Here is a 121,896-nt window from a genome sequence, read left to right on the forward strand (position 1 = left end):
AACAGAATCTGGGTTGACAAGCAATTTAATTATATCCCCTGAGGCTTTTGAAGGAAGTGATAGGTATTTTGTTTCTAACTCCAGACATTTTATAGACTAAACAACTAATGAATTAATCAAGAAAATAATTGACATTGATCTGATATGAAAAGAAATCAAATTCTCAAGACCACATTAGCATCAAACACCCCAAAGCCAATTTCCTCAGACATATTTAGATGCTGAAGAGGTGTCAGTTCACCACTTTGATACATACGTTATATTCTTCTCTTTCTTTTCTTTTTACCCACACAGGGCGATGCCACGCATGCAGTCTGGTGTTTGGAAGCATTTCAGCCCAGCTGTTAAAAATGGGAGGGACACCTTCATGTGCAACTACTGTTCAAAGACACACACCAAGAACGCCACCAAGATGCAGATGCACTTGGACAAATGCAAGGAGTACTCTGTGGTTTTGCAGCAGTCACCGGGCCCAGATGGGAGCTCCTCAGCCTCCATTCCCGTCCCCTCCTTCTCGTTCTTACCATCTGCCACTCCTGGGGGACAGTTCCTCATTGATTCGGTGGATCAGCGCAGCCAGGCGTATGCTGACGAGTGCCTGGCACGAGCTGTGTATGCCACCTCCTCGCCCCTCACTCTCACAGACAATATTTACTGGAAGCGATTTTTCAGCGTGCTCCGGCCTGCTTACTGTCCACCCACCAGAGAGGCTTTGTCCTCCCAGCTCTTGGACTGTGAGTATGACAGAGTACAAAGCCAGGTTCATGAGGCCATAGGGAAGGCTGACTGTGTCACCATCATGTGCAGCGGCTGGTCTAAAGTAAAAGAAACCGGAACAGTCTTTTATAGTGTTGCAACGCCTGTACCAATGTTCTACAAATGCACAAAGACAGAGGAGCAGACACACACGAGCACATTTATTGCTGAGGAACTGAAGGATATTATAAATGAAGTGGGGCCTCAAAAGGTCGTCAGTGTTGTTACTGATGATGCTCCGGAAATGATGGCAGCGTGGGCTCAAGTGGAGGAAGCCTTCCCGCATATATCGGCCATCGGCTGCACAGCGAGCGGCCTCCAGCAGCTCTTTGACGACGTGGTTGCACAGCCATCTATGAAGACTCTGTGCAGGAGAGCTGAGCAGGTGGTGAGGTACGTCCTAGAGCGAAAAATATTAGCAGAGACTTTTAAAAGCGAGCAGACTACGAAGATCAGAGACCACTCTGCCAACAGGACCACGCTGGAGCTGCCTATTAGCTCTGACTGGACTGGTGTGGTTAACATGTTCAGCAGCCTCCTGGAGGGCCAGAACTCCCTACAAGACATGGCCGTCTCATCCACACTGGACGTTGAAGCATCCTTCAGGTCCACAGTACAGGATGCAAAATTTTGGTCCGCGTTAAACGGCAGTCGCAACCTGCTCGACTTGATAGGTAATTATATTAATTACATGAAAAGAGAAGGTGCTGCACTCTCTGGCGTGGTCGACGTGTTCATTCAGTTAAGATACCACATCGAAGCTTCGCTGTCTGGGTCTGTGCTGCACAGCGCTGAACAGAAAGCTGTCATGGCGTCGTTAGACAGGTGTCAGGAGTTTTGCGTGAAGCCCATACACGCAGTAGCGTACATGCTGGATCCAGCGCACGCAGGACAGCAGACGCTCTCTGGGGAGCAGATAAACAGCGCTTACTATGTGATATCCAGCCTGTCGCACCATCTTAACCTCGATGAGGGCAAAGTGCTCGCCAGCTTTGCAAGATTCTCAGCCAAGCAGGGGCTATGGAGGGGGGCCGGGATATGGAGCTCATGCCAGCACGTGTCGGCGTTCACCTGGTGGAAAGGACTGTGTTCCTCCGAGCCGCTGTCCGCCGTGGCCTGCGCTGTGCTGCAGATCCCGCCAACGACAGGTGCTTGCGAGAGCTTGTGGTCGCACTTTTGCAACGCACAGGAGCAAGTTTCTCTCTCGGATGACAGGGCACAAAAACTGGTGGCGGTACAGATGAATCTCAACCTCTTAGAACCGAGTGATTGTGAGTACGCCCCGCCGGTGAGCGAGGAAGAGAAGAAAGTTTTATTTCAATCTGAGACTGAATAAGACTAAATGAGATATCTGATGCTATGTAGAGCAGACCACGTGGCCGGCGAAGGACATGAAAAGAGATAGCTTGTCAGCTCACTAAATTAAATGTAAATTTCCTCTGAAATGTATGGAGTCAGGCTGAGCTATGATTGCACTGTGCTCACAGTCCTCTCGTCATTCCAAAGCCTGTTGAAGAACTCAAAGGAGAGACTGAATCTGACGCCTTCACACGTATGTTTTAGTCACATACAATGCTTATTGGTGTTCTAGGTTTTGATTACAGTTTCAACTAATATGCGTCTACTTTATAGTTAGGATATGAAACAGACTAACGAGGTTTAACGGTCTCTGTTCAAGTGTTTACATGGTGTAAATAAAACCACAGCTTTTGTCTGTACTGACTTTATACTTGTGTGTCGAGAAAATAGAAAGTATCCTCCCAAAAGTGTGTTTGTGCAGTTTGTTCGGCATCCAGACTCATTTAATATATGAAGTGAAGAAATGTTCTAAAAAGGTATTAAGGATTTTTTTTTTTTTGTTTTGTTTTGGCTAAATGGTAGTTATTGTACTGATTCCAGTGAGAAACATGCTGTCTTCACTTAGAGGAGTACAGAGGACTGATGGAGACCTTCATCACGTGGTGCAACGACAATCGCCTGAAGCTCAGTATCAGCAAACCAATCAGCTTGTGGTGGACGACAATGTCTTCAAATATAGATGCTGCTGCAAAGAAGATACAAATCATAAAACATGGATGCTTCACCCACGTCTTCAACCCGTCCATGGATGGAGAAAAATATGGAGTTAAAGTGAGCTGAAATAATATGATCTATGTAGGGAAAATAAACATTATGTTCCAGTACGTTGACCTTTTTCATTGATAAAAGTTCTCCGAGGATCTTTAAATAAATTCCCATTTATCACTCCTGGGATCAAACACGAGCGGTTGAAACAGTTGAAACAAAGGAGGAAAACTCCAACTTTACCACTTCTTTTTCTTTTCGCTTTAATGAAACGTGAAATCTGGTCTTGTAAGAAAGTTAAAGCCGTCCAAAAGAACTTGTGTGGCGACTCACTGAGGCACACTGTGTCTTCACACTCCCATTCCTCACACACACTCATTCAGCGCTCCTTCCTCCTCTCTCTCGGCCCCTCTGCTGCGTTCTGCTGGCGGTTTGGCACGGGGGCCGAGGGGAGATCTGGGCCTTGTAAATACTAGCATTATTAATCTTAATAGGAACGAGCCAGGACGTCTCTGGAGGTGTCTCCACCTCGTAGGCAGCAGCCCCGCCGTAAATCTCCGAGACTCTGTTCTCCACTGCATCACTCAGTAAATCTATCACTACCTACGTCTTCTCTCTCAGTGGCTTCACTCTGCTGCCCATTGTCCCTTCTACAACAGATATGTGGGCACATAATTAGAGTGATGGTATACATCACTTTGCAGATGAAGAGGGACGTCTCTTGTGCTGTTCATGACAGATGGTGGTGCGTTGGTTGGTTTTAAAGTTGCCCTTTGTGTGAGTCACACTATGCAGAATGCATGAAATTACTGTTGTGGTGATTTTTCATGCAGGTTGTGCTTTCATCATTTGTTTCAGGCATAATTGCTAGTTCAAGTTCCTGTGTGTTGTCAGCTCGAGGCGTGTTTCTGTTTGTTCGAAACAACATCTCATGAGATTATGCAGTTCAATACGGCACAGCTAATTTGTGAAAAACATACTTAAATGATGGGCTTGGTGTTGTTTTATATTTTTCTACAGTCAAACGAACTGGCTCAAAATAAACTTGCGCTCACTGAAACGTCAATCAATGTTTTGATTCATTACGTTTTTTTAATAGTTTTGGGGAAACAGTTGTGGTCTGTGGCACAGAGGGATAAGCTGTGTCAGGCTTTGACAATAGATCATATCAATAAAATCTACACTGTTATTAGCGTTGCCCTTTAAAAGCTATTGAAGAGGTGAATCTGCACTATAACCATTGTAAACTTTACAAACGGAGTATTTAATAGGGCAGTTAGTGGCGTCCACTCCCTGGACATGTAAACAAGAGTAAAAATCTACATCATTGATTTAAACAAGGAAATTAAAAGTGTTAAATTTCAGCGTACACACAGTCCACTACTGATGAAACACAAGCTCTCAACAGTATTGGCTGGATCCTACACACACACACACACACACACACACACACACACACACACACACACACACACACACACACACACGGTGGTCTGGCATCAATAGCCAACAATGGAAAACATTCTCCTTCCCTCTGAGCATTGTGATTGGGATGCTGATTAAGCTGTCTGACTTCCCTATTAAAGTCTCTACAGCACATTACCCTCCAATTCTCTGGACACTGTGACAGCAGATTTAGACGTCTCTCTTAACTCTGGACATGTTTACCTGCTGAGGAGCGCCACGCAATTTGTTTGTGGCTGTGGGTTGTAAAGCAGCGCGTATTATGGTCCAATAATTAATGTCACATGAGATCGAGTGTAATTTTGTAACCTAATCAGGTCCACAAAGTATGGCTGCTTTAACAGCTGGTGCCAATCCGACTGTAACTCCCCCATCAAGGACTGATACTATTATCTTGGCCTGGAACAATGGCTGGCTTTAGCTTTGACTGTGTGCTTGAGACACGGAGAGCGAGCGAGGAACCGGCGGGCTGCTTACATTGCAAACAAAAGGCAGCTTGTCTGGGGATCACTGAGAAGAGAAAGTTATATTTTTACACTAGTATCAATAGCCGAAGGACCCGAATATAAAACCCTGAGAGGAAAGGTGCAGGATGAGATTTCATCAACAAGTCTCCCCCTCCGTGTAGCATATGCTGTAGCCTGTACGCTGTCAAATGTGCAGTGTGTCGTAGTTTGGACAAAAGCACACAGGCACTTCTTTTGACAGCTGGAGTGAAATAAGTGTGTTTTTATGTTTGTACGTATTTATGCAAAAAACTGCAGTTCCTCCAATGGCCACTTGAGGCTGCCTCCAAAACCGAGTCAATCCCCATAGACCCCCATTTTAAAATATGTTACAGCCCAGTAGAAAAAAATGGCTTTTGATCTCTATAGTTAATGTCCCTGTTCATGACCGCTGTTCGGGGGTGAATTTTTATATAACTCACTCGTTTGTATTATTTTAAGATTTAAAGTTATGCATAATTATGGGCATGGCTGCTGTGAGTGACAGCCAGCTGCCAGATTTCAGCAACCACGCTTCATTCAGCCAGGCTCAGCTCCACCCACGCCCCACGTCTTTGCCATTTTGGTTTGGTGGAGTCTGCCAAGATGATGACTGCTGGAGCCACCGAGCTTCACAATGGCTCTTCAGAAACCTAAAGGTGATGGTCTGCGGTTGTCAGATACAGGCCTGGTTCAGGTCGTAGGGGGACCTCACTGTGATGAAAAGACACCAGCAAGCTGTTCTCGGTCACCAACCCAAAAACCACAATTAGTTATTTCTACATTTATGTCTGCGTATGTAAGAAGCATCTTCAGTGTAGAGATATTTCATTCACAGAGCTATCTATATCCTCCCGCTTCCAGTCTTTCTGCTACGCTAGGCTAACCATGTCCTGTCTTCAGCTCCATACTTCACCCTTCAGACAAAAGAGGACATAAGGAATTTATCTTCAAATGCCACTCTCACAAAAACAGCAAATAAGCATGTCTGCCAAATATTCTTTTGAATAGAATTGTCTAATTCTGAAATACAGATATTTTTGACCTTGATACAGTTTTAAATTTGCTGTATATTCCGGTCTGCACGTCTGAGTCTGCGGCGGGTACAGCCAACCTACAGGCTGCCTCCTCCGCTTCATTCTTCATTGAGCCCAAAGTGGCGGACCGACTGCGTCAGAGAGCCGAGGCTTTATTTAGAGATGACCATTGTGTCAGACTGTTTGTCCGTGTAACCGTTGCTAACGCTCAACCTTCTGTAATAACAGGCCGGCAATAATTTGTGGAGCCTCCCATCATTTTCTCATTCCTCACTGAGGCCAACACCAGCCCACCCATCAACCCACTCCCCTCCAACCCCCGGATGAAAAACAAAAACAACAGATGGGCTGTGCCAAGGAGACTGTGACTGCTCCTGGCCATTACCACAGCAAGGAGCCGGAGGGGTGGTGGGAGGGTTGAGCTGCTTGGGTTGCAGATATGTAAAGTAACCTGATGGCGAGGAGAGTCTGGGCCGTTCTCCCTCGCATGTCGTGTTCTTGCTGCTCTCAGCACCTCATAATGCTCTTATAATTACATTCCAGCAGAGCTGAATCATGATTAGTTGATCACAGCGATTTTTTTTCTTGAGCACCAGCTACTATAGCAAACATCAGGTGGAAGAAGTGCTCAGGTCTTAAGTAAAAATATCAATACCACTATGGACAAATGATCCATTAGAATTTCTGCATTTTCCCTTTTTTTATATAATGTTTCAGCTTCTTTGGGCCTCCAGCAGTTATTTAAATGGAGCAATTTGAGGCAGTTTAGAGGGTGAAACTCTCAAGTGGCCTCAACTGCATGTTTTTGTAAGGGGTCAAAAGCCAAAAAGGTGTGTGAAAACTAATTTGTAAATTCACAAATAAGATAAATTAAATATAATAGCCTCTGCAATGTATTAGTATAGAAGTATAAAGTAGCATAAAATTAAAATACTGAAGTAAAGTACCAGCACCTCAAAAATATGCTCGAGTGCAGTACTTGAGTACGTGTACTTGCATGCCGCTGAGGCTAACCCAGACTATTTACTGGAAATTCAAAGTTATTAGGTAACCCACACAAGAGGTTGATTACTGTGATTATATTACTCGAGCGTTTAAATTGATTAGAAATGTTCATGAGTTATGTCACAGGGAAATATGAAAACAAACGGCTTGTGAAAACATCAGAATTGAGTCTGCGGTAGGTATGTTACGTAATTTTAGATTTGCATCAAGCAACATCTGGATTCTACGCGTAAGTGAAAACGTATTGTTGTCTGGAATCGCTTTGTTGCTATGAGCTGTTGTGTGACGCTGGTTTACATGGTTGTGCCTCACGAGTACAGAGCACTTGGTAGGACCTGGCATCACACACACGCCCTCATTTTATTCCAGCAAACATTGGCTTTAGCTGAAAGCCCAGGGACTCATCTGGGATGAGAAATGGCATGAAATAACCCAAACAGTAATGGCTCTGTTGGGGATGATGCCATTTGCACTACATAGGAGGTCTATCTATTTCTTCTTTCCAAAGTCATTTTGTTTGGGGTAACAGCGAGGCGTTCTTATCAGAAAAGGTTGTAAAAAATGGGAAAAGACTGGCGAACATGAAACAAAGCCTGTTCAAGATGGAGGGATCTTAGACTCAGCTGTTCAAACACTCTTAGTTCTTTCCTTCCATCGGGAGACCAAAAATAACATTCATTTTTCTTTCTTTCCCACCTGGAGAGAAAATGATTGTCACATTGGAAATACCTATTTAACCAAGTGGGAGAAAAGGGCCATGTGACGTGTCATCATCATTATAGGTGTGGGAGAGATCTGTGCAGAAGGCAGGCCTTGAATGTGCTTTGCTATTGTCATCAGTCATCTCTGGGGGTGTTTTCATCGCTGCTCTCTCTATCTCGTGCTTACACTCCACCTCCCTGCCTTCTCCCCATCCCCTTTTATCCTCATTCTCCATCTAGTGTTCTCACCCAGCAACACCCAGAAAAGAAATCAAAGTAAAGATATGAAGGAAAGCCGGTGACTTCCGCATCTCTCCTCTCTCCTCCCTCCCATGAAGATTAAAGGTCGGGCTCCTTTGAGTCCAATGGCTCCTTTGTTTCTAACCAGGAGATGAAGTGAGAGAACCGAGTCGGGCCCGGGCTGCTCTTGGAACGTGTTGCTGTTCTCCTCGAGCGGCAGAAACCTCGCCGGTGCCAAGTACGCAGCTCTAACTGCTACCAGATGTACAATTATAACCCCTTACAACCACCAAGGCCCTTTTGGTGGGCAAAGAAAAGAGGGAGATAAACTACTTGGCAAAATAATGAACATTCTGGAGAAATATTTATCTGTTTCAGCTTTAAACTGTTTTTTTAATATGGGTATTTTATTGTTTCTAAGACGCAGATTGTGTGTTCCGAACCACATAAACCACTACAGAAGTGAGTATGTTTTATAAGCTAATTATAGCCCAAACACACACACACTTGAATAAGGGAGGGTGTATTGATTTGCATCCAGCTCATTATTGAGGCCAATTGAATGAGCCAGATTCTTTCCTCTGCTCCAAAAGCAGGGGGAAAAAAATCTAAATAAATTACTAACCCGTTCTATTTGTCTCTTTTTGAGGACATAATGTTCATTCAAGTTGACATATAGTTTCCTGAGCCGTGCCAGGAGGTATACAACCTCATTCATCTTGTCAAAATGATTTTACTTGCCTTCGTCGGAAAGACTCAGTGGAGTTCATGGGAAGTTTTAGAAAGAGATGCGAGAAAGGAGATAGAGGGAATGAGAAGCATCTGTTTCACATGTTTGGCCAGTCCTCTTCGCCTTCATACTCTCCATTTCTGCAGTGTTTTCCATTACCCCCACGGGCCGCTGAGCATTTAGAGGTGGAATGTCGGAGGTGCTAATATTGTTGCTACACCTTTTTGTTCTGGTTGCAGCACATATGACAAAGATCAGTGGCACTTGAAATTCTTGGTATTTTTTTCAAACAAATCCTTAATTTCAGGCAGAGGTAGAGGAAAGCAGACCATTTTTTAGCCAGCAACCACTGATTTTATGAATTCATAACTGTTGGTGGCAGATTTATGTGGCAGATAATTGATTAAGCTAATGTGAGCTGCCTGAGTTTGTTAGAAACACCATCTTTAGCTGTCTTTTTAATGTTTCTGGCTCACTTGTTCTTGGAAGAATAATTCTTGAATATAAACTCAATGGCTATAGACTACATGATATCACGATATGAAGGCTGAAGCTAAATGTTTCATGCCCTTGGAACAAAATCAGCATCCTCTGATCCACACATGCAAGACATGCACAAAAAGCATTGGACTTGTACTGCAGTGCAGAGCTAATTAGCCCCTTCATTATAAGTACGATAAGGAAAAATGGGAAAGTGTTTCATTACCAATCCAGCAAAAATGAGCCTAAAATGCCTATCCAAGGCAATTCACCAGAGCTGTTCTCGAGCCATTTGGAGTATATTGTTACACACATTGTTACCCTGAACTTTTATCCCCAGCAGTCAGAATCTCTGTAAGTGATACTGGCATGGAGTAATAGAAGTATGAACACATTGAAATAGAAGTGGGGTTTTTTTCTGCCTGATTTATTTATTTATTTATTTATTTATTTATTTTTTGCAAATAAATGCTTGCACCCTAGTCCAAGTTCAATAATAATTGATAAAAATACTACAGAAACTGAATATTTCTCATGTTTTCTCTCATGGTATATCTAGGCATTCTCCAAATAAGTCAATTTATTATATTTATTTATGTAAACAACTATATTTATATTCATGAAATCTAAATTGTGGATGATATTTAAGGTATCTTTACTTATATTGAGGTTATTTTCTATATTTATCACTTGAAACAATGTGTAATATCCCAATTTGCACAGAATTCCTTGATTTGAGGTCATTGGTACTTTAAATTACCCTCTGAAGTGAGTAACAGCATGTTCAGAATTTCACTGGCTATTGTAAGTGTCAGTCATCTGCAAAAACAGCTATGATTGGCTTGCTCCTCACACGGAAGAAGAGAACAAGGCCTCCTTCAACTTAGACTGTTATTGGCTTCTCTGGCTGCTAGGTTTCATTTGGCAGGTCGTGATTGGTTGAGTGAGGTGTCATTTGAAATCTGAGACTCCACTGAGTAACTGGAGACAAGATGGCACCCATCTCGAAATGTTTCTGGAAGTTACAACAGGGAAAACACAGAAGACAAGCACATCACCTGCTAAACATCTTTCTGTGGATTATTAAAATGTTTTGGACTAAATATTTTCACTGCAGCGGATTGCCAGGACCTTTGCTGATGTTACTAGACTTTTTGTCTGAGTTTTATGGATCTGTGGATCACTGAGAGACGTAATCGGTGAGTTGCCTCAATACTGCATCATTTTAAAAACCGTTGTTTCTCTGCTGTTGTTTGCATCAGTTGATTCATTAAAACCCATGGGCGGGCTGTTGGAACAGTAGTTAGCATAACCCCGTTTGGTAGCTACATGCTTTATGTTAAAATAAAGACTAGCACTAACTTAGCAAGTGTAATGCTACATCGGGTAACATTAGCCAAAACTCTTCATAGCATTTAGGACCTGCTCATACACAGTGAGGAAATACAACACAGTAAATGTGCATGTCGAGATCAGGTCATTGTTTTTTATACAACTTGTAACCTCACAAAGTAACGTGGTTAACTAGTTGATTATGCTTGTTACACTTTGTTACAACTGCTATCTTACTACTAGTTAGCCGTACATGCTAACTATTGTAGTTTATGTTAGAGCATAGGTTATTAACATTACAGGCTTTAAGAATATAAGATAGAAGAAAATCTCCCAAATCCGATACAGAGCAGGACAGAGCTGCTAACGCTATCCAGATAGCATCCATGTGCTCCTTGGCCTTGGCAGTAACACTCCAGTTTACTAGCAGGACATGCTAACCGTTGCATGCTAAGTTAGAGCAGATAAACACTGAATTGAACCCATTCCTTACACTTGTGCTCTTGTGTTTTTTGTTTGGGAAAAGCTAGGCCAAAAAAAAAGAAAATGTATTTACGAATTGCTGTTCATGGCAGCCTCCCCTACCCAGAATGAGATAATTTAAGTTAATTGTGACTCTGTATGTTTCCCTATCACCTATATTATTCCAGACTACCTGTGAGGGCCACACTGCATCATCCACTGATCTTTCTACCTGTGGCAGCAATGGTCAGGGTGAGTCAGCATTATTAAGAAAAGCACGAACGCACACATAAATCTCCTGAAGGGCTTTATCTTTTTGAATAAATAATCTTTCATGATACTCCATTCAGCAGGACGTAATGAAGTTTTATGAGAGTGCTGTGGATAGTCTCATCTTTATTCAGATTATTTGGCACCCAGCTGGAGTTTAGAAAATTGAGTCTAGCATGTCTGTATTTTCTTATGGTAATTACAGTATTTTCCAGCATTTAGACTTGTCCGAAGTCTGGCTGTATAACAATACACTGCAAAAACATGGAAAGTGATCCAACTTTATGCTCACCGCTGCAATGCTTCAATACATTTTCTATGGAATGAATGTGCTGTCTGTTGGCCAGAGTAAAATACATACAGCCAAGCACCCCAGCTCCAGAAAGTAAGGCTATGCAAGCAAATAAAAAGCTGACTTGGCGAGACTGTGGCTCACAGGTGTGCGACAGTGTATATAAAAGGTGGACAGCATGTTATTACAGGTGTGTAACCACATGTTGACATACCCACCCTCCTCTGCTGACAGGGTGTTATATGGTTCAGTCTCCTCTGACCCTGCAGGCTGGGCGAGCACACTGCAACCAGTCACTGTAACCTAAAGACCGCAGAGTATGACATTATGATTTAGCCTCAGTTTTGTGGTCAGGAATGTAATGACTGAAAGGGGCTCGGGGAGTTGGTGCATGATCCTAAATCACTTCGCTGAGGGGTGCGATAAATATTTATGAAGGCTCAGTCACTTAAGGCCTCTGAGACGGAAGAAGACCATTCCACAAGTTGAACATTTCACAACTTCTTATTGATCTCTTGTCTGAGGAGAAAAGAGAGAAAATGCAAAGCTCGCTTCTTACAAGTCGCCAACTCGTTGCGGCCCTTTTGTTTCGCACTGCTGATTTAAAGCAGTAATTGAGGTCACGGGTTCCAGCCATCAGATGGATCATAAAGCCCAGACGAAGTGATGAGCAAGTGATTTTCTTGAGATTACTGATCATGGGTGGAAAGAGGACCCAACGTAGTCTATTGCCTGGAGAAGTACAAGTGTGGTTATCTTGACTTTGAAGTGTCTCCACATAAGAGAAGGAGGTCATTCATTTGTTTTCTTAAATGATGTAAAAACTGGTTAAAAGGTAACTTTTAAAATGTAATTTGTATAAAATCCTAATTTGAAAACAGTTAGTTTATAGTCAGATATAGTCATCTGCAAGCAGATAGTCGGTACAGAAGATGAATGAATGAATGATCTATATGTAAAGAGAATTGTTCATTGTAAATATATTGCATTAGCTTTGAATGACACAGGATAAGAATGTGAGCACGAATATGACAAACACAACTGCACATCTTTTCTCATATTTAGCATTTAAGACACAAACTCAGAAGAGTACACTTTGAGTAAATAACTGGTTAATTAAATTGGCGATAGAGAGGTTTTTTGCTTTCACGTATCATTATGAAGTAAATGTTGATCGCACACTCTAATGGCTGTACAATAATGACAGCATTGACCGTTTCTCTTAATGCTTTCTCTGCTGAAATTACTTGTTTGTGTGAAGCAATACTCAAACTATTATACTACTATTATACTATTGCTCCTCATAAAATTATGACAATTTACCTCATTAGTGAATGTCTAAGACTGAGCAGCTACACCAGTGGCATATCAATGAAAACAAAACTAAACTAAAGCCAAACTAAACGCTGATTTTGTACAAATAGAAGCACAAAAGTACACATACTACAGTGGAAAGTGTACGATTCCTAACACATGTAAACAGATTTTTTTCCACTTGGGTAGCCTCCAGCTGTTTGTGACCTTTGTCCACCTTTTAGAGCCAGACTCAGATATAATGTGTCCCTTCCACTGCTGCCAGCAGCACTGTGAAAAACTACAGGAAATAGCCCACCAATGACTGGCACAACATTTGGGCAATCCATCAGTTTGTTAGCAGACTCCAGTCTGTAATATCTATAATTACACTTGACACCCTAGACTTTTCTCATTTTGTTTCTACTGAGCTAATTTGTGTCAAATAACCAGTAGGGTCCAGAGTTTAAATATGAAATGAAAAACTGACACTGGATTCAATGATGTTAAGAATTAGTAGAAGATTGAAGGAATTGAAAAATTGCCTGGAATGACAAAATAATGAGGGGTGAAAAGTGAAAAATATTGAACAGCCTAAGAGAAAAATTAACCTTTTACAGAGGCGATGTGGGATAGCTCCTCGGCATGTAAATTTGCCATTATTAAAGAGACCTCTGTGAGTCTGGTTTCCGTCTTAAACCTGTTTCTTCTGTACAGAGGCTGCATTTGTGGATCCCAGAGGAGTTCTTCTCACAGCCATGCAGCACAGCACTGAAAACCACTGGTCAGACAATGCTTGAGCGCGCTGTGTACATCTAAATTCCACATTGTTAAAGACATGACCTGAGTTCACCTGTCTCTGGGCAAATCCAGCAGACTGTTGTCTGACTCTGACTGAGTCTCCTCAGTCTCAGTTCTCTTGTTTCTGAATAATCCACCCAACTGACACTTTTATCTCACCGGGCAGGTCTAAGACAAATATGTTACGCTGAATATTCAAAGTTGGAAAGGTTGAGTGTTTCTGCTGCCATGTTCCACTGTTGTGGTGAATCACAGTATGGATAAGACATAACGAGCTTCAGTACCAAAACAACTTATTGGCTCTAAATGAAAGTGGCATTAAGTGATGAGTCATCTTTTTTAGTTTCTAATAGTTTGAAACATGCTGTCAGTCCTAAAATGAATAACCAGTGTTCAGTTAACAGCTTCGTTGAAGTATCTGTAACCAGACAGGTTTAAATGGTTTATTCACAGTGTTATACGACTGTGCCAATTAACTGTATTTGATGTGTGGTTACTAGCTCACAATCTAAAGCAGTGACTGAGTGTTATTCTAAGGCCAGGGAGCACATTTTTAAGTAAATACATTAGTTTGTGAGGTTACATGTTCTTGACAAGCATGTGGGACTTCCCCGGTCTGTGGAAGCTGGTCCTGGTTTAAGCTAACGCTAACAGCCCCCTTTACGCGCCAGCAACTCCAGCCAACCTTACAGGCACGACTCCAGGGTTTCAATTTTTGGATGGGCCAAAGAAATTATGGTTTGGCCTTTTATTTATAGAAGTTAATACTGTTTGCTTCCTTTGACGGTTTCCAACTGGTAGTCTCGCTAAAACGGAAAGGACTGGTATCACGTTGCGGAAGGCGGCTAGCATGTCTGGTTGATTACGATACTTTTAAAATCTTTTTCTAAAACAGTTTCAATCCAGAGATAGTTTATCTTGTACCCATGACAGGTTGTATCCATTACAAGCAGCACATGTGGGTATGTTAAATGGTGAAACTGGAGGTGATGAAAATGCATGTGAAGTGATAAAAACAGATGGAAAATGAAAAATTGAACTATGAAATATCACGTGTTTTGATTAATTTAGAGCCGATTTAATTAAAATAGTCAACAAATACCCATCTTACCTTCATCATGAGGCATTCACAACTCAAAGCTGCTGTTTATTATTTAAGGAAGCTGTCCGCCTCATGGGTGGAAGTACAGAAAGGGAAAGTAACTGAAGATCATGAAAGTGATTGAATGTACTGTGTGTGAATTGAAAAATAGAGCGATAACTGATTAATTATCTGCAGGCCAGATAAATTTTTAGCAAATCAATTAACAGTTTATTATAAATTCATATGTCACATCTTTCAAAAAGGTGGCAAATATCAATGCTGTCACAATTAATTTATATTTTATGCACCATGAAACCCTCAATCAACACGTGCTATCAAATAATAGTCTGTTGCAAGCTTGAAATAGTGCCTTTAAATAAAAAGAGCATTTATTTTTTTCATCCTAAACCACATCTCTAAACGTGTCGTGGCTGAATGTATTAACGCTTTATTTTGACGGAGTGCCAGAGCTTTTGCTGAGCAGAGGAACGTGCTTATGTCTTACTGCCAGAGAGACAAAACCCCGTGAATTCAAGTGCATCAAAACTTTCAGTCATTTGCGGTTGAATAGGAGAGGAAAGACCGAAAAGCTGTTTCCTCGTTCGATATTACAACCCGTCTGTGGATGAAATATATGTCTGCAATACATGCTGGATACCGTCTTGTGCTGTAAGCGGAGCAGAGCTGTGCAGGCAGTGGCATAATGACACAGGACCATTTTCTGGTGACAACTCTTCATCCACCTTTTGTTCTCCCTGTAAATAAAGCTTATCTGATTTCTCTGCGAGTACAATGCTGGAGCTTTGTAGCGGGAATTGCATTTCCATTGATTCTGCACCTCCTGTGACATGCTGGTGGTAATATGAATTTCAGGAAATCCATATGTTGAGATATGAGGCAGGAACGATCGTATGAGCCGCGTCCTCGTTTGGAGGAGGAAACGTTACCTCGCATTGTCAGCACCCTCTTAATCCCTCTTTTTGGCACGTCAGGACATGAATATTAAATTTAATGCCGTGCTTCCAACTTGCTCTGGGTCTTTTGGTAGACGGCTGGCTGAAATTACAGCAACATTTAGCACGACTGATGACCTGTGGTTGAATGTAACAAAGTGCATTTACCCAAGAAGTACAAATTTAATGTAGCTCTACTTTTTACTTTTTATACAATTATTTGACAGTTTCTGTCACTGCGCACTTTACAGAACATATGGAGAGCTTATAAAATAGAGTAGAATTGACACAAGTAGTAGTACCTTTTAATATGCAACTGTTTTAATAGCTTTAATTTTAGTTTTCCGCTGCGATTTTGAGATTCAGCCGTAGGAATAAAAGAAATAAAACATATTTCACAATGGGGCAGAAACTGAATTTTCTGTCTGTTAGTCTGTTTTCATGGGTTTCATACACAGAAAGTCTCCCTCAGCTCAGGGAGGATGTTATTTCAGTGACATGTTTCTCTGAATCCTGCGGTCCTGCAGTTTGTTCTGCGGTACGTCATGCTCGCCTCTTTCAGCGTGTGTGGCTTCTCATGCTAAGAAAGAGCACATTCACACACTGCCCTACAGGTGCGCCGTCAAGAGTACAAACTCAGTCAGTTTACGAGAACATGTTTTATAGAACTGGAAGGGGGACAATAAAAACCATCTCGGGGCTGGACTGGAAGTAAACGCCGCCACATACCACACCGATAAACACGCTTAATGTGCCTCAATCACACTGTAGTAGACTCAGACAGGTCTGCGTTCGCTCTCGCTGTCAGTTTGCCTCTTTCTTGTCTCTCTGCTGTGTAGACACTAAGTGGGATGTTTTTCTCCCAGCCCTGGGATTACCTTGGCAACCCAGAAGAAAGAAACTTGCTCGGAGGCTCTGCAGACCGAGGCGTAGGCCGAGTCATGTCTCTTTACAAGCTGCAGGGTCCACCTCCGAGCCGGCAGGCCAGTCAGCCAGCCGGCCGCATGTCAGGAGACATGGGCGCCGGCCAGTACTTCTTTCCATGAAGGGCTTTGAAACAGAGACCTTCCACTGCTCAGGTCCGCAGACAGACTGTCAGTGGGTGCAGCTCCAGAGAAAGTTAATGCGAGGCTTCAGATCTCAGGAGGACCCTGCTGGCTTCGTGCACTATGACAAATCCTACGCCCCCGTGGCTCTCTGGTTTAACAACGCCGATGTTCTTCGACTTTCATTCAAAGCCACGGAGAATAATTGCAAACAGATCGAGATGGCAATATCAGGCGTAGCTTTCCCATCGTAGGCCGCTTTTAAAGAAAGTTTCCTCTGCCGTGCTTGTCTGAATACACAAGCTGTTTGTTGTGTGATGACGTGACCACAGCAGCGGTTACTGTCTGTTACTCTTTTGGCGTTCATCTCTCAGGACCAGATCCTTCAAAACAGGACACAAATATAGTTCGTTTTTTTTTTTTTAAACTAAGGCAAAGCGGTTTCCAAAAACATTTGAGAGCTGTAGTTTTCAGGAAAGGCTTTTTTAAGACCGCCTGTTCGAGCTGCTCGTCATGATGCTCAGTGATGGCAGTGAATCTCGGCTCACTGGCAGATGATTCGGCCCCCAGTCTGCTTCTGCACTAAAGACGCTTTTTCTGCATAAGTGGACCGAAACAGCCAAAACGTTTTTCTTCCATGACAGCAAAATGAATTACTCCACCCGCCCGAGGCTCGATGTTGAACTGAGCTTAATAAACGCACTGTAAAGAGACTCGAGGAAACTTGCTAACCTGTCATCATTAAAGGGAAATCCCCATATATTTGAAAGTGGTGCATAATCCATAAAAGGGGCGGACGTGACTCGATGGACTGTGCTAACTTTTCGCTCGACGCCTCCGTTGTAGAGGCTGGGGGAAACAAGGACTCACGCAAAACAAATGCATGTAAAGTCATACAAACTGTCATTATAGCTGCTTTTATGGGAAATATGCTGCATTGAAAGACGTTGGGATTTCCCTTTAAGGCCACAAACGATCCATAATGCTACAAACTCTGCAGGAGCCAGTGTAACACTGATGTTTCCTCCGTTAAAAAAGAATTTCTGACATTGCAAATGCACTTTGAATATGATTTTACTCCACTTTGAATGTAATTTACAGAAAAGAAAAGGTCATTATTCAGGCCAGTGGGGTCATTTTTGGAGGTCTGTGGCATCGAGGAATAAGATATCTCAAGCTTTGGCTACACAGGCAATAGTTCATGGGATTGATTCATGTAGTATTTAGTTTTAAGTGCATTTTACCGAACTGAGCCTTGTCTAACATAGAGGAGATCTTACCGACTGCCTTTTGTTGTACTGAGCTAAATTACTATTATTATTTTTGTCAGGCAGCAGCTGAGTCAACCGAAGGGCCCTGAAGTGAGTGAGATCGTTAATCAAATCAATGAACGTTAAACACAGATTTCCTTTCGGGTTCATTTTTGCAGGAATGAGAGCTGATCAGCTGCTCAGCATGAAATCTCCACCAGCTTTCATTTATAATTCCTTGATCCTCCTCTGTCCCAGAAATCATCTTCCCGTCCTGATTGGCTGCCTTTCTTTAGCACTCCCTTACGACACATATTCACCACGGCGATGGTTTATGATGACGTGCTCCACCTGTCGCACTCCTTAATGATAATTGCGTCTCTTTTTTCCCCCTTTTCTCCTCTTTTAAATAAGCCACCAAGGCTTTCTCTCCTCCATGATCCTAATTTCACTTCATCCCCCCTCAGAGCTATTTAAGCAGACGTCTGAGACCGACATTTTTTCTCTACAATGTCACTTTACCCCATCCCAGCCTCCGCTGCCTCTCCACTCTCTCCACTATCCAAATGGGATGGCAGCGCTCATGCATTTTTAACGAGCAGAGGGATGTGCTTGTTGGAAGCTCTACTTCTGTGTGTATGTGTGGACTGCGTCTCCATGTGCATGTGAGTGCTGCTGATACTCATCACAGGAGAAAACCTCCAAAGAAAAGAGCGGCATTGACTCAACCGAATGCTATTTTGGAGTCACTCGGGGTTCTCTTTGGGTGGTGAATGAGTGTGAATGTCTGTATGAATGAGGAATGGGCCATTTATGACATTCACACATCACGGCCTCCTGTGTGTCAGACCGTCCTGACCTCTTCACCGCGAACAAATGTGTGTAAATACACTTGTTTACTATGTGTCCTTGTCAGGTCGCCTTGCCTCATGTCATCATCTCCTGAATTGCCGTGGAGCAAATCGCTGTATGGTGGAAATGGGGAGAGAAAGGATGAGTTTTTGAAAACCTGTCCCATCTCACAGAGAACGAGCCCACGAATGTCCTAAAGTAATGACACCTTTACTCTGCTTTTAATGTCATCTTCACCTACAAAAGCTCGCGGGAGATGAGCTGGGGAGCAGCAACGTGCAATTGCGATGAGAAAATTCAGGCTGGCAGTTGAGATTCGTACAGCTGAATGTGGGAAATTTTAAGTCTGATCTTAGTAAAGTCTGAACCTCAACTGCACCGCGTACAATAGACCTCTTTAGAAACACAAAAGGAAACCAAAGAGCCATTACTGTTTGTACTTTGTTGCCTTCAAAACAAACGACTTTCCTTTCAATCTGCACACATTTCTGTCGACCCCCCCTCAAGGTCATAAATATAAGGTATAAAATACAAGACTAATGAGGAAATCAAAGTGAATTAGCGTGGATTGCTAAATTGTCTGCTTAGAATATAATAACTACTATAATTCTACAGACATACATTTAATTTTAATGTTATATAATGTAATAAAGCATTTAAATGCCACACCAGACCAATTTCTGGTGTCAGAAAACACTATAATATCCCATCTGCTGCACTTAGTCGCTGTTTGGTTGTTAAAGCACAAGTTACACCTCAAATGATCTCATTTAGCCTGTAATGATTAAGCATTAAAAAGACGAACAGGTGTCTAATTCATACACTGCTTTGAGTGGCTAATGATGGTAATTACAGCTTGTATCGTTTGTGTATAGCAAACAGGATGCAGCCTATGATTCTGTCACTATCTTACATTTTACAAATGACATTGCCTTTATTCTGGGAGTCAGACGTCCATATTGGAAGGTCCTTCTTAGGCTTTAACAGAGATGGCTTGTCGGATCAGCGAACAGCATCTGGAATTCCCTTTTTGAAGGCAAAATAACACCTGCGTCCGACAGTTTTCTGAACTTTCCCAACAGAAAGCCCGCAGTGTGTGCTGCAATGTGTAGTGAAGCAATCAACAGTGTGAACTGTGACCCCTGCCTTATGTTTAAGTGTGCGAGTAAACTGCATTTCTGTGACATATCTACAAATGATTTCTCTAATGGAGAAGAGAAACTTGAGCTGGTGGTCCACGGGTTCATCACGACCACGTCCATTAGATCAAAGCCATTTATCCTGGCAGACAATTCATTAGAAAGCAGAAAGCAATCAGCCTGTGTATCTGTAATTAACAGTCATCTCTCTGATTGCCTCCACACCATTAAATACCACACCAATATGTGGGTCTTGTATCCCCATTACGCACTGCTTCATTAAAAATGCAAATTAAGCTCCCTCTAATTACACATTAACTGACGTGGAACTGGACAAAACATTGTGTGTGTATGTCCGTGCATGTATGTATGTTTGTGCATACGTGTGTGTGCGCGCGCATGTGGGCTGTATTATAGGAAGAAGAGTAATCGAACTAATGGTTTGAGTTGTGAGTTGTGCAGTTTTCTGAAAATTAAATTGCAATGAAGGACAATTAATGAAACTTAGTTAATGTCAGTCAAACTTCAAAGGGGGAAATGAATCCCTGCGTTGAGTCTGTCAGGCTGGCATTGACATAACAAGCGCTTTGGATTCTGTGGAAGCAGTGCATTCATTGTAATATGTCTTGAGGGAAATTGCCCTAAATGGATCTAATAAGTCAGTCAAAATGCCCTGAAGTGCACCCTTCAGCAGGAAGCTACATATTAGATGTGATTTTTTACAAATGCCAATACCTTGTGTGTTGCTACATTGTGTTTTAGATGTGTGCAAAGGTTTTTAGAAGCATTAGCAGATCAGTGTCGGGCAGTCATGCATTAGTGAGACGACACCATCTTTTATAATGCTGGTACAATTTGTCTCCTGCGCCCTCTTTTCACAGTCATTCCTGTGTCCCCAGGGTCCTATATTCCCCCTGCTGGGGTTATTTCTCTGAACACAATAGGAGGGCTAATATGTCTGAACAGAATGTTGAACTGGAGAACATAGTACTCTGAGAGCATAGTACTCTGAGAGCATAGTACTCTGAGAGCATAGTACTCTGAGAACATAGTACTCTGAGAGCATAGTACTCTGAGAACATAGTACTCTGAGAACATATTACTCTGAGAGCATAGTACTCTGGGAACATAGTACTTTGGGAACATAGTACTTTGGGAACATAGTACTCTGGGAACATAGTACTTTGGGAACATAGTACTCTGGGAACATAGTACATAATACTCTGGAAACATATATTGTGCATCACTGCCAACATGAATGTTGGCAGCCTGCCTGCCGAAATTATTATTTCATGTTACTACTGTCAGTCAAACTTCCATTATTATTACATCCGTAGTGCTGTATTACGTACATATACTGTCTGTTCCCAATACCTGCATATATGCATATATACACTATGCTATGTGTACTACATATAGTTAAGAGTCTACTATTGGAGCTGTCACTGTTACTGTGATTGCATGTCTGTCTCTCTCTCTTTCTCTTTAACCCATCCGGTCGAGGCAGATGGCCGCCCACCCAGAGCCTGCCTCTGCTCGAGGTTTCTGCCTGTTAAAAGGAAGTTTATCCTCGCCGCTGTCGCCAAACGCTTCCTCAGGAGGGAACTGTTGGGTCTCTGAAGATGAAGAGTTTGGTCTGTACCAGCTCTATATGGAAAGCGTCCTGAGACAACTTCTGTTGTGCTTTGGCGTTATATAAATAAAACTGAATTGAATTGAATGGTCGCAAACTAAGTCGGCAAACTAAAACAACATAAATCCATTTTAAATGGTTACTGTGCCAAGCGACAGCCAGCTCAGCCTCTGTCGAGTCAGCCTGCTGCTGTCTGCGATCGCTCATTCTGTGTTGTAATACAGCTGAATTAACAATAAAGCGCTTTTCATTTACATATTTTTCAGATTCTGTTGTCACACAAAGTAAGAAATATAAAACAGTTTTTTAAGCACAGCCTGTAAATACTCCTTGTGAGGCAGCAGTCGTGGCCAAACTGCTACGCTGCAGTGATAAAATATTTGTTTTAATAATGACAACAGCTGTGCGTTGTATTCGGCTATGCTGACATCTAAACAAGAACACAGAGGCGGTTTGAGGAGACGGAAAGTCCTGCCGCACAGCTCCAGACGTGTTGCTCCTCTGTTTTCCACGAACATAATGAAACACCAAGTTTTAAGATTCACACACCCTGGAAACTGTTTAGGAGAAGAGAGGCTGAAACCGAAAGAAAATGCGTTTACAAATCTAACTGGATGCGTGCTCTGATGGCGTGTTACAGCGCTGTCATTACCTTTATCATTTATTTTGAAAATGTGGGCTCTTTAGCCTGTTTGGTGTCTTACAGTAGCTGGAGTTTGATGGACGGTTGATATCAGGCTCTCTGGTGTCTGTGCGTTCAGGTGATAGGCTAGACCGTTAGCTCCAAAGTTGGACAGCTTGCTAATGTTAGCCAGTGGTATGCTGACTTCTGTACCAGGACTTATGCTCAGGGGCGGGGCTTGCAGACAGGCAAACCAGGCAGTTGCTTGGAGCCCCCGGCCACTTATTTACAACATCGATTATTGATAGGCCTGGGCTTTCAGGGACCTCAGTTGGTCCCTGGACCTCACTTTGAGAACCACTAATCTATTTTTTCAATATTCATCTCAAATGTCCTTGAATATGTGCATTTATGTGTGCAAAAAACAAATTTTTGCAGCGTGCACGGGTGGGGTGGAGGCCCCAGGGATTTCTTGCTTGGACCCTAGCAGCGCCACTGCTTATGCTAAGCTAGTTGTTTATGGTCAGTAGTTACCTGCAAAACACCTGGTCCCCTCACAGTGTCAAGGATGTGATGTGAAATTGTATATACATACGGCAAAATAGAGCAGACGCACATATCAGCAGATGTAGATGTAGATGTAGCGATGCGCTGAAATTTAAAGCATGCAATCTTATTTATATGAAAATGATTCGAGAGGAAGGCTTTTTGGATCCTTATCAGATAGTGAGAGGTGTCAGCGCTGGCAGACTGACCTCATCGTTGCTTATTCTGTCTCAGTATGACTTCATGAGAGTGGAATAACAGAGAGAGGCATCACACACCATGATTATCTGAGGAGAGGAGGATAAAGATGTGGGTTTTTTTTGCATAAAACAGGAAAATGTCAAAGGAGGATGTGGTTCAAAGGTGAAAATTGATTTGGAGGACGAGTGGCACCCTGCAGCCAAACTGCCCCGTCCTTCCTTTCAAGTCAGACGTGACAGGTTAAACAGTGGAGTGCGTCAAAGGCGGCGTTGTGTGTGTGTGTGTGTGTGTGTGTGTCTCCGCGCTCGCAGCGAAACGACTCCTTCAGACTGACATTTTGCTCAGAAACAACTGAAACAAAAGGAGAAAGAAGGGAGGCACTCCCTTCGCTCCACAGGCAGTCACATGTGCGCCGATCGTTCGGCAGATCTCTCATTGTCAGAACTCGTCTCAGTTGGACGACCTCCAGCTCACACGGGCCCGTGGGCTGCAGTGCTCGGCTGCATCTGCGTAGGCCCGGTTTCCTCTTTCTCAGGGAAACAACAGGGTTCTAGTCTACCATGGGAATTTCCTTGGACTGCAAACAGCTCCTATTTAACCCACGCTCAGCGTAAGACGGATTTGTTTTTCTGAGAAAATCAAACCCTTTCATAGGTATTCATGGAATTTCATTCTCTTGGCTATGCCCGCTTAGCCTCTCTGTCTTGTTATTGTTGGAGAGATTTTGCCAGCGTGTATTCAGCCTATTATCTTCTCTATTCTCCATCACTTCATTTGAGGCTTTCAGATCCACTCCAGTCACTCTGTCAAATGTGTTTGCCTGATTTTTCACTTTCATTCGGCTGCTATCTAAAAGCCAAGCGGCGGTAAATGTTCATCTTTGAATTTTAAATACTCATTTATTATACCCTGATTTGTCTCTCATTTCCGAATGGAAATTATTCATCCACGAGTTAAAGCAGGAAGGGGTCCTGTCACCTCAGCATGCATCATAACATGTCATATTGAAGCTGAAACCTTTTCATGTGCTGTGTAAGAGGCAAACAACAAAAAGATCAACTTTAGAGACTGTGCAAACTCAGAAATGTGCCTCAATAGTCTTCTGACAAGGAAAATAATTGACTAGGCTGCAGATATGCTGGAGGCACAGCTTTTACTAAGTATTGAGTTACATATTGAACAACCACCGCACACCCCCCGCTGATCTCTGACAGTGTTTTCTGTCTGTCGAACTGGTTTGAACTCATCAAGTAATTGTTGTTCGGAGAAACACGCTGAGCGGATTTTTTTGAGCAATATGCTGCGCAGCATTTAATTAAACTCATGTAAGCTCAATTAAAGTCCACTCAGATTTTCTTCTGCTGTCTTTCAGAGCGATCTCAATTGCAATCAGTGATGTGGTGGTGCCTGGAGAAGTGGGTTTATGCCCCATTTAATGCCCCCAACCCTAACAGCACCGCAAAGTTGTTTGTAATTCTGAAAGCAAATCTTTGTTTGATTTGTTTCGGCTTTCTTGTCATTTCTAAGGTCATGTCTTGTTGTGTTGCTATTTGAAGTAAACTGCAGACGACATATATATTTTTTCCTAGGATGGCAAAGGCATGACCTGCTCTACTCTGCCTCTGATTGGCTTACCCTGATATTCTTACCCTAACCGTAACCAGTCACCACTCTTCATGCCTAAACCCATTCAACCCAACCAACGAAGGAAACGAGCATGAGGGAGTCATGCCTTCGCCATCCTAGGAAAAAAATTAATGATGCACATCAGAGGGAATTTAAGTGTGTATATGCAATGCCATCTGAAAAATGCCATATACCTGCATATACCCTGCACTACACCACTGACTGCATTAAACCCACCAAAAAAAACAAAACTGCATTGCAGACCTGTGCTGAACACATTACCCTGCACGCTGCGCAGATTTGACCGTATGGTAAAAAAACAGTGTCAAGAAGCATCCTTGTGAGTTCTGTTAATCAAAGTATTCATCAGCAGTGGTCATCGTTTAATGGGAACAGGCTGGAGAAAACTAGGCCACTGTATCGGGATGTAATTTAGCAGGTTTTTTTTTAAACTGCTCCTCAGTTACCTTACCCACAAAAACCTGTCGGACCAGAAGACTTTGATCTCCGCCAGTCAACAGCTCAGGACAGCGCGTCCTGTGCCAGTGTCTGCCTCTGATGGTGGGCAGACCTCAGTCCTCTCTCATGTGGCTGTCTGCCCCTCAGCCCAGCCCGTCTGTTTTCAAACCCACCAGACACAAGATGGAGGGAGGCACAAGAGGCGCTCAGTGCAGCCCGCCCGAAAGCCCGTGCTCGGCACAGGCGGCCTATCAAAGCTCTGGGAACGCCGCGCTCCACGCTAAGTCAACTTGGCTGCGTCTGAGCTCAAATATTTGAGCAGCGCTCGACGGCCCGGGTGCCACTGGCAGAGCATCACAGGATCCCACGTCCAAAACAAAAATTTGGGGGTGGAGAAGTGGGTGGAGAAGGGGTCTGAATGTTGGGAATGTGCATATCGCATGTTTATACGCAAGTGTCCTCAGCCTCCCTCCTCCCAGGTCAAACTTACTGTATCAGACAGACTTGATAAAGTTGAATGTTGAGGAAGAGTCTGTAAACACTCATCTCCTCTCCACTGAAGTTAGATCAGAGTTTTTGATTAACAGACTAACTTGAAACCCAATTTTCATCATATTAAAACAATTACAGTAACACCTTATTTGATTACAATTGAGTTCAGAGCTGAACTTTTTAACATCTGTTTTACGATATAAAACATGTCATTAATGAGATACGCCGTAGAAATGTACCATTTGTGTGAGAAGACCTTTTCAAATTTGTTGTAGAGCTAAAAGACAAGCTTTCTGACAGCTAAAGCTGGAGAGCTATATCAACTCAGCTGCTTTTCCACATAATATAAAATGAGAAAGTAGCTAAAACCACTTATGATGGACAACCTAAATTAATGCTAAAGCTAACTGATTTAGCAGAGTAGCAGTGAACTACTATTCTCGCCTTTGACTCCAGTGGAATTCATGCAGTTAAGAGTCGTTAATCAACCTTTTAATCACATACGTCTGTAGTTTGGGCTTCCTGCCTTCGTCGGGCAGCACACAGCCATGTCTGTTATGGAAAGGCCTCTGCTTCTCCCGGTCAAATACACACACATAAATATCTGTACACATATGAAACAGTGCTGTTTTTAATAGCTGCCATTTCTTCAAGCCGGAGCAACAATGCAGAAAACATATATCAAATGAACCACTGTCACCTCACTGAGCCTGCTGTGAATGCTTTACGTCTCACACTGAAAAACTGGGCCCAGAGGGGTGAGTATGGGGAAGCAAGTTCACATTAACTTTCACTCACCTATTCAGATATCATGTTTCAGCTCTGGCATCTATAAAACTCATAACAGAGGAGGGCACAGCCTCTGTGCAGCAGTTACAAGGGTGTAACATCAGACTATTGTGTTCCTTCTCCTCCAAAATAGTGAAATAGCCCGTTTTATTCACAGTCACATTGCTGGAGGGTGGGTATAGATTTATTCTCTCACCCACTGTGCCACAGACACAGGTAAATAAAATGCACCTCTCCTCCCTACATCGCCACGCTGTTTTCACCCACTTACCTTCGGCCCTCTGGAACATCAAACGCACAAAAAAAGCTTTTTATATGCAGATGCTTTTTGCTATTATTCTGCATTTTAATGTGATGTATGTTTGTCCTCCTCCAAAACTGAATGCAAATCGAAAGCCATCTGATAGACGCCATATTTTATGTGACACAAGGATAAAGCAGCCCATATGTTGCGAGCATCTTGCGCTTACTGCTGTATATGTCCTCATCTGTGCATGTTTTTTTACAGTATGCGTATGGATGAGGATGAATGTCCTGTTTTTATGACGAATACTCTGCTGCCATCTAGTGGTGAAGAGGTATAATGGACAAAATCGCCACTTCACATGCACACAAAAACCCTCTGTCCTCACATATCCCTGTTTGTTCCCACTCGCGCAGTCTGGTTTGTGTCCAGCAATGCACCAAGGGATGCTATGGGACCTTTTTGGCCTCTTCTGGAAGGCTAGACAGGACACAGGCAGCCTAAACATCTCCACCGCCCCTCTGTGGTGCAGCCTCACATGACTGCAGGACATAAACAAACCGAGCAACCTCTCTCCCCCCGGGCTGCAGTGAAAAACAGTTTCCATCAAATCGGCAGGCACATTAGGAGGGGGGTAGGCAGTGTGTGTGTGGGAGAGAGTGTATTTGGGCTTGCACTGCTTAAACCCAGAAAATAAATCATTATTGGACTTAACACTGACAGCCAAATCCTCTGTAGCCACTCTGACCTGAAGGCCCAGCAGACTGTCTTTAGATGCACCGACACTGGATTTAACAGTGTGTTAGCCTTGACCTTGGATTCATTCAGTCTCTGTTCAAAACACAGTGAGCTGAAATACAGTTTTCTGCCATAAAAGAAAAATATGAACATGTGAAGGCTTTGAAAAAATCATTCTTGAAATGAGCTGCATCTTAATAAGGAAATAAGTTAAAGCATCTCAAAACCTGCTGTGTAAACCTGCCGTTTGCATTTGTTTTGGCTCTGCACTCCAACACACTGGATTTCAAGCAATACTTAATACTATAATGATGATCAAACACAATATGCAATTAAAGTGCTGTCTTTAAAGTGGCTATAATCAATATTTTTATATCAACAGTGGATCTAATGAGCACTCAGACTCTGCACTTGTGCTTCAACTCTCAGCTCATTGTTCTGGTCTTCAGGCCCCTAAAATTTGCTGTTGCGGTTCACTCTCGCTGCTCTCACGGCATCGCGTGGAGCACCAAACGGCAGCGACCAGCTGGTGAGCATACGGCAGTGAAGGTAGTCGGTGGAAACCTTAAAGCTGCTGAAGGAAGCGAATCGCCAGCTGATTGGAAACACGACCCCAAATCAAAATGAGGAGCCAGTGTTGCTTCCTGTCTGCTGGATGTGCGAATAAGCAACTGTTTGCTAACAAGTTTGAAATATCATCTTAAAAGGTGCTAATATGTCAGTGTTGTGCGATGTTTTTCTCTTTTCCTAGGTGACCAAATTATTTCTGTTATGGCATGTTTAAGGTTTAAGGCCATTCCGAGTCTTTCACAGCCTTATTGGATGAACCGTGCAGGTGGGATTTATCCGACGGCTTGTGCAAAGTTCATCAGATGTGGATTTAAACACCCTCAAATCAGAGCTGAGAGTCGACACTTTAACCTCAATGTGATTTTTCGGCTTCAGATCCAATGTGCTCAACTACAGAGCCAAAACAAACTGCTGTAATACCTTCGGGCTGCAGGGTAAGTAGGTAGGATATCTGTGAAGCAGCGGTAAATCCCTCAATAATGCAGCCGCTTCCTCTAATAAACAGCGTAAGGAGGTGAGCTGTACAGTGGGTAGATGCTTCCTGGCCTGTGGAGATGCTGGCTTTGACTATATACTGTACACACAAATACAAGTACACACAAACACAGCCGTATTTCAGATGTGAGGTTAATGCATATGCATGCATCTGGCAGAAGAATAGAAAAGATATTTAAGTGTAAATCCTTCAACAATGCAGCGACTTCCCACAACGCCCACACCTTTCTTTACATGCACACACACATCTCAGGCAGATGTACACACATATACACACTTGCACAAAAAGTTAATGCTCCTAATAACCCCACATTTACAACACACACCCAGCAGCGAAGCCCCCCGGGCTGCTGAGTGATGAGCCCTCCTCTAGACAGCGTGTCTGGGACTTACCTCTGAAAGCTATGACATAGTTCACAGCTGTGTGTGTGTGTGTGTGTGTGTGTGTGTGTGTGTGTGTGTGTGTGTGTGTGTGTGTGTGTGTGTGTGTGTGTGTGTGTGTGTGTGTGTCTGCTGATCATAAACCCGCTTTCTCACTCAAACTTTCAGCGCTCACTCAGTCGATACACTCCCCCGCAAATTACTTTGTGATTTTAACGGATTTTACTGAACTTAGCGAGATGAAAAATTGATTCTGTTGCCGGTTAACTTCGGCTGGTTCGACGTGATTCATGGAGGGTTCTGGGGTGTGTTTGCTGAGAAAGCAAACTAAGCTCCTGTGTGATGAACAGAGGACTATTTTACAGTGAGTTTTACCTTTCCTGTCCAACAGGTGGCACTCATGCTTTATCAGCCTTATATCCGTCTTACAGTTCTTTACCTAAAGCAATTTGTCATAATATGATTTAAATGGAAACACTACAGATAGAAAATAGAGACTCTGTTACTTTTGTAGTGTAAGTTTGTTCTGTTATACCATAAATGTGGTTTCACACTCAGTCAAACAGCGTTTAGTGTGTTTTTCCTTTACATCAAAGTCCGTTAAAAGCTAAATAAAGCACATGCGTCGCTCCGCTGCTCATTACCCGAATGAAGAATCTCTCCGGCACATGATTCTCGCTGTGACTGATATATATATTCCCTCGTGTCAGCCCATATCCTCCTTGTAATCTTTTCCACAGCTCAGATAAATCGGTAAATCAGGGCCTTGTCTCTGAACGTCATTGCATTTAAACTGACAGTATTCCCAGTGCAGCAATTTACAATTCACTGCTATGATCCCTTTTTGTTATGATGGATATGGAATTCCCAAACAGGCGATAGAGGAGGTGGGAGCCGGGAAGGGGGGGAGATAAGGCACACAGATGGATGATTTATCCACTTGACTACTTTACGGGCTCGTGTAGTGTTGGTGGGCCAGCTGAAGGATGACGATCGTAACCCAATTCCTGCCATAACTGAAAGAAATCAGTTTCGCTGACTTTCACTGAGACCCCTCGGAGGATTTTCTCCCGCTCTCAGCGGCGCTTTCTTTGTCTCTTTGTCTGGATTATGTAGGCCTAATAAATACTTTCCAGCCTCTTCTCTCTTGTCCCGTTCCCACCCCGGGGGTAGCGGCTATCAGAGGCCGTCATGACCCACCTGCCCTGGAGGTTTGTTGGACCTTAGCTGGAGTACACACACTCCTTTGATCTCCGCCACAGAGCACTCAGACGCTGTTAACTTCAGATTAGATTCCCTCACATTTGCATAATGCCTCCTTTAGTTATGAGCGGAGCAGACAGAGACTCGGGGGAAAGGAGCAGTCATGCACAGCGACGGCAAGATCTTTTCAACTACTTAAAGGACAATCCTGGCATCATTTAGAGGCTCGGCTCACGCTGTGTGTAATTAGTTTTTTTTAATGTTTGCTTGCTTTAATGTTTTGCCTTCAACTAAGAATGACATTGCTTTTTGCTTTTCATGTTACTTCCTTTCATTTCTTCTCCTAGGCGTCGACGGTAATTGACATGCAATGCTCACAGAAAGGCAGAATTAAATCACGATTCAACTAAAACTTTGAACTAAATTCTTGTTAATGATGTTAGATTATCTACAGCGCTGAAGGCAACTCCAAATGTGATGAAAGCCTCACGTCATGCTCAATAAATCTTATAGATTGATGGGAGGGAAATCAGCTTTGATATCTGCAGGTATACTAACTCTGAAGTAATATTGTTATTTATTTTATTGCAGAGAGTTAAATGAGAAGATTGGTAGCAAGTGAGCTACAGCGTCAGTTAGCTTAGCATAGCATAAAAGCAGGAATTGGGGGGTCAGCTTGGTTCTCCCCAGAATTAAAAAATAAGACTCCCAGTGGCTCTAAACCTTGCCAATAAATAAAGAGAGATCTTTATGCTAAGCTAACCGCCTCCCAGCTTTAGCTTCATTAGCATAGAGTGTATCATAAGTGTATTTCCCACATTTAAAACTAGTCCTATAGCCATAAGCTGAAACTGAAATAAGACTAAAACTAAAAAAAACAGCAAAGTAAAGCTAACTTTGATCAAACAAGCACAAGAATTTGTCCAAGCGAGTGATCAGACTCATTCACTCAGCTGAGTTTATCTCAAAGATGACGTTCATGGAGTCCAGGTGGCGCTGCGCTCAAGTATCTCCAGAGTCAGCCGCGGTTCAGACGTAAAGCAGTCTCTGTCTGCCCTGTGCACCGCTATCAGTTGTCTGGTCCCTTTCCGAAACCATCCCGTCTGACAGACACACACACACACACTCACACACAAACACACACGCACACACACCCCTCTGACCTCCTGTCAGTCGCGTGCCTGGAAACTGATGAATTAGGGGCCCTGGACACGGCAGGCTTGTGTTACCTCTGACGTTAACTCTGGTTCTGGTGCCTGCATCCGTTGCTACTAATGCACACCCACCAACCACACCCAAACACACACACGCACAATGCAGTGGAGATAAAGTGTGATAGTTTGGCCCTGCAACCATTACGTCATTTGAAATAGAGAGTCCTCTGTCTCATGTGTTTCTCTAATTCTCTAATCAGTAATCTCTGGAGGGAGGGAACAGTGTTTCTAATCAGACTCAGGTCCGTGGACATACAGCCCAGAGATCTGACCCACTATGGTTGACCTACTGCACGGGGTTGATGTACTCTCCTCCTCAGCTGCTTTCACAGAAAAAAAAAATCTGTTTCCCGTTGAGAGGCATTGCTTTGTGTACAGAAACTGGGCCTGCTAACTGCATGTTAACCCACTCGCCCACAGAGGTGAAGTGGTGAAGCTTTTATTATCGCTGACAAAGAAAAAAATCTGATTAAAAGAAACTTAATAAAGCATTATGACTAAAGAGAATACTCTGACACATCATGTTGGGAAATTAGTTTATTTGCTTTCATGCAAAAGATCGATACCGCCGTTAGCTTAGCTTAGCCAGGCACCTTTGAAGCTCAGTAATCACTAATTTGGCCACGTAATAAATCAATCATCTCAATTGTTTAACCAAGGTAGATTTTTTTTTTTTATCTTCGGCTAGCTGTTTCTCCAGGTTTCCAGTCTTAACTCAAAGCTAAGCTACTGGCAGCTAACTCTGCAATAAAGCAAATAAGCGCATTTCCCAAAAGGTCGAACATTCCTTAAAACAGTCAGTGAAATGATGCTTTATTGGTGTCAAGGTCACTTTCTTTTTTCCTGTTTTTATTAGAATGCTATCAATAAGCAAACATAGGTTAAAAGCAAATTAAGATCTACATTTTCAGTATTTTTACCCTTCTTTATAATGGACTTATCAGCGGTGTGTGTGTAACGTGGACACTGGATCTGCAGAGCTGAGCTCGGTGTGGTTCAGTGGTACTTTTGGACGCCGTGTTTTATAGCTGCTATGTTTCCTCGGGTGATGACAGATGTGGAGTCAATGATTGAACGAGCACGAAACCCTGAGTTTCACCTCTCTCTGTCTCTCCCTCAAACACACACAGAAACGCAACCAAACTGTCGGTAACACAAGTGTTAAAAATCAGCCGTGTGCCAGTTTCTGTTAGTTCGCAGCCATTAGGGTTGATTTAACACGGTTTGCTCGTTTTGAACTGCTGCCTCAGACCCTCATCGGCTCTGTAAGTGGACAAACAAGCCTCCAATCGTCACTTGAAATAATTGTCCCCAAAAATCAGCACTTATTAAGAGCAGAAAACGGGCTGTGCGCAGGCCGGCATGCACATACTTACGCTGCACAACACAAATCATTATCAGCCGATTATGAGCTGTTGAAATTATTCAGTAACATATTCCAAGACACTTGTACGTTGTTCAGAGACGCTTAAATCATAGACTGCGAGTCTCCGCGCTCTAATAAGTCCTGCTGTTGTGTAAAGGATATTCCTTCCCCGGAGGAAAAAATCAACCTTTGACCATGTCCTTATCAGAACTGTGGGCACACAGGTGCTGTTAGCGTGAGCAGAGCTCCTGTAAAATGCACCGCAGAGGAGGTCCTGAGAGGAGGTCCAGTGGTTCAGGTTCTGATTATCTGCATCCTCCTGGATCCATCCTCCTCACTTACAGTCTGCTTACTTGTATTTTTGTCATCCAGATTTGTCCATGTTGTGATTTTCTGCTGATCTGTCCTGGATGAGGGATTCTTCTTCTTCTGCCCAAAGTTTTTTTCCCCTGTTAAAGGTTTTTTTAAAGGAGTTTGATTGTGTGCTTTGTGATTCTGGGCTGTAAATAACAGTGACTCGACTCGACACAGCTCATCTGTCTGTTTGCCTCTGCGTTCCTGTCACAGGCCTGGAGGTGAGATTTAAAGGCTGGATGTGACTGTCAGATATGGGACTTCCTTCAGTACTGAACTGGGTTGTTCTACAGTATGTGTGTGTGTGTGTGTGTGTGTGTGTGTGTGTGTGTGTGTGTGTGTGTGTGTGTGTGTGTGTGAGGAGTCCCAGTGCTCGAGCGATATATGCCTGTTTTTTGTCCGAGAAGATAAATCTTCCTAGCAGGCACTTTTTCCTGTCAGAGCATTTCACTTGTTTGTTTGTTTATTTATCATTATTATCATTGTCATAACTTCTCACTGAGATTTAATTACTCTTCTGTGTAACAAGTTCTAAAGTTATAAAGCTGTTTGATCGACACTGACGTGCACTGAAGTATAAAATAAGTTTGTCGAAGTCAAACTTTGTATCCAGACAGTTGGGCTTGTTTTCACTACTTTTAAGATAGCTGCATTCTTTGAGAGCAGATATTTAAAAGTCTTAATTTTGCTCATTCTAACTGAGATTTCCCTCCTTTTGTTGCTTTTTTTCTTGTTTTTGCAGAGTAAAGTCAAAATTCAGTTGTCTGAAAACATGCATTTTGATGATGCATGCATGTAAAACCTTTAAGAACTACACCTGAGATCAACAAGAAGTACCAAAAAGCACTCGCCATTTTATTAAATACGTCTCGATTTAAAACTCTCTAAAAATGTAGTGCAAAGATTTTCCTGCCGCCTGCACTTCAGGCTTCAGCTGAACACTGAAAAGAAATGGCGCGCAGACCTCATATGCAGTGCAGTGTGTTTTAAACAGGGTCATTCTGGACACAGGCTCAGGCTTTCTGCACCTCTGCAGATAGAGGCCTGCAGGTGACTTCCAGGTCACGGTTTGTGACTCCTGGTCTGGGACTCTCTGCCTGCTGGACTCAGACACACAAAAACTCTGGCTTTTAAATCTCTCTGTCTGATTTATTTGATCTTGTTCAATTCATTCTGTTCTTATTTCCTCTGCGCTCATGTCCTTGGTATCATTTCATCTGCCTGATCTGATTTTATTTTTTATTTTCTAAAGTACTTTGTAACATTGTTAAGAAAAGGACTTTATAAGCTGGCCATCATACTAGCTTTGGGAGGCTCATTCTCAGTGATTGTTAATGTGGTGTAGGGCTAATATTAATTGTTTGATGCTTTACTGCTTTCAGTTTTTCTCTTGTGGGCGAGTAAGAGGAGATTAGCGCTTTCCTTCCCGACGTTGATCTTTACCTGGTTTGTTTCTTGTCATGTGAGCAGCTGATGTGACAGCTACTCTATAAATTTGTGACTCCAGCTTCCTCGCTGATGTACCAATTCAATTTAACAGCGCCTTTGGTCTAACTTCTGTTTGGTGTATCTCATTTCTTGCTGATTTGATTATTGAATTTTGAGAGCTGCTTTAAAGCCCATTGTCCTCAACCATTGTTTTGCTCGCAGCAGACAGATCACATACACGCACGCATGTACATCACAAGTGGGACACCGACCAGAAGGCGACAGAGACGAACACCAGGACTGTGTAACTGCTGGTGCTGACTGATATGTTCTCATGTTCAGTCTTTTATCTTTTATTAAATGACAGTGGCGATGGGTCCCAGATCCGAGGGGAGAGCATGTCCTCAACCACCATGAACATGCGAGCATGTGATATGTTTATTTTTTCCCAGACAAAGATCTCTTAGGTCAGCAGAGGCGGTCGTTTCATCGTGTGACCTCACCAATTGGAATTATAGTTCAGCTTCAGAACAATCAATAAGAGTTTCTCGGAAATAATTTAGCTCTTTGCTGATCTGACTTCATCTCTGTGTCAAGATCGAGCTGCACACTTTATTCCAGATGTACAGTGAGCTCCAAGGCCTCTCCAGTGCTAACTATGTGCTTATTGTTTGGAGGCTTGAACGCACATTCGGAGGTGCAAATAGAGTTGAAATTGCTCTCGCTTCAGTTTGGCTGCCAGTGCTGAAAGAGAGGATCGGGAAGTTTTATGCCTTGATAAAAGCAGAATTTTTCAGTCTATAACAAAGCTGAAGGCAAAATAGGACAGCGTTGAATGTAATGTGGACTGAGAGGCTCTTAAAGTGACGCTGCAGAAGCTTTTAATCATTGAAGACTTTACTTACGGTCAGTGGCGTAGCCAGGACGAAGTAGCCACTATTTTTTACATTTTTTTTTATTCCGATATGGGCAGTGGGCCTACAGCAGTTGTCCCAAAATTAAATACACGAGATTTCATCACAGATCAGACGATTAATGGCAAACAATAACAATAATGGGCTACATTGATAAATAGATTATACTTTATTCATCTCCAGGGGGAATTTAAGGCACGACATACATGCATGCATGTGATTTTAACATTGAGCATAAAGACTTGTCAAATAGCTAGTCAACACCATGGAGAAGAGAGCCATATAAAGTAGCCTGGGCTAAATATGAGCAAAAACACGTACGCCAGACTAACGTTGTAGGCGATCGCGAGCACTTTGTAGACATGTAACAACAACAACAACAACAACAAACGGTCAGACAGCCTGAACCCAAAACATGGATTCAGAAGGCACTATTGATACTATTATTATGGGCTATTTTTTCGTTCCTCGAATTTCAAGTTAATGCTGGGCATTTCTGATAGAGTGGGCCAGCTGTCAATCATAGTGGCACGGCCCCACATTGGCCCTTATGTGGCTACACCACTGCTTACGGTCCAATCATCTGATTTCAAACCAAACCAAACTGATGAAAGTGTTATTTCAGCTTCCTACCAGTGTGAGTCACAGCGACAATATTTTAAAACACAGTGCCAGAATTTAAAAGTGGCCTTCAAAGGGATGACAAATCACCTACAAGATGTAAGATAGCATGCCCCCCCCCCCCCCCCCCCCCCCCCCCCCACCCCCCACCAAACGTCCCGCACATGTCTGGAAGTCATTTCTGTCCGTTTTCAGATAAGGACATGAGCAGCACTTTTCGTGACGCTCTGCAGAACGCAGGTTTGAGAGCCGCTCACACAAAGGGCCCATTCACTTACCAGCAGAAATATCCTTTCAACGCAGATGCCATCTCTCCAGCCATGTACGGGACACTCGAGAGAGACGTGGCAATAATAAGGCTAGAAAGTTTTTGGCAGCCAGACGTAGCTCAGGTATGTGTGGTCGAGAGAGGAGGGAATAAAACACAACACTGAAATGAAATGAAGCAGCTCTCTGGGCTAAAGCCGCTAAATTGAGGTCAGATTTATTAAGGGCCACTCAGGGGAGCGCATTGGTTTTCAGATTAATCACATTTACTCATGCTAACATGCGCAGACACACACCATGCGGGCAGAGACAAGGGACTGCTCTGCAATTAGATTGGAAATCTTTCGCTAAACCTCTTTTCATCGATCACACTGACATTGAATGAGCTTACTGGCGTGTGTTCAGCTTTTCCTGTCACATTACAGACGTCAAGCAGACAGTTGCGTGCATCCCGATGCCAAATCAAATACATCATCGCAGAGGTGGAGTGTGGCATAGAGCGGTGGGCTCGCATCGAGGCTTGCGCAAGAAAATGACCGTAATACCGAGCAGCTGTGAAAGCGATTGTATAATTGCGGATAAACACGGACATCTCTCGAAAGCAACGCACATAGAAGGGTGGTCTGTTAGCACAACGTAACTTCCTCCATAAATTAGGATAAATTGGTCATTGATGTCTATCATTTGGGAAATAAAAAGGAAGCCCGCCTTAATGAAACATGATGGCTGATAGTGTGTTTTCTATTTACTTTATTTTTATTGTAACCATTGAGAAATTAGTTCCTAAGTCCCGCAGGTGCAATTCAAGCTGATGAGGGTGTTCACTTTTACATGAGGCATAAAAGCGGGACTATATCAATATTTGAGAATCAATTAATCTGTAGTGGTGGGATCAGAGGGGATCGGGGCCTGACATCCGGCCGTTCCCGACCTGTCGGAATCGGTTCCATGTGCTGCCCAGACCGGCTGCACGGCGCAGCTGTCAGTGGTCGGTAAAAATAGAGGGTGTAAGAGAAGGAAAAGACAGTCACGCTGCTCTGTCCTGACACCTTTTAGCAGATATGAAACACAATTAATAGAGTTGTTCCTCCATACACTTGGCAGCGTGTGGGTAAAATCTGCCGTCACCTCAGTGACACCAGGCCTCGAGGGAAGGTGGGGGAGGAGGGGGGCTCTCCAGTGGAACAGGCCCAACCCATTCCTCTTATTTTGATTGTGAGCAGACTAACATGACCATTACATGTTTGATTGGCATGTTAGTGAAATATTATAATAGTCGTGTTGATAATGAAATTTGACTCGTTCATCCTCAAACCAACACAAACTGATTAAATCCAGCCAGGACTTCTCGACATGCATGAAGACGGTGTTCACATGAGGAAAGAAGAAAAGAGTCAGTGTTGATTGTTGTACAAGACAAATCCAGAAATGTATGCCTAAAAATATGCTTTGTACAGTGGACGAGTCGACTTATAACATCAAATACAAGCATGGGCACACACACCAACACAGAGAATAGTACAATACAGTGAAGGTGAAGCAGCATGACTTCTTTCCTAACGAGTGTGGATTAAATTATAGTTGAGTTATAGTTACTAATTCCGATGCTGCATCGTTTCTACAGATTTGGCTCGACTGGTGGTTCAATAGAGGGTTGATGTCAGTTTGGTCTTCCTGCGCTCAGTGGACAGATGCTGTGTATTCGCCTTGCTAACAGTACCCACTGCTAAGGCTACATCCAGGAACTACCTGGCTTCGTTCATAGCTGCAGTTCATGTGGTCGCTGTGGACTGGCTGCGTGTTAAACCATGTGTTGGATACATGTATGTAACGTGGGTGCGGAGGCTCACATGTGGGACCTTTGAGAGAGACTGAGTGATGAAATTAAAGTAACAAGTAACGTGATTAATTATATTTACTTCTGAGTAATTAAAGATATTTGCCCGCTCTAGAAAAGTAGCCAAGTATTATGTATATGTACAGTTGTACTGTACTTTACATTATTAAAAACACAGTATTCCCTATTTTTTTTTTTCAAATATAGTTACCACATGGCTACGTTCAGAGTAAAATTTTACATGCAAAACCTCAGTTAATAAAACAGTCCATTAAGTACTTAAAGTTAGCTCTGCCTCCAGCAGCTGTAACATCACAGGTTATTGCATCTGTAATAATAAGCCAGCAGTATATGCACCCACAGAGGCCCTTCTGCATAATGAGACTTTTACTTTGGGTACTTTCACTATAATTTCTTGCTCATACATCTGGACTTTTGCATAACTACGATTCTGAATGCAGGACTTTTATTTGTAGAATAGCAAATCAAGCTGAACTGTCCCTTATCTGAGCTGTTTATTTTGCCTCTTAGATAAAGTTTGTTCACTCTACAATCACACAGTTTGCCCGCAGCGCCGCTGAGGCTGCACGTTATCGCCCCGGCAAAGACCAAATAGCTCGGCGGCAGTGCCAGCCTTGGATCACGGTTCTCAGTTTCCAGGCAGGAGCTGGACTGCATCTGGCCGTTTATCCGGCTCCGAGGTGACAGTGAGGCTGTGGTGATATCACAAGAGGGTGCTAGTCACCACACACCACATCAGTAAAACACTGCCTGCACATTCAGGGCGGTTATTACAGCCACGCACACACAGACACACTCCGACACACGGGTGAGCATGTGTGAATAACTGCGGTGTTAAAATCTATTTAGATCAGTCTACATCTACATTTTAATTTTACAGTTTACTGGGTGAAATTTAATGTTTGTGACTGTGGTCCATTTCAGGGAATTTTAAGTATTTTAAAATAAAAACTAGTATTTCATGTTTATGATTCATACTTTGCTTCATTTGTTTTTTTCATAAACTTTACCAACAGAAAAAAGACCTTTAATCTGACGTGACCTCTTTAAAAATCCATACAATGTCGAGATTTTAGATTATTTCCTCTGTTTGAAATTCCACAGGAACTTGAACATGTTTAACCCATTTCACCGTCTGCCTTTGTGACATTTTGAGCTCTGACCTCAGGTTAAACTGTCCCTGACGTGATGATTAGCTCTGCACTTGTCATTAATCAGAGGTTCTTTATCTGTTTTCTGCCGGCCAGCCCATTGGGTTCGAGTGCAGCGGAGTCAATTTAACGAAGACAAAGATCGTCTTGGTTTTAATGTGGGTCGACACACATCAGTCTTTGCCGGCAACCGTGTCAGGTCAGCGTCTGCATTGGCTTGACGTTGGTTTCCTCTGAATGATTTTAGAGCTTTTGTTGTTGTTCTGGATTTACTGAGAATTTGTCACGCTTTCCCGCTCGAGACGATGCTTTGCTCATACTACCATGTTAATATTCAGGTGTTATGTAACATTCAGGAGGAAACCAGCAGTGTGGTGGTGTTCTGAAGTGTGTCGGCGATGTTTTTACACGTGCTGAATGGCAGCAACTGACTTTCACATCTTTATTTTTAGTCTTATTTCCTCTCTCTCGTAAGACGCCACCGGGGGGCCGAATCTTGGACTTAGGAAGAGATTCCTAGCGTCGCCCGCCTGCTGGCTCAGCGCCAAATGTGCATGCGTACGGTTGTCTGAGTGGTGTGTGTTAGAGGAAGAGATATTAAAAATAACACACATTGATATAATCCCCTCCCCACTCCATCCTGAAAACTTTGGCTCTGGGGCAGAGCGACTGAGACAACTGGTTGCATGACATTTTCCTCATCTTAGTCTTTATGTGTTTGTAATCTTCAGTGGCTCAGAGAAACAATCACATCTTCGTGGAGAGTCTTGTTTGCATGTGCTCGGGCAGCTATAAACCAACAGGCTTTACAAGCATCGTCCTCGCGAGTGCTCTTTGTTAGTTTGCCTTTTTTCAGGCTGAGTTGTAGATTTAAATTTGGGTCGTCAGTGTGAATCGAACTTCAGGCGACCTGTGTTGAGAGGACACAACGAAGCCTCAGCTCGTATGTTTGCGCAGACGTTGTCGGTGGCAAACAGGACAGCGAGTTAACTGCAGTGAGCAGATATCAAACCACCTTACGATGGCTGTAAAGCAGCATCCTGTATGCACAGCCACCTGCCCAGTGTGCACATTCTGCTCTTCTGTTTTTTCTCCTGATGGTGTTATTTATAGGGCTGTGACCCTTGGCTACCCTTTCTTACAGATTGAACATCCTCCCTGCTCTTTATCGGCTTGCCCTTCACCTTCTTCACAAAGGCTGTTAATGTAAAACAACTACTGAGGTTTCACAAGTTGCCAATATCCCCTCATGAGCCACTTAAGAAAAAGGTGCAAAGAGGATGGCAGCAGCAGCTTGTTGTAGCTGAACAGTTTAACCTGTGGCTGCAGTCTTATGTTAATCAGTCCAAAATGGACTGCACGCACGTGAACGAGACCAGCGTCATATATGAGAACAGTGTTACACTCCTTAGGAGGAGTAGGGGGAAACATTAGGTGCTTTTCAGCTTTTTGCGTGTATGTATTGGTTGCATGAACAAATGATTTTCCATAAAAGGAAAACTATTTCTAATGAGTAAAATGCCATAAAATCTGACCAGGAATAATGGCCAAAGCCACAAAAATATGACAGATTTATTTTCTCACAAGAAATGACACTGAACAGAAACAGTAAAAGTTGATTGAAGAGGATTTAAGTTTGGACCCAAGTAGCAGTCACAGGGAAAGGTGAGCAGTCATTGTTGGTTATGGCTACAAGTAGAAAATCTAACAACCTACGAATACCAACAAGCAGCTCTGCGTTTGCACAAAAATCCTCTACGCACATTTTCCATGGCATACGTTGGAAGTCAGAAATACAAATTCCAAGCGTGATCTAACAAAGCTTTACACAATGTCCTTAGCTTTTCACCTCTTTCTGTGAAATGAATATTTAGCCTTTAGTCATTTTAGATGTTATTGTAACTTGCACAATACTGCCCAAAGCACGCCAATTTCCCAGAAACTAACTTAAATTTTTGACTTTAAAAGCTGCATTCGGGGCTTGATGAGCCAAAATGGACGGAGCTAGGATCTGTCAGGCTTTTGTCTTTTTTATTTTCTGCTAGTTTATGGTTTTGCTCTTTTTAAATCACAGTGATGACCACATAATTCCCCAAAGGTCAAGAGCTCCATTGTAACTACATCTCTTCCCTTTCTTTCCTCTGGGCTGGTTAAACTCCCACAAAGGTACACACTGACAAGACAATGAGTCATTCATTAAAATCACTTTTTTTAGACCCTGTTGAAAGTTTGCTCTGCAATTAAATTACTGCTTTTTATGCTGTAATTCCCAGGAGAACATTATATTATGGAAATCAAAAGCATATTCTGTATCAAAGGTAGAAAGGACAGCTGATTTATGATTTCAGGAGACGTTCCTGTTGTGTTTTTGCCAAAGAGCCGGGTCATCACCCCCTCAAATTGGCCCACCCTGCCGCAGCATCTGCAGAGTACTATAGTCATCACTAATAACTTGGGGATTTACACCTATCTTCCTCCTCCTCTTCTGTTTGAACATTCAGCAGAGGAAGATGATTGGTCCAACTCTGGACTTTTTAATACAACCTACAGAGGACATCATCGTGGGCCAATCTCCATGCATGGAGAGCTTTTCTGGCAACCGGAGCGCAGCATATGAAGGTGTTTAGTACAAAACGTCTCCCTCACCATGGCAAGGGGAGCAGCGGGGAGGAAGGAAAAAAGAGCTAGCATGTTAAAAGCAGTAGGGGTTGGATGTAGCGTTGAAAGGATGGCTGGTTTCCAGTGTCCTGTGTGGCGTAGTGTGATAGACAAGCTACGGTTGATATAAAAGATTCGGCCCCACACATTCGTTGTTAATTATCCATTTGGAGGGTCCGGGCGGATGCGTATGCATGCTCTCAGATGGACCGCAGAAATGGTGGAATCTGGCATCATTAAGAAGACTTATGACAAATGTTGTACGGCCAAATAACGTGATTCGTCTAAGAATATTCCTGTTTTATCAAAAAATTGCGCCATCACGGTCTGCGACGGACTTCGCCGTGTCTTCGGGACAAGACAAAAGTTTTTCTCAGGCTTTGGTTTTAAAAACGACCACTGGCAGCCACGGACTCGGACAGATTGATTGTTGCGTTGGAAGGAAACCTTTGACCTTGCAGGCGGCAGATGAGGTGGACATCCAGCTCGACGCATCAGTGTCACTCAAGCCACTTTTTTCTCCCAAAATATTCATTAAAAATGCTCGATCAATACTCACTCCAGCAAAAACTTTACGTTACAAAAGAGACAACTGTGGAATTTACTTTAAGAGCAGCGGCACTGAGGAAACACTTTTCCCACCCACACCCAAGAACAAATGACACATCTTCAAAGCCACATTTTGACTGCCGCGTGTTAAATCTTCTTTAGGGGATCTTCCTACATCATCTGCTGGCCTCCAGCCGTCAGCCGTCGCTCGGCACTGTTCTGTAAATGTATAAAAACTGAATCTGAAGTCAGAACTGTGATGATAAGATACCACCAAACCACAGCATTTATCACTATTTCATCAAACCTGGAGCATTTCAGATTTACAGATTTTTCTCTGGATTTTGAAAGTCTATCAAAGGCAAAAAAAAAGCGTTTTGTGAAAGCTTGCTTGCTCTGATTTGTTCTTTTTTAACAATCTGTGCCTGCATTCATTGTAAATACGTATAGCCTCTTCTGAAATTGTGAAGCTTACTTAATATGACATCAGTGTTTCCAAATGAATGCACCACCTCTATCTGGTAACAACAGTGGGGCTTAGCTAGCGTTTGGAGCTGGGGTTATTTGTGTAACCATCACAATAAAACATGGAAGTAGCTTATCAGTCAGACCCATGCAAATTTAATTTCAAATGTGTCTCATACTTGTTTGAATCTGGGTGCCCAAATCAGCCAAATAGAAAAGTAAAATTATTAGATTTTTAGGTGGCCACAGTATACACAGGATAACACCCTGCAATGGTACTTAGCCTCTGTTTCATCCATACAAATCATAGAAAATACTAATTGTTGGCTGTATTACTTTATTTATTAATTACTCAACACATCCAGAACCTGCAACATTATTACAGATTACAGTTTAAATAACTGCTGCTATACAGTGTATGTAGCTTGGAAACACAGGAACGTTTCGCTGAGTCCAAGCTGTAGAAGATCTTTAGAAATGCAGAACCAGTGCTCCACTCAGTGTAGAGCGCAGGGTGACTTTCTCTGGGACACGGTGGGGATCGCAGCGAATGAGCCACAGCTGTCTGAGGAAAATGGGAAGCGCTGTGCACCTCCAGGCCCCAGTTCCGTCAACTGTTAGACCAGAAGGAGAAACAAACAGAACCAGAGAGATCTGCAAGTTGGTCAGACCCCGGTGTCACAGGGGTCATGTACCATGTGGTGGTGCTTTTGCTCTCCATTTGCTAATTTAGTTTCCATTTATTTTTACTTGGTAATAGTGACTTTAGTGCGTGACAAGTTCATAGACACACACTCAAATAAGCGCTAAGGACCCTCACTGGTGTGTCCTGGAGGCGAGACAAGAAGGCCAGTCATTGATTGTGTTTAGTGTTGGCCTGCTGACCCATACAACAAAGTGACGTGATGTAAACCATTGGTGCGCTTCTGGCTTTATTTAATGTGACAGACCTCTGGTAAACATATACATAGCATGGCCAAGTTTATACCACTTCTCCACCTTCTAACTAATTTCCTGACATGAAATTGATCGGGTCAAATTATCAGTCGTGTGAGCACAAATTACTCCGATTTAAAGGAATCAATTCATCAATCGTGACAGTTTCACGAGACATTTGTTTCTGATCAGCGGCTGAGGAATTCACCTCCAAGAAGCAACTCGAGTGTTTCACCACGTGAAGTGTGCTGGGGGACGTGAAGGTCTGGTTTGTAGCACAGTCAATGTTTCTGACAGATTGGTGAAACATACCCGCCCAAATCACCAGGTGAATAACTGCCAGTTTGCAATGAGACATGTTAGACACGCTCTTTTGCTATTCAAGCTTTAATAGGCAGCTAATAGCCCTGCTTTCTGTGAGGTGTTTAAGGTCCACGCTATACTCTGTCACTCACTCCCTTGACCTCATTGTGTTTCTAATGGTTGAGGCAAGCGTCGCCAGACACTGACGCAATGATGCCTCACAGGCCGTTTCCATATTCAGAGAACCTGTAGAAAAAGCTGCTCCGCTTCCCCGAGGTGGAAATTCTCATTTTACTTTCCCTCCCTGTCCTCTTGATTTAAGTCTATAAATGTCTCCACTTATCAGAGCGTCTTGTCAAACAAAGCAAGAGGTGCTATCAACATCAGTGATAAGTGTTATTTATTTATTCATATCACTTTGACATTGCACACAATCCCACGCACTTGCTAAGTTTGAGAGAAGTGCTGCACAAGATCAACTCTGCAGCAAAAAACGAATTGCTTTGGCTCAGGACATTTAACTTTATGTCTGCCCATAGGGATGTGGTCATATCTGTTGGGTGCCGTTTTCCATATGGTTGTCATAAAAATATGATCTTATGGGCTCAAAACATATCCTTTAAGGGTGTTATTTTAATCAAATTTTGGCACAGTAGCCGGTTTGGCACCAGTCAGCAGAAAATGACTGCAACCCTATCGCGGCTTAAATGTGTGGTCACCAGCTGATGTTTGTGCAAAAAGAAGATAACCACCCTAAATGGTAAAAGCACGTCATATCCTACTATCTTTAATGTTTAATGTTTTGGTGTTGAATCTACAGAAAATGTCCTTTTTCAGGCAGATCAGCTTGTAGATATCTACTTGTGACTCATGCGCCTCTTTAAATGTTAATGAGTTTGACAACGGACTGTTTGAAATTTTGACATTTTTAATCCAGTTTTCATGATGACAGTCCCAGGCTCCGTTGAGATATGCCAGGAGATGTGGATTGCTATTCTTTTCCTTCAGTTTCGCCGCAGTGAACTGTGTCATAGTCACAATACAGTGTGGACCTCCGCCCCCATAAAGGAAAACTTTGTGATACATGAAGGGATCATCAATGTGGTGAAAAGCAATGGGTAAATAAAAGCAAAATAACGTAATTCCTTCAAATTACTGCAGGAATGCATGACACGATGTGAAAATGAGGAAAATCAGTCTGTTTTTTAACCTAGGTTGTTTTCACTCCAGTCTCCTTTTGTGTGGTGACATTTCTTCATTATGTGAACCAACACAAACACAGAAACTTGATGAGACTTCCACATATGAAAATATGGAAATGCATATTTCATCAGAAAATATTTTCATAGCGCGTTGCATTCATCAACTTAGTGTAACCTGAGGTGAGCCAATGAGGCTGAGGCGATGACAGCACATTATGCAGCACTTCACCTGCCCAGGTGCTGACAAATATGGTTCACTTTTGATGAAAAATTATTTGAAAATGACTTTCTTTTTGTCCTCTTAAAGACACAACATTGATGGTGGATTTCTAATATGATCAAATATTATGGAAAAGGAAGAATGTAAAACAAATACAGCAGTATGAGTCAACATACCCTCAATATTAGATTAGACTAGATTAGATAAGATTCAACTTTATTGTCAACGTCAGAGCACTGCACAGAGACAGCGAAATGCAGTTTAGCATCTAACCAGAAGTACGAATAGTCATAATATCCAAAACATAAATACGTGCAAGTAGTGAAATTGGCATGAGATATAAACAGTGTGAGGTATGTACAGGTAGTGCAAGTAACTTCTATGAAACTATAAAACACGTGCAACACAGTGTGTAAACAAGTGACATGCAACAGGTAGCAAGTGGCAGTGCAGTAGAGAGTACAAGTGAATATATGAACATATGAATATGTTGGCAGCAAAGACCAAAATGAATTTGTAGCTTGGCAACAACAACCTCTGCATATTCGATCAATTAAACTGATGAACCAATGAGACGAGAGAGAACGAAAATACAAGAATCACTTTGTGTTGTCAGCAGGTGATTCAGATACAGCAGACATGCAGATGGTGAAAACAGAGCATTTTGTGGGTCTGTGAAAAAGAAAAAAGAGAGTTATAGAGAGCGAAAGACAGAAAACATGTCCCACCCACCTCTTTTAACACAGAATAAATCCTACACACACACAGAAACCTTCCTCACAAGTTTATTTGTAGAGCAAACCAACACTGCATTGTGCTTTACTGTGAATAAAACAGATTGAGAAAGAGCCATAAAATGAAATCTAAGATGTTTAAAACATGAGATATTGATCTTAAAAATGTAAAATCTTTGATAAGAAGATTGAAGCAACGAAAAGTAAAGCCAGCAGGTTTCTTTCTGAGGACATCAGGTTGCACATAGGTCGGTATGAAGAGAAGTACTGTGAATATGGTGATTGAAAAGCAATAAATAAAACAGAAGAAAGCTGTGTTTTAGTTAAAAGTCTCGCAGCTGCATGCAGAACAAGTTGCAGTGCTGGTTTTTAATGGAAAAAAGATGAACTTCTGCAGACTCTCAGCTGATAAGTTGAAGTGTGGAGCAACTTCTTCTTCAGCAGGATTTTCATTTTCATCAGCAATTAAGGCGTGCATGACAATCATTGGACATGAAAGCTGGTCTTGGAAATATTTATTAGATGACAAAGCAAAGGACGGATACGTTTTCTAAATGTAGCACAGAGGAAAAGATGTGGCTTTATCTTTGTATTTCTTGTTTGTGGACATCAGGTCTTTCATATCAGATCAGTATCAGCATGATAAAATAAAATGCAATGGCATGCTTACATAATGGAACCAAACAGAAGCACATGTAAAGGAAAAACGATTGGTCCGAGAATCGTGCCCTGGGGCACTCCACATCTTATAACCCATCTGATTATTGTTTGACCAAAAACAGATGAGGGGAGATGGTAAACAGATGCAGATGCTTCTGTTTGTGTCTGAGACCATGAAAGAGAGATTAAATTTAACATGATGGGTCCCATGGGCCTGAGTGGCCATGTGCACTTGATTTCTTTTCTTTTTTTCAAAGCAAATATTTCCATCTTCAGCATAGGAAACATGTCAACTGCCAAAGTTTCAGAGTTTATATGTGATTTTTTTTCTCACAATAGTCAACATGTTTGTTTCTCAGCACCCTGCCCTGCATACCAGTTAATCATGACATAACAATGAGGACGTTAAAAAGCAAACACAAAATGTATAGCAAGTGTTCTTCTCTGTGAGCCTGAAGCATATTTGCACATTTGTGACTTACTGTATGCTGATGCTGGCCGACATAAATTTCCCATTGTGCATGTTTCTACATGAACATTCTTTAAACAAGTGGTGATTGATATCACAGACCTTTAGCAGCATTTAGTCACAGTTTATGGGAACCTGAACCCATTTTTCTGGAATTTAATAAATCAAGCAAGTGTTTGCTGCAAGTAAGCTGCATTAAGTTTTTATCGCTTTATCACACCTAGATAACACAGGTCGGAAGATGGATGTTGCATCAAGAGCAGTATCGTAACAATCCGTCTTCCCTCCAGAGTCCTTATATTATGCACGAGCTGACACTGCAAAGGCTTTGTGAGCATTCTTTGGTTCTCAGCAAACTATCCTTCTGTCCATTAAAGGATTACCATTTTGACAGAATCCACAAAACCCTGCTCTGTCTGCTGGCTGTATCATACTTCAGAATATTCACAAGAAAGCTATGGGAAGGTGAAGGTGGGGTGCACAGTGCAGCACACAGACCGACCCTTGTTCACCAGACCTCTTATCTGAGTCCTTACCCTCCATCCTTCATACAGTACGTTAGGAGTCAGCTGAGGGGAGTGGGCTCTGAGGTGAAGCTGAAGGTTTATGCCCCCCCTTCCCCATTCATCTCAGCCTGATAGGCTGCCATGCATCATCCCAAAAGAAAGAAACACAGATGACTATGGAACACAGGAAGTTTATGTGTGACATCCACTTTCAACACTGCTGAGTGTGAGTCATTGAACGTTGAGGGCAACACTGGCTTGAATAGACCAAAGGCAGGGAATCTTAGGTGGATGTATTTATTGCTCTCACATGTATGAACTCATGCAACATGCACCCACACATTGACTCAACATGTGTTGTTGACTCCACAGGCAGGTTAAGTCAAGAAAATAACCACACGCTGATGTCATGCTCTTTTCCCATGTTAGGACGACCGACCGGCCCCATTACCACAGAAGAAAATACAACATGACAAATGGCAGCAAGCTGGCGGCACATTAAGATGAAGAGAGCAAACAACGCTTGCCAGCAGTGAAATTAGCAGAGTAAGTAAGAACATATAGCTCAGTTTACTGTGTCTCATCTGATGTATGATGCTGGAAAATGGAGCCGATCCGAGGCCAACAGAAAGGGTCTCCATCAGCGACATCATGATTAATGTCAAACAGTGGTCCAAGTAGCCAGGCTAAATTAGTTATTGCTAATTAAAGCTGCATTGTGAGGCTCATACCCGCAGTAGATCAGGTTCCGCTGTTTGATAATGCAGTGGACCGCTGACAAACACAGAGGTGAGATTAGCGTATGATAGCGGCAGCCAGCGGTGGACAGACTGACAGAAAGGCATGTTTCTGTTTATGACCAATATCAGATTGTGTAACGTATATTGTGAAAGAGACATGGTGATATCAGCGGTCATCAGCTCGTATCAGGTGTCAGCTTGCGGTTGTCTACAATGCTAAGCTTCACTTTATCTGATGTGGACGATGAGGATGGAGAATGTACGTCGAGAATATTAGCTAAAGGCTGAGGAATGTGATGGGCGAGGATCTTTACTGACTAAAACCTTGAGATCTTGAGATTATTAAAACATACGAAGACTTTATGGTACGGTAGATCTTTTACGGTACAAAAAGGAGCTGGATTGAACAATTGAGTAAATACATATGACACCATCCAGGATGATGGGTAGACTATGATGGAGTCAACTTGCCTGGAGACAATAAAAGGAAACTTCTGGTGTGTTTTAACCGGATGTATTTCCTATAAGGGTAAAGTTAGCATGACCGCTCACAACTGCCACATCAATTTTTCTTAAAAATCCTGCAGGAACACAAACTCTTATGCACTTCAAAAGACAGAGAGTTGTGTACCATAACAGAAAACTGTTTACCTTGCTCATTTTTGCTCCAATTGTGCAAAGGGCAAAGAGATCGGGGGGGGGGGGGTTGAATGAAATGTGACTGAGGTGAACTTCAGGTGAGCAGCAGCGTTGAACTGAAACCTGATGAATTGCGTTATACAGTAATTTACAGCATACTGCACTACGTCTTCCTTTGCTTGCTGTGTTATAAGTGTCTAGTTTCATCAGTGTGTGTGTATGTGTGTGTGAGCATGACACTGATCAGTAAGAGACTTCTGAAGCCTCCAATGCAAGATGAAAGCAACATGTCTGCTGATCCTGTGTACGTGCAGCACACTGTGTCTGCACGTCCTTTGACTCAGTGTTGCTTTTGCATGTCTCAGTGTTTCTGCGCTCTGCAGACATGCATTGCTCAGTGTTTACTCAGCTTTCCAGATTAGTGTCAGAACAGAGAGTAGCATACCCAGAGTACCATTGCAGATACCCCGAGCCCAGCCAAAACCTTGTCTGACCTTTGCAACAACCAAACATTGCAGCAGCAAAGGTCAATTTTGTTTGTGCATTTGTTTTCACATGGGGCAGCATTTGATTGCGAATTGAAAGCAGGGTTCAAGTGACATCATATAAACTTGATTGTGACAAATTTGATCTCAGTGATTTGCAGAAAATTATTCCACCGTAAACAATAGAGACAATCTAGGCTAAAATACACAGCGCATGATCAGCCTTTGGAAGCATGAGGGTGAGAAGCTGGCAAGGGGCACATCAGATGGGATCAGTACCATGCAGTACATAATAATATACAGAACTTCTTAAGAAATATACACATCAACTTGAACTTGGAAATTGATTTTGCTATAATGATGAATTGGTGAAGCACAGAGGCATAACAAACATACAGTCTGACCACAAAAGTTGTTGGAGGCTTAAACTGGAAAATGGACCCGAAAGCACTCATATTTCTTTGTCCGTTTCTATTGTTTAGTGATGTTTTGACATGTATTTCATCGTGCAACCATGGTGCCATACCCCCAACTGACCAATCCGGATTTATTCTTCCCGCTCTCTTGCTCACATTGCTGGACAAGTATTGAGAGTGAAAAAACTGCCCTTTCAATTAATAACTATAATCAAATATTTGACAGAAACCTCCTTACTTTTCCGTTCAGTCTGCCCTTAACTTTGCCTCATGAGACGAGGACGGGAGGGATTGAGGTGGGACAAGGATGGCCACTTTGACAGGAGATCGAGGCCATGCCTGTGTTGAGCACAGACGTCGTAGTCCTGGGGGATAAAGAAAAATAACAACCACCTTGTGGTCATGGCGCAGCGGTGTCATTCTTCCAGTGGTCTCACCCTGATGACATCATTGCTCCAGGCCGGCACGTGTCATAACGGGTTGTTTAGGAAATCCATCATATCATCTGCTGCTGCTGCAGAATTTAGCCTGAGCCGCTATTGACAGCAGTAACCACACTTTAAATCTCTAAGGACTGTCTGTGTAGTCAGACTTTTTTAGCTAACAGAGGACAACAAAGCTAAGAGTCTAAAGCCATGTCAGCAAGGCTTTGAGCTAAATGCTAACATGCGCACAATGAAAATGCTAACGTGCTCACGTTAAGCATGTGTAATGTTAGCCTTGTTCACATTGTAGTTTAGCATGCTAACATTAGCTTATTAGCACTAAACCCAAAGTACAGCAGAAGTTGATTTTGCAAATATTGACTCATAAACCAAACTATTGGACAAATTAGGTATTTGACCTGATGATGGCACCACCACTTAGAGTCAGTGCAGTTTAACATCGATGTTTGTCGAAAATTTCATGGCAATGCATTTGATAGTTGATGAGATATTTCGGTCTGGGCCAAACTAGTGGATCAACTGACAAGCATTGGCTCAGAGTGATGCCACCAGCACTCAACCAAAGAAGGCTATTTCAGCAAAGTGTTATATTTTCCTCACTGGAGACAGATTTATGAGGAATAAAGGATTTCACTTTTAATCCCATTCTTCTCTTACTGGGCCTCTGTTTAACTCTGTACTCAGCCGAGTGTCTGCTTTTCCTCTTAATCCTTTTATGTTTGTCTCTACAAGAGAAAACTGGTTGAGGTTGGGCCTCTGCATTATTTTCCAAAAGGATTTCTGTAAGCAGGCTTAAAATTTGAGCTTATTACCGAAAAGGCTTACTGCAAAGTTGTTGAAGTGGCTTCAGCGAGTAAACCACCAGCTTAACTCTTTACTCCCTGCACTTCAGCACATCTGCTCACACGGCGTCCTTCACCGAACCGAAATCCACTCAAAGCACACACAAATGTATAATTCCTTAACTCTCACCTTGGAGCCATTGAGTGTGAAAAGTGAAGTCATCACTTGGTGAAATGCTAACAAGGCTATTGTACATGAGATTAACGTTCCCTCGAGGCCCCCGAATGTGGATCTTTGAAGGAGCTCAGAATATGACAGGTCCGCCCTGAACTCAAAACAGGAGAATAATAGACGAGAGTGACCCGCATTAGCACTTGCAAAAGGTCCCTACCCTGATGACTCAATGCTACAGATGCTGGCAATGGTTCAGCATTACCATGACACTGAGTTTGAGTATGTGTGTGTGTGTGTGTTAATCGCCATCACCATGACAAACGGTGAAGAAGAAAAGGTGCCATCAGTGTTTTGGCTGGGTTATGCAACCGTTTAATCAAATTCAAATATCCCCAGTTAAAAGAAGCAGGCAAACAGCGAGAGTGCCGGAGCTATTCAGGCATGTCTGAATGAGTTGCTGAGGTTTGTCTTCGGAGTCAAACAGAACGCTTTGGCCGTCTCCATCCAGGGACAGCTGCAGAGAGCCTTTCTCAGTGTCCTGGCGTGCATAGAAGATTAAAGAGCTTCACACATTTTAGAGATGTCAAACAGTGGATAGAAATATTTGATAGGAATTTCAGGTATTTCTTATACAGTAGTGTAAAAAGTGGAGTGTCACAATAACTTCTATCAGGGTCGTAAGTGTGGTTAGAGGAGTGGGGGGAACAAAGAAATGTCTGTAGAGTAAATATACTGTAGCACCCTCCTTTACTGACCTACATCAATAGCCCTTAACAAGCTCCATCAGTCAGGGGGAAGACATGTAGCCTTACAGGCGAAACACAGGGCAAATAAGTCTCCTGTCACTGTAAAACTTGTAATAGTAATTGAAAGTGATGTGTTTGAATCTGTTAACTTCTTCATCACCTCAGAAGTTCTCGCTAAAACGAAATTTTAGTCAGTAAGTCAATCTGAAACAGTAAAAGTCAGGCGGTGGAAATTGCTTCCTTTACTTTATTTAACCTGCAAACCTTTGCTTTATTTAACCTGGTGGGACTGGTGCACAGGTCACAGCAGGAGAGGCTGGAAAGAGACGTAAAAACTTTGATCTTCTATGTTCCCATGTCATACATTCAATTTCAGATTACAATGCGGAAGGCAGTGTCATTCAGATTGATGTTGAATTATACAAAATGTCCTCCCAAACCTTTCACAAGTAAAACATAAGCCAGATTCTCATGCGGGCCAACTGCCCCGAGGCCTCTCTCAACTGACATGACCCGCACTGGGCTTGACTGTCACCAGCAAAATGATTATTGCATTTCAGCAAACTGGGTGTGCATTGGTTTTATGTGTGGGACAGGAAGTCCAGGACAGACAGCATGGGACCTTAAGGGTTAGCAAATGACTGTACTCTTGCAGCTCTGAAGACGGGGTTTGTTTTCTCAATAAGTTTACATTCCAGTAAGAATTCAGACCTGACATTACTCCACTCATATCATAAATATAAACAGCTTGTGTTTCTCCAGCTCTGCTGCTTGTTCATGTAAGACAAGCCAACGCTGGCTGTGATACAGCAACATGAATGTTGATTTGGATGTTGCAAAGTGGCATTTTTAAACAGATTTCAACATGTGCACAGTCTAACTTTCTGTATATGCCAGTGCAGAATTGGCTTGATGGCTCAGAAACGCTGCTCCTCATCACTGCTGTTGCATGTGTCGAGCTTTCTGTGGCTCTTCCATACTTTACAATGATAATGGGTGTCAGATTTACCACGTGAAATCCATGCGATTTTTTTTTAAACGATCAGCCTCTGATTTCACACAGTGTTAGCCTGAAACTGTCTGTTCTGCTGGTTAAAATGACAGCTGCGTCTAGCAGATTTTATCAGTTGTTGCCATCTCGCTAATGAAATATGAAATATGAAAACTTGATATTTCCAACTCGTTTCACAACAAGAATCGTGTAAAAGGTGGTCTTTAATTTGCATTACATATGTGATATCTTGACACGGCTGCTAGCATTAGCTTAAATTCTGTTAGCATCCAGGACCACACAGTGGATGTGCTGCTTGTGTGCTGGGCTTTTTTCTTCTAATGTTACCTAATTAGACATAGTTAATGATGTTCTCCCTGGACTTGTAGCGCTTGATTAGCTGGACGTGCTAATGATTGCAGTTTAGGTTAGAGCAGATAAACACATTGTCTAATCCATTCCTATGTTTTTCCTTGTGTTTTCAGATTTGGAAAGGCTCAACCAAACTAAATAAAGAGCAGGAAAAAGCTGCTGACATTACCTTAAACTCTGAAATAGTAGCATCCAAGAATAAAAATGGTCCTTGGCCCTGGAGCCAACACTGGGTTAGGTTACTACTGTAAGTAGTAAGCTGGACAGGCTAACCTTAGCAATTTAGAGGAGCACACATTTGATCCATTCTTCACAGTTTTGCTCTTGCTTTTTTTTTTTTTTGGCTGATGAGATGTGAAGAAATCCAAAGCTTTACAGGCCTACCGTACCTAATCATGCTAGCTAACTATGCTAGAATAACTGGTGTTCAAGGGGAGAGGGTTTAGCCTACGGGTCAGTTTATCATTCGCAGATCATCCCTCCTGATTTCTTTTCTGCATCGTTGGTTTTTTTTTGTGTAGCTGTTCACAGAAAGTGATGTGTAGTTTTAATTTTGCACACTCAAGGTTGCCCAGAAGTGCCGATTATCTCCCGCTTAGTTTCCTTTGGACACAGTAACTGGCGCCCAGATTTTAGGACACCAGCAAAGTACGTCAACCAAAGACAAGCACTCCAAGAGATATTTGCACATGCTTTGTGTCTTGGCCAGTCTGGGTTATTCAAGGGGTTTGTTATCTTGGGTCTCCTTCATGCATTCGTTCACACCGCCCCTCTGCTCCCACACAGAGGGCCCAACTTTTTGTAGCCCCATGCTATCACTGAATCCACACACTCCATCACACACACGCACATGCAGGATCATGCAGACATACAAAGGGTAATGCGTAAGCATGAGCAGGCAGATGGAGAGTGAACATTTATGTGGAAAATACCAGTCAGGCACACACATTACACACAAATAGGAGCAAGGACATGGAAGCTCAAGCACAAGGACCGTAACACAGATTTGGATGTTTTGGACTGAAGAGGAATGTTGAAGTCCAGCCAGAATTCAGACAGCTGCGTCTCCCCAAATCAGAGATTTTAAAATGGACCGTCCATAACAAGGACTTGACCTTTGACCCAGAGCCTTTCGGAGCTGTGTTCCCTCACGCTGCTCCTTCTTCTGGTCTAATGATGAAGACACATTCCTTCTTCCCATGCTCATTCTTGGATTTCACTTTTGTTTTCTTGAAAACATAACAGCGCAGGGTGTGTATGATAGAGACGCACTGTACATGAAATGAATGAAGACAGGGGCTGTGCGTTTAATACAGATATGGTGGACGGATGAAAGGCAGAAAAGAAATTGTAGAGCTTTTCGCCGTCTTTGCAGAGTCTCTCACTCAACCTGGCTCTGCTTTCTCTCTGCAAAAATTACAATTAATCCCAGACAGTACTGACATTTGAAGCCTCAGAATGAGAAAGACTTTGTCATTGTTTAAGTTATAATCTATAATCCCATTTTACACATCAAAGTGTGTTTAGAGTTTTTGGGAAGCACTGCTGTGTATGTGAAAAAAAAGTTGTATAAAGCCTTTTGTGGCTCCAGAGGGAGCTACGTGTAATCTGTCCCCCGTGATGCCATTTGAGTCAGCGCTGGCTGAGTCTGAAGACTACAAGTTTGAAAATCTGGGGGCTTGGAATTAAGAAGAAGTGAGTTTACCAGACCTCTGCAGCCCACTCCTCACCTCTGCTTGAGGTCGCGGCTTAAGAATACATTAGTTGATATAAGAGCAACACACCCGAATGTCCAACAGAACTGTTGGTGGTCGAGTTGCATTGTGGGTAATGTAGGCACTGGGTTTCAACAAGGAAAAAGAAGCAAAGAATGAAAAGACAGTTTAAACACCTGGCCATTGTGAGTCCAGTGATGGTATGAGTGCAATGCTAAATGCTCTTTTAAGATGTCAGTGGCTGATTTTGCGATGCCTTCGGTTACTTGATGAAATCCCACAGTTCCATTCAAAAGGAAATTTTTACTGACCACCAGAGACTGTCAGATACAACAGAGGAAGATGAGCAGCTTGTGTATTTGCTCAGTTGTACGGGCATAATGAAAACTGTGCATGTACCCGCTGAAAATGGCAAATGCACCCAAATTACGTGCATTGTGCGCGTGTTGATTCTTGTCTTCTGCATTTCGTTCAGTGCATGCTTTCCTCGTTCCATGTGAATCAAATAAGATTTGAACCCAGCGTGGGAAAGGCTCCAACAATGCAAAACAACTGTAAAGAGAGGCGACTAATGGATGTAAATACATTGAATGACTGTGACAGAAATGCCAGCCATGCATAACGGCCAAAATTGGGGATGATATGATGACAATATTATGGATCAAAACTTTAAGGTGCTTGGAGGATATGAGCCCTCCATGAAAACAAGAAGATTTAATTAGACTATTAAAAACACCTGGGAATATACCTCCCTCGTGCCTACTTGTAATATAAGCGACTGTTGTTATACAGTATCAAAGCGAGTCGAGCAGTATCTCAGAGCAGATAAAAGAAAAAAGTTTTTGTGTCAACACACAGGCAGAAAGGCAGGTCAACCACATGAGCCTGTAGTCAGAGCGCCTGTAAACCGATCCTCATAGTCTAAGCACATCCTCTGTGCTGGGGTCCCTTTTCTGCCAGGCTCGCTCTCTCTCTCACACACACACACACACACACACACACACACACACACACACACACACACACACACGTCCATGCACACATACATTCCTCTGCAGGCTCTGCAAGGGGCAGGCGCAGAGTGTGCTGGAAGCTTGGAACAGTTCTTCAGAGTGAGCGTCTCTCTCACTCTCACCAGTCGTTAAGCCAGAGAACAGAGGAGGAAGGGAAGGCAGAGAGACCAGGGGAGGTCTGACGACACTGTGCCCGGCATCTATTTTAAATGCACAGATTGATAAATGCAAGCGCGCACTCTGCATTTGGCTGTGATTTACAGGAGGGGCATCGAGATTTATAATCAAGCTGTCACTCTGCAGGAGAGGTGTGCAACTTTTCCTGTCAGGACAAAAACTTAAAGGGAGCTTTGGAAACGCAGCATGTGTAAGTCAGTGGCTTTCAGTGCTGGAGGTCCAATGTAAGGATGGATGGTGCATGTTCCAGGCTAACGGTGTTCCTCACCGTTGTCTGATCCAGCTTTAAGGGAAGCATCCAGCCAAGACGAACAAGGAGCAGCTCCAGACACAAGAACTTAACCCATCTGCGACTTTTACCCCACTGATAAGATGCTGTGGTGCAACTTTGGCCGCCGCTTGCTCTCCCTGGCAGCACTTCTGGTGATTGTGAGTTGCGGAGGAGGGGAGCAGAGGAGGGGGACGGAGAGCAGCAGCGCAGGTGGCAGCAGCAGCAGCAGTAGTAGCAGCAGTAGCAACAGTAGTGGTGGAAGTAGCGGTAATAATTACAGCAGCAGACGCTTTCATAAGATCCAGCATGGCCAGTGCACCTACACGTTCATCCTACCTGAGGGAGAAGGAGCCAGAGGAGGCTCCTGCCGGGAGGCGAAGGCCGGCAGCCCCCAGCACAACGTCAACTCCCTCCAGAGAGACGCGCCGCCACCTGAGCCAGACTTTCCCAGCCAGAAGATCCAGCAGCTCGAACACATTATGGAGAATTACACCCAGTGGCTACAGAAGGTAAGGAGGGTGGCGTGCAGCTTCAGCAGAGCGCCAACAAAACAGGAGCGTCAGCTCCTGATTTGCTGTGTGAGATCATCACACAGGTAGATCCTGGTCCAGGTAGATCCTGCTTTAATCAGGTCCAGGAGGTTGCACATTGAATCACATTGATAACAACCGCGTCTTGATGCGTGTCGTTTGAAGTGGTCGCTCTGCAGAATATTTGTTGAGCTATTTGTGTTCCTGTTGGGTGTGTGGTCTCCGCACAGTGTCTGTCTGCGGCTTCCCAAGATAACTTGTTATGGTTTCTGGATGAGGCCCTCAGACTAAAAGCGGGCTGTGTTTGCTGTTTTCACGCGGCTGACACATTGTTTGTCAAAGTGTTTGTCAGTTGGAGAGTTTACGCGCTTTAGGGGTCGAGAATTGTTTTTCTGTGCGATGCTGTGGGGCCGGTTTCGAAATGAAATGTCACAGAGACGCAAAAATGTTAGTGACAATGTGATGAAACATGCACAAAGACCAGGGTTTACTGGAAGGATTACAGCAGCAGCTCCTCTTTAAGCTGACAAAAGCTCAGCATCCTTGGTCTCAAACCTCGAAAATTAACGGATAAACTCACATATACAGTGCGGTCAATTTGGCAAGATGGCTGTACCTTTTTCCGACAAACAAAGCTTCTATCAACAAAATGCATATTGAATCATCTAGAAGCCAGAATATGTGAAGCAATATATATTTCCTCTGTGCTGCTCTTATATAACCGTGCACATTATCTGACATGTACTACATGTTCTGGATGTCACAGCTGTGTGATTTTATAGCCTCCATAGACATCTCATAGCCTCCGTCCGCCGCTCCGTATCCTTCCAGTAGACGCGTCTATTTTTTCCCACTTTCCCTCTGTTTTTTCCTGCGTAAACTACCACCTTTGAGTAAATTCCACAGATGTCCCGTTGAGCTGCGCGGAGCGTCAGTCATAGAGCAGAGGTAGTTATGTGTCAGTCACCCCCTGTTCTCCAGTGGGCTGTCTCTTTAATGGCAGGAAGTCAGAGAGAGCCCCCAGAGACACTCAGAGGAGGAAAAGACAGAGAAAGAAAATGCTCCCTTTATTTATTCAACTCAAGGACGTGCGAGTGCAGCTTGAAAGAAAAAAACTGTAACTTGATTTTTCTGTAGAATAAAACAAACACAAAAAACTCACGTTTAAATACCACTGAACAACCAAATTACAATTTATTTATAGAGCTACCGCAGTGTTTACTATGTTCAAATATGGTTCTGCTGTAATGCTAATGAGCTGCAAATTGTGAGGCCATCACTGATACAGTGATAAAGCTTGGCAGGCACTCTGCTTTTCTAAGCTTTGAGACTTCGTGTCTCCAGCGAGAGCGAGACTATCTCTCTGAAATGAATACACGAATCAAATAAACAAACTTCCAAATTTGGCTTTCCTGCACTTTTCCACTTTCCACAATATTGTCGTTCTCAGATCAGATTAGCAGGTCGAATCTGTGATTAAGTTCTTAAAAGTAGCGGTTTGGTTTTTTTGTCTGCAAAACAGCGAATGCTCGCACAGATAACACCTGGTGGATTTGATGGATTACTGCACAATGAATCAACCTGAATTTCATCAAGATGCCTCGAGTCTATTCATTAGCAGTCAGCTTGTCCTCCCCAAGCCGCCTGGGCTTCTCCGCTGTGTGCCTGCTTTTCATTTTCTCTCACCAAGAAAACTTTTCACTCCTCAGGTCGGAGGAAATAGTCATTCCTCATCAATTCACCAGGCGTTGGTCACAGTGTGTTACAGCGAGATGTTGATTGAGTTTGTAATTAGGGAGGCGCAGTGTTACAGGCTGCTCCACCCTCCCGCAAATTCAGACTCTAGAGTCGATGCAGAGAAATCCGAATGAAATATTGTATTAAAGGGATTTTGAGCTGACATGTTAGAATCTGTGAAATATCACCGTATCATTGGAGTGTATATCCCTGACTTTATCTCAGTTTAGAGGAATTTACTGTATATGGTGTATGTCAAGGTTGAAGACATGGTGTAATCTCACATAGCTGGGTGTGCATTCACCTTTATACGGTGGGAACGGGAAAAATGAGCAGGATTCACAGAAAATATGCTGCAAAAGCTCTGCGCTGTTTTTCACTTTAGCCGAACACCAGTATGCATTCGGCTAATTAAAGAAGCATACCTCGACTATAATTGATGAGTTTCTACGCCGGTTCATTATTCGAGTCAGACTCGAGTCTGGAAACCTGTCTGTGTTTCTGTACGGCTCCCAAAAGCGATCCATGTGTCAAGAAAGGCCAGGGGTGAAATAACACCGGCTTTATCTTTGCTCAGTGGACCTCATCCGTCTGTGATAGTACAAGTGATACTATGAAAACACGACGGCAGCGTCGGTAGACTGAAGGGTTGACTAATGAGACCACTAGAGTAACTTTCTCCTCAGATGTAAAAAGGGGAGGCTGTGAAATTGTCTGCCATCACCACTGATACTATCGCGCCTCTTCGGTGACACGCTGGAGTTTGCAGGACCACAGACGTTTTTCAAGTAGGATCGACAAGGTTACGTCACGTGATCGTTGTTGGATTACGTTTTAAAATGTGTGATGAGCAGGATTTTTAATTCCATGAATGCATGTCACTGAAAAATGAAGACTATATAAAGACTCGTAAGTAACAAGCTAAAAGCGTAAGTAACAAGCTAAAGATTAGCACAAGAAAGGAATAGGAGGAGGCATTTTAGAGGGGACACTTAAACCCACAGTGGTAATTCAGCTTAATTACACTGCATGGGCCGGCAGGGGGGGTGAGGGGGGACATCGGGATGCAGTTAACATTTTTCATTGGACAGAAGATTAAGTGTACAGGCCAGTCTATCTATCTTAATCACGCCAGCGTTTGTACTGCTTGTCTAAGCGAGAGCTCGCCCTGATGAAAGAGGCGGACAGAGGAGACCATTCCAGATAGCGCCCCCGTGCCTGGGCGCTCCGTCCAGTGTGGGGGGTAGACAGAGAGAGTGATGCAGCAAACAGCTGTTGGGGAAGCATTTTAAGTCTGCGATCTTTCCTTCCTTAGGGTAGAGTATATGGACCCTGATAACATTCCTGACCAGTCAAAGGTGGCTTGTGTTTGTCCAAGGATTACTTCCCTGGCCTGCCTGCAAGGCCAGAAGCGTCGGACTTCCAATCTCAGGGAGGAAATGCAGCAGGAAACAAGCTATTTCACACATAAAACAATCTTAACAACTGACCTTTAGTTGTGCAGCGCCTTTCTAAATAGAACCTGCATGGTGGCCTTAATTTTGCATGGTTGCAAAATTAAGGCTTAAAACAGGAAAACAAGGCACGGAAACTGATCAGAAATAAGCGTCACAATTCAAACAATCAGAAATTCAGTCAGAACAACAATCCACAATGTGACAGCTGCAGCCCATATTTAATCATCTGACACATCTCAAAGTGAATAACGTACAGATTGTAAACACAGCTCTATTAGACCCATCTCACACAGTGTGATGGGCAATGAACATGCTATCAGTGCCCACTTTAAAGGTGCCTTTAGGCAGGTTGCTCCAAAGTCTAGGAGTGCTAAACTCTGAACAACCAGAACAGTTGCATCTCAAACAACGATATGAGCAGCCGTGCACCAAAAGAGCCACAAGGTCAATTATGTAACCCGGAGTGAGATCCCAATTTCAAGGAAGAATTTGAAATTTTGGTAAATGTGTTTATTCGCAAGACTTAGATGAGAAGATCGATACCACTCTTGAATCTGTCTGTTAAATATGAAGCTGGAGCCAGGAGACAGTTAGCTTAGCATGAGCAATGGCTTCCTTATCATCATTGTGAGGTTGTAAGGTAACCAATAAAGACTGCACAGAGTTGTACTGATTAAATAAACGAGATATAAGGAGTTCTTATGAGAGCTTTGGAGGAGCTGGTGGTTGGAGCCGTGTTAGCTGTTCCCCCTTCTCTTAAGACTTTATGCTAAGCTAAGCTAACTGTCTCCTGGCTGTAGCTTAATATTTAGCGCACAGGCATGAGTGCTATCAATCTTCTCATCTACCTCTCATGAAAGCCAATGAGCGTATTTCACAAAATGTTGAATTATCCAATAAAAGCACTGAATAATATCCTCAAATGGATTCTGAAACTTTTCAGAACTAGTGCTGATTCCATGTGTTAGATTTGGTATCAGTATCGAGTTCGATAACTCAGTCTTTTCAGTATGTTACTTTAAGAAATATAAATGTTTTCCTCCAAAATCTTTTTTCATTTGACAAAGGAAGCCAAAATTCTGAAATCTTATATCTTTAACCAAATGCAGGTGCTGGTACTGCATCTTTCTGTTGATAAATTACAGTTTAAAAGTGGCAAAATTGTCAGAAACTTTCAGGAAAATAAATGCAACCAATTAGGAATTCGATACCAGCTTTTGGTACTTGACAGTTGTTGAAAAATTACCAAAGATACTGTTGAGTTTTGACACAAAGCTCTCCTCACAGGCAGCAAGTGGGCAGGTTGGTGTAATACGTCATTGTTCTCAGTGCCAGTTACTCTAACTGCAGAAGGGCAACGAGGATCAATCGAGAACGGCTAAAGAAAAGGTTGCACGGAGTCAAAAGTAAGCACGTATCTCGCAGCGCATTCTGGGAATATTTCAAGGACAATGAACATTTGGCGCAGATAGAAGTTTAGCAAGCCAAATTTTGTTTCTGCTCTTGGGAGTGCAAGTAATAGATCTTCACATTTCCCTCCTGGTGGAGACAGTAGAAAGTGGTTGCGAGCAGTGTTTCATGAGAAGGACGGGCCTGTGCCAAACCAAGCTGTTGAACAAAGGGAGGGAAACTATCGGCGGTGTCTTATCCCTGTGAAATTCCCATCATTCTGCCTCTCGACGCTGCATAAACACTGGTTTAAAAGGATATACCGACCTGTGGGCAGCAGCTTGTTTCCTTTACATACTGGGAGTTCATTTGAGAAAGGGTGAATATGTTTCTCTACTTAATGCTATCAGAGGGCCACACAGCATGACTGGGGATCCAAGGAGAAACCTATCTATTTTAGGGTTGCCTGCCTCTATGAGAGTTTATTTTCACTGATAATGTGGGCCAAAACTAACAATCGGATGATGCAGAAACGCTCAGGGGAATAAGAAGCTCTTCCTTCCTGACCCCGAAACTTATAAAAAGGAAACCGTGGAAATTGCCGAAGGACACCACAACAGCATGCAGAGGAGTTGCCTTGGTGGCACTAAGACTGAAAGTGAAAAGGAAACAGAGCTTTCTGCCGAGCATGTCATGGGAATAGGGGAAAACATTACGACCACGCCGTAGTATTTCCACATGCCTGAGAAAATGGAGCCCAACATTGTTAATGTTACAGATTTTCAGGAAAAGCAGCATTTAGCAGTTTTGTCACGGTCAATATGGCGAGCCACTTTGTTTTGAGACCCCCCCCCTTTTTTTTCCCAGAAGTCTTATTTCGCTGCAGCCCGTCGTCCCAAACGTGCTGGAAGATTTGATATTGGGCAGATGTGTATTGTGCACCTACTTCTCTGTAAATCTCCATAAATGAAGAAGTAAATTTCTTGATAATTCAACTACATGTCTTGAATCTGTCTAGTTTACCTGTGGTTCCTTTTCCATCGCTCTTTTGAGGGAATCACCCTCTGGTGGGCACTTTGCAGGGGATTTATTTTGTTTTAATTACAACAGTATTCATTTGGATCAATGTGATTTATGGCACTGGTTCTGAAAACACTGTAGCTAGCGTGTAGCTTGGCACCCAGCGGTGCACCTGTGGAGAGCTTCCTCTGATTTGTGTTTCCGTTTGCCCTCGAGTATATTCACTTTCCTTAATGGGGCTAAATTTTTGTTTGAGTGCTCTGGATCGTGCCACTGACGAACTAATCTGTTGAAATCTGCATCGATTGTTTTTTTTTTAGGCCTCTTGGAGGCAGCCAAACAAGCTATGAACATAAAATTGTCTCCGGCTCCTTGTCGAATGTGAGTCCAGTATTCTCTCTCTCTCTTTAGCTTGACTGTGGCTTCCCAACCTTATCACCAGAATAAAGGGATGTACCACAGATATTTTGAAACCTGACGTTTCTTTACGTTCCATCTTTATCGTTACTTATGTTGTGCCAAGGTAAGGTAAGGTTTAGGCACTAGGCCACCTGGTTAGGGTTTGGAAAAGATCACATTTCGGCCTTAAATCCCTGGGTTTGTCACCACAAACATGGCAGGAAAATGTCTCGACATCTTGTTGAAAATATACCTTTTTGTGGCAAGAAACACGGCTCGGACAGCACTGTGCTGCTTGGCAGACACGTTGCCTGCCACCACCTCCTCCAGATGAGACACCCTGAACTATGTCACTTTGAAACCTAGTGTAGAAACCTTGATACGATGATGTCAAACATATAAATTTAACGTATTTGTGGTTTGCAGAAACCAGCATTTTATTCTGCCAACTGGGATGAGTCTCCACAACTCCAGAGGGAAATATCTTTAGCTCTTTAGCTCTGTGGGTTCGTCAATACAATCGAACCCTTTCATGCGCTTGTGGTCATTTGATCCATTGTTCATATAAAAATATCGATTATCAGCTTTAACGCATCATGAATGTGAGTGCTCTGCAGTGCATTACTCAGGTCTTTTTTCAAAAGAATGAGTATAAATAATATTATTTTGGGCAGGCAAGTGGAAGCCATTAGTACTGAGAGTGTAAGTTATGGTCAGAAGAGTTGCCAAAAGCACAAGGTTCATGGCTGTATCTCTGCCACTGCTAAGGTTGAGTGATTATGAGCCAAATATGAGATAGTAATAGCTCAGATAGAGCGAAACATTAGACATTATAGTCAGTCTGAGTGCGCAGTGAGCGGGGAAGTAATGTGGTGTTATCACAGCCTGCAGCAAATCACAACTGCGTTTGAACTTATTTCAGCCGCAGAACCGGCTGTTATCTTTGTTGTATTTTTGTTTTATAATGACTCTTGATAAACAGAGCAGATGATAATATTACTCACCCGTATCTGCCGCTATTTATTTTCCTCCAGGCTTCAGGTTCATTTAGGTTGCGCGCTGTAAATCAAGGTCTGACGAAGGTCAAGGGAACTGAAACGGCATTGAAAAGCAAAAGGGCGTCGGAGAATTTGAGCCGGCTCGCGATTCACATGGTGTGGATTTACAGTAACGTGTTCGTCAGGTTTGCAACTGAGAAAACATGCATGTCTTATATTGCTGTATTGCTGATTCTGGCAGGCAGCAGCAGAAGGGAAAATCAGAATGCACCGCAAGCTGCAACGCTCCCGCTACGTGCCTCAGCTTATGTTCATCCAGTTTTGAAGTTGTTTGACCCCCTTTTTGTCTGACAATTATTAATCTCAAAGTTCGTTGTGTAGAATCTGTGAAGTGAGGAGAAGAATTCCTGGAGCCTCCCCACATGCTGCCTCTGAGGCCGCCTCTCCCCGCAGCGTCTCTTTGACTCTTCCCGACAGATGTTGCTTTTTTGAGAGGATGTCTTTGTCTGTCAACGCTGGGGAGCCTTCCAGAGGTTCCAGAGGACAGAACCGCTTCACCTTTTCTGGAGTTCAGCCCTTCGGATAGAGTGTTGCTATAGTTTCAGGCCGAAAAAACAAAAAGAATCACAATCAGATGGGTGAAAGAGACGTTTGAGTCTGAGACGAGAGGGGCTGCAGAATCAGTTAGAGATGTGGAAAACTGACGACAGCAAGCAAGTGAAGGTGGAAAGAGGGAAAGAAGGAGATAGAGCGCAGGATAAAGGATGAAAGATAAACAGCTTCGCTCCCTCCCAGAGTGAGCCAAACAGATCTTTAAATGACTAATGGTTGGCTCCATTGTTTTTATTTTACTCTTGTGGTGGTGGGATTGGAGCCACTTGATCTTAAGCCTCCGTGTCACATCCAGGAATTATCTCACTCATTTATTTAACCTTTCTGTTGCCCTTTGGTGTTGGTGAATATCGTGATATTTATTAACTTACAATATGAGACACATCTTGATGGTAGACAGCCTGGAACTATGCAGAATGGCAGGCTGATTATACCCCGTCTCTGCTTTCTGTGGGTGGTTTGGACAATTGAGCGTGTCAGGTCTCGGTTTATCGGTTAAGCGCTGTGATGGGTGTGACATCTCATTCAGCCTGCTCACGCATGCACATATTCACTCGTGCGAAGACGGAAAAGATATAGACACACATGCGCACACATATACACCGTCAAATCTGTTTTGAAAACACACTAACCCTGTCCAGAGCTGTGTTTGCCTTGTCTGGGACCAGAGCCAGGCTTCTCACATTCCACACAATACCAGGGCTGGAGCTGGCACACAGTCTCCAGACGTCTCCCCCACTGTTTGAAAATAACACCCACAAAACACAGTACAGCGCAAGTCAAAAGCCCTCATATAATCATTCACGATTTTCACCTTTCAGCACATTTCTTTTCCCCTTGTCTTCTCTGCTTGTTGCACTTTTGGTGACACCGCAGTCGGTGGTGAAAGCAGGTGATTAGCTGATGGAAAACACCTGCTGTGCAGCGTTTGTGCTGCGGGCTTTGATGAAGATTCAGACTAAGGATGCACCAAACCCACTTTTCATTGCCTGATACTGATTTCAGCATCAGCACAGGGAATAAGCTGATCCTGGTGAAGTATCTGCTTATTCTATTTCAAATCACCTCATTGTATGGAAACTGGACTAAGAAACACAAGGCTGTAACACATCACTGCTCATCTAGGCACGCTGTGAGACTGAATTTTAGACGCCAACATCATTATTTGGCAGAGTTTGGTGCAAACTTTAAAGCACCTATTTGCAGGATTTGCAAAATTTCTGTATTGGGCGACTCCAAGAGAAAAAAAAAACTATGTTCAGCATGCAACAGTGATACATCCCGAAATAAATTTCAGTTTTCATTACAACTTTTTTTTTTTTTTTTTACTTGAGCACGAGCATTCATTGGCTGGCTGACCTCCTGTGGAATCAGAGCCCATTGGTCACTCTCCTTTTAGCTCTGTTTTGGTCTTCAACAACTCCTGAGGGAAATATTTGGCTTTTAGCTTCTAAATGCTCCATTATGTACACCAGCCAGTTGCTAACTTTGTCCCTCTGTGGTTTGGTCCTGGATGGGTACAGTGGGTTTATCAGTTTTTGCTGAAAACAGCTGCCTGGAGTGTGCTCGTCATTTGATCCATTATCAATATAAAAATAGCAGCTTTAGTGTTTAGTTTTGTTGCTAGTGCTGATTGACTGTACCAGCTCATCACTAACTACCAGCCACGTGAATAACTGTCATTATAAAAATTTAATCCACTTTGATTTAGCTTCAGGTTTCTGTGAAACACTGCAACATTTAAGGTTTTTGTTTTACCATTAAAAAACACAGTTATTGAGCCATGTGTCTGTAAAAACGAAAACACAGCACTCTCTCACGGTGTGCTGGGTCGATCTCAGAGGGTGTATATAGTCCAGTTGTATAGTCCAGTATGGTTTGTTGTCCAAGGAGTGTACATTGGCAAGTATGATAGATGGTACAGCCAACAACCCAAATTCAAATACAAAGTTTACGGTTTTAAGGCCCCCAATACTGTTATTTGAAACATTTAGTGGCTTCTTCATGATTTCAACTAATTTAAAAAAAATAAATAAATAAATAAAAATTTCTTTGCTTACACAACTTGCACCAGGCCGACTTGTTGCTGGTTTTCTCGCGCCGGGTCACATTTAGCTACAAGGTAAAACCTCTCAGGGCAGTAAATGTTGATTCTGATGTGTGTGGCCTTCATGGCTTTCAGCAGAGGGGACACAAGCTTTTTTCCAGACTCAAGTTATCTCACCATTATGAGAGTAATTTATGTGACCCTGAGCCAGACTAACAAAAAGAAGGAAACGAGTGTGCGCCCTCCAGAAGGCCATGAAAGCACCACTCAACTCAAACTCTCCAGTTTTATGTAAGGTGCGTAAATACTCACCAGGAAAGGTGGCTGTTAAATTTAGTAGTTTTGTGATCTGGTCTGGTCTTTGTGATTTGAGTTTAACTGTGATGTTAAGAAATATTCTAACTAAAGTATTCTTACAGTTATCTCTTCCCCGAAGTACGAGTGTATCTCAGTAGCCGACAAGCTGGTCCTAAATGTGCTGCTGTACGGTGACCTAACAGGAACTCGCTCATAAATCTGTCATTGTTCCAGTAGATGGATGTGCTTTTTGGTCTGGGTTTACAACCAAAATACAAATGCTTACAAATGGTTCTTGATGTTTATTTAAATTGACATGTTTGCAGTGGTTCTGCAGTGGTTCTGAGATTGAGAGCCTAATCCTCCAGAGGCCTGTGTGTGTGTGTGTGTGTGTGTGTGTGTGTGTGTGCGTGTGTGTATTTCTAAATACGTGTGTGCACTCAGGCAAATCCGTGTCACACTAATGTCCTTTTCTGCATATGTGCTGGTCTATGACATTGTTTGACATACATGTAAGTCTGTGTTTGGATGAAGTGACCCGCAGCCTAACTGATGGTCTGTAAAGCATCAGTTAGGCATCAGAGATGTTTCGTCTCTGGACCAGATACAGTCATAAGGTGAAGCTCGCACAGAAAAGGAGCCTGTCGGATTTTCTCAGTGGCTGTCAAACAGAACTCATATTATGAATGTAGACGTATACATCTTGGTGATGCATGATGTCTAGAAGAGCACAGGTCATATCATTAACAGTAACTTCCTCAACAGCCAGTTTACAGCGCCTACAGATTTTTATTTAAAGAGGTAATTTCCCGAATGTGAAGCAGTGTGCAGCTGAGGTCCGTGGAACGTGAAGAACTGTTGAATTTTTAATAAAACAATCTGTCCACATGGTGCTTTAAGTGGCCGCTCTGGAGCTTTCGATCATCACGTGATCTTGATCCACAGGTGTTGTTTAGTAAGTTGTCACTGCAGTGTTGATGTTCACATTTCCTTTTCTGAGAGTTTCAAAGTTCATTCTTGACTTCGGAAACTGCAGTTGACAAAAAGCCAACGTGAGCAAGACTTCCTCAAGCTCCTCAGAAAAATGGAAATCTTGAATCTGCAACTGCGTGGCAATTCAGCGAACTCCATCTGCTGATGCAGAGTGTGTGATGCCATCAAAAGTTCCACTAATCTGGCCCTAAAGTGAGATTAGAGATAAGAAAAACGGCTTTATTCAACCAAAAGTGAGGTCCGCCAGGGCACAAGACAATGAGCGTATAATAATCCCAGACGGCTTGCGGTATTTCGAGCATATCCCACCTCCTGAGGCTCATGAGATGGGGATGAGATTGCGAGACTGTCTGTGGTTGATGGAGATATGGCTTTGTTCTTAAGTATGGTTGATGTTGTGAAGGTTTGTGGGAATTCCTGTGTGATGCGCAAGGATGTTTTGGCTTTGTCGTCTGAACATAACGATCTTAGTTTAGTCGCACTGGTTTTTATAATTTGATCCATCCTCCGCTTTCGACTGTGTTTATACACACATCTTGCACATCTTGCGCACTTCAGTCGAAGAAATGCCAAAATAAACAGAAACCTGGGCACATGAAAGACCAGGGATTATACATACAGCGCACTGTGTGTCATTCACGCTTCTCAGAATCTTCCCTCTCTCCCCTTCTGTCTCATTTAGCGTCTTGGCCCAACAGAAACATGCTGTAAATTATCCAAAAGATGAACCTCTGGCAAATCGCAGGTGGCCATGCTTGTTTCAACTAATCTTAGACGCAAGGCGCACAAATATATATATAAATGAAGACACACAAACATGCATGTTATCAACACCTCTGTCCATCATCAGCTGAAGGTCAGGCAGCAGCAAATGTTTCTAATGTTGCAGCGTGGCAGTGACACAAAAGTGGCTGTGAGCTGCACAATATCATTAACACCAGAATCTATTTTCCTCGTCTTTAAGAGCTAGGTCAGACTGAAGCTGCTCCATGTAGATGTTAGTCGGGCTACTGCACCCCGTCTTCCTGCTCATCTCTTCTGTTTAGATTGAGTGTCAGTGCAGCATCACTCAGGGGAAATTCGGGCCCACATGCAAACACACACACTCCATGCTGCCTTAATGTATCACCATACTTAAAAGTGCCTCCTGCAGCCACTGATATGATATATAGCCCAGACTGCGCTCGCCTCTAGCAAAAGCAACAGTGGGAGAGTAGAAACTGACTCGTGAGTAACATAACCCTGAGCCGAGGAGATAGCGTCAGTCCGTCTTTGGTGATAGAAGCTGAGCAAAGCCGAGATCGTAAGAAAAAAGGGGGGAGAGCCAGCACACGGGGAGAAAGTGAGAAAAACTGTAAAGCCGTGCGCTGATTGTAACCCTGGACGACAACAGCCCTGGTTTCTAAACTCTGCAGTCCTCGCTTAATGGGATGTTAGGATGGATGATAAACACGAATGTGACGTTAAAGGAAACGGCCCCTGTCATTAAATGTCAGCTCATTTTGATTAGAAGAGACACCCAGCTTGATAGAGAGTAGCACTGGCTCACAAACTGGAACGCCGGAGTCGTTTTTTCGCCAAGGTTCAGCTCAGCGAGGAGTTTTAACATACAACAGCGCTGCGTGCTAATGTTTCTGTCATGGCTGAGCTTAAAACAACACATGTCCTTTTGCATCTATTTCTACAGCTTTTTGGCCCAGGACTCCCCTGCTGCGATGTTTAAAGGGTACTCTGGAATGCTATCTCAAATATTTGGATGTCTCCGTGGGATGATGGGTTTGTAGTAACGCTGTGTGTTTCGGTAAAACGGGCAGACTGACATGGCCTCAAGCGCTGACACAAGAAAGCCATCATCAGGGACATTCCTGCTCAGATGTGTCCCTCAGGAATGATTCCCATGCAGGACGACTTGCGTCACAATAAGTCCAGGCTGCCCCTCAGCTGGCACCCGCTGTTTGAGACCTATGGATGAATGAGCAGGTCCCAGTTTGTTTGGTTGTTTGGCTTTCGTTAGCATTCCCATGTCTTGGGTGAATGCAAGTACTTCCTCTCCCATACGGGCAGATACACATAATTAATTGGAGTAATTTTTGGGCCCATTGTGACTTTAGAGAGCAGGATTGTAACTGGAGGATTTTTGAAAATATACATTCATGCCTATGCTGCACCGAAGTGTGTTTATTTGCATTTAAACATGGAAAGAAGCAAGAAAACGCTGTGATCTGTTTGAGGTATGAGTCAAACATGACAGAAATATCGGACTTAGTACAGTGTTTGAGCCAGGATTGTGTTGGAGGGGTCAAATGGGTCCTTTAGTTAGGCAGACAAAAAGCAATATGATGAAAGCTAATGTGTGAATTAATATTAGACAGATTACTGTATGTCAGACATATTGTAGAACTGAATTGTCTTTTGGACTAAAGAAATGAGAATTTTGATGGCAAGTAAGCACAAATCTAAAACTGAAAACTAAAACTGAAGTCAGATATCTAACCTGATCCTGCTGACAGCTCTCAGTCTCATCTTTAGCCACTGAGCTAACGCTATGCTGGCTCACAGTAGTTTCACTCACAGCTCTGCTGCTCAGCTCTGAATGCCGAATCAAGGGGGTTAAACTTTGAAAGGTTCAATATGAAGGATTTAGTGCCATCTAGCAGTAAGGTTGCACAAAAAATGCTGTAAAGCAAGTGTTTGGCTTGTCCATTCTGGGCTACTGTAGAAAAAAGAGCTCCTTCTGAGGCAATGAAAGCACATTTCTTATGCACCAATGAAAATATACTTCTGAATATATTCCATTTCTGAGGCATGATGCTATCTAGCTGCAGCCTATAGGGCTGTAAAATATCCGAACAATTCAGAGTGGCATTGCACTCCCTGAAAAAACCTCTTTGTACAGATTGACTGAGAGTAGCACCGTGTTCAGCAGATAACAGCCAACAGTTTCATTTTGTAGTTTAGCTAAATGTGTTGACAGCTTATGAAGTCTAAAAATAAGAAGCCTGCTAGCAGCACTGATTCTGACCTTGATTTTACTGGGGACAGTTGGACGCAGGGAGGTTGGACTCACACCCTGGATAATATATACTCATGCTTCTTTGCCTTCTCAAGGCATTTTTGTCACTTTCATGCGTTTCTTTAAAGAACCCTCGACAAACATGCAGTGGCTGGAGTTATACTGTATGTGCTGCTCCTGCATTCTGATCCCAGTGTAGTCCGACTCTGAAAATTCATTTCCGGAATGAATTAAATCATAAAAACAAGCAAGTGTCCGCACCTCCGTACCAATGTCAATATAAGGAAGGCAAACGTTTCTGTTGGATGTGCTCACACCCGCTCCAGAGAGCTGGGGAACTCAAGTTCAGGCCAGACATTTTGTCCTCCTTTTTTCTGCTAAGAGAAAGTTCATCCTTTTCATAACACCACGTCAAAACTTAATTTGTATCCCTCGTTTGACATTGGAGATGAACTGGCTTTCATCTTGCATATCACAGACGTTCAGAGGACTTTCTCTGATTCATCTTGGTCGGAGCCTTGTAGTCAATCACTGACGGTACGCCCTGTAGACACAACACTGTCAGAGGTCTTGATTTAAATAAACCTCTCAAGCTACAAGCTACGTTCATGTAGCGTGACTTCTGCTAGTGATGTTAGGTTAATCTTCATATAAAACAGAGCTGAAGTTTGTCTGAGGGAAAAAGTGATGATAATAAGAGTAAAAGCAGATTGCCATATTAATGTTCTGAAATAGTGATTTATTTTCCCAAAAGAAACTAAAAACAGAAACAGGACGTCCAGTCTCCCTTCATTTCTCAGGGCTTTTATATTTTTAGATATTTGACCTCATCCTACTAAACTTTTAAATCTCAAATTTGACTCAACCGGAGCCACGTTTCTGCCAATTTGTGTTTGAGAATCACGATTTATCACAACATTCTTCACATTTCGCTCCGATTCTCTCGAAACCAGGCCTTGTTATTTCATTGTGGTTTCTGAATGTTGTAACTTAAAGTAAATCAGCCATTTGCGAAGCTCATCGGTCATTTGAAAAATTTAACATACTCTGTTTTAACAGTTTGTGGTTTATTTAAATTCTTAACGCTGAATAATGATGTCCAGGGCCTTACAGGTCGCACATTGTACAAAATGAATATGGAAAATCAATTTGGCTGAAAACACTGGCCCTTAAATTAGAAGCTCTGATTTGTTTTCCCTTAGAGCCAACCAGCAAATCAACCAACCTTGAAAACTTGACTATTGGCTAAATATTCTCACATTCTTTAACCCTATTGTCTGTGCTGTTGACAAACCATTGTGACAGAAAACCTTTGAAGGGTGGAAAATGGTGTGCGTCTGAACCTGCCAAAGGATTTTGGGCACCTCCAGCATATGATTTACCCAGTGATTTATACAGAGGAACGTTTGGTTTGTTTTCAGGTTGTGTACACAGCGCTCATTATGTCTTTGGAAATGCGCAAACGAAACGCAATTGACATCAACACAATGGCATTTGACAGAAAGACAAAGGGGGAAAAAGGAGAGAGAAAAATGCAGAAGAAGAGGAAAAAGAGTCTTCGGGCAGTGTGTGCTGGCAGTAGCTGGTTTGTTTTTCAGATGGCAGTCAGTCTTTCCTGGGTTCAGCACTGTTCAGTCAGAGCAGCAGAGATGTGGCGTGGCCTGGACCACCCACCTCACTGCAGATCCCCTTTGTACACTACATGATGATATTTGACTGTTTCACTCCTCATCACTTACTGATGCTATTTATCGGCGGGACAGTTCTACAATAATGACATTTTTTTTTATTTTTGAAGCAATGAGTCCTTGATTTTCAGACATACATATCAAACATTGATTTTACCAAATGAAAAGAAAATTAGCTCATAGCTATTAGCTCATGAGCTAATTTGCTAATTAAACTAACGTTAGCTCCACAGGTTAACTGAAAAGACTGCCTTTCTATTAATTGTTTCTAGCTGGTAAAGCAAGAAAAAAAAAGGTTTCAAATATGTACATTATAGCCAGATACATGATTTCATGCTCAGCACTACAGCTGCATGTCTGAGGCAAAAAGTCAACATCCTCGCTAACTGATGACACCCATAGAAGGCATAGACATAGCTGGTTTTGCATTGTAGAGCGAGTTAATCCTGGTTGGGTAAAATGTAAGATCAGACTCGTTTCCCTGCTTTGCTTACATACTTATTTCTATTTTCACATGTTTCACACATTATCGTAGAAAATGCCGGCGTGTAAGCAAACAGAACAAAGAGCAGAGCTGCTAACATTAGCTTAAACTCTGATAGCATGTTGGACGGGTTTCCACACAGTGCGGAAATACTACACAGTCAATGTTAGTTGTGAACAGTTGTTTTTTTTTGTTTTTTTTTAACGTAACCTGTAACCCCACAAAATAGTGTTACGAAGTTAATGACGTGCACCTTAGCTTAGGAAGTAACGCTCATTTATTGTAAGTAGTGAGCTGGTTAGCTGCGCACTGTTTGCAGCATACGCTAGGTCAGATACACACTGTTTAATCCATTCTTTGTCTGCTCTCTTGTTTTTTTGGTTTTGGAAATGCTAACAAAGGCACCATCCTTCAGGTCCATTTAGTGCCGAGATACTGTCCCACGTACACAACATGCTGAGAAATCCAACATTTCCCAGCATGTGTGTGTATGTGTGCAGGGCCTCGTTACGACACCCAAGCTATGATTGGAAAATTGCTGTTTGGGAGAGGTGTTTAGCAAGCAGTCAATTGATCAAATCCACATTTCAATGTCAAGTCTAAGCAGCTATTTTGTCCACTAAGACATGCAGGATGTCTGTGTTTTTTGACTGTTGACCACTCTCTCTCTCTCTCTCTCTCTCTCTCTCTCTCTCTCTCTCTCTCTCTCTCTCTCTCTCTCTCTCTCTCTCTCTCTATTGGCATTCAATGAGAGGAAAAAAAAAAAACGTGGCAGCAATTGAGTAAATGCCTGGATGTTTGCCACCGGGGCAAAGGTCAAAGAGGTCAAAGAAGAGAGTTGTTACTCACCTAATCTTGACATAGTTTAAGACAGAGAGCCTTGAAAGTGTTTCAAGGTGGATGTAAAACAAACAGTGACTGGGTAAGATAGCTTTCTAAAATACGGAGGTTGCACGTATCTGTATTACACAATGCTGGAGAGTGACAGGGCAGTGAGTCAAGGTAACACCTCCTAAAGCCCCACTAGAGTGAAATATAGGCCCAGGTTAAAAAGAGGGGTGTCAGACTCACCTTTCACTGTTGGTGGGCGATAAGAAGGCGTGAGTGTATTTGCTGGCGTTGGTCCCAAGGTGGCTTGTTATACACCAGGAGGTGCTGATTTTAGGAGTGGGCGGCAGTGGGTAACAGCCCCCATGATCTCTTCCATCAAAGTGGTCTGAAATGCATCCAGGCCTGAGCGTAAGGGATGCATCCCAGAAGCCAGACCGCCCCGGTAACACCATCACCATCAGCTCCCCACACACACACACACACACACACACACACACACACACACACACAGCCAGAGATAAGCAGAGATGTGACAGAGCTCCAGCGGTAAGTGTTTTATACAGTCCAGGCCCACAGTTTTCTGACTCTCACAGCGACTCTCAGCACCACCACTGCTGCTGTTTAGAAAAAGATCAAGACCCCCTTTTGGAATGGCTAAATGGGAAATGTCAGTGAAGTGGTAAACATTTGCTGTAATCTGTAACAATGATAGCAGGGAGTATCATCTTGAGGGATTATCCCGTTCTTGGCTCTCGAGCGATGGCAATTTAGCAGCTCTGCCGTGATTATGTACAGAATATGTGTGTTGGGGATCTTAACTGATGGGTTTTGTGGCTTTTTGCCTGCAATGCTTTCCATTAAAATGCGCACACGCAGAGCAGTTCGTTCAGTAACCTAAACACTTGTCCCTCTGTATGATGAACAGTCCCTTTGGTCTTAAAATCTGCATCCTGCTTTATGTTCTACAGCTTGTCATTTATATTCCATGCAGCCTAAAGCGGCTTGTTTAGTGATTAACAGCCAACTGTACCTCATAAACTGTCTAAACAGACCAGTCTGCACATGCAGTCCGCTGCACTGTGAGGGTGCAGTTAAGGTACTAATGGCAGCATCATTAGTAAAGTCACAGGCAGTCCTCGTGAACTCATGAAGCCAGACTGTGCCAAACACACCACCTTAAACCTTTATGCCTTGGTGTAAAATAGCACTTGGGGAAACATAAACTTGTGTTTATGTGACTCTCACTTAGCAAACAGTGATTTTGTGAAACCAGAGGCTAGATTTAGTCGTTTCTAAAAGCAGCCTGGTATTATTGCACCTTTTGGAATGTAGATGAAAAAAGACATTTTATTTTTATTTTGATGAAAGCAGAGTTTCATTCAATTTCCTGTCTCTTTAAAGTGTCAAGTGTTGGCACACAGGGAGTAACTGACAATTTTAAAACTAACGTTTTAAAGGTGAGACAGCAACTTTTGAAAGAAGAAATTACTAATTTTTTAACAAATTAAAAGTTGAATTTAGAAGCAATGAAACACACCATTCATCTCCTCAATACTCTCAGGGGGTTTGCAGTTACAGCCTTATTTGGTCTGGTATGACCAGTGGCTTGTGGTGGCTAATATTAGCAAACTTCTGGTAAATATTGCTGAGTAACGGACACTACTGACTTTATGACTCTTCTCCGCTTTTGCTATTGTTACACTAGATGTTTGGCATTACATCAGCCCTCATACTCAGATGGTTACACCTGTTTTATTTTGTTTTTTTGTTTAGTAACCCTGAGTTGGTGGGCTCCATGTACAACTTTAACACAGCTTGTTGGTAAAGGATTTCATTTGTTTTACACAGCGTCACAACCTTTTTGGAGTCATGGTTGGAGAAGCTCACCAAACCATGAAGCTTTAAAGTCAAAGTTACTGATGATTAGAAACAATTTCTCATCAAATTCCGGTTTGAGAGATGAATTTATGAGTATCGGACGAAATAACATCTTGGTTCTGTCATTTCATTGGTGTTTTGACTCTATCTCTTGATGAAAATGCAGAAAAACAGCACCATGAATGGAAATGAATTGGATCCAGTTTGAGGCCGACTAAAAATGGATTATTACAAAGGAAGAAATCAGTCATTGGCACAAGAACGTCACGTCTTCGTAGAAAATAAAGCACCACAACCTTTGTATCCTCGTTATGCGCTCATATTTATTTCACCATCCCAACTGACACCCATTTGCATCTCAGCTCTGGCAATGACAGAAAGAATTGGCTTTCACTGCTGACAACAGCTACGATTGGTAGTCGCTGACTGGAAAAGCACAGCATTTAACTGGAGTCAAGGTTAGAAACCATCTAAATAACCCAACACCCACGTAGGCCTATTTTACGGCTTCCCGAGTGGTGATTTTACATGATTGGGCGTGTTTGTGTAATCTTGTTTCTCCTTGGTACTTTCCATTTATGACCCCCACTGGATCCAGCCATGAGTCAGCCACATTCCCTAAGAGACAAACCATGAAGTGATCGCTGGGCTTAAGTTTCCGTCAGCCATCTGTCCCCTCAATACTTTTACTCTCAAGGTGACTTACGCTGTGCACAGCCTATCACTGTCCTCAAAATGTGGACACAGTGAAGCTTTCAGCCTAAGAGGACGTAAAAACAAGCTACGCCATCCACAGAGTTACGAGATTTTACATTTCTAGATCGACTGATAACCGTTTCCAAACACAGTCACATACTAAGGTTCATTATCAGGCAGAGTAATCCATCATTACTTTAGCTTTGTGGATTCCAAACTCACTGTTTTCTTTCCAATTCCTCGGGCCAGACCATTGGAGGTTATGTGGAAAGTGACACTTATATCAGCCTTATGTAGTTCACAGTTAGGGGAAGCTGTATTATGCCTGAAATCCGGCCCGAAAAAATGTTACATTTCACTTTAATATTGTTGCCAAGAAAGGATATTACACTGAACAGCTAATTCGACTTGGCAGACCTTCGCAAATGGCCGAGAAAGTGGCTGTTTCTGTTGAAGAGCGAAGATATCCATCTCTGTTCTGACAGTTTCATTATCTATCAGCCTGGGACTGATTGAAATGTTATATTTCATCCATCCTTCCTTTCTGCTTTTTCTTATGAGAAGATCCAAGTGGGAATTACTTTTTCTGATATTTGTTTGATTGCACACTTGTTGTGTCTGCTCAGGCTTGTGGCCCTCCATATATGAGTCTCATAAAAGGTGTTAAGGCCCCTTTGACTGGACTGCCAGTGGGGGCAAAGCACCGGGCCTCAGGACTTGGTGTTAGTCTTAATGCCTAGTGATTTATGGCAACAATGTGTGTCTACTGGGAGATGGAAAGAAAAATTGAGACGTGCTGTCACCATCTGCTTTCTCTGGAAGAGTCTTGTAACTCAGGACAAAGCAGTTTCCTCCCCAGTCTGCTCTGTCTGAGTGTGAGCAGTTTAATTCAGCCCACAGCCGCAGAGCAGCAGGGAACCGTTGCTAAGGACACCAACACATGTGATGTTGTGCAGCGTTCAGTGTTGACACTGATTTGTCTTGGCCGATGCGTCCCTGAAATAAGCCTGTTACAGACCATTGATTAGCCAAAGCAAAACTATGAACATCTTTCAGAGATCAAGTGGATGAGAATCTCCCCACTGGCCGATTATTGAATCATCTCAGTGTGTGTTCGGACTGAGAGCAACCAGATGAACAAGTGGACACTTAAAATCCAATCAAGTCAGATTTGTTTGGAAAGCAAAAGCATGTCTCTAATCACACACAGACAAGCCCTCTGTATCTAATAATAACAAGAATAATAATAATTTAATATAAAACAGTGTAAATCATTGGACAAATAAGAAACAAAGTACAGGAAAGTAAGTAAGACTTAGTGGGGTTAGCTCACTGAGTAAAAAGTGAAAATAAATTAACATCATGAGGAAAATAAATTAAAGATTCAAAGCACAATACACAGATGCTCGATATAGTTTATCCATAAGAGGGGTCTTATCCAACATGAACCTCTTGTCATCGTCGTTTGCGTTTGGCGATAAGGATGAAAGAGTTCTTTCTCGACAGGCTTCAGTGAATATCTGTTCATCTCTGCCTCTTCCAACCCAAGCTAACCGCCAACATCTGGCTGCGCCTGTATTGGCTAAACCAATTCTTCACTTGAGTTCCCCTCGAATGATTGTTTGTGCATGTCGTCAGTTGTACATAAGAAGGAAGAAATGCTGATTGAAAAAAACTACTTAAAGAATCTTATATCTTGATGAAGGTACATTATATGGTATCCTTTAAACCGGCCTTCACCGTGGGGACAAATCATTGCTTGTCAGATAATATTACATCAGCGTATCCAGCTCATGTATTTTCTTAGAGATTAAATCTGCATAATGCCGGTTATAAAACATCTTCTGATTTTTAGCATTTCACCACACTGTGATCACAGGCAGAGTTGAAAATCAGTGGAATCCAACACCAGGTCATGAATGGGGCAGACCTACAAGTACAGCGTGCTGTGATCTGCATGTCTGTGATCAAAATATGAGCGGAAACATGCAGTATGCTGATGTGGAAATGACAGTCAGTCAGTGTCAGCTATCTGTGAACTCTGCACCTTTGAAGCTGCCCTGTCCTTCATGAGTCTGATCCGTTTTCCTGCAACATTTTCTGATGCAGATCGAGAACTACATCAAAGAGAACATGAAGACAGAGATGGCTCAACTGCAGCAGAGCGCCGTCCACAACCACACAGCGGCCATGTTGGAAATGGGCACCAACCTTCTTTCTCAGACGGCCGAACAGACACGCAAGCTAACGGACGTCGAGACACAGGTATGGCCTCTGAAAACACACTCACACTAATGCTCTCAAACACAATAAACAGTTGAGTGTCCCACTCGCTTCTCTCTTTACGTCTTTCTCATGCACGCCAGCACTGAGAGGATCCATCCTATGCTCCATTAACCCAGCTATTCTGCATTCAGCTGCCCCAAAAAGGTTACAGAGGACTGGCCAAAGGCAACACTGGCGCTATATAAATGCCTATCCCTTCTTTGAGTTACTTGGCTCGGCTTCCTTTTACTGTTTATGTGGAGGAGTTTGAGGAGGAGGTGATGGAAAGTTGTGAAGTTAGCGGTTGGTAATTTTTGCTAAAGTACTAAAAAGATAACTGTTTGCAAAGTTAAAAAAAAAAGATAATCATAGCACAGATGAATATCTCCTAAGTGTTACCATGTGTTGGGTGAACACTTGACAAAATGAAAACAAAGTTGACGGTTTATATGTGCCTCGAATGTGCCGTGTGTTTTTCCTCCAGTGTCTAGAAAGCCCTAAATACAGCCTGACGTTTTTGGTTTCTCGTCACGGTTTGGTGCACGTGTACACGATATTAGCCTGTATTACTGTAGCTAACACAGTATGTAAAGAGCCATAATAGCCTCGATATTACTTTTCCTCCTCTGTGTGTTTCTTATCATGGCAGGTTCTGAATCAGACGTCCAGGCTTGAGATCCAGCTGCTGGAAAATTCTCTTTCCACTAACAAGTTGGAGAAAGAGTTAATGGTACAGACAAATGAGATCAGCAAGCTGCATGACAAGAACAGGTAAACAGACAAGATGTCAAGCAAACAAAACAAAACAAAACACACTGGATAGCATCCATACTGCGGCAGATTGGACAAAGATACACTGAAGGAAGTAAAGATGATCTTGTGCAAAAAAAAAACGGCCTCCATTCTAAATACCGATGTTTCTGCAGGATTACGTAAACATCACAAGCTCGCTACCAGCTCTCAATGACCATTTTTCCAAAGCAATAGTCAGTTGTGTACACAACAGCATAATAAGAAGCTCATATTTTCTGTGATGTTCAGTAAATCAGTCTCAAATGCATGAGGCTACGCTTTCCACGCTGGACCACTGAGCATTTGTTGCAAAATCAGGCAATTAAAATGTGGCTTTTGGATACGTTTTCATGTCTTCAAATCTTGTTCTTTACAGTGATTGGTCTGCTGGGATTGTTTCAGATGATGTAGTGTTCAAAAGGGTTTGGTCCACATCTCTTGTTGCAGTGTCCACAGAGACTCCATGCAATCACTTTAAAGTGAGGTCTCTGGTGATTCTGACTTTTAAATTACTGTTGAGGCTTATCGACGTAGGTTTCTGAGGGCAATTTCCCCAAGCTTCAGCAATTTCTGACATTGTTCCATCTTCTATGTATCATCTTTTCTTTTTCCTTTACTGAATCTGTAATAGAGGGAAATATGATTAGCTTATGAATTTGAAGCTTGTATCATCTTTCATTAGGGGCTTGGTCATTTACCTCAGATGAGTCTGCAATGTGCATGATGAAGCATATGTTGTGCGAGGAACACATAGCAACCAAACCTACACACATCATTATTTGTATTTCTGTCTTATGGGAACTTCTTGTGTTTGTGTTCCCATATTGCTCTCTGGGAAATTGTTGTGAAGGGAGCACATCACTACATTTAGACTGTAATTATTCACAGTATCCATCACAAAGAACAGCAGGAAGTTAATATGTCCAGAGTGGAGGAATTTCATTAATTTAGATTTCATGGGCTATTTATGATTGCTGTATAAAACTGTAAACGACACACATCCCGACTTCCCGTCAGCCTCCTGGAGCAGAAGATGTTAGAAATGGAGATGCGTCACCGTGAAGAGCTGGAGACGCTGAAGCAGGAGAAGGGAAGTCTCCAGGCTCTGGTGGGGAGCCAGAGCGGGGTCATCAGGGAGCTTGAAGCCCAGCTGAGCCGGGCCACAGGAAACAGCACGGCCCTGCAGAGACAGCAGCAGGAGATGATGGACACCGTCCATAACCTGCTCAACCTCTGCTCCAAAGATGGAGGTAAGCTCATAAGAATCAAAGTCTTACATATTGAGTTTGGACCTTTTTCAACAATTCAAAGTATAAATATGGTTTTACCCAATAGCCATCATGAAAGAGCACATTCTGCCTGTTGTGTGGTGCTGAGGATGAAGAAGAAGAAAGTCATAAACTATTAGACGTGTAAGCAAATGTTTAACCAAGGGTAATCACTCGCAGAGCCACTGAGAACTGACTGAGCCCAGCAGCTCAAAGCTGGACCAATCAGCGAAATACCAGGAATGGTTTGGATGACAACAACAAGCAAGGCTGTGTTTTGAAACTGAACAATGTGCCAAGAAATCATGGAAAATCAGGACATAGAGCATGATTTACCAACTGCAGGGACTTAGATGTAGGTTGAGCTTAGGTGCAATTTGGCTATGCTAGCGGCACGGCTTTAGGGTTGGCAGTGTCCACTGGTCTATGTGTCTATTGGATCGATTGCCATGATATTCTGTATAGATAGTCATGTCCCCCAGAGGATGAACCCTCCTGATGTTGGTAATCCCTTGATTTTCTTCTCTAACGCCACCCTGAGATTTACTTTGGAGTTTTAAGTGAAATGTTTTAACTATTAGATGGACTGCCATGAAATGAAAGACATTCATGTGCCCCTCAGGATGAATTTTATTAATGTTCCTGATCCCCTGTGCCATCATCAAGTTTTAATTTGTCCAATACTGTGACCAAATCCCCTCAGCCTCAGCTCTGCTTTGTGTTCAGAAGTTAGCACGCTAACACATGGAACTAAGGTGAGGAAGGTAAACCTTTCACTCGCTATCATTAGCATGTTAGCCAGCCGGCGCTCGGTGCACTTCTATGTTGAAGTTCAGCCTCACAGAGCTGCTGGCATGGCTGGAGACATTTAGTCTTGATTCACTTTGAAACCCTGAAGCAAAATCAAGAACATCCACCATGCGCTGGCTTGGTCCAACCAGGCGACGAAAGGTTTATGTTTATGTTTCAGTGGAGGAGAACTCTTGTCAGTCATCTTTCAGCTGGTTATAGACTGATCCAAATTACGTCCGCCCCCCACTAGAGATGACCCTAACACGAGAAAATGCCTAGCGACCCTGAGCCAAACCACAATGTGCAAAAGAAAGTTTGTGGATTGGCTTTGTGATGCTTGAACCGTGAGGCAGCACTCAACTTGTTTTGGATTGCTTACTTCCTCTGGTCAGATGTTACAGCTACAACGCTTTTGATTTTACAATCCTCGAGATATTATGGTGACACTAGTTGTCTAAACCTTACCCCATACTGAGAGACACAGGGATGCACTGGCTATTAAATTCTGCACCAGTGAGAGCAGCATGAAGAAGGAAACATGGTTCTTATTGTAACCCGGTGCGCTCCTGTTGGTGCCTCTCATAAACCAGCGAGGTACTGCTCTTTTTTCTTTCCTTTTTTTACATTTCATGCTATAACTTTAAGAAGTCTGTGCACACGGCTTCACTGGACCGTCGAACATGACTCTGGCTATGAAGTAATAGGCTTATTTTATTCCTCAGAGTCTCCGCCTTCTGTTAATACGAGATCAGGGATTTCCCTTTTGGCCCTACGCTTGACCCGACAGCAGCGCAACCTTTCTTGCTGGTCACACTCTGAACTCATTTACCCCTCTCTCAGCCGTTTAAACACCAATCCCACTTGATCCTAACATTGGCCTTAAATCCCATTGGTCACAGGAGATTTGACATGAATGTCCGCGTCGGGGGAATTGGTTGCAACCTCATTTACATTCGTGGGTTTCCTGCAGAGACGCCTGCAGACCCCACGGTGCTTCCTTGAAGTTTCCCATCTGACAGGAAACAACAAGGGCATGAAGGGATGTTGGACTCCTGAGCGGATAACTACTGCACATGATTAACACATGCTTTGTATTTATCATGCTGCTCCCTTCTGTAATTTTAATGTTCCATGCAACGAAGGTCAGGCCGGCCCCTGCTCTCTCTCCATCTGTTTAGTCTGGATTTGTGTATGTTACATTTAATTACCAGAGGTCTTTTGAGACCGTTTTGGCCTGACTGGCCATTATGTATCATCTTTACATTCAATATGTGTCCTTATGCAACACTTTTGGCTCTCTGTTTCACCGCCTTTGTAATCTGCCAAGCTTGATTAAATTCTCTGCATATTATACTTTTCTAGCCGTTATTTTTCCACCAAGTCTGCTATTTTCAGTGTCAGTGGGGTCAGTAAAGCAGGGTACCGCAGCCCGTCCCCCTGTCCGTGATTGGTGGCTGCCTTAATGAGAGGCGATAGAAATGGAACGTGGCCGCTGCTGCTCTGTGGTTGGTCCTTTCCTCTTCCACGGTGGTGTTGAAGGTTGGGGCAGGCGTGTGGGTCAGAGGTCACCCCTTTCTTCACCCCAGCCCAAATAAGTCAATCTGTAATAGCTCCTAAGGGAAGCCCCGTCCAAAGGAGGTGAAGGAGTAGGTAGATCTCACCCATCATCTGAAGCGCTGCCCCGTTTTTCAGCGGCGTTTAAAACCCAGAAACAGCAGAGCTCTCTCTTTTTTCCATGTTTAGTGGAGGGCTTTTGTTTGTTTGAGAAACGGATTACTGTTTTCATTTGAGGAGAGGGTTAGCATTTCATGCCATGGAGTGGCGTCTGCTGGCATTAGGCGCTGTTTTGAAAACTGAGCATTTCCTTTAAAGCATGGACTCAATTCGGCTTTGACTCTGCGTTGGGGAAGATGACAAATACTTTAAGACTTTAAGTTTTAAGACTGAATCTTCATTTTCATATGCTTTCCCATTTGTCCTTCTTTGGCTTCTCCTAAAATTAAGGCTTCCACCGAGGTATTTTTGATGTGGCCAGATGCTGCAGTGAAGCACTTGTTTAGGTTGTAATCATTACCCAAACCTCATTAGGGTGCAATGAGCCACAAGCCGTTATTAACAGTAATTGACCTCAGATTTGGAACGCTCTGTCAAAAATTCTGGCTGCCAGATATGATTTTGTTTAACGGTGTTCTATTATCCCACAAAATGAGTGACATTCATCATTTTTACAGCTGCTTACTCAGACTAGAAGAGGGGGAATTACTTTAAAGTTCCATTAAAAGCCTCAAAAAATGGCATTTGCAGGTTGTGACGCCCCAACACGACAGTATTCACTTCATTATTCACCATGCAGACCGAATTTTTAAGTGCTGCACGTGATTATTTTCATGCTCCGCTGAGCAGCTGAATGAGTTGACACCATAGGTGCAAAGACCCTGCAAGGTGTGCCGTTATTGTGAGTCACCCGGGTGACTTTCATACGTGGCATTTGCACGCGTCTGCTAAATTAAGTTTTTGATGTATTTAATGAGGCAGTAGATTCAAATTCCAGTTAGAGTTGATAAATTGATTAATTGCATTCACCTGGCCTTTTAGGTCCAAATCAATCCGTGAAGCCTGCAGAGCTACAGTACTGTCTGTAGAGCAGTACGACAGCAAGAGTCGAAATCTCTTCTTCTTCTTCTTTTTTTTTTATTATTATTATTATTTTTTAAAAGAAGCATATTTGGTCTCTGGGTCATGACCACTGGCAATGTTTTTCACCAATCCAGGAAGTGCACCCCATCTCAAATGTTTCAACTCAGTGTTGGCTTCTTCAGTATTTATCCTGGATTTTTCCTCAGCCTGCATTTGAGTTTCCGAAAAATAACCATAAAACTTTAATCATGCAGACGTTGCAAGGAGCAGCTACTCTGTGCAGTCCAATTAAAATGCATTGACAGTGAGAATTTTACAGATATATTCACATCTATATTCCTTGGTACAGTATGTTGGTAAAATACATATCATCCACAGGGCATGTGATCCCTGCGAGATGTATAATTCAAATGTCTGTTCTTTATTCAGCAGTATATTAAAGGAAGTGGGATTATTAAATATATATTACTTGAATCTTATGAATCTTGGGACTCATTACCCGGAATTTTTTACACAGCAACCATAATCCTCTTCACATGTTAAGCAAGGACTACAAATCACCAACGTACTGTGGGAATGCACTGGTATTATTTTATAGTGCTGTGCATCCTTCATATATGAATACACCAGAGAAATTCATTGGATTTTGCATGGAATCACTTAAAGTCTTAATGGTATTTAAAGACTGATTATAGTCACATGGGAGCTGTGATGTCTATGGCAGTCCATTTAGCTCCATTACTCACTCTCTTTAGCTCTAGTATTCGGGCTCATTTGGCAAGGGCACTGATTTATGCAAACACCCAAGCTCTGCTGATCTTTTCACATGAACCCCCAGCTGAATACGAGTCCCCACTGAACCACAAAATATTTTTCTGTAAATAAATATTGCGACATAAATAATATTTTCAGAGCTGGGCAGCAAGCTGTTCAAGGGAGCCGCTCCTACACTGGAGCATCAAGTCCCTCAGAGGACAGTCTTCGTCCACCGAGGGAGATCTCAAAGGTGATTGTGAAATAATTGTCCACACGGTTACAGATCGAATACCAGAAAGTTCCCCTCTGACAAAGATCTCCACGGCCTCTAAAATGTGCCCCGCTGTCTGCCGGCTTGGGGTAAATTACCGCCTGACAGGGCCGCTCTTTGTTGTATTAGAGTCTGGAGCGCGAGGGCTCGCTCTGTCAACCTGTCACAGCAGGAGATTCTTGTCGCTGATACTCAATACTTTGTCAAAATGCTCAGATAATACGCCCAAACACACGGCCTGCCTCCACTGGGAAGCTCTGTGCTCAGGAGGGGGGGGGGTGGAAGTGAAAGCTAGGGATCGCTGACACATTTCACTTTTCCCTGACATCTTCTTTGACTCAACAATTCCAGAGAGAAAGGGAGGAGGAAAGAGGAGAGAGAGGAAAAAAGGGAAAATCGGAAGGAATTTCCATCTATATAACAAGGGCATGGAAGGTAAATATAAACCACTTGTTATAACAGGAACTTGAAATTTATAGCTTGTAGTATTTTGTCCTCAGCCCCTTGCTTGGTTTCAAAATAGTGCCGCCATAATTATCTACAGATGGAAATGGATGCAGCTGCTCAGTCAAAGTCTGAGGCCTCTCTCAGAGTGGGGGATCATCCAGCCGACGAACTGCTTCTCGCTCACTAATAAGTTAGTCGCCCTCAGATTTTATCTGCCCGTTATAAGATACTCACAATGAGACCTCACCGATCAGCTTCTGCCTCAGACTCCTTTTATATTCTCTCCTCTGAGATGTTCAGATCTGAAATATAATAAATTGGCCCATTAAGGCTTTTTTTGGTTATTTCCATTCTTGTCTGATGCACAAGGCTGCATGAAGGGGAACAGTTTTTAATAGCGTGGACTTTTTTTTCCACAGTGCTATTCTTGTGTCTGTATCTGGTGTATCAAGTGTTTATTTAGTCCCTTCTTTTAACACACAATATGGTAGCAGTAACACCTGAGCTTTGGCATCCTGGCATCCAACTTTGCTCCTCTGATGTTTCTGACAGACAGCTGGCATACGTGGCAATAAATGTCAAAGATGGCGTTAAAGCCATATATAGAATATGAATTTCTTTCTTTCTCCCCAGCAGGAAGATCAGAAAGGCTGTTGTAGACAATAACAAAAGGTACATTAACTAGAATAAGGCATTATGATTTAGCAAAAACTGTACCATTAATATACAGCAAGTACAAAAAAAACAAAAAAACAGTGGCATCGAGTAGTGAAACTACCAACTACAACACAGTAACCTGTATTATTGTGCAGATGAGCATTATAATGTAAACTCTGTGCTAAGTTAAATATTACGTTCAAACTAGGCTATGATTGAACTTACATATAGTTTGTGCAGCCCGCTGGTGCTGAGTGAGTTTTAGAGGTGCAGGTAGAGGTGTTTTTGAACTTTGGAGAGGGCTGTGCTACCTGTTTCACTGTACTTCCAGCCTTTATGTCAGGCTAAGCTAATGGCCTTGCTCCAAACTGAAAGGTTATAAATGATACTGGTATTAATGTTGTTGTTAAGAAAGGGTATTTCCAGAGATTTTGAGGTACAGATTCTCAGCAGTGGAGACCAAAAACAGTTTGCCATATCCAGTCACTCAAGGGCTGCAAGTAGATTGACGGCTTGATTTGTCTTTGTGGAACGTTATTCGAAAATAGTGTGACACCCATAATATCTTTCATGCCCGCAGTCGTGCCGAATAGCACAAAAGTCGCAGATGAAGAGAAGAAGTTCCGCGACTGTGCCGACCTCTACCAGGCTGGCGTCCATAAGAACGGAGTCTACACCATCCAGATCAACCCTCAGGAGACCAAAAAGGTGCGAAACCACAGCGTCGTACAGCCAGCAGTCCGCCGTGATGTGAAAGTGTCTGCCTTTTCCACACTGTAGGCTGCTTTTTAATAGATGGTTTAGAGGCTTTCACATGTTTCCGTTTTGCTCCGAGAGAGCTTAAAAGAGCCCCTGAGCACCACTGGGCTGATGAGTGCGAGTGGTGGGTGCGAGCTGGAATATTGAGAGCTGAAAATACACATGACAGCTTTGAGTTAAGCAGGGTGTGAAACAGATGTGAAACAGGACACTGAGCTGATGAGCATGGTGACAATTGTGTGTGTGTGTGTGTGTGTGTGTGTGTGTGTGTGTGTGTGTGTGTGTGTGTGTGTGTATGCTGTGTTCTTAACCTCTACACTGCTTATACTCTTGATAGATGGGAGTGATGATGTAAAAATGTACTTTTAAAATCATCACTTACTTTTTTGTCAGGAATAAGTTATAATTACTTCAGCTCTGGTGCATATTTTTTCCATTCTTCAAGAGGATGGAGCAGCTATTGAACATATTCGTCAAAACGGCATCGAACCTGTGTAGCTCTGTGCAACATTTAAATGTTTTTTCTACTTTTTCAACAAGCACATAGCTTTAGTTATGAACTGTGAGCGTTTCAAAAGAATCTCCTTTTACAACATTCACCTGGGAGAATTGATTGTCTATGTGGAAGCTAGCCAGCTAGCTAGCTAGCTTAGCTAAGTAGGTTTCAATTTCCGAGTCGAGGCTAGTTCGTTTAGCTTGCTATCGGTAGCGCTGGCTGTTTCTTCTTGTTCAAGTTATTTGAACACCTGCTGAGTCATTGGCAGCTCCCACACACTGATCAGCGTTGTGGTCGTCCCACATTGTTCGAAGACAGGGGTCTAGCTAGTGTTAGCTGCGGTATCGCACGATAAGAATCACAACATGGAGTAACATGGAGTGTGGGTAGTGTTCATATCAGAGATACAGTAGGATAATGCAAAAGGGTAACAACATCAACGGCACGTGTTATTAGAGCCTCTGCAAAATACCAGTGTAGAAAGCACTATCATCGCACAGAAGCACATATGTTAAAAAAAAGGGAAAAACATATACAGGTGCATTCGTATATTATACTGATATTAATAGAAAACATTAATTTGTATCTGAATTTAATTTCAGATCAACATAAAACATCAGCACTGTTTGTAGTTGTAGCTTTTTTTGTGCATATACACCATGAATGATGAGCTAGTCTGGGGGAAAATGATTCTGTCAAGGGTACTTCCCTAATTATACCCAGGCTGTGTTCATGTGTGTTCAGCTGCGTGGGCTGGCTGAGGTGAGAGACCTTCTCCACTCCACCCTGGGGTCCCCTCCTCAAAACAGAGAGCAACACTGCAGATAGAGCAACAGCCTTGCATTATCAGCTTACACACACTGAGGTCCAAGGTTAAGGGCCACATTACACCCAGGACCTCCACTTTGATCCTGCAGAATCGAGGCTGTCTGATGAGGAACATCTCCCGGGAGTTGGTGAGGGATAAGGAGCCGCTGATTAAGTTTGAGGAGGACACAGATACCTTGCATTCCCAAAGATTATTCATCACGAAAGCTGGGAAAAGGAGTGTCTAAAACCAAATAATTGTCAGAGTGAAACTTCATTGTTTGTTAATGCCGCTGAGAGTCACGTTGAATGTTGGAATCACTAGCTTGCTAGTTAGATTATGTGTTCTGAGTCCTGGAAACATGTACAAAAGACCTATGGGTGCTATCAGTGTTCCATTTCTTTCATACATGTGTTTTCCCACCCTCCCTTGCTCTCTCTTCAATTGTGTAGGTGTATTGCAACATGGAAACAGCCGGCGGAGGATGGACGGTCATCCAGCGCAGAGAGGACGGCAGCATGGACTTCCAGAAAACGTGGAAGGAGTACAAGATGGTGAGACAAGACAAAGGCGTGCACACAGACACTTGCCCAGCATGCAGACGCTCATCCGTATCTATTAAGAGCAAGATGATAAAAGAGGGTCTTTAAAGACAAGACAGTGACTCAACACACAGACTGAAAGCTGGAGAATACACTCATTCATATCCATTAAGCATAAATTACGAAACTGTGCGATGAGCAACACATCCTGTTTCAAAAACACACTTCCGCAGGGATATTATGACAAATCGAGTGTGCTTTTTGGCTACCATTGAACGCGCTGAAAAATAAGAGGCAGGATCCGCTGATCCAAGACCATTTGGAAAGTTTCAGCGTCGTCCTCTTCAGCAATAGCTCCTCCTTCGTTTTTGTATTAGCAATATTGTCAAGGGTGTCTGAGACTTGTTTCGCTCCTCAGCCGAGGCTTCGGTGACATGCTGTTATTCTTCCTCTTTTCCAACAGGAAATTATTACCTAAATGTAAAAACAACACATTTGTTTAGTCTCTATAGCACTGTGCCAGCGGTTTCATCTGTTTGTCATCAAGGAGAAATCTATGCATATTTGCATTGGGAGTGTTAACATTTTCATCCTAAGCTGTGTTTAGATAGTAATTGGATTTATTATTGCTGGCAGTTGCACTGCTTGTGTTTACTGTGTAAGTCACCTGTGTGCGCCTTCCACGAGCTGTGCGTTTATTGTGAAATGGACTATGTTCTTTCTATCCGTTGTAATCTTCCACTTTAATTATTTCCCTTCTCCACTGCTCTTGATGTGCAGTTTAGGAATCAATGGGAGAGAGTTTCAAAGACCTGAGAGCTCCCAAGTTAGATCAAATAAAAGCACTTAACTGGGACTGAACACTGGTGAATGAATGGTAAAAAAAAGTGATAATAAAAGAGAAGGAGAGCAAAAAGGACAACGGAGAAGAAGATAAAATAATAAAGGCAATGTGAGGCCTAAAAAGTAAGCACCAATGAGGCAGACATGGAAACCCTCCAGCTTTAAACAGGTGTTATAGAGAGCATGGAGTGCATTACAGTACATGAGGGCACACTCGTGGACCTTGGCTGACATTCACAGCGCTGATCTAAGGGCTTAGTATTCCTTTTCATCGCCTTAAAAGACTCTAGCTGATCAATGGTGTTTTATTGTGTTATTAATTTTCTCATTCTTGGTCTCGGTAGGCATGTGTTCATAGATTTAAAAGGCTTTGAGGATTCGTAAATCTTTCAGTCAAAATGGAGATGCTTTTTCTTTGCGAGACCATGGAGTGGATTTTGGCAACAGGGATTTGGTGCACACATTAAAATGCAATCATAAGACCATCTAATGGTCATAATTACATTACCAGTAGACCACACATCACTGGAGATCCTACAAATTATTTTCACAACTTTCATTTAAACATCTTAAAGAGCAATCACTCCCAGCCACTGCTCTACTGGAACGTTTAGCTAAAAGCATGACTAAATAGTTGAAAAAGTTAGTTACAATTAATGGACAAACAATTAAAAATGTTAGCTAAAAGTAGCCTAATGGATAAACAGTTGAAATCGTTAGCGAAAAGTAATGGACAAACAATTGAAATTGTTAGCGAAAAGCAGCCAAATGGAGAGCAGTTGAAATAGTTCGCTCAAAGTCATGAATTGACAACTAAAATGTTAGCTTAAAGTATGTATAACAATTGAAATAACTAGCGAAAAGTAGCCTAAATGATAAACAGTTGAAATAGTTAGCTAAAAGTAATGGACAAAAAATTTAAATTGTCATGAATACGCAGTCAAAATGGTTATCGAAAAGTATCCTAATGCATAAGTAGTTAAAGTCATTAACCAAAAGTATAGATATAGCCACATGTAATGAATTAATTGAAACTATTAATTAGCTAACTATTAATTGAAATAGTTAGCTGAAAGTAATGAGCTAACAGTTGAAATTGTTGGCAAAAGCATTTGATAAAGAGTTGAAGTGGTTAGCTAAAGGTAAAGGATACATGGGTGAAATTAGCAGCTAAAAATGACAGATAACAGTTGAAATACTTCACTAAACAAATGGATAAATGGTTATGCATAAATTAAATTGTGCATACTTAACCAACCTACTTAAGATTCGATTGTATGAAACAATTATTGTAAATGTAGTCACTGTTACAGGATGAATATTGTTAAATACTGTTCGGTTACAGTGCTTCCATAAATACATGAAAGCTGGTGCTGACAAAAGCCATCATCAGCTTGTCTGACGCAGTACGTCAGACAAAGAAGGATTTCTGTTTTATTATTGGACCCTCAGTGTAATTCTAGCTTATCTCTCTAATGCGCAACAGTTCCTGAGATTTACAGTGCTCAACCTTTACAATTACTTCTTTCCCCAGACAAAGTGATTTTAGCAAGTGTAACTGAAATGCAAACCAAGCGCTCTGTCCAACAATATGACTAACCATCTCCTCATCTTGTCTGAGCTGAGTGATGTAGATCAGGTTTGCGTGTGAAGGATCACAAAGCACCGGAACTATACAAAGGAAAACCGTCAACAGAGCTCGACTCCGAGCCTTTCCTCCGGCCAGGGTTCTCGAGATAAATCGCGGTCACAGTAGGAGGCATTGGATCGAGCTGAGAAGCCAGTCAGAAGGGAACATCTCATCAGGAGTGAGATCAAATGCAGAGAAAGAGGGGGGGGAAAGGAGCGAAAGCAGCGATGGGCCCCAGTCACTTTCTCTTCCACCCACTCGGCAGGACATGCCTAAGGCCAGAGGAATGCCCCATATTTACTTTCCCTCCTTCCCATTTCTCATCACCACACACGCTCAGCACAAACACAGACTTCTCCCTGGCTTTGACTCCCTCGCCCACTCTACCCCCCCTCTTTCCCCGTCTTTAATGGAGCGGTCCAGACTATCCTGTCAGAGCTGTAATGTCATCCTGCTTTGTGATATTGCTGCTGTCAGAAGCACTTTGCCTGTGACCGGGAGCCTCTCTGATCAAATCAAATACAAACCTTTGCAGTTGTTTGAAGGAGTGTCCGTGCATGCAGTATATATTTTGGGAAAGAAGTCTTAAAGTAATAATGAGTTTAACATGTGTGACTTGAGTGGAAGACAAATGGAAAAAGGTGTGTGTCTATTTCAGCTGGTACCAATTTAGAGACTTTTATAGGTAGGTAAGTCTATCCACGTGCAGGATCAAGCCAAAGAGCATGCTTAAAACTGCATAAAATATGTTAATACACAGTGTGAGTAATGTGTGCAGCTTTTTCACTCATGTCTGGAGAAATCAGACTGAGAGGCTAGGAATAAAAAAAAAATCTGCTGCTTCTGCTGATGGATAAACAACCACATTATTTATTATGAGGAACCGTTTGTTCTGATCTTATTTCTGATTGATAAGAAATAAATCAATAAATAAATTCGAAAATTCCTTCCCACCCATTCCACAATCCTCCAGTGTTGAGATTTTATCATTCTAGGAAAAGAGAGGCGATAGCAGCGAATAACTCTGAATAACCCTCCATTGTTGCAGGGCTTTGGGAGCATGTCTGCAGAGCACTGGTTGGGGAACGAGTACGTTTACCAGCTGACCAGCCAGAGGCAGTACGCCCTCCGCGTGGAGCTGACAGACTGGGACGGACACCAGGCCTTCTCACTTTATGACCGCTTCCAAATCGGCAGCGAGAAGCAAAACTACAGGTAAAAAAGCTCATGTTGCTGCTAGTAGACACAGAGGGGAACGACTGTTCTTTCAAACAAGGAACACACAGCCAGCCTTTCGCGGTGGCGGGTAAATATCCTCAGGGCTGGATGTGTTTTTGCACAATTTCAGTGGTGGTTTGAACTCCAGCCTCATATTTGCACCATGTGTTAAAGTGATACAGACATCAGGGTGAAATATGAATAAATGGATGAATCTACACATAACAGAACAAATTGTTCTTAGCCGCATTAGTAGCATGGCTCTGCTGATGGTCAGTCTCTCCACCTCTGACTGTAACATCTCAACTACTATTGGATGAATTAGCCGTGACATTTGGTGCAAACATTCAAGTCCCCGTCAGGATGAGTTATAATAACTTTGGTTCGCCCTTAACTTTATGTGTCCAGCACTTTGATGTAACCTGATGATGATGATGATGATGTTCCCATCAGCCTCAGCTGTACTTTGTGTGTGGTGCTAATTAGCAAATGTTTACATGCGAGGACGCTAAACATCCATGTTAAACATTACACTGCATGCTAACATTGTCACTGTGACCACATCAGTATGAGGTTATTGGCATTTTGCTCAAAGCACTGCTGTGCCTAAAACAACTACAGCTTCACAGAACCGCTAGCGTAGCTGCAGACTTTGTGGTGAAAGCAGCAGATGAAGCTACAGAGGAATCATTCAGAAACAACACACAATCGTTGCTCAGCGTAAGGAGAAAATATGCTTCAGGTCGTGGTTAGACGCCTATAGTGCGAATGAAGTCTACCAGGCTTGTGCAGACAGCTGCATTGATTAAAATAGGAGCGTATTTGTTCCATTTGAGGCGCATGAGATGGATGACTAAAAGCTGTGGCTGAGATACCTCTTGCATAGACAAGCCTTTAGTCATCTTTGTTCTAGTCGCCTTGATCGCTGCCCATCAGAAGATTGCGAAACTGTCCTGAGTGTATGTCACCTGAAGAAAGGATGGAAGGAGGAAATATAAGGTAATCACACTTTAATTGAAAGACAAAATGTGCAAAAGTGTCAAGATTTAAGCTCGGCCAGTAACTGTGAGCCCTCCAGACACGTCAATCGTGTCAATCCTGTTATGTAAGTCTGTGGCAAAGTTTTTCTCATTGCGAATTCCTTCCAAACCAAATGTATCGCCTGTCATCGTCTCCTCATTACAAACTTCCCTGTGATTGACGCTTTGTCCTTGTGTGTTGTGGGGGCGAAGGTTTCTGTTTTCTTTTGAGGGGGTTAATGATAACAGGCCTCAAACTATGGCAGATGCTTGGCCCTCTCAGATGTGGAAAACTACTGCAAATTCCACCGAGTTCCAGGCAATTGCTGGCTTCAGAGGAGAAGGTCTGACATCTTCAATTCTGCAGCTTTCACTGGATGGCTGGTTCTCTCTGATAAGACGTCCCTTTAGTTGCGAAATGTCTTGTGTTCGGCTTTGAATGACGAAATGAGGAATTAGATTCTGTGGCTTAAAAGCCTTTACCTCAGCCCTTCCATTCCTTGCACCTAAGCTCCAGAAAAGATTACAAGTTTCAAGTGTTTCCCTGCAGCGGGGGGCCGTTAGGCTCGATGCCATATCTAATCTTCCGAATTGTCTTGCGATGAGAGGGGTTTCACTTTACGAGGTCTCCGTCTTGAGGAGCTTGTACCGGGAGTGGCCTCTGCGGTTTTCCCTGAGAACTGGGGAAATGGATTTCAATCAAGCAGAAGAGATCAAGTTGTTTTTTGTTTTGAGTTTAATGCAGAATTGGGGTTTTGTGTGACCGCAATGTGAGGACCGAGAGAAACTCCTTCTCTGGTTACCTTTAGTCTTTATGGCTTTGGTTCGAATGCAGCACCTATGTGGAGTGCAGGCCTGTGTATTTGTAGTGCTGGTAACCTCAATGTGCACTTTACAGAATCTAAGGGAAAGGAGTTTAGCAAAATGTAAAGCAAATTTAGCTTCCCGCAATCCAACACCATCCAACTTCTTCTGCAGCTCTCATTTACACGACGCACATGCATTCACGCTTGCTTTTATGTCGTCCTTTCCTGGGTTTCAGACACATTCTTAACATCCTACACTTGACTTTTTGTTCTTTTGAACTGGGGAAACAGTTATTTCTGTACCCGCTGAGGCAGGCAAAGGACATCCCCAACCATTCTGGGCTGTTTTGGATACAGGCTTGCACTGTTTAGGAGTCCAGTCGACACACAGATCTCTATAAATAGATTTGTTCTTGAAAAATAGTTGCGGTATGATAATCACACATTGCCTCTCTGAAACACGGGCCAAAACAAACCAGATGGCCTGGTCCCAAACAAGCCGACGCTGCCACGTTCTCTGTTCTTTCTGCTTTGGCACCTCCCTCCTTTCCAACGTCAAACAATCGGCGACGTGTTCCCCAAATTGCATTTGCTGCTCTGGAACAGAAGAGATAGCTCCAAGTGATATGTCCTGTCTTTTAGTTGGTTTTGGATTTTTTTCTGTCATACATGGCGGGTTACTGGAATAAAGTGTGCGTCAGTGTGAGTCAGATAAACATTTATAAAGACCTCATATTGTACAGTCAATGTGCCTGTTTCTCCCTCTCTCTGTCACACTGTACACTGTAGGAACCTAAGCACATGACCACGGCCACGAACTGAAAAACTCCTCTTGGAAACCAGGTAGAATAACTGGATATTACATATTAACAAAGCACACGACTCGCCATTTGTCATAAACAATACTGAGCAGCCAAAAAATATCTGCCTTGCTGCCAGCTTCTTGGTTTCATGCAGATTTACTGTATATATACGTCCTATGAAATGGAAATTACTCAACTTGCAGAGAAACAGAGGGAGGTGTGCAATCATTCTCCTGTGAAATACGCCGCTGGGTCCTAATTCTTTAGAAATGAAATCACGGACATGGAATAAATGCCATATTTATTACCAGTGCTCAAAGTTTGGACCTGCCATTCATTTCGCTCTCGTTTTATTAATTGACTAATTGTCCCGTCTGTTTGTTAAGGTGGTTCCAGCTTCTCACATCTGATTGTTTGCTGGTTTCCTTCTCTGATAGTTGGCTGAATATCTTTTGGTTTGCACTGTGGGTAATTTTTGGTTTGACTATGAACTTTTCCAAAACCTATTTATGCACCTCTGTTTCCAAGGCTTGTACTTTTGTTCTTCAGAGCAGTTTGGGGAACAGAAAACGATAACTATCTGCCATGCACAATTTCTACCATGCACTGGCCTTGCAGAACCTACTGAAAAAATGCCCTCAGAAGTAAAGCTTTACAACAGGGGTTAGATCAAACAGCTATATTGATGCAATAGCAGCAAAATGAAAGAAGAAATCAAATCGCTGGCCACATCTGCACAGTGTAAGCTGACATCAGCAATGTTGATTTAATGTTGAACGAACAAATCTTATGGAGGAACACTGTGAGGGGTAAATTTGGGTTGACCGGAGCACGAAGGTTCCCACTGAACCACAACCTCATAATGTTGTGAAATGAGCTCTTTCAGTTTTTTCTTCATTGTGAGTGGGGTCACCATAATTGCAGAGGTTACTGTCTTTGCAAACAACAGAAAAAGTCCCCTATCATCATAGCTAATTTGGTTGCTTTGATACAGCATGGACTGCAGAAAGAAAAATAATAAAAATAAAATTTTACGACCTGCAAATATTGTTGTAACGATAGCCATCAGATCAACACATGCAGATAATCACCCTCATTTATCAACGTTTGTGCACTGCAAAAATGGGCTTTGTGCTACAAATCAATATGAATAGACGGGGTAAAGCAAAAGTCAACCTGTGTGACACAGAAAGCAAAATAGCAAAAAGACACAAAAAAGAGACTAATTAAAGAAAGTACAGATGGACTGAATAAAAGAAAAATAGTGCTGAGTCAGGGGGAAAACGATGGCATAGAATGAAGAAAATTGCACATTACACAAAAACGAAGTTACATAACAAGAAAAGAAAGAGCCACAAACTGAAACGAATGATACACAATGCCGGCTTAGATAAACAGTTTCCTGCAGATAAACAGTGATTCTTGAGAATGGTCTTGAAGTTACAGAGCAGTGTTTCGATTTAAAGGTGGCTTTGTCACTTTTTCCATGTTGAAGTTTTTGACACAAGCTTTGTAGATAAATAAATACTGAGGATTATTGTGTCACTCAGCCAGGAAAGAGCAACTGAACTGTCCTATTCAGTGTGCTGGTATATTGTTAATTCTTTCCAGTAACAAACCAAAAAGTGGCATGTCAGGGGTGAAGACAGCGGAGCCTCTTGCAGTGCATTAGGGGACAGGTGTAATTTCTCTATGGCTAATTGAACAGAAGTATCAAGAATAAAACAGCATTGTCTGCATAAAGATTTGACGAAATTGACGATCATTGCTATGAAAGCTCAGAAATTTGAAAATGCTCAAATTAAGTACATGTTAACTTCCTGGATGTTGGCAAGCCCTCCGGTGGCTGATTTACCGTAACTGGACTCGAGGCCCACTCATGAGCTATAGAATAAATGTGGGTAATGATGTGGCATTTAGTGTAATTTTTCTCCTAAATAATGCAAGAGTCAAGTTTGCCCTGAAATAAAACATAAGGGTTGTTGCAGTATGGGAATAATAAAACCCTAAGAGAGAGAGGGAAAAAAGAGAAAGAGACACACTAAGTACAACATTTGAAGATATACTGAACAGCACTGAATTCATTAAAACATGTTGTAGTTGGCAGCAGGTAGATTGTCATTAATCGGGGATACCAACCAAGTCTGAAAAAGTTTGGACGCTGTTTGAAATGTAAATAAAATCAGAATTCAGTCATCGTAAACAAACTGTGTTTGCTGACAACGGTGTAGTAACATGTAGTAACATCCTTTATCCAACCAAGTGGTGAACTTCGCTCTATCCTCGCCTGTTAACGACTGAGCCTTTCCAGGATGCCCCTTTCGTACCCAATCATGATACCCTCACCTGTTACCAATCAACCTGTTTACCTGTGGAATGATCCAAACAGGTGTTTTCCCCAGTCCCTAGTCTTTTGTTGCTCCTGTCCCAACTGGTTTGAAACGTGTTGCCGCATCAGATTTAGAATAAGCAGGTGTTTACAAAAATCAATGAAGCTGATGAGGTCAAACATTAAATATACAGTCTTTGTTCTGTGTATGTCAAAGAAGATTAGCAAGTTATCACATTTTGTTCATGGTTTACACAGCGTCCCAAAAATCCTTTGCTCCACTACAGATGTAGGAATGCATAATGTTTGAGTGTGGTTAATGCACCTTAAACACTAATGTGCACGTTAAGATGTAGTTAAGTACCCTGGGCACCAGACAAAACCGTAACTTCCAAAATTTTCTGAGGTGTACGTTCACAGCACTCAAATATATGCACGGACACAAGTTGAGGTTTACCAGAAAAAATGTTTCGCAAAGCCTCCCAGCTCGAAGACAAGACTTAAATGTTTATTTTTGAACGAGCCATTACATCTTTATTCAATATCCCTCTTTGTTTGGACAGCCAAGTTCTTAAATCCAGTGATTTCTCCATATGGTAATGGCCAGATTTCCCCATGGAATCAGATAGATCTTGTTGAGATGTTTTTCATGTGAGGATTTAGGAAAGAAATTGGCAGAGATTTGGATTCCAAAACATGGTGACCCCTCTGTTTTCCAAGACTCACACTGAGATAATCTTGGATATCTCAAGTTATGGACTGGATATCTCATCCGTGGACGGGTAAGGTTCCACAGTTTCCAGTGATACAAAGCATCAGAGCTATAGGCTCCGACACTCGTATAGGTCAGAAGAAATGAGCATCAGTGGCAGGAGACGAACAATATGTTGTGCATTTTAAAGTTTATCTGTAATCAAAGAAATCAAAGTGAATTATGGTCCACCTACCAGAGCATTCAAACATACCACATGGTCTTCATCAGATGGAGTTTGCTCAGTTGTCATGGAGAAAGATCTGTTGACTGAAAGTGAAATGGATGCAGTCATATCAGCTACTGAACTCCCATATCAACCATCTCTGTGGCAACTAAACAAAACTCCATCTGCTGATGACGTCCTGCGATACAGTTGAAAGCTGTGGAAAAAGCTACTAAGATGAACTTGTTGCTCCAAATGTGCAAGTCAGGAATTCATGCTCATGCTCAGCCGGACAAAAATGTAAATTTCAAGCGGTTTTCAAAGGAAAGTGGTGCAAAAACAATAACCTGGATGGTCGCTTGAACGAAAAGCAACTTTTAGATTTCCATCTTGACATTACTGAAAGAGTTCAGCTCTTCTTCTGGGATTAAAATGTCCTTTCAATGTACATGAGTCATAAAGAAGACAACTGTTCACTTCGTTCAGCCTTATTCGGCAACTTTCCTGCAGAAAACGTTGTGTTATCAAATGCACTATGGCTAACCTATGTATATATCTATACATACTGTTTGCATCAGCGTGCATGTGTCTCAGTGGAGATACATGACACCCAGTGGCAAAAGAGCAGCCAAGATCAGCCAGACACCTCTGCTGTCTAACAGCAGGTCCCCAACGATTGGTCAGGGTGATTAACCTCTGCAATGGGCCAATCAGACTGCAGTTCAGGAGGCTAACGACTGCCAGGTGTGTAACAGCACGTGTTGGACCCTCAGCTGACTGAGTTGTCGCCTTCATGCACAGAGATGAAAGAACACCAGCAGGTTTGGCTCGACTGTGTCCGTCAAAAGATGAAAAGTGGCATATTTCTTTAAAAAAACACTTTCATTCGAGCCTCTGGACAGATTTGTGTACATTATAGTGATCATTTACACCATTTCAGCATTTGAGTCGGGCCGTGCTCTTCAAAGAACCGTGTGAACTTTGTACAGGGTGACACAGATTCCATTAGACACATTGTTTTATGGCCTTTCTCTAACCTCTCCAGAGGAGTTCTTTCATAAAGTTACTGTATGACAGCGATATCCTCTGTTCACAGCAACGCGGTGCTTTGTGAAATGGGAAGTGTCAAGATAAAAAGTAAGACTGCAAACAGGCGACACGTTAGCAAACCTGAGGCCCCATGCCAAGAACCGGCCTGCTGTAATCCAACACATCTCCTCCTGTGTGTGGGGAGAAAGTGACACATGTTTATGAGGAGCACCTCCGAGGAGTCCTCACTGATCACGTCTCTGCTTTGGATTCATTTTCACAAATACGAAGGCTGATTTGTGGTTTGCTCAGCTTCTGAAGGTGCTTTATAGGGACAACAGGTTGCAGGAGGTCTAACAAAACTCTAATCTTTTCACATATTTCAACTCAACAATGTTTTTAAGATACAGTAGGATAAAACTTCAATCCTGGTAACCTAGTTTTACTCAGAGGTGCTCTCAGATAAACATATCGCAGTGATCTGATTCCTCATCTTAACCTCCTACGACTCATTTCCCACGTACACAGTTTGTAGCTGTTACACTCCAGAGCACAGACTCATTATGAGTGAAACTGAATCTGCATCAAAGCTTTAAGGTGTCGGTTCACCCCATTTCCTCCCCTCATATCCGAGTAGTACTTAGTCATGCAAATTGTTTTGGTTTTATTTGCCCATGTTTTGATGTATCTCCATTGGAGACTTTTGTAGCCACCTCCAATGCAATACAAATGGTGGAATTTCATTTGTGGCGCTAAACACATCGGATAAATATCTCTGAAAAAGTCAGAAACAATGTCCCTGTTACTGTAAGTGTCGTTAGCAACAAGCACTTTTAATTGGGAGTGATTTTCTGCTGAAGCACGGCTTGTGTATTGTGTCCCAGTTGACCTGGATACTGCCATCGCTCTCTCAAACTCAAACAGAATTTTGGATTTTCATGTTTTTTGGAAATCCAAACTAAAATTATACTGCAGCAATTGTTGCTATTTTTCCATTTTTCAGAAGAGTATGACGTTTTTGGACATACTTGTGGAAAGAGTGTGTCAGCTGCAGGCCACTTGGTGGGCATTTCCCATGGCAGCAGTTGGCTGACATCTATTGACATGCTGGTGGCCGATTTACTGGAGCACATCTTGTTCCTGACATCTTCACAAGAGGCTTTTCTTTCCTTTTTCCACACAGTGTTGGTTATCAACCGCTATCCTAATTCAAGACGTTTGTCCCTTTGCAGCATGCAACATGTGGGATGACCCATCATGCTGTTTTCAATGGAAAATGGAAGCTAGCAGGCAAGGCTAACTAGCTTCCACTTTCCGAGTGGAACTTATTTTTCGCTCATGCTATTTCAACACCTGCTGAGTGCCACTATGAAGTGGTTCGAAATCGTATACTGAGCTGCTGTGTACTATATACTCAATTAGTATGTACTGAAGGATACTCAAGCCATAGTCACATGACTCCATCGATCACAATACTGTTGGTCCAAGCTGCCATTGAATAAAAAATTGTTTATCACAAATGTAAATCGGCATTTTTTTCCTTCCATTCAGGGTAAAATTATCCAGTATTATTTAAAGGAAGAAAATGTTAAGCTAATGATCTGTAAATGAGGAGATTCAGGAGGAGGTGCTGTCTTAGCATTTGGTTATGCTTGTTATCTTATAAAGTTGACCGAAAGCTGTGTTTAACTGTAGTGTTGTGTTCCTCCCACATAATACAGAACAGGGGGACTAGCTCTGTTGGCTGTCTTTCTTTTATGACTCCAGTAAAGTTTAAGTTGACTGCTGTGATCAGCAGAGGTCTCAGCTCAGATGTCTCAAAAGCTTTGGAAATTGGCCTGACAAGATACCACCAGGGGAAAATGGGAAAATATGCTGTTTGCAATCTGGGTGAAATGACTCCTGAATGATGACATGCACTGTTGCTACTTCGACTTTCTAAATATCCCCAATGGATATTAGAGGAATTAGATGGCAGGACACCAACCTCTCTCCCCAGAGGTGTTGTTGAGTAAAACTAAATTATTCCCCTCACAGCTCAATATTTTGGTTATTAATGAGCCTTGACGAATCGCATTACTAAGTTACTTTAACAGGAACAATCAGGTTAGCGTGCATCTGCCTGTTAAGTCCCAGATCTGGCTGAGCAGATGTCTGTTCCCTAATACATTTCATTAACATAAATTACAAGACGCCATCTCTCTGTCAATCTCTATGTCTGTGTTTCTCTCTCATTCTTAGAAACAGGCCTCGGGAAAAGCATCTCATCCTCCTGAGTTCATTACTTGGCCGATCTTTGGATTACCCCACTTAGCATTTGAGTGCATAATGGATCCTGACAGGGAAAACTGCAGATGTCAGATGAGTTGGGGATTGTTGGTCTCGTCAATATGCAGCGAACTGGGTAAACACAGCCGCTGACTATTTAAAGCAGCCTGTCAGAGCGTCATCCTGAAAATCCCTCTTGATGATGTGCCTTGGCGATTCGTCAGCGCAGCAGAGATCGTAAGAGCTTTGGAAAATGGAGAGTAGATGTGCAGCGAAGCCTGTTCTTTATCAGAGCAGTAGCAGACCTCATCCTTGACACTGCATGTTTTTAGTCCTCAGAACCAGGAATTAGCTGATGTGAGACATGCTACCCTCGAGTTAAGCAGCACTTTGGGAAGTGAGTTTACTCTTCACTGGAAAATATCTCCAAAAACATCTGTTGAATTGTAGACAACGGTTAATACTTCAGCATGTGTCACAATGACGCACTGTTCACAGGAACCTGCCCCGATAATGTGCTCGCAGGCTCTTATCCAAATTTGCCATGTCCAGTGGTCATTTGGTGCCACTGATTATACGCATGACTCACCATTGCATTGTAGGATTACACATACTGGTTTAGTGGCTTTGTGAATTCCCCACTGTGACCTGCACTCACACTGCAGCCATTTACACAGCTGTCCAAATACAGGAGTCTTTCACGTTCAATGACTTTCTTTCCTGGGGAGTCTACCAGTCTCTCTCTTTGAGGGTTTCAACCTGATGCCTCTGAGCTACGAGCTTCACTGAGGCTGGAGGTGCATACAGAGTGTTCAGCATCTCCTGGAAACGTAAAATAGTGTTTCTGTATTTGTTACTTTCTCATCGGAAAAGCCGAACTGGGTGCAAGGTTCACTACACGCCCGTGGTCCCCTGTTGTCCAGAAATGAACTCAGGAAATTGCTTTCAGTGAGAGTGAACCATACTTAATAACAGGACCTCACTGGCATGGTGCTGCAGTCCTGCGCTTTGGATGTGCAATCTCTTCTGCTGGGAGGAAGTGAAACTGAGAGAGCGTGAGAGAAACAAAGACATTAAGAGAAAAAGCGTTTGATGCGGTGGATTAGGGCAAGGCGTGCTCTGATGGTGATATGTAGGGCTGTCAGAGGGATGAAGGAACTGTCAGATCCGCATGCAGCAATTCCCATTCACACCACGAGTGAGTTCACAGTGCGACACACCCTGAAGAAATCTGCGTCCAAGCTGCATATTAGTTTTCGATTTGTGTGTTGAGCAGCGAGCGTCTGAAGAAACTCAGCGTGGGAGTCATGGCTGAGCAGTCCCACGGACATGCTGCTTGTTGTAATAATCCTCAGAGTGAAGAGATGGCAAGATGTTTGAATACAAATTTATCTCATCGCCTCTTACATCAGACGGATAATTACCAGGTGATGCTCAGCAGCTGTTTGGTTGATTACAGCTTCAGATTACAGATTCAGTGTGTAAAAACCTCCATGTCTGCAGCCACTATGCATCGAAAATGGTGTGGACTTTCTGTAGCGCACGTTTTAACGGCAGGTTTTTAGATTAATAGTTTGTGACTTTTTGTCCTAAATAGATATACAGAGAACGTCTTGATGTGCACAGAAAATGGTGCACTTTACTGTATGCGACTCTTGGAGTGGAAGACGAACTAGCTAGCAGAAGAAGAAGAAGAAGAAGAAGAAGTCAACTTTATTCATCACAGCACACAGAGTTACAGGGAGGGAACTGCACACGCCATGCAAGTGAAATTATTTTCTTCACATTTATCCCATCCTGGTAAGTTGTTCCTCCGCGGCAGACCAGGAGCGGTGGGCTGCCAGCCGACAGTGGCGCCCAGGGACCCAGTTCCTTCTTCGTCACCATTGGTCAGGTGGTGATCTTCTTGCATGTTTTTAGTGGGGGTACATTTTATGGAGGATACCGCAGGTGAACACGGGGAGAACATGCAACCTCCACACAGAAAGGCCCCTTCCCTCGAGCAGCAGGCACCGAAGGCATGGTGGAAGACACGCCACCAGTGCCCACAGCGGGATTCTAACTGGGATCATCTGGCTGTGAGGCAACAGTGTTACCACTTGTGCCACTGTGCCACTAAATGTTCACCATTGCTGAACAGACAAAAACTAAAAAAAAAAAAGAAACAATAGACTTTTTGTTTCACCTGAAATAAAACTTTGCTAATTTTGCTAATTAAAGGTCCAGCATGTAAGATTTGGTGCCATCTAGTGGTGAGGTTGCAGATTGCAAACAACTGAATAACCCTCACCTCTCCTGCGATGGCTGAAGAAATGCGAAAGAACACTTAATTCCCATAAACAGCAAATCTCTCCTCCACAGTGTCAAAGTGAGTCGCCTCCTGTATCCTGAGCCCCTTCCTCAGCTTCAGTCTCCATCCAGCAGCCTGGAACCCGTACCAGTGGTGGTTATTACACATTCAACATGTTCAGTTTGGGCCGAGCAGCACCTAAGAGGACTAATATATTGTAGATTCTGCACAGTATGCGCTCTACAGTTATTGCATGCCTGCAGCCTCCTTGCATGCTTTTCAACTCTAAAATCCTTTAAACTGAGCGTAAATGTCCCGTACATGTGGGCTGGTGGAGGGAATACTTGTGGTTTCATGAAAGGTATGTGGCATCATGAAAAGACAAAGAACAGTGGGAAGTGTGTGTTTAAACACAGGACAAGGGGAAATACCTGTCCAGCTCTGGATGGATGACATGTTAAACAGGTTGCTTATTGTTCTTTAACATTATATAGCTGTTGCAGGCCAGTATTTAATGATTTAGTCTGTTGTTGTGGTGTAAATTAACGCAGTGTGGTCCTGCAGATGGAAATGTGATTCCCAGACATTCCTTACACTCCACTCTTTCCTCTCCTTGTCTCTCTCACTCACTTTCCATCTGTATTTCTTTCTTTCCGTCTTTGCTTCTTTATTTTTTATTCTCTCCAGCGTGTTAATGTTGTTCCAGGTGTTCTACATGTACTCAATCACAACAAAAAATAAATACCTCTCAGGAGACATTTCTTGCAGCGTGTTATGTCTTCTTGCTGTCTTTATTACTGCTCACCCCACCACACCGCTCCCCCCTCTTCCTCCTCCTGATGTGTTTCCATGTCGTGACTCCCTCCTCTTCCTCTTCCTGATGTGTTTCAGGCTGTTCCTGAAAAGCCACAGTGGGACTGCAGGCAGACAGAGCAGTCTAGTAATCCACGGAGCAGACTTCAGCACCAAGGACATGGACAATGACAACTGCATGTGCAAGTGCGCCCTCATGCTCACTGGTGGTAAGTGCAGCCAAACGGTGCATTACAATGACGATAATCACACATTAATGGCAAATTATTTACTATTATTTATTAGTAGTATTATTTATGTAGTTTCAACCATAATTTCTGTCACTTATGATAACACTGTATTCACCAATGAGGGAACGTGGCAGGACCGCTACATGGAAGTTTGCCAGTAAACCTAAAATGTAGCTGGCAATCCTTCAACTGCGTGTGCACTACAGCAAGTAGCGTAGATCAAGAAGCAGACACAACATTAATCACTATTAGCATGCATTTGGAATAGCATCTCTGGTCACCTGATGAACACAGGTCCAATATTCACTCTCTTTTTAGCTCTGGTTTTGGTCTCCACCAACTCCTGGAGGAAATATCCAGCTCTTCGCTGCTGTCTGCTCAGCAGCTAGTCGCTAACCTTGTGTGTTTGTCTATTAGAGGTCTTTTTCCCCTGAAAGCAGCTGCCTGCTGCTGCTGGAAACAAGGGAGGACTGTTTTAAAACTGAAACAATGAGCTAACAGATGCTAAAAATGTCCCACAGAGTCGGGTGATATTCCCTTTGGGTTTGTTACAACCATAGAGTGCTTTAACATTACACATAGTCATCTGATCCACTGTTAATATAAACATATTCATTCTTTTTCTCTTCTAAATACGTTTAGCTCGCCAGAAGGTTTGGGTTTATCGGACTTCTTATCATCAAAGTCTTCTTGTTCTCGCATCTCGTCTAGTAACCTGGGGGGTACAATGTTAATATCACCAACAGAAATCAAGGGTAAAGTTACAAAAAAAGGCACAAGATGTAATAAATCAGAATGATCCTTTAAGTATTTGTCTGTATTTGGCACCAGCGAGACAATACAACAACAAGCACGATGTAACCGTTCCAAAAGCCATTTTGTCTGATTGGCTGTAAAACCAACCCCTCAGTGTTCATTGCCCAGTCATTAGTTCAGGTCATTATGATCGCAACCTGCTCTTGCAAGACATGCAATAGGCTAACGTGGCCACTTACACATCTATCTGCACCTATTAGGCGATATTCTGCATCCCCTCCCAGTTGCGCTGCGGTTGGAAACGAGCACATTATAAAAATCCCTGGGCGCGGCACCAAGTGTCAGAGAGATTTAAAATGACTCTGCTTCTCCTGCTGTGTAAGTGGAGCCCGCTGACCCTCGCTGTCACCTCATGGCAGCCCTGTTCCAGCCGAGTCCTGACCTGGTACTAATCAAGCATTTCTAAGTGCAGATTTAAGATCAGCATTACCTCTTAGGTCATTGTGAATGCAGTGGGTTAAAGAGAACTGGCACCTGATCACTGATCAACACCCCCATTCTGCTTGATTCATAGCCTGCCTATGGCCAGCCACAAAGGAAAGGCATGACAGCATGTAGCCGAGGCTGGTCTCAACCCAGCACTGCGCTCGCTTATTGTATGTCCAGTATATCATTTATTCCCTGCGTTTATAAGCGCAGGGCTGACATCAAATGATGTAAGTGTCTGGAGTATACAAGAGGAAAATACTTCTCTGCTACATTTATGAGGGAAAATGCAGCGTGTCGTGTCAAGAATACAGAGGAGGATATAATGTGGACACACACATGCTGTAATGTGTATAGTTACCCAGCAGCAGAGCGTACAGTCGGGATGCGGCACTGACAGTAGGAGGAAGAGGGGATCCCTCGATCGTGAGAACAAACTGCACTAGCTGAGACTTTTTTCAGAAGAGGACATCCCCGCTGTTTTTACAAGTCAGTAAAAATCTCTGGGCTGGAAACGGAGTACACCAATCATAAATCCCGAAGGATTGCCTGCTGAATGTTTATGTGTGTGACGGCGGTTGTGCGGTCTGTGGTTTATCAACAAGTGAGGGGTGGCGAGCGGGACGCATTCGCTGTATTCTGCTTCGCGGTTTAAGAGGGAAAAACACTGTCTCAGTGAAATAAAACAGCAGGTTGCACAACATGCACTTTGTGACATGCTATTCTCAAACCCTCCAAGACATGACCACCAGCTTTTTCTGCTGGTGCTGTCGACTGTCCTTTCACTCGAACGTTGTGTGGTGTCGTAAACTATTTCCTGATTGTGTCGTGCAAAGCGTGGCCTCTTTTTTTGTGATTAAGTGGCTCACAATCATTGAATGTCCTATTCAATGTTTCTCACCCACTTGGAGCAGTGGAAACAACAACAACACAGACATATTATCTTCTCTTAAGTTGACATGGCAACCTTATTGCTTATTTACGCATCCAGCAGGTAGCCATCTGGCAAATGTAAGTCCAAGACTCATTTTTAGCTCAGTTTTCCTCTCCACCAACTCTCCAGGGAAATATCTGAGTCTTTAGCTGCTAAATGCTCCACTGTGTTCATCAGCTAGTCGCTAACTGTGCCTGGCAGGTCGCACACAAAGGGTTTTTTTTAGAGCTTCTTCCTTTAAAGCAGCCGTATGCTGTAACTGGAAGCGATGGGGGTGAACCGAAACAGTAGAATTGCTGGCCCTACAACCAAGACTGAGATTAAAGATGTTAAAATGCCCCATAGAGCAGAGGGAATCTGCAGAGTTGGGTAATAGCTTCCCAGTGGGTTCGTCATTACAAGCGTCATTACAAGCGACTTAATTTAGAAATATTGACAGCATCAGCTTTAACCTTACAGAAGCTCCCCAGTTTGAGGTCCTCAATGCAGTGCACCAGTTAGATTTCATATTCGATTCGCACTGACTCCGGCATCCTGAACTTATATGCAGCTGTGGAAATGTAAGGAGGTGTCCGCCGGGCTCCCTGCTATGATGTGCATGTGTCTTACGATGAAGCAGCAATCAGTGTGAAATTCATATGTGTGCTGCATGCCAGCAACAAGGGCCGAACTTTGCTCCCGATTACTGACCGGTCTTGTGAAATGTCATACTGTAAGTCATGGTGGTATTCAGGTCTGAGAGCAGAGAGGAGCAGCGCTGCCATTTGTCACTGTGTGACTGACACATGCCATTCCTCGCATATGTTCTATATCTGACTGGATCAGAGAGGCTGTGCTGACTAGTCCAGATATAAGACTGGACAGATTACTGGGATGGAGGAGATGTTATGTCCAGTAAATATCTGTTATCCGAAACACATAATACTAAAGATTTTAATAACAGTAAGCATAACTTCCGTAAAAAAATCTGTTAAATTGCGTGAGGAGGAAAATAGAGGGAGATTGCTGAGAAAGTATGGAGGTGCTAAATCCTTCAGAGCCTTATAAACTCGCAATGACATTTTAAAACCAATGCTAAACAGACAAGGCACCAATGTGTTGCTTGAAGTATAGAATAACCGCCCTCTAGTCCAAGCACATCTACCTTTTCTCTAAATACCAGATGTGCATGTGGGAAATTGTGAAACGTGTCACCCTGGGAGTAGAATAAAAGTTTCCCATGCCATCGTCAGCGCCGGAGCTCACGCACACGCACTCTTCGCTTTAAATAGACAGAGGTACCGAGAGTGTTCAGCAACAGGTACTGGCAAGCATCTGAACCCAGTGACAGTAACACGCTGAGCAGATAGCGGTGAAATGGTGTCTGAAGCGATGCCATCGCTCCGGTGGAGAGGTCATGGGAAACATTCACCCTTTACCAAGGGCAAAACTTATTATGACTGAGGTGACTTTATCAACACCTTAAGAGAACACATATACTGCCATCTTACTCTACATTTTAATTCATATTCTCTGTTTGTCCTGATTCTCCGTGCAGGTTGGTGGTTTGATGCCTGCGGCCCGTCCAACCTTAACGGCATGTACTTCACCCAAGGACAGCACATAGGGAAGTTGAACGGTATCAAGTGGCACTACTTCAAGGGTCCCAGCTACTCGCTACGAGCCACCGTCATGATGATCCGCCCCCTGGACTTCTCCTAGTCCTCTGACCTTGCGAACTTTTAATTTCCAAACGGCTACATAGCACATTAGAGGGACGCTTGCTGTTTTATCCTCTCGTCTCATCTCATTTCGCAGGTCGTGGGAGTCGTCCAGTGAATCTCTTATTCAACCTTCCCCAGAGAAACCGCAGTTCCTGTGCTGCTGTTGGCTCATAAACGTTTCCCTTCAATGAACTGAAAAGCAGCCACGGGGAGGAAGACACGATTCACCTGAAGTGATTTCACAAACTTGACCTTATTTAAGGACAAACGCGTCCAGGTGTGCTATCTCACGCCTGGAGTTGGTGCACATTTTCAGCTTGTGTGAGAATTCAAGCACGATGTCAAACCACAGCTTTCCTGGGGACCTGTGTTGTAATAGTATGGAGGACTTGAACTCTTCTGAATGGAAAGCAGCTATCACAGAGCAGCACTGACTCTTAGACTGCAGGACAGAACTAATCGGGGAGGAGACAGATGAGAGACGTGGCTTTTTTATTAAAACGTTGCTCACAGGACGCAGTGCATAAATCTTATGATTGTATTATATATTGTGTTTTTAGTATTGTTTTTGTTATCCCAACTGTATACAATATCCAAAGTGAGATGAAATTGTCTTTTGTACTGTACAGTGTATGCTGAATTTCTGTCTGTATTATGCATAGAACAAGCTCAGTTTTAAGATGACCTTGAAGCGTAAGTGCTTGGTAGTAGTTATAAGGGTCACTTGCAGTATTTGCTGGCGATTACACGTTAGCTGTCTTGACAGAGTGTGATTATTTTTAGGGTTCAAGATGTGAGGTTATTATTGGATTACATTCTGGACTGAGACACATTTGCCTTTGTTTTTGGCTGAGAAACATCTAATTCCAGCCAAGGTTCAGATTGTGAGTGATCACCTTACCGCTGCTCAATATGAAAACAAGGACATTAAGTCAGATGCATTTAATTAGTGATATATAACAGCTGTGTGCACCCAGGGGGAAGAAAACGCACATTTGCATATACAGCAAGTAATGTGTGGAGATATACAGTATATTCATGAGTGTAATGATGTCGTGATCTGTCCATATTCACAAATATGTAAATGCTTACATTAAGCTGGTGTCCCACATGTACAAGACTCATAAATAATAAGGTTGAGGGTCATATTACTGAATCTTATTTCTAACCGTAGAGGACATTATAAAACTCCAAGACCGGTCCTGTCGGGTTTGCCATATTCTAACCTCTCACCTTAAGACAAAGAGCAGATCATTAAGACAAGTTACATCCAAGGTATTTTCGCAGGCATCGACATGACACGGCCTCAGCATCCAGCTCGTTTCTGTTTCTCATCAATGCGGCTTTGAGAAAAAGGAGTCAGAGTTGGATATGAAGCATGAAATTAATGATTCCACCAAGTGATCCGTGTGAACACGTTTCATAACTTCCAGCTTGTAACAACAGAATCTACTGTGGAGTATTTACTAATGGTACATGTGGCAAGAGGATAAAGTGTATCTGGAACTTGTAAAACTACAATTGACATGTTTATTAGCATACTAAAATTGTATAATTTAATGTGTGTGTATACGTAGAGCAGCTTTCCTGAGGAAAGCTATTCTTTTTTTTCTGCTTTTACTCTGCTACAAGTACAATGTTTTGAAGTCGAGCATAAAACGTGGAAATTAAGATAATAACCCTGGAGAAATGTGCCTTTGATAACTTTGCTTTTACCTCATTAAATTCCAGATTTGCAGATTTATTTAAACATCTTTTGTAACATGTGGTCAGTGCTGTGTGGCTAGATTAAATAAAAGAGCATGTGATGCACTTATGTTTTCAATCTGCGTTTAGGCTGCACTTTTTGGGCCAAATTGATGTGATGATAGACGAAGGTTTAAAGTCAGGGTTGGCCCTCAGTACGCCTTTCTTTACGCTGATGCGCTTTCACTTCAGAAAGCTTCCTTTCGTGATAGCATCTCCAGCATCAGTTTAAATCTTCAGATACAAGTGCTGCACTGTATGCCATGCAAAGGAAGCTTATTGTACAGAGATAAATCCCACAGATAGACGGACGTGCCTTCCTCCATCTTTTCAGGGCTGAACCAGATGGTGCAAACATTAAACCTCCCTCTCCACCCAGGCAGTGGAGTGGCCATTGTCTGGAGTGGTGACTCGCTTGCTTGCTTTCTAGTGGCAATGACAGATTGCTGAAGTGTCAAACGATGCTGTTGGGACCTGTAGTGTCTCTCCATAGTTGACATTCCTGGGCCTAATCAGAGGTTAAACAAATTACTGCAGCCTGCAAACCGCTGCGCGTCCTTCAGCGCCTGCAGTGACCCGACACCCTCACTGGAATGTGTTCTATAGAGAGTCTGAAGCAGCGGAGTGTGAAGAGAGTCCGCGCAAGCTGGCAAACACCTATGTGGGTCTTTAGCGTTGTCCTTTGTTGGTGCGAGGACGGGAGGTGCAGAGAACCACTTCTAAACTGGGGGAAGTTTTGTTTCCAATGGACATTCAGGATGTCAAGCAAAGTGGCGTTTCACACACACACACACCACCAACTTCTTAGATCCACAGCCAGGTTGCTCTGCAGAAAGTGGATCCTTTCCTGTTAGCTGAGGAGGAGCTGAGGGCTGGCGAGGCGATGGGACTCCCCGAGGGAGGTGGAGCTGCAGACGGACAGTGTTGGACCCCGACCAAATCAGATATGACACAGTACAGTACCTGCAGTATGAACACTCAGGGCCACTGAATCCCTGAAAGAGACCACCTGCTCACATGGAATAAGTCAAAATGGAACATCTGTGTATAGGCCTCATTCGCTTCGTGTCAGACTGAATGCAAATATGCCTTGAGATGATGTGCTTAATACACCTTTAGTGTCAGTTTTACTGGGCATCATCCGCAGTCAGTTAGATGGTAGAACACCTTCTGAAAAACAAACTGAGTGGCGGGACAGCGAAACGAAGCGCATGCGCCATTGCTACGGTGATGTTGTATTGTTTACAAAGAACGGAATAAAATGCATTAAATGCAATTATTTAGCGTTTTTTTAAATGGATTTATTCTGGGAATGCATGTCACTATAAAGTGCAGCTTTCTCTTAATATTCTACTGCAAACTTAGAATTATTCTTTAATTCCCTCCACAACATTGAGGTCATTCATTCATTTGAAACAAAAAATACCCAAAATCAATAGCCCCTCACCCAGACTGAGCACTTCTTCTTCTGTGAGGGAGCTGCGTATCATCTGGTTGTGTTGTTATTATCAGTGCCGTATTCTTCCCTTCACCTAATTTTACCATCCTGCTCTCAATATGCAGTTTGCCATCTACCATTTGCCTTAGTCCATTTGAATGCAGCTTGAAACCTGACATCTATGGCAAGTCGAGCGTTACATTCACTCTATCAAAGGCATGAGAAAGGTGTTTGCTTCAACCTGTTCAGTCACACACAGAGGCAGCTGCACTGCTGCAGCTGTATGCACTGAAGATGTTCAGTAGCTGTTGACGCCTGTTGACATCTAAGTAAAAATGGATTCTCATTGACACTACAGACTAAAAAGGTCCTTATCAGGCTTTGGGAAAGCCAGAATTGTAACTTTAGGTCTAACATATGCTGACCGGACTCTCAGGCATTAAAGGCAGGAAAAGAAAACACGGACATTTAAATGTTAATGTTATTAGTGCCACAAATCTCAATGAAAAACTGTCTTCATCTTAATTTAAAGTACAGTACAGTAGACTCAACCCAGTCTCTTCAGTCTGAGTACAAATAACACAGCATTCAAATTACGTGCAGTGCATTCAACAAAGCCTTTAAAAGCAGATTGTATATCTTCTTTCTTTCCCATTAGTCAAATTTCACCTCTTTCCGATTTGTAGTCACTTCCATTGAATGTTGTTTATTCCAGCTGTTTTCACATTTTCTCCAGTAAAGCCTTCTAAGGCCCTCTTGTGTCCTCAGCCTTTATTGGACGTGTCGAGCTCGCTTCCCTGTAGTTTTGGCTTCTGTGACAGTGACATGATTTTGCCTGTTTCTAAACTAATGAGTGGGTCTTAAATATTTACATGTTACGGGGCGCTCCCCAAGACCAGAAACTAAAGATGTCATCTGCTGAGGCACATAGCTGGCACACAGGTTTTAAAGCTGCCACAGCGCAGAGTGGTGCTGGAGGGGCGCTGGGGAATGAACTCATAAATTCATCAGATTTAAGCGAACTTGAAATCATTACAGCGAATGTTGACATCAATGCCTCCAACTCCAACTCATTCTCCTTTTCGCTGTACACTGCAATCCCAAGCCACCTCAGCGCAGACATGTTGAGATTTGGGTTCAGCTCGTGCACGGAGAGAATCGCTGTTTCTCCTCAAACGTGCAGAGCTTCGTCACGAACTGAGGCGATATCCAGTTACAGGGTAGATTTCCAAATCTGCAGCAACGAGTTAACTGATCTCTGATTTCTCAACACTACCAAAGGCCGAGCAACCTTTTCTCTTGACTTCTTTAACAAGAATGATTGCCGTTTGTTCGTACTGGTCATCAGAGAAAGAGAGGCTTTGGGAGAAAAGCTGTAAGATGTTGGTAATTATAAAGTGATTTGGCATTGTGTCATGATGCGGTTTAGGAAAATAAATGGACTAGAATGAGAATGTAAACGTGAGTCGAGGTGAGAGAGTCCCTCATCTAGAAAAAGTGAAAAGCGGTTTGATATGATTGATGGTCTGTGGGAGTGAGAATGACACTCGGTGTACACAGAGGGTGTAAAGCAAAGAGAGGCTGCAGGCCCCAGCAGGAGCCATTCAAACAGATAATAGCATGAAGGCCTCGTCGCTGGAATAAAGGGCTTAAAAGTATCAGCTGCAAATGTTCTTTCTCTCTGATGTCAGCAAAGGCCGAATCAGCCAACATGGACCCCAGAGAGACTTCTTGGAAGTTCACATTGACGAACATTTGTTTGTTTAATTCATAAAATTGTTATTTTATTTGTCTATTCCTGTGACAAGTTGGAAAATTAACAAGAGGAACCAGCGTTGAGGTCAGAAAGTAGTATGTTGGATAAAGAAACAGTAAACGAATGAATGCGCCGTTCCTATTTTGGGCTTTTGATTTCAGGGCTCAGTGTCTATAACATTATACAAGTTGATGTAACGAGTGAGAAGTGTGTGGCCAATTATTGCTCCAGAGGCTCCCGCGGTCACAAGTAATGAAGTGCGATTCCTGACTGACGCCAAGCGAGCCAAAAGCAACATGTTTTTATAAGATCTCTGGTAACAAGAGCATGTCTCAAAACAAATAGCCCATATGTTTTACTAACACATTCAATAGCACTAAAATACAGCAGGACCTCATTTTCTGTCAGAAAATTTGAATATCCTTCCTGTTCTCTGCTCTCTCTCTGTTCCTGGTAGGGTTTTATTTCCTCCTGCAATGTCTTGTGAGACATTTCAATATTGTCATTGTGAAATTTAAAAAAATGTAAAGTATATTTCTCGTGTTTGCACGCACGCCTCAGATAAAGAACAGAACTTGTTTCTCACAACACAAGACAACATTCAATTTAAGGGAAAATGGTCTTGTAATATCTGAAGAAAGCACTTTCATATTCATTGGATCAACAGAAGCAAATTTAGCTTTACAGAAGAATCATTTCAGAAAAGAGAAAATCAAATATTACCAATTCAAACTCAGACATTTAACTCATTATGCTTAACTTGTTCGGCATGCTAGCAGCTAACGGTGGGAACAGACTTAGCAAACTCTGAATGTTATTTTTAGCACATTTTAGCCATATTCTTGTTAAATTGTGTTGTAAAATGCATTTCAAGTTGCATTTTCACGCAGGAGAACAATATACATTGGAAATATCTTTCACAAACTAGCTAAGAGGCTAACAGCGTCCTTCACCCACTGAGTGAGGGCACCCATTAGCCGCTCAACCTGCTCATTAAATGCTAATTGGCGAATATTAGCATGCTAACATGCAAAACTAAAACACTGACTTTCTAAACATTAGCATGTGACTGTGAGCTTGTTAGCATTTAGCGCAAAGGACGTCCGGCCAGAGGTGCTAGCATGGCTGCTATTTAAAGCCATTAGCGGTTCAGCGAGACCGAAAAAAACCTCCAACATAAAACAGGGACTTTTAAAGCCTCCGCAGCTATAAACACTCCAAAGAGCTCCTGTTTTGTCTTTTATCATATTCCTTCCTCTTCTGCTTCCATCCTCTTCATCATTTAAAACATCGTCATGAAACCTGTCATAAATCCAGACCGGGGGCCTTCAGCTCTCCCTCAGCCTCTGATGAGTCGATGGCCCCGGCAGTGCTCTCTGTCATCCTGTCAGGTCCTCTGCAGGGGACGAGGCTTCCTCTCAGCCTTCCTGGACGGCCCTGGCTGACCCCTTTATAGCTTTAATTTACTCTCTTTCCCATCTTTATTCATCAGAGCCAAGTGGTACAGCCTAACAATAACATACAGCTTCTTCGGAAGGAAGTATTAGTGGATTACATCGTGGTTTACTTTTCCGGGGCCAGGACTGATTTGCGAGGCTGGCTTCTTTGTTGGGATCTGTGGAGAGGCACGAACCCTCTGCGGTTGGATCAGGAGCGCAGTTTGCTTTGGTTAATTCAGATGATGAGTTGTGTTTGACAGTTACATATGTTTTAGTTGATTAGTCGGGAAATGAAGAGACATGAAATCCATTAAATTCCATCTGAATCCCCGTGACAGCGGCTCCATTGAGTTATTTTAACTGGTGCTGCAAATAAACTCTGAATTTAAGCTACTGCTGCCATCAAGATGATAGTTACGCCGCGATGTTGATCTGATCGCTGCAACAACAGGATTCCAATTATGTTCGAGATCGCCCCGAGCGTAACACAAGCCAGCATCGCACACAGAGGTCAGAGAGGCAGCCTGAGAGATACATTCCTGCACAATCAATGCGCAATAATGAGGACGGCCAAGTAAAACAACCGCGGGAGAAGCAGCGAGAGGTCAACAAAGCAGCAGATGTTGATAAGCACCAGGAAACACAGGTGCGCTCTCCTCTGGACCTCCTCTGTTTAAGGTGGGGTCGACCACCCACTCTATTTGGCCCAAATCCCCGGAGCAGACTTTAGTAAACCTGCTGGTTTCCCACCTGTAGTATCTTTTTAAAGGCAGAATGAAAACCATCTGAAAACACTGCTCCAGATTTAGTTTAACAGTATGGACTGACCATCAGTTTTAGCATCCTGTTTTATTTGTTTGTTTTTTAAGTGTTTGTTATGCTATTTTTTTTTTTTTCATTGTGCCTCAGAGCTCCATAATCCGTCTATTTTCCGCTCCACAAGGTGCAGTTTTAATCAAAAATGGATTAACCGGGTGGTTTAAGATTAATTTCTTCAGTATGATATAATAAACTGTAGCATTGCTGAGTCATTAGTGCAAAGGTTTACATGGATTTATTGAGTGAAAACATTAAAAAGGGGGCTGTTAAGGCCTCTTACTGTCCTCGTGGAGGGTTGCAGTGCTTCAACAATGAAATCACAGCGACCTCTACTGGTGGACAGCCACCCTCACATCCACCTTAAATTGTCTCAAACAGGCTTTTTTTTTTTTTTTTTTACCTTTTATTGGCTCAATCTGTCAAACTGTACCTCTGTTTCAATATATGTGACTGCAAGAAAATTCTTATTCTCACTCCCTGATAAACAAAGCTCTCTACCTGTGGCGTTACTGCATGAAGGAGGGATGAATGATCCCCCTCTTGCCACCAACTGAGCGCTTCAGAAGTGGTTTTAGCTCCCTGCAGATCTGCCGTCTCATAGAAATACATTCAGCTGTGCTCGGAAAAGACAAATCCAGGGAAAGCTCCACGTTATGAGATCCATAACTCTCAGGGAGGAGGTAAAGAAAACATTGTCTTCGATGACACTGCTGCATCTAAATCCTGCAGCACACAGTAAAACCCCATAAGAGTCAGAGGATTCTTATGTGTCATTTAAAAGATAAGGAATTTCTGTGGCTTGTTAGCGTAACAAAAGGAAGCTGATGGGATTATGTGGTGTCTGTGGATGTTTGCTGTCTTAAAACCCTCTGACAACATCTATACTAGTAATGTAACTGTATCTTATTAGAGTGTCTTTTGCATAAAATGCTCTGAAACACACCAGACCACATCAGTTGCAAAAAGCAGCTCATCCCTGCGTCGTATTTTCAAGCTGAACGTGAAAGCGTAATGAGCCTGTTTGTCCTTGTGGTGGCGCACTCGGCCTCCTCTCAGAGCACCATGTGAAACTGTGTCTGTCATCACGCTGACGGGCTTCGAGAAGACATCCTGTGCTGATGCTGGATGAGTCACTTCCAGTCTCCATGACAGACTTCCAACAGCTGCAGCCTCACGTCTGTTTGCATGTGTGCGTGCGCCAACTTCTGTTTATAAATAACCCTCCTCTGCAAGCACTAATATGAAAAACCAACACATACATCATGCATCCTCACATAAAGCACGGCTCTGAAAGCAGCACTAAACACCTCTGTCAAGGCTCAGATTTGCAGTGCATAAAGTCTCGATGTTATTGGTGCTGATGTCAGGACGCATGCTGCTCTCTGCTCTGCTAAGTGAGTGGGTGAATTTTGATCTGGCTACCAGCTGCACTGCAAGATTAAACTCCTTCATGCGTAAGCAGGAGAGCCTCGTCTCCTGCAGCTATCACATTCTTTCCTGGTCAGAAGCTCCCTGTTTCTCTTCACACCTCAGATTAAGTGTCTCCCTGCATCTCTGCTTAAATCTTGGCTGCAGTCCCTTCAAGCTTTACAAAGTTTTGCTTCAGCCTCACTTCAACAGTGTGTGAGAGAGACTTTCTTTTTTTCAATTTAGGTTTAAATTGGGAAATTTACAGGTAAGATTGTAAAGCTGAATCCTACTGGTGCTTTGCTTGAACCTGAGGTTGTCTTAGTTTGCTGCCTGTCAGTAAAGGTTGTGAGTAAATCATCATTTCATTCATTTCCTCCTTTCCCCCTGTGAAAACTGTGCAATCATTACTTTCAAATCTGACAACAGGAACGACCAGTGGTGGGATGTAACATCAAGTACTCAAGTACAGCAACAAGGTACTTATACTCCATTTGCGTATTTCCATTTCAGGCCACTTTAATGTAGTTTTTCTCCACAATAGCTACTCTCCAAATTCAGATTTTACTCACAAAACGCATGATGAGCGTATAAAATATGATGCATTATTATAGATTAAACCACCCACAAGGATACAAGACGATTAAAATCCCAAACAGATGCCATGCACCTGCCTTAAGGTCTAATAATAGAATGTATGATCATTTACATTTCAGCTACTTGCATTGTTTTCCGTGCTTTCTTCAGTGTGGCGAGGTGTCCGGTCAGTTAGCATTGCCAGTGTTAGCCAGTGGGCTAACTTTAATGCCATGAAGACAGTGACAGCAGCAAAATAAGCATTCTCAAGTCAGTGCAGAAGCAATGCAGAGCAACAGGAAGCAGAACATTTGTGCATTAATGCAACAACAATATCTGCTGTTCAGTACATGCATATACATACGTGTATTTTCATTTTGCTGAAACCTATTTTACATGTGTTAAATAAGAGATATTGTGACTGCGTATCAAGTGGTATGTCATTGATGGTCTTTGTGCTCTTGCTGAGTAAATTTAGCACCCGCTGGTCTACTGCCCTGTTTACCTCTAGTTACAAGCGCCACAATCTGTGATGAAACATGAGTCCGCAGGGGTGACGAGTGTCAGGGAAAGACGATCAGGTTGGTGGCCTGGGATGACTCGAATACTTTCCACCGTCATGTTAGGGTTTGCTCTCCCCATTTTAGAGCTGCTGCTGCAGGCTCGACGGCAGGAAGCAACCGAGGGAGAAGAAGTTCCAGAAAACAAAGATTTGAGCAAAGAGGAGATTAATATGTTCATAACAATCTGACAGCTGTTAAAGAAGATCACTCAGCGGGATTAATTGTGCTTGAATTGACACATTAATTCTCGTAATCATGTCTGAAAAACAGGCAAGCCAAGCGTCCCAAAGGAAACCATCCACCAACAAGAACATCAAGAAGCTGCGCACCATCAGCATGGTGTGCAGCCTGACGAGCAGCTGGCAGCAGTGGGTGACAGATAATGAGACGAAGCAGGCCAGTGAACCCAGTGGCTGGGCTCCATCTTCACTGGGAGGACCAGCACAGGAGCCCAAAAGGACATGGGTCCCAAAGAAGCTTCCTCCCACTCAGACCCAGCCAACAGACGCCTCCCAAAGTCATGTCATCAGTTCTGGAGAGGCTCAGAAGACCCTACCTCCTCACAAGGAGACCGACGACGCATCCAAGACCTCAGCCGAGCCACCGTTTGCCTCTCCCATCAAGGTAAAGCAGGTGGTGAAGACGGTGACCAGCGGGGTTCAGGAGAAAGGTGCTGGCATTGGCCTCCTGACCGAGAAGATCAAGAGGGAGCCACTGCCATCAGACGAGGAGATCGACAGGCTCCTGAAGAAGAAAAGCTCACCGACACGCCGCAGAAAATGCTCCAACATGGTATCCTCTCTGACCAAAAGCTGGAAACAGGTGGAGAAAGAGCAGAAGCATGGGAAAGATGGAGGAGGGCCAGGAGAGGGTGTACATAAAGACGACAGCGAGGCAGAGAGGGAGAGACGGGACGCAGAGGACATTCAAAGACAAAGCTCTTTAAAAGACGCAGAGCAAAGAGACTCTGAAGGAGACTCTGAGTCAGCCGTGAAGATCAAAAGATCCACAGTCTCAACGTGAGTACGAGCAGCGCGCTTCATTTTGTGTTTCCAGTAAACAGATGAAGGTTTTAAAGTGCTGAAAGACGAGCCTCAAAATCAAGAAACCCTGACTCAGTTGTTAAAGGTCAGATGAAATGCTATCTTTACTTCCTTCATGTGATACATCCAGCTGAAACAGGATATAGAGGTGAGACATTTGACAGTCAGAGATCAGTTTTGAGTGTGAAGAAGGGAAGCTTGATTGGACAGGATGCGCAGAAAAGCAGGATTGTTTGAATATTTGTCCCGGTGAATGTAATTACACCCACTTGTGCACCATGATTTCACGGATTAAGCTGGGACGTCTTCCAGGAAGTAGAAGTTTCCACGAAGATTGAGTTCCTGTTTCATGACACATCTCACAGTATTTTGGTTTCAAAACACTTTCATGGCAGCATATTGAAGAGGCAGGCGACAGCGTGTCAAAATATGGACGATTCAGACTGTAGATTTCTTAATCGCAAGCAGCGGGACAGAAAGCATGCTGTCGTATCAGCTCAAACATGAACATTTTCAGCATTTACAATTGAAGCAACTTATTGGAAACCAGTAAAATGACTGTTAGAGGAAATGGAGCTTTTCATGATATGTATTATATGTCAGAAAGGGATAATTAGAAAAGTCAGTTTCACAGTGAGGCTTTAAAGGAACTCAAATTTGTCACTAATCCATTGATCTCAGAGCCTGACAAACTTTTAATATCGTAATGAAACAGCCATAAATACATCATGCCAGTGTGGGCTGTCTGGCCTTATAACAAACGTTGCTTCTTTCTTCTTCACCAGCTTCTGCTTCTGCAAAACTTTCCACCATCTAATTAGATTACTGAGTGCAAACGGATAGTTTTGCACTCTCAACTAACAGGGTAGTTTCCTTCTTTGGATAATGAGCCTTTTGCACCCTTTGCTTTTGTGATTTGAGCACAAAAACAGCTCTTCACATTAATAATAAGCTCTCGGTCATTCTGGTTTGTTTTCCACAAACACATCTCAGGATCACATCACTCCGAAACGTCTGCATTTCCCCGTAAGACCAGCTAATAAGCAACAACTGCCTACTGTTTCACGCTTGCATCTCCCCTTGCAGGATAAAACAAATCCTCATTGTACTGTGTATTTTTATCTTTTTTTTCTAATCCGGCATCCCTCCCAGGTACAAAAAGGAAGCTGAGGATGCCAACAAGATCAACGTCCTCTCCAAGAAATACAGCGCTGTTGGAAGCCTCAAGAGCCGCTGGCAGAACTGGGCCTCAGAGCACACCGTGAACCAGAAGCTCAACCCCTTCAGTGAATATTTTGACTATGAATACTCCATGTCCCTCCGCCTCCAGAAGGGCCAGGACGGGTACGGACGCCCCAAGGAGGGCACCCAAACAGCGGAGAGAGCCAAACGCGCCGAGCAACACATCCACCGGGAGATAGACGACATGTGTTACGTGATCAGGACGATGGCTGATCCGGACCCAGACGGGAAGACCCGCGTCACCTTTGGACAGCTGTTTGACAGATACGTCCGGATCTCTGACAAGGTGGTGGGGATCCTGATGAGGGCCAGGAAACACGGGAAGGTGGCGTTCGAAGGCGAGATGCTGTGGCAAGGCCAGGATGATGGAGTGATCATTACTCTGCTGGTGTGATGTTGACACCTGGGTCAAAGTTACACTGGAAATCCTCTCGCTGCTACTTAGGCTGGAAATAATCTGAGCCGTTATCAAGCAGGGCTAAGAGGGGGATTTAAAAGGCAGTTTGACCTGGGTCTGTTCAGCGGACACTTGCAGAACAATATCAAAGGAAGACGGAGACGAAGAAGCTTGGCGGATGAGTCGGGGTGGATTATCCCAGGAGTATAGCTGCTATTTTTGTAGACACTTGAAGCCTCTTTCTGTCAGTGTGAGGATA

General features: G+C 42.9%; 3 protein-coding genes across 3 annotated transcripts in view; all 3 read left to right on the top strand.

The window, feature by feature from the left end:
• The window catches only part of LOC139346108 (uncharacterized), a 3,878-nt gene extending 1,360 nt beyond the window's left edge, over nucleotides 1-2,518 (top strand). The window contains exon 2 of the mRNA XM_070985009.1: nucleotides 295-2,518. Coding sequence (XP_070841110.1) covers nucleotides 299-2,092 — 1,794 coding nt within the window. The 5' untranslated portion in view covers nucleotides 295-298 and the 3' untranslated portion in view covers nucleotides 2,093-2,518. The remainder of the gene's footprint in view (nucleotides 1-294) is intronic.
• A 53,726-nt stretch (nucleotides 2,519-56,244) lies between these two features.
• angpt1 (angiopoietin 1) lies at nucleotides 56,245-111,036 on the top strand. Its single transcript, XM_070985433.1, has 9 exons — nucleotides 56,245-57,087; nucleotides 78,757-78,912; nucleotides 79,562-79,683; nucleotides 80,722-80,954; nucleotides 87,113-87,240; nucleotides 89,048-89,149; nucleotides 92,659-92,825; nucleotides 105,181-105,311; nucleotides 109,046-111,036. Exons 1-9 carry the CDS (start codon nucleotides 56,680-56,682, stop codon nucleotides 109,207-109,209), a joined length of 1,611 nt encoding a protein of 536 aa, XP_070841534.1. The 5' UTR covers nucleotides 56,245-56,679; the 3' UTR covers nucleotides 109,210-111,036.
• Nucleotides 111,037-119,210: 8,174 nt separating this feature from the next.
• Nucleotides 119,211-121,634, top strand: abrab (actin binding Rho activating protein b). Its single transcript, XM_070985451.1, has 2 exons — nucleotides 119,211-119,974; nucleotides 121,151-121,634. The coding sequence occupies exons 1-2, from the start codon at nucleotides 119,211-119,213 to the stop codon at nucleotides 121,632-121,634; spliced, it is 1,248 nt and encodes a 415-aa protein (XP_070841552.1).
• The last annotated feature ends 262 nt before the right edge of the window (nucleotides 121,635-121,896 follow it).

Source organism: Chaetodon trifascialis, chromosome 17 (genome assembly GCF_039877785.1).
Source record: "Chaetodon trifascialis isolate fChaTrf1 chromosome 17, fChaTrf1.hap1, whole genome shotgun sequence".
Classification (NCBI taxonomy): domain Eukaryota; kingdom Metazoa; phylum Chordata; class Actinopteri; order Chaetodontiformes; family Chaetodontidae; genus Chaetodon; species Chaetodon trifascialis.

Coding starts and splice junctions, on each gene's coding strand:
- abrab (XM_070985451.1), top strand. CDS start 119,211: ATGTCTGAAAAACAGGCAAGCCAAGCGTCCCAAAGGAAACCATCCACC. Junction 119,975..121,150: donor AAAAGATCCACAGTCTCAAC/GTGAGTACGAGC, acceptor CATCCCTCCCAG/GTACAAAAAGGAAGCTGAGG.
- angpt1 (XM_070985433.1), top strand. CDS start 56,680: ATGCTGTGGTGCAACTTTGGCCGCCGCTTGCTCTCCCTGGCAGCACTT. Junction 80,955..87,112: donor CCTCTGCTCCAAAGATGGAG/GTAAGCTCATAA, acceptor TCATGCCCGCAG/TCGTGCCGAATAGCACAAAA. Junction 92,826..105,180: donor AGCGAGAAGCAAAACTACAG/GTAAAAAAGCTC, acceptor GATGTGTTTCAG/GCTGTTCCTGAAAAGCCACA.